Source organism: Coenobita brevimanus, chromosome 30, assembly GCF_032717465.1.
Source record: "Coenobita brevimanus isolate Jiangsu-jjx chromosome 30, ASM3271746v2, whole genome shotgun sequence".
Classification (NCBI taxonomy): Eukaryota; Metazoa; Arthropoda; class Malacostraca; order Decapoda; family Coenobitidae; genus Coenobita; species Coenobita brevimanus.
The window spans coordinates 7436497-7580675 of record NC_136983.1 but is presented as its reverse complement, the minus strand read 5'-3'; positions in this window follow the sequence as shown (position 1 = coordinate 7580675).

The following is a 144179-nucleotide window of genomic DNA, read 5'->3' as shown; positions in this document are numbered from 1 at the left end:
GACTGCAGGAAAGGAAACACATTATTAATTGAGGGACCGAAATATCAAACATGTTCATGCTCATGGCTGACCCTACAGTCACTGAGTGTGCAAATAAAAAAGAACATTAGCTGCATTCAAGAAATAACTAGATTACACACACACACACACAATATATATATATATATATATATATATATATATATATATATATATATATATATATATATATATATATATATATATATATATGAAATTTGAGGTATTCAATCGTTCACATACTGCAGTCACAAGAATCACTTGAAATATTTTAAGAGTAAATGCTCTGTCATGGTACCAACATTTTTTTTTTTTTTTTAATTTCTTAAAATGATATGGATGCTATATGCTACCATCTATTTTTGCGGAAAAAAAAATAATTTGATGCTCCACATTAGCATCATTTTCTGTGGACATTTCTTTAAATTATTTGAATGTTACATGGTAACACCATTTTTTACTGGATATTCTAACATTGTCAAATTGTTACTTGCTACCGTCATTTTTATGTGTGTGGAAATTTTTAAAATTGACTACTTCATTACTATCGACCATCATCATCTTCAATTCTGTCATGTGAAGACGTCCAGGGGGTGGAACGTTGAATCATGCCTGAAGGCCAAAAAGAAATCTCTGTTATATGATTAAAGATTTTCAGTTTTCCCCTTGCTTTCTGACACGATTCATCGTTCCACCCCGTGGATGCCTTCACTTGATCAATGTTAAAAAATTCAATAAATATTAACTGCAGCAAGCAGCATCTTGATCAATATTAGATTTAGCAAAATATTATGGTTCAAATTTACAATGTTGTCAATAACAAAAATTTCCACAAAAACTGATAGCAACGAGTAAGATTTTAAGAGTAATGGAAACGTTACATAAAATTATGTAGCCTCACTCGCTGCCATCATTTTTTGTGGAAGTTTTAAAATGATTTGTTTGACTGTTATTTGTTGCCATAATTTTTTGTGGAAGTTTCTAGTACTGCCAAATTCTTACTACCTACCTTCACTTTTAATGGAAATGTTTACTACTGACCAAATTGTGGCTTCATACCATCGATTTTTAAAATTCTAACTGGACTTGACACATCTGTGGTCTTTGGACACGGATCCTCGTCCAACCTGAAAGTTTCCAACCAGCTATTTAGAGGTGGATCTGCATCCAAACAAAGAAATATTCACCATAAATCAGAAATTGCATCTAACATCCTGAAATTTGGTCTGATATTAGCCTGACTGAATTTCCAGTTCGAGGATGATATTTTCATTCACGGAATATTTTGAAAATGTGACCAAAAACAGTTTTTAAAAAGTGGTATAAACATTCTTATGCACTCCTTCAAATTATACTCGTCATAAGTGTTTTAGCTCTTGCGATATCACTTTATTTTTCCTTTCATCTTATTCTACAAAGTCTCAGCCTTCTAATGTTGCAAAAACAAATCCTCTATTCCAATTATTTGGGGATGAAATAAATTTATCGGAGAAGAAAAATCGAGCACGCTGCAGTGCAGCAGGGAGGGAGAGTGGGATGGGGGCCAAGAGGGAGGGTTCTGCTGGCTGCAGGGGGGTTGGACTAGGAAAGTGTTAAAGGACGCCTTTGGCGGCCTCCACAAGGTGTCGAGTCAATTCCTATTTTCAGTTGAAAGGTAACAGAAATTTGAATTACTCATGCTGTGAGCAATACAGAGTGAAGAATTTTTCCTTATTTTCATCATGCTGGGACACCTGTTCAGAGAGAGAGAGAGAGAGAGAGAGAGAGAGAGAGAGAGATGCAGGATAGTAGTGTTTGCTAATATGCTAAATTAAACTATAGCATTTTAGAATACAATTTTAGGAGTACAAGGAGGGAAGAAGGTGAGGCAAGAGAGTGATAATACAACAAATACTTCACTCCTCTCTCTTCTCTCACGCTGGTAATATCAGTTCCGGACCAAAGACGAATCCATCCCCTTCCAATAAAAGCAAATACTAAATCTGAAGCAAAAAGCAAAAACGATTCATCACTCGGGAACCGATGGCCCGATTGGATTGGAAATTGTTTTATTCTTCAAGTTGGAGAAGTTTAACGGTACCTTGCTCTAACCAAATTGCACTACGTTGCACCGTTTTTGCTGTGTTACGGTAACAAACAAACATATAGAAATCGGATGACTGTAATTCAGATACTGACCAAATAATGCTTGCTGGTAATAATATTCTTTCCTTGGTACTATCATTTTCTTTTTTTTTTAAATTTCTGATATTGTCATATTGTTACTGGCTGACCAAACTGTTACTTTTAATTTGCCACATCACACGGTGGTCGAAACACAAACTCTTACGAGTGTAAGAGGTCACTTTAATACATGAAAACAAGGAAAACCGTAAGGCTATAAATCAAGAGAAAACGTCCACGGGGTGGAACGCTGAGTTGCGCCCGAAGGCAAAGCAAAAACTGTAAATCTGTAATTATCTTATAGTTCTTTCTCTTTGGCCTTCTGGCCCGATTCAGCATTCCATCCCATGGACGCATTCACTTGATAAATCTACGTGCACAATCTTCCTACAGTATTTCTCTTCACCATGCCTGACTCTTTTCATCTCAGTCAGATACACACATTTACAGTATAATAAATCCTTTAATTAAACGGAGCCATGTTTGACTGTCAGCTGCCACGGAACTCATTATCTCCTGCAACATCTAAGGCTTTAATTTTTCTGTGGCTGATTAGGAGGATATTGTTGCTTGTCTGCCCGGACATGAGATGCTGCCAGGACCATTTGTTGCTGCATCTGCGTCTGTGAGTAAATGTCAGCTGAAGCCCCTCTGATGAATACTTGAAAGAGATACGGAGCCAATTTACATTCAGTGATTCGTAACAAAGAGAAATATGGTGAACATAATCCACTCTTATAGTAAGAAAATTTATATAGGAAACAGTTACGGTGGACACTGCCACCATCTTCAGTGGTCAAGACAGATTACCAACAGGCATGTATGTATATCGTATATCTTGACCACTGAAGATGGTAGTAGTGTCCACCGAAACTGGTATATATTATATTCTACGCCTACAAGTGTGGGTTTTATTCACCGTATTTGATTATCACACCAGGGTGATTCAGCCAGTCAAAAGGAAATATTCTGATGATCCCTTCACTATGATGCGCCTTTTTTCAGCAGAATATAATCATTTTGTGGAACAAGACAAAATCAGGGGAAAACAGTTTGTCTTACTAGAGATATATTGGAGAGTAAGAGTGTTATGAGAGACCGATGTTTCCCCTCCACGAAGATACTGTTACAGATCATTATAGGCTATTGAGTGAAGAATTGGGTAATGACAGTGATGAATGATAATGTAAGAATTATGACGATGACTACGCCAATAACATTGATGATTATTGCAATGACGAATATAACACAGACAGAGAATCTAAAGTTGATGACGATGACGATGGTCATGTTCACAATTCGGCTAACGGCAACAAGGACGATGACTACGACAGTGTGTGCACCATGAGAGATACACACCACCTATCAAAAGGGCACACACACACACACACACACACACACACACACACACACACACACACACACACAGCACGATCCATGAACCAAGGCAGAGCAAAGGTAACCTGAGCCGCGTGCCAACTTTCCGTGTGTCTTTTGTTGCCGTTTCCCCTGCCATTCCCTTTCACTTAGTTGTATTGTTCTCATGATCACCCTTTTGGTACTCTAGCATATTTTCACTCCATTTTTACCTTTCCCTTACCCATCGATATACTCTTTATATACTGCAGTATTTCATTCTATATCTGCGTAGTATCCGTGTTCTAATCCCCTATGTAACGCATGGATTCATCACTCATCTACAAATCGACTGTCCAGTCCAGTATGTATTAATCGCTGCACCATCCACGCACTACATCACTCCACTATGTAACCCTCTTAATCCACAATTCCAATGTACATATGTCGCTATCCATACACCGTTCTGTTAAGCACACGCTAACATGTATCATCGTTCATATCCCATTCGACTAAGCACACACCTACCTACAAAAAGTTTCATTAACTAATTTGTCAGAGGTTTCACAAGGAGTTCGGTTGTTTTTGGTTTTATTATTTATATCAATATTAAATACGTGAGGCATGTTTAATAATATGTTCAGCTTATTTCTAATGCTATTATGTTCTGTCTCCATGTTGCAATAGAAACAGTAAACATACACCACTATCCACTTTATACATATACAGCTCCCCTATCCATATACTAAGCCACTTTGTATGTAGGCTGGCGTTAGCTGACCCAAAAAATCTCGATCAGTCTCTTGGGTGAGTCGAAATGTTTCACATAAGGCAAGACCGTCGCTGTGACTGGTGCCTTCTACCACTAAGCCACTGGGCGACTTCAACAAATTCATCCATCGTGCAGTCCGTTATAGCCCCATGAGGAACAGAGGGGTCGCGGCGAGTGTCACCATTTGTTCGATATTCAGTTACAGAAATGTTTCCTGCATTAGCTAGGACTGAACCACGCCCATGCACAGTAGTCCCAGGCACCTCACAAAATAACCGTTAGTGAAGAGGGGGCAGAGTCGTTACAGTAAAAGTCAGTTGAAGTATTAGGCGAACTGAGCTCTCTTGGCCATTACAAAGATTTTCCTCCCTACTGGCGTTTGTTGCTATGAAGTTTTTAGCATTGTAAACCTTCAGTGCACGAAGTTATGCCGAAGTTCATTTAATTAAGATGCAACGTTTCTTACTTTGTAACTGCTGTCTACAGGTAGAGCAGATGTAATTTTTGCAGATGAAGAGATTTCGAGATGCAGGGATTTGGAATCGACTTCACTAACGCCTTCACTACTGCAGTGTTCTCCTAATCCTCCCCAAATCGTCTGACATAAGAAAATATAATGAACGTTTCGGGTTGAAGGGGCTAAATAAAACAGTCTGGCAATACATAGGTAGAATGTGTGTGTGTGTGTGTGTGTGTGTGTGTGTGTGTGTGTGTGAATGTGCCACATTCTGAAACATGTGTCATTTTTGAAAAAGAATATAGACATACCATTTTATGTTAAAAAGAAAATGTTTGAAGCAGCCTTAATGCCAACCAGCTTATATAGCTGTGAGTCCTGGTTCAATGGGAACTTGAGGCCAATGGAAAAATTGTGTAACTGGGGTATTAAACAGCTGCTGGGAGCTCGTATGACGGCGTGCACGGAAGTTTGTTACGTGGAACTCGGGTGCCCGCCACTGAAATCTTTAGTAATAGCAAGGCAGAGGAAGCTTTTCCAGCGACTGTGGGGGGAGGGGAGCGGTGTGCCCGATGACCCGTGGGTGCACGCCGTCAGGCTGACCATGGCGGTTAACACATCAACAAGTAAACACATTAAGAGTTTAATTAATAATTCTATTGATGATGTTAAAGTCTACATTGAATCTTTAAAGCAATCAATTTCTAACTCTACATCTTTTAGAAGGCTAATTTATAATGTGTTGAACCCTACCTTAACAGTTCACGAGATCAATAAATGTCGTGGTAAAAATAGTGAGGTACACAGAATGGCATTTAGTCGGCTCCAGGTAATCAGTCACAATCTGGAATCGGCGTGGACGGGGACGTCTCCCGGTAGCAGAGCGGCTCTGTCCATGTGGTGCTGTGCAAACAGAGTTGCATGTACTGGAGGTGTGTCCACTGACTCAGCACATACGTACAAGATACAACTTTACTTCCTGGAGTCAAATCATTGGTGACGATGCTCAGTTTCCTATTGAGGAGATAATGTATAAGGTCCTTTCCTGTTTTGGCTAGTGTGTACTATAATGTTTATCATAATCTGTGTTATTTAAAGTGTAATTCATTTTGTATGCTCTTATTCTAATCATGATATATCATTGGGATTTTTTTTTTTTTTTTTGTCCGTAAAAAAGGTGATTGGTCAAACTGTAGTTAAGTTACTAATCAGAAGTGTAATGATTTCCATCTTTCATTAAGGCTATATAGATGCATTGATCAACCCTTTAATACTTCGCTTGTTTTGTGGACCATAACTGTTTGCTAATATCTGATGTACTGTTTATCATGCTAAGGTTTATTGTTGCTTGAAATCCTGGATGTGTAACTGGATATTGTGGTCAATAAATACTTACTTACTTAATTACTTACTTATTTACTTACTCTGTGTGTGTGTGTGTGTGTGTGTGTGTGTGTGTGTGTGTGTGTGTGTGTGTGTGTGTGTGTGTGTGTGAGAGAGAGAGAGAGAGAGAGAGAGAGGAGGGGATGAAAAGCGGGAGGAATGAAATAGCGGAATATTTTGCCACAAGAACATTACCGAAAAGATGGAGAGAAAGAAAGAAGAAGGTAAAAATTACTCTAAAAACTATGAAGGGAGCTATACGGAACGGGAAAGAAAGAAAAGACAGGCAAGGTCTATCACTATTCATAAGAAGTAGAGAATGGAAGGGAGAAGGCCTTTTCATTTACAGTACATGCGAATTAAACCTCTCGTTACGATTACGCATTGTGTATTTTTTCCCTGTCGGCAGCCGATATTATTTGTTTAAGAATATACTTCCGAAATGGAGAGGTTACATAAAGGCTTCAATATCTTCCGTCCCATTTAAAGGGTTCTCCTAACAACAGTAATCTGGTACAAAAAAAAGCTAGAGTACCCAAAGATGTTATGTTACTGAAGGGGTTAATGATAAGGTATAAATTCAGTGCCTGTTGATTTACTCTCATGTATATATATTCTGTCTTCCCTGCAATGAGCCTGTTGCAAATCCGTAAGTTTAAATGAGGAAATAAAAAACCTTGCCTCCCATCCAGTCTGCTGCATGTCCTAGAATATGACGGGTGATCGGCAACGAACAAAAACCCGATCTCAGAACATTGTCTCACACAGTGAAGGAAAGCTCACTCTCTCTCTCTCTCTCTCTCTCTCTCTCTCTCTCTCTCTCTCTCTCTCACACACACACACACACACACACACACACACACACACACACATATCCCATCAGCCTCACAGCTGGTACCAAGCCATCTGGCCACCTGCTCAAGTTCCATTACCAGATGATGAACTGTGCAGTATATGACACTGACACCTGCTGCTGAGTAGACCTACATTACCTCTCAAACCCTGGAATACTGGATGTCCAGCATGGAAAAGGAAACATGAACAGTACCTAGCTTGCTGTACAAGTATTTTATTACGTCTAGCTATATATGTATGTATGTATGAATGTTTACGTTGATATGTAATGCCAGTGATGTAGTTAAAAATCTGGTACGAATCGATCATAAACAAAGGAAATAAATTAATAAAAGATTAAATAATACTAATATTAATAATAGTAATTAATGAAATAATAATAATAATTACTATCTATCCATTGCCAGACGCCTTAATCCCGCAAGGGGTGGCCACAAACAAATCACCTCCATGTCGCCCTCTCCCCCGTCAGTTCACTGCCCTGCTTCCAGCTCACACACCTCTCTCTCATATACCTCTCCACTCTATCCCTCCAACTCATCCATGGCTTCCTTCTCCCTCTCCCCCCCTCCACCTCACTCACATACACTCTCCTCGTCAGTCTGTCGCTCTCCATCCTCTCCACATGGCCAAACCACCTCGTTGTGTTTCTCCAAACGCTTCCTATTACATCCATATCCAAACCACAATGCTCCTTCACGTCCTCATTTGTCAGTCTGTCCCTCCATGTGACTCCACGTGCTCCTCTCAAATAACTCATTGCCACTGCTCTCACTCCTGACTTGTGTCCATCCAACATCGTCAAAGATTCACTTCCATACGTTAGAGTTGGTGTCACAATACTGTCATGCAGTAACTTTTTCACTTCCATGCTCACTTCCGTGTTTCTTATCACTGCTTTCAAGGAGCCAGCGACCTTCTTCCTTGTTGTACCCTTTCAAGCACTTTACCCTCTAAACTTCCATTCTTACTCAACACACTACCCAAGTACTTCATTTCCTCCTCATCCAACCTCACCGAACATTCAGTGACTAATTCTCTCGAAGACCAAAACTTTACTCTTCCCTACATTCACCTTTAATTCCGTTTGTTACACACTCTCCCAAACTCATTCACCAAGCATTGCAGCTCCCCATCGTCTCCATTTAACAACACAGTATCATATCCAAACAACAGTAAAGGAGGTTTCCACACACTCCTCTCTCCAACATCAACTGCCCTTCCTTGTATCTTTTTTATAATTCCATCCATATGTAGATTGAACAACCATGGAGACATGACACTTCCCTGTTTCAATCCAACCTTCTAACAGAAAAATTCACTCAGTTCACTGTCCACACACACTGCACCCTCATGCATACTATTCACGGCATTAAACAACTTCCCATTTACTCCATGTATTCTTAATACTTTCCAGAATCCTCGTCTACCCACCCTATCACATGCTTTTTCCAAACCCATGAAGGCCGCATACAAATTCCTTCCCTTCTCTAGAAACTTTCCCACTAAAAACATAAGAATAAATATCTGATCTTCACAACCTAAAACCTCCCTGTTCTTCTCCAACTAATTCCTCTGTTATTTCCCTAACTCTGTCAGTAGGTATCCTGCCATACACTTTTCATATTACACTATAAAGACAAATGCCCCTAAGATTACCACACACTTCTTTTTCCCGTTTTCCTTTGTTCAAGGGAATAATTATACCTGACTTCCAATCCTCCAGGATTTTACCTTCCTCCCAGGGCAATCTGCACATCTTCTACATCCATTCTAGTACTGTCTCTCCCCCATGAATCAGCATTTCACCACACACTCCATCAATTTCTGGGGCTTTCCCTATTTTGACATCCTTCATCGCTTCCACAACTTCCATCTTACTGATTTCTTCCTCTCTTCTCATATCCCACCTTCTCCCAGCCATTTCCCAGGCACTACTTGCATTACTTTCATTCTCTATATTCAACAATTTCTTCCATCTGCTCACTTTTTCTCCCTTCTCCACTAGTAATCTACCATTTTTAGCTTTTATTCCCTGACTAACTACTTTAACACTCTGTCTAACTTTCTTTATCTCTTTCCAGATCATTCCCTTACATTCCCCCCACTTTACACTCAAATTCCTTCGAAATTCCTTATCCACTCTGTTCTTACTCTCTCTTACTAATCTTTTCACCTCTGTCTTCCTATCTATATATAACTCTCTCTTCCGTCTCTCATCTTCCTCCACACCCCTGTTTCTCATACACTCACTCTGCGTTCTTCTTTTGTGCCACAGCCTGTCTCATCGCTTCATTCTGCCATGCTGTTCCTTGCACCCTCTTTCGTTTTCTCCTCATCCCACACACCACCTCACATGCTGCACAGGTTTCTTTTGTGAATGTCTTGCACACACCTTTCACATCCTCCATCTGCTCGAAATGAAATATACCCAATCACTCTTCCACTTCCCTTTTATATTCTGTCCTTTTTCCTTCCTTTTGTAACCTTTCCGCCCTCCTTGTATGAACTATTTCCTTCTGTCCTTCCCTTCTTCTATTCCTCAATTTCATTTGAACCTTGATTTTCAATTCCACTAAGTGGTGGTCAGAAAGTCCACTCCCCCAACCTCTATATCCTCTTGCTTCCATTACACACCATCTCATTCTATCATCCACACACATAATCAGTCAATGCCTTCCTTTCATTCAGTTTGCAACCCACCCTTCTGATCACTCGCTACATACAGTATACCTGTGATCATTTTGTGTCTAATGAGTGTACTGGCTATCACCAACCCCCTCCTGGCACAAATATCCACTAGAGCACTGGCATTCTCATCCACTGCAGCAGGCACTCCCCACTCACCAACAACTTCATCCACTTTCACATTCCCTACTTTTCCATGCATATCTCCAGTCAAAAACATTCATTCCTTTTAAACTTCTCCATGGACACTTCCACATTTGTCCAGAACTTTTCTTTCTTCTTGCACTATCTTGCAGTGGCACATACTCACACACTATCGCCCACATGCGTATTAAAACTTTCCATCTTTCCTACACAATCCTTGAGCCAACTGATCCATACTCTCTTATATTCTCCTTCGATCTCTTGCACACAACAATACGCACTCCTTTTGCCCTCTCATTCTCACCCACCCCCGTGCATATACCACATCCATACTCCCATTCTCTCACACTCTCACCACTTCATTTAGTTTCAGTTACTCTACATACATCCACTTTTGCACCCTCAAGCACCTGGACAATCTGTCTTTCACTTCGTCATTTGGACCCCTTACATTCCATGTCACAATCCATACCATGTCCTTTATTCGGTCCTTAGTCGTCACCCGTTGATCAGTCCTGGTCCACTGCTTCTTGTTCATATTTTTAGATAGTTGTTTTCCAGGGGGGAGGGGGGCACTAACCCTCCGCCAACGCACTTGGTGTCACATAGGGAACACGTGTTGGTTGCTTATAAGGTTACCACCCAGCGTTGTCAATGATTTCTTGGATCACAGGAAATCCATTGGCTTGCCACTCAGTGTCGAGCCACCCTAAAAACAGAGTACCGCTACACTAAGTAGGTGGATGATGGGCGCCACCACCTACCACTAAGTAATAATAACTAACAAAATTAATAATGATGATAAAAATTAAATAATAATAATTATAATTGTAATTTATAATAATAATAATAATAATAATTACTAAGACCCAATAAAATTGTTAAAAATCAATTTTCATAATGAAAACCTTCCACAGCCTTTTGCCCATGTTACCTTAGGTCATCACAGTCTATAAGTCCACCAAGTTTGGTAACTGTAGCTTTAATTCTTTATAAAAAGAAATTAAGTGACATCCTGAATATGTGGAATAGTTCAAAATTTTTAGCAAAGGCGATTTCAGAGAATAATCATCCGATTGGAACCATACTGTACTCCCTGCCATCCTCTGTCCGCCTCAGGGCTAGTTTGTAATTAAATGTCAGCTTCCTGCAGTAGCTCGAACAATTCTTGAGATAACGTGGTTGACTCACTTTCCTGTATTCCTGATAAAATCCCGAGATCGGGCTGACAGACTGCCACCATATTTGGCCAAAAGAAGCCAACAGTTGTCCAAATAAGTGGACCACGTTTGAAGGCTCTAGGTCAAACATCCTTTGAAATACCACAATTTTTAAATAAGAAATAATAATAATAAGAAGAAAATATATATAAATAAATAAATAAATAATATTAATAATGATAATAATGATAATAATAATAATAATAATAATAATAAATTTAATAATAATAACTATAATAATCAGATTGTTTCAGCTATCTATCTACCTATCTATCTATAGCTCAACGCCCTAATCCGGCAAAGGGTGGCTGCAGACAAAAAGCAGACAAATTTGTTTCATACCATTCATAAAGGCTGAAACATGCTTTTATGCGTTGGCCTTTGTCACTTAATGGCGCTCTCCACACTGCTCGATCTCTGGCAGCCTCCGTATTCGGTCCCTTATTCCAGGGGTCACACCCTATGACCCTGTCCCAGGTCTTTTTCAGTCTGCCTCCCACAACCCTACCCCAGACGTTCACACTTCTCACTTTCTGCACCCAATTGTCATCCTCCATCCTCATCACATGCCCAAACCATCTCAGTTTACCCATCCTTATCAGAACACCATTTCACATCCCAGCCTTCTTCTTAACTCTTCAGTTGTAAACGTAGTCCCTCAGGCCTCGCATTCAAGGACGCACTACACAGCCATGCAATTATTGCAATTTCTGTATGCTTGAGCATACAAATTTTCTCTTCTTCATTATCTTGGTCTAACTAACATACAGCATTACACTCCTAACACATGCTGCACACAAAAATCTCTTAGCACGGAGAGAGAGCCCTTTCAGTATCAGGAGAAGCAACGGCTTCTTGAACTTCTTCCAGTCACCCCTTGCCCTAGTCATAAAGCTAGCTCCAGCACGACCTCAAGCACATAACATGTCCCCCAAATAGCAAAAGTTCCACACACTCAAGAGACTCAGCAGCAAGATCAGTCATTTCACACTTGATGTCTACTTGCTCTCTCCGATACAAGACACACAAGAAATTAGCATTATCTTGCATTCTACCTGTAATACCACTCCATATCTTATGCACCTACTTATCATAAGTATAAATAAATGCTTTACTTGCATTTACTCTCAAACCCCTCTGTCCCATTCCATCTCTCCACTTCATAAATATTGCCACCGCCTCCCTGTTGTTTACACCACCAAGTCATCAGCATACAACATCTCCCACGGGAGGCCATTTCTGAAGTCCGTGAGAAATCCAAGCGTCATAACGAACAATATGAGGGCTCAAACTGACCCCTGATGCAAACCAACATTCACAGAAATCTCATCACTCAAATCTCCATTCACTATCACCTGGGTGCGAGCACCCACATATATAGCCAAAACCACTCTAATTAGCTACTCATCTATCCTACCTTTGTCATTGCTCAGTTCACCACCTCCCTAGGGGCTCTGTCAAAGGACTCCAGATCAACAAAAAAGCACAACTCCCTTTTTATTTTTCCTATATATTTTTCTTAAGACACCAGACAGTGAATATGGCGTTAGTGGTCCCTTTGCCTGGTGTGAATCCAATCTGCATCTCATCAATACTTACTCTTTCCCTAATCATACCTTATACGACTCTGAATTAACTTCATTAACTGATCCGAAAACGTTATACCTCTAATTTCCTCTTTCCATGGCATCGCCCTCCCTCTTGTTCACATTTACAATCATATAACAGTAATAATAACAACAGTAACAGAAGTAGCAACAGAAACAGCAACTGCAGCAACGAAAACTCATTGTTATCATCATCATCATCATCATCTTTACTCTCTTCCCTTACTCATTCGGTAGCAGAGATCCAAGAAAAATACGAAATGATGAAAACTGTCATCAACGTGGCCAGCAAAAATGGGCCACACTTCCTTTTCCTTATTATTCAATACTTCAAAATTCTTGGCTCCAGTTCACAGATCAAATTATCCACACAAAAATTTCACTTAATAATATGACAGAACCAGTCCGTTTGCGTGAAGCAGTTAAAAACAACTGGAATTGGATATAATAAACTTTTAATCAATAAGCAGAGTGAAAATTTATGGACGCTATTGTTTTTCGGTACAAAAACGAATTCTATACTGATGATAATAATGATGCTGATGCTGATGATGATGATGACTGCCATCATGGCGAGAATGGTGGCGACGGAAATTACGAGGACGAGAAGGACGTCGACGATGATGATGGTGATTATGCATATAGCCTACCAGATGTTCGCACAGAACAAGGAAGTGTCAACATAAAGAAGGTATGAAAGCATATGTCGGTAGAGGGCAAGGTTTTATTCAGTTCAATAAAATATGTCAGGATGAAAACATTTCAAAAGGCTGATGTTGGTAATGGAATACAGTCGGGAACAAAGGTTCTTGTATTTTACGTCTATTACTTCCTATTTGTCACTGTTGGTTAGCATTCCTAAGCTGATAGACGTTAGCTATAGTTCTCTATGCAAAGGTAATTCTTTTTTATGTTATGTCTCAGGGAGGAGAGTGACAGACATGAACTAAGTGTGAAGTAGAGGCAGTGGAAGAGCAAATGAAAATCTGAGCTTGACTGTACACACCTGTAACCCTGTGACTGTTCGTACAGTTGCGTACTTTATTCAGTCAGTCACCGAATCATTTTGTTCATATGAGGTGAATCCTAGCCAACCCTAATGATCAAACCTAATGTAACCTAACAAGCTAACCTATTACGACTTTGTTCAGCAGAGATAAATCCTAATTATAAACTAATGAAATCTAACCTAACTTAAAATAACTTAAACGAAATTCTATTTTGTGCACCAGAAATCAATAATTTCTTACTTTCATCTAACATAAACTAACCTAACCTATAATTTCCAGGGTAAAAGGAATTCATTTGAGGGACATTGACGGAACGTGCATGGAGTAATTGGCTCCCCTAAGTTAATCCAGATAATTATTCTGTGTGGTAATGTTATACCAATGAACTGTGTATAATCATACCTGCATAAATAAAGTGGGAGGGTTGACGAGCGCAGCCATGTGTTCCGGACCCCGATTCTCTTATGACTGAGGCCAGGTACGACACACACACACCCCTCAGGTTGATACAGTCAGGGGGAAAAAAATCGCCCTACATTCACATGTATAGTGGAAAGGGCAATTTTGAAAGTTTTAAATATAAGTGAATGGACGTGTGGGTCATTTCACTGGGGACTGTGTTGATAGTTCTACTTTGCACCTTCTCTCTCGTTTTACTAGATCTCCGTCCCATTTACGACTGGGAAATGATGTTAGGAGGAGACATGGTTAATGCATTCAGTCCAAGTATGTTAATTACACGCACCCCCACCCCCACCCACCCACCCACCCACACACATACACACACACACACATACAGCATATATATATATATATATATATATATATATATATATATATATATATATACAGTATATATATATATATATATATATATATATATATATATATATATATATATATATATATATATATATATATATATATATATATATATATATATATATATATATATATATATATATATATATATATATATATCCATCCATTATCCAATCTTACATTGCCCCATGAGGAGCTCAGGTGCCCGGGGCTAGGCAGTTCGTCTCGACATTTAAGATGAGAGTGACCAGCCTCACTCATCCCTGAGTGGCACTACCTGAGCAATCAACCCCAACAACCCCTTGGATAAAAACCTTCACCGGCTCAATCCGAATGGAGCGCAGTTATTACCCACTAAACCACTAGGCGCCAAAATTTGGTTATATGGTTACCACCCAGCGTAGTAAATGGTTTCCTGGTGTACAGGAAACCATTTGGCATGTCACTCAGTGTAGAGTCACCCACAGACAGAAGGAAGAAGGAAAAAATGAAGGAAAGAAAGACAGAGGAGGGAGTGTAAAGTTACCCGTAGGCAGAAGGACAAGGAAAGAATGAAGGAAAGAAAGACAGAAGAGGATGGAAGGAAAGAAGGATGGAGGAGAGGAAAGGGCAGACACCCGACAGCAGCACTACATCGAGTGAGTGAATGTTGAGCGCCCCACCTACCACATATCTATATCTATATATATATATATATATATATATATATATATATATATATATATATATATATATATATATGTATATATATATGGAGCCTCTGTGGTACAGAGGTAAATATATATATATATATATATATATATATATATGGAGCCTCTGTGGTACAGAGGTAAAGTGTGATTTTTCGTACACTGAAGAACGAGGGTTCGCTCCCCGCCAGGGTAATAAACTTTGGGAGCGTTTTTCTGGCCAAGTACTGCTTGGCGGACTTCAGGGGTGCTGTGGTTGAACCAGTGTCGCATACTACAAAGTATGCTTGTACCCAGTTGGCTTGCACGGGCCGATTACACTTGGTTCACAGACTACACACATATCCAAAGCCACTACAACACTACGGTTACACTTACAAGCTCTTCTTACTCTACAATACATTCAATCTCTACCAGACAGCCTAAGCCACTTGGTAGAGATACATTGGCTGTATCGTCCCCACTTCGGTAGGGATAGGCCGATCCTGCAGCGGACACTCGAACGGCTGATGGGATAAGATTTATATATATATATATATATATATATATATATATATATACCGTATCTCTCAACATTTCTCAGCTGAGGAGAGATTTCTTGTACTGAAACGGTAATTAAGTTTTTCTCACCATTCTAGCTCGGATAGTTTCAAGCGGGCAAGATTCGCCTGAAGGTATCATGAAAAAATTAAAAAGGCACAGTAATCACGGAGTAAAGATAAACTAAAATTATGATGGAACAAAGTTTGGATGTACGAAGTCTAGGCTGGAATAAGGTGAAGGAGAAAAGAAAAATGTTTTGATTATTCGTAACACAGAAATTGTTAGGAAGAAAGAAGGTTAGCAAATCAGATTAGAATGGTAAATGTATAATATGCAATAAGATGATGATGATGATGATGATGATAGCAACAACAATACACTATATCACATCAGCATACCTAATGCTTTCTACCTAAAGACTGAAGAAAAAAACCGTCGACGATATTTTTCTGAAACAAATAAATTCACTTGTGTCCTTGAACGGTCCGGATATTGTAAAACTGGAAGAGCTGACAGAGTGTGAGTGAAAGCCGTCAGCTTTTGGAGCGGGGATCGATGGCCTTCTAAATTAAATTCAGTTCAGTTACTGGTTGCTGTGATGACTTTGTACAGCCAACTGCTGTGTCCGTTCTCCTCTCCTGTCTCTTCCCCACGGCTGGACTTATAGACTCTTTAATATGTGTCTTTGAACTGAGGTGCATAGTATCACCGATCTGTGGGTGATAAGTATCATTGTCCACTACATCTCATTTAAGCATGTCTGACTCCAGTGATGACAGTGGCAGAAGTAAATTGCGTATTGTAATTGACTATACACAGCTGTGCGGTTTTATAGTACGATTATTTCCGAACCTTTCTTCTTGTTCTCGTGTTCATGGATACGCCTTACTAACTGAATTTTAACAAACGTATTTACACCCGTTTGTACTATAATCTAATTATATGCAAAATACCTTTTGCTAAAGCTGTGAAAGTGTTTTCTGGAATCTGCTTTTCATCGCTTGTATCTGTTCAACATTCTCAAGCGCGAGTGACTCAAGCTCATCTTATTAAAACCCTATGATGTTACTGGAAAACCCGGATGATAGGTAGGTGGCAGCAAGAGGAAGAAATATAAATGTCAGGATTAATGCACAAAAAAGAGCAACAATAGCAGACAGCTGTATGGAAGTTATAATATGAATTAACAATAGCAGACAGTTGTATGGAAGTTATATTATGAATTATTTGTAGTGTCATGGGCAAAGGTTCACAAAACTTCCCCTGCTAGCGTTGTTTCCTGCCTCCCACATTTCTCAATCATTCCTAAACGTCCGAGTGCTCCTTTCTTTCCCATACACTCTTCTGTGAGCTTCGTATTGCTATGGGAACAAAATCCACATGGCACCTCCCATCACCACAACAGGCAGAGAATGTCGGCGAAATCCTTATATTATCGTACGTAAGTAGGTTATTTTAATGAAGATCATAGGCAAACATCAAATAGAATGGAATATAGCCTTATTTAAAACATGTAAAAATGAAAGCCGCAGATAATGAAAACGTTTCGCATAAATTCCGTAAGTCCGGAATTGCCCCACTCCGCCAATACATCAATCGTGACAGGCTGTCATTTATGGCGTCCTGGATATCTCGTGAGAATGTAAAATCCGTCTGATGTTAACGGACACAAAATTTACAGATGGTAGAGGAATAACTTTGAGCCACTTAACACAATTGCAGCGTTGGTAAGCGTGGTGGGGTTACCAAGATCTAAGCAGCTTGTTGTGCGGCTCACTAAGCTCCTTGATATGGTGTGGACACTCCTGCCAGACGATGATGCGGGCAGGCAAAGTGAGACATGTGTGAGACATGCAGAGAGAAGTGAGGAGGATGCGAGCTAGGAAGAATGTGAGGCACGGAAAGTGTGAGCCAGGGAGGGTGTAAGAGAGGGAAAAGTGTGCGGTACGGGGGGTGTAAAGGAAGGAAAAGTGTGAGGCAAGGAAAGTTTGATAGGAAAGAAAACAGTGAAGGTATGCAGCAGAGAGGGAGGAAGGCAAGATAATAAATCATCGCGTAAAATTCTCACCTAAAGAATAATCTTTATTGCTTTGTGATGCACCCTCCCGAGTTAGTCATCGTCCACAGTAAGGTTCAGGGACCAGTGCTGCGCACAGCACTCGGCATGTAAAACTCAGAGATAAAGTTTGGAGATTTATGATCAAATTTCCTAAGACATAAGCCATCCAATCTGTTTTCCTTTATGCTGGCTGCAGTGCACTGTTTTGAGTTTTGTGGTTGTTCTAATAATTTTTCATAGATACTTCTCATCCCTTTCTGTCAGCGAGGTATTGAACATGCGGTATTCGTATTTAATGTTTTCTTCGCCAAAGTTCATTGCTTTACATTCACCTACATCCAGTTTCATCTGCAATTTCTCACCCCAATGTATGAACTTCTCAAGGTTGTTTATTATACATTCACATTCTGCTTTTGTAATTACTCTTCCTCCAAACCTCAATCTTCGAGTCATATCCAAATTTCGCTACCTTAGAAACTACTCAGTTTACAAGACCGCTAAGTTAAATAATGAAAAGAACTGGTCTTAGAACTGACCCTTGAGGAGCTCCGCTTGTTAATTGTAGCCAATCTGATGCCTCACTAAAGGTGCTTGCGATTCATTAACCAACCACTAATCAATGAATTTAATGTTAGAGAGGCCGTGCGAGTTTAGTTTCCAAGTAGTCGTAGATGGGGGACCTATTTAATGCTTTTTGGAATTTTAGGTAGATGACATTCTATGGCTACGCCGTTGCAACCCTCCATCTTACGAAGCACATGCCCCTCACCTCCCTGCACATCTAGCCAAGCGCATAACACCCCCCGCCTCTGTACGCAATGACATTAGATCTTAAAAAGATGACAGAAAATCATCATCATCATCATCATCATCATCATCATCATCATCATCACCAACTCAACTGCCACCACCACCATTATCTTCATCATCATTATCAACATCCAATAAACCATCGTCACTACCATCATCACCATTGTATCATCATCATCATCTATTCTGCCACCACCACCATCATCATCATCATCTCGACTACCACCACCATCCATCATCATCTCAGCGAACACTACTTCTACCATCATCATCATCAACATCATCAACTATCACCACCACTATCATCTTCATCATCATCAACTATCACAACCACTATCATCATCATCATCATCATTTACCACCATCATCATCATTACCACCATCGACAACAACAACACTACCATCATCCTCATAATCACTATCGTATCATCTCAATTACTATCATCATCATCATCATCATTATCATTTACCACCATCATTATCATTACCAACATCAATAACAACAACACTACCATCATCATCATAACCACTGTTATATCAACTCAACTACTATCATCATCATCATCATCATCATCACCACCACCACCATCATCATCGTTGCAACTCTCCATCTGACCAAGTACATACCCCCAACTTCCCTTCACATCTGACCAAGAGCAGAAAGCCCCCCCCCCCAGTACAACAGAGACATTAAAACTTAATAATTTCAGTAATTTATCCATGGTAAACATAACCAGATTTTTTCAGATTCTTAGTGCTGGGCACATTAAAATATCTGAAAATTTTATTTTTACTTTTGAATTATTAAAAAAAAAAAAAAATAAAGACACAACATTCCTCCAATCAAAAGGCACTAGCTCACTATAAGTTGCATAAGTATGTGAAAATTTCATGACTTTACTTAATATTTTCTGATTTTTGCTCAGGAAAGGAAATACCTACGTCTTTTTACTTTTTCATTATTTCCAAGAAAACTACTAAAGACACAGCGTTCTATGTATCAAAAGGCACCGGTTCACCATAAGACACATAACTACGCCCAATTTCATGGCTTTATAGTTAATACTTTCTGAGATTTGCTCCGGAAGGCCACAACTCTACGGACGAACACCAGTGATAAGATTACCTCCTCTGACTTTGTCAGGTGGAAGGTAAAAATTAATTCAAGTAGATTTGCAAGACATGTCCTACCATAGTGACGCCCGTGCTTACCATCAACTATAATGTTATGCTTGTTGAAGAATAAAGTAATTTTATCCACACTTTTTTTTTTATCTAGTAATGACCTCTAGGCTATTTTTTTTTTTTTTAAGGTAGATGATACATTTGCAAGCTTCCACTGATTAGGTACTATACAATCATTTTTCTTTTTTTTATGTTTCCGACTTTGGGCAAAGACTTCAGGCTCTATCCCCAGGGCTTATCCTCCAGGCCTAGTAGCCTAGTCCTCCTACCTCTCCACATGTCACCACTTCAGCACTAACACCCACCATCCACACTGAATACATGCTAGGGCTTTCTTATACAGGACTGGTGTACTTGAATTAGTGGGAGTATTTTTATGACATGTTGGTGGCTCTTCTGGTATATCAGTAGTCTACTTTTTATGAAATTCAAATCCATAAACTGTTCCCTGCCCCAGCGGGGATTTGAACTGGGGTCCGTTAGGACTGCAGGCCACCTCTCTACCTTTTGTGCCACGGCTCAAACTTGCAGAATGTCATGAGATATGTAATCTGGCTAGATGGTTTATTTGGACTGATTTTCTGAAAGTAGTTTAAAATCATACCCTGTAACTTCAATGATTAATAACACTATTTTATAAATTTAAACTTTTTATCTAGTTCAGGAACAAGAATGGGTGATTCGGGATAAACTGACAATGCTGATTACATTTATGTTTTTGCTTTTACACTGTCATGCACAGATTTTCTGAAACTGAGCCTTGAAAAATATCTTTCACTCGTCAAGGATCAATATTCTCCTATTGCCTTGTTATACAGCAAATACTTTTTTTTAAATAGAGAAATTTTAATTGGGATGCAAAAGTAATATGCAGAAACAAATCAAATGCATTGTTCCACCGCTGTATAGTTTTGCTGTGAATACAGGTACTCATAGTCTGTTTTTTCATTATTACTTTTGCACTTTATATCAGTTTCCCGATTCAGCGTCCAACAATAGTCCACCATCACACTAGAGCCAATTCTACCTTCATTTCTTTGTTCCATTACCGCAAATATCCTGGTGAAAACGTTCACCCTGTTCATCACTAACATCATCCAAGCTTGTTGGAAAAAAAAAAATGTAAGAAGAAAATGGATTTTAAGGGACATGGGCATCCAAGTTCATGGTACGCTACCAGGAGCTCTTCAACTATTGCCAAGTAATCTTCACTGTGATGGCTCCACAGAAAACCAACACAAATTTTCTTAACCATAGAATGCAAACATCAGTTCTGAAACATTACAGCAAACCATGGGAGAATTTTACCCAATCTTAGGAAATTAATAAAAAATACACTCAACCTCTTTTGAATCCGAAAACACATTATGAAAACACAATCCAAACATTTTTTTTACATGCAAAAAAACCACACAGTATCAAAAAATAAAGTGACATGCAATTAAAAAAAAAAGTACAAAAAAGGACCATCACTTTACTTTCAAACCTATAACAGTAAATATTGCCTCAAAGGACATTAGTTTTGGTCAAGATTATCATTGGTCCCTGGAGATTCAAGCTGGGTGTGTCACTTCTCTTACAAATCACCCTTGCTTGAAAATATCATGGAAAAAAAAATATATATTGCCTGCATTGCTAATGCTGGGTAAATTCCCTTCAATCCCCCAAAACGAGGGGAAATATGAGAGAGAGAAAAAGTGCACTACCTATCATTGCAAGAGACTAGGATGACCTGAGAACTTGTGGAAGGACAGCTGCGTACCCTTCCTTATCATGCGGTAAACATGGAAAAGATAAGATGCTGGGGGAAATTTACCCGACGTTAGCATCTTAGGGTTAGGAGACCTTCAAGTCCTAAGTTCGTTTGCCTCGAGGGTTGCATCAAACTGTCTTTCATCAGGCTACGAATTTGTGGGGCAGTGAAAATGCCTTCCTTCAACTTGGCATTTGCTAATCTTAGGGAAGACTTCCTTCAGGTGTGAAAAACCTGCACCTGTCTTCTCCAAGGTTTTGATGAAGATTTTCATCAGGCCTAACTTTATGTGTGGAGGCAGAAGTATGATATTTTCCGCTTGGAAGAGTGGTTCGGTCTATACATTGTATACGCCAGCTTCATAGGAACTTCAGAGAGGCCAATCATGCTGGATGTAGTGCTACTGTTTATGACCCATAAACACAGGAAACAAAAGTATTTCGTGAAACCTCGTAGTCCAAGCAGTAAGGCTGCTCCTTTCAAATTGCTGCAGATTTTCCACTGGAATTTGTCATGCTAAGTAAAAATGAGGAGTTTTGGCCTCATTTTGTTTGTTTCCTTCATTTCAGGAGCTAAAATGAGTGGTATACTGGATAAAATGTTCCGATTGTGGAGGAGAACAGCCTTCAGACCTAATTTCCTGGAGTCAATAAAAAGGCGCCATTCGTCAGGACCATGAATCCTTCCCAAGGCTTCGAACAGACCTGCCACAGTAGCATACTCCATCTGACTTGAAAAAACATTGCAAATTTGGGGGGTGCTTCCTGAAACTCATCACCTTTGTGTCTGAATGGAACAACTTCCATTCTTGCAGTCTCGAAGAGAGTAGTTCTAACCATTGTGTCGATAAATTTAGGTCACATACAAGATCATTAAGGTCGCCTTGTGTGACTAGACAGAGTATATACTTTGCCAGACGGCTGATATTCAAAGTCAGAATCAGGGGTAGCTGCTTCAGATGCTTCCCCATGTTCATTCTTATCTGATGTATGGAATGCACATTTATTGGTTGGTGGTCATGGAATGGAAAGGTCCTCAGTGTGATTGACTGATCTTAATGCAGATAGTAAATTAGTTTTTTTTTTTTTTCTTTTTAAATAGAAAATTCCGCAACTTTTGTCATGAAAAAGTAGCAATGTGTTGTGCAATCAGTAGGTTCTGTGCACACCATGAGAACTGCAAAAGGTATCCTTGTTTTCCTTCCTGCTAGCCATTCGTAGACAGAGTTGGAACAAGTCACGCAGCAGATTTGGGGTGCCCTTTTTTGTCTTGGTCACCAGTCTTAACGCCAAAATAATGTACATAAACTGTATTTACAAAGGACGTGATCTTCCATATTTGCTCCTTTTGAGTGAAACTTCCACATGTATAACAGAAAGCTTTAGGATCATTCACACATCCGCAAGGCATTGTTAACCCATACATCAGAAATAAGAGTTTTATTAGAGGTTCCCCCACACACCAGCCATGAGCCGATACATATCTAGCACAGCTCGGATTATACCCTTGACCTTGACTTACTCTCACTAATTTCGAACTCGTTCGAAATTTACATCCCTACTACAAACCTGTAAAATTTTGTGATGATATCTGGAGCGGTTGTAAAGTTATTGTGGTAACAGACACGCAGACCTTGACCTACTTTCACCATTTTCGAACTCGTAGGAGACTTTCAACCCTACTACACACCTGTAAAATTTTGTGACGACATCTCGAGCAGTTGTGAAGTTGTCGTCCTAACAGACACACAGACACAGACAGACAGACAAACTGAAAATAATACTTGTAGAAGATTTTCATCCCTATTACACACCTGTAAAATTTTGTGATGATATCTTGAGCAGTTGCATAGTTTTCATGGTAACAGGCAGACAGACCTTGACCTACTTTCACGAATTTCGAACTTTTTATCGCTTTTTTTCCCAACTACACAACTGTAAACCTTTTTGGTGATATCTTCAGTGGTTGCGAAGCTATCACACACAGACATACACACACACACACACACACACACACACACACACACACACACACACGGAAAGCAATACCAGCTCTGCTCTCGCGGCTGGAAACTAGTGGCCCCCCCATGAAAAGAATCACACCAGCCGCGAGCCGATACATATCTGGTGCGGCTCGTAACAAGGGTGTCCACAGGATTTTTTGTAAACGGGGGCAAAATAAAAGAAATTATACATATATGTGCGGCTATAATATATCAAAATACATACACTCCAGATAGGAATAGGCATATACTTACATGCGTTATATGCTTTGCACCAAATGCAGAAAGTGACAGAATGCTTGAATCGATTCAAATCACTCAACCATCCTTGAACAAGAGCTGAAACACACTTTGGAATTCCAAGGGGGGAGACAACTGCCCCACCTTGCCCCCCCCTCCGGACGTCCATGGCTCCGAATATGACCTTGACCTTGCTCTACTTTCACCAATTTGGAACTCTTTATCAGATTTTCATCAGTACTACAAACCTGTAAAATTTTATGGTATCTAGAACGGTTGTGAAGTTATCGTAGTATCAGACACACAGACCATAACCTACTTTCACCAATTTCGAACTTATAGGAGATACTCATCCCTACTACACACCTGTAAAATTTTGTGATGATATCTTGAGTAGTTGCGAAGTTATCGTGCTAACAGCAACACAGCCAGACAGGACAGACAGAATAAATGAAACCAATACCAGCTTTACTATCGCGGCTGGTTATTAAGCATAATGAATTTACATAGACATGGATTAGACAGTGTATGTAGACAGCAGGCAATGTATATGTTAGATATTAGACGCTATTATATACTGTATATATATAAATACATATATATATAAATACATATATATATATATATATATATATATATATATATATATATATATATATATATATATATATATATATATATATAATGCCAAGGTAATAATGTTGATAAATGGATGTTTCCTATTGGCATTATATATATATATATATATATATAGATAGATAGATAGATAGATAGATAGATATATAGATAGATAGATAGATAGATAGATAGATAGATTTATATATATATAATGCCAATAGCAAACATCCATTTATCAACATTACTACCTTAGTTGTATCCATTATCAGACAAGTATCCACAAAGTTCAACCCCTTATAACCTCGTATATTGGTGTGACCAGTGGTTCCTTTACACGTCCTCCAAACTGACATACTGTTAATCTAACATACAGTAGCGAAGCGGGCTGGAAGGGACGAATTTAGTGTTCTGTTCCAGCTTATGCCATCATGATATCATTCAGCTATTTTAAGAAACTATAAATGCTAAAAGCAGTAACAATCGGACCATATCAAGGAACGTAAGAGAAACAAGAGAAAACAAATTAATTTTAAGGCTAGGAGAAGGCCATCTAAACAAAAAGAAACGTGGGTAGGGGTAAACGAAGAAATAGAGTCGCCTGCAGGCAGCTAGAATACTCTGGGTAAATCGGTCACCTCTAAAAACGAACACAAATGAAAAGCTATCGACTAGAATGCAGAACACGATAAAAGTATGTAGAGAAAATGGCAGGTAACAACAACGAGGATAAAAGAGGAAGTACATTAATCTGTAAGTTGCAAGAATGATGAGAGCAAAGGAATAACAGGCTATTCAAAACACACACACACACACACACACACACACACACACACACACACACACACACACACACACACACACACACACACAAATGAGAAGCTACATACCAGGTTATAGAGCGGAAGAAAAACATGTAAATAAAAGGGGTGTTGCAGCTCATGATTCATTCTGCCACACAGGACATTTATCAAACACTCTTTCTTAGGGTCGAGCTTGTGTATTAGTTACAAGGGCATCTTGTGAGTGAGAGGATCACCACGTCGTGTGACATAGTGACAGAGTATAGTGAGATGAATGTGTGTGCGAGTTCGTGCCTTTATTATATAAGGGTATTCTCTTCTGGGTGTCAACAATCACTTAACAGCCAGTGGTGGGCGAAACCTGCTAATCACTTACGAGAGACAGCAGTCACTTGACTGCCGGTGGTGAACTTAACTACCGGAGGAAGTTTTAACCCACTTGTCAACCGGTTTGCCAAAGTTAATCCGGGTTTGGGGGGATTGTTCGCTCGAGCAACTGTCACGGGGGGAGGGGGATATAGTATAAATTGTCGCCAGTTGTCACGGTCGGAAAAGGAATACAGCATTTTGAATGTCTCCACTACTTATGGGAGAAATAGGAAAGTCGCCTCTGACACGAGGTCTGTCGACTTCTGCAGTTAAAGCAGTAAGTTTTACTTTATTCTGGCTTATGGAGCCAGTTCTCCAAGGACGAGAAATTTATAGTTACTTTATAAACTTTCTCTTCAACAGTACACAGCAAGAATAATCACTCACGAATGCTGAATCATTAATACTGCTGGCCTCTCCGAGAAAGAATGACCCTTGTCCTCTGACAATTAGTAACTATTATTACCATTGACCTTAGCAATAGCGAACAGATTCTTGTTGATCCTAACTACTTGCTGGCACAGCGGATTTATGAATTAATATGAAGGAACTGGCTGAACCAGTCGTGATTAATATAAGAAAAGTTTGTGCAAACTGTGAGCAAACAAATTAAAGTAAGCACAATACAGAGAAATGAAACACAATCTATCTATCTATATACCTAGGCTGCTCAGATGGAAAGAACTGTAAATTATTAATTACAAAGAAAATGAATTCTTACGTTACAAGATAACTTAAACACGTAATCACTCACTCACGCAACTATGCTAGCAAATACTCTTGAATTAGAAACCAGATAAAGAGTACTATTAACTGGAGATGTGGAGTCACGGGGCTGCAAACTGGAGTCGCCTCTAGCACACCAGACAAAGGGCTCGAAGAACCTACTGTCTGCTCCTCCGTCGCTACGTCCACCTCCCTGGGCTGCTGACGGAGAGGTGGGCGATCTCCGGGAATCACAGGACAGTTACACTTAGCATATCACATAGGGCCGGGGCTGCCGGGGCCCGGACTGCTTGGGCTAGGTCTTCTGGGGCCGGGGCTATTGGGGTACAGGCTGCTGGCTGTCCGGGAGGCTGGCGTCTGGGCTGCTGGGGCCGGGGATGTTAGGGCCGGGGATACTAGGTCCCGGGGATGGTAAGTCAAAGTTGAAGGAATCCGGCCGTGAAGTACAGTAGGATGGCAGAGCAAGTAATCATTAGCCAAGTGTACTCTCTCTCTCTCTCTCTCTCTCTCTCTCTCTCCAAGAAGATTCAGATATTTTGAGCACATTCATTATTCGGCAGCACCAATAAAACATAGAGGATGTCGTTGCCGAAATGTAGTTAACCCCATCATTATTATGATGTATTTCCAATATTTTTACCATGTGTCTCCGAATGATTTTCTTTAGCTCAGAAGAAACTTGCAGGGCTAAAGGGGCCAGATAATCACTTCCTTTCTCAACTAATTTACCACTAATCGTCTGGTGGTAGCAGGAATATAATGTAAATCAGACACCACTACCCTGCTGGCGTTAAGCTGGTTTCTTAGTGTTAATGAACTGAAACACATCGCAAACTTCACCACGTTCATATTAATTTCATAACACAGACAGATACCTTCTGTGTTGTTACTTATGTTCCATGTTCCTGTATGATTTTAATGAGGTAGCTGTCCATATGAGATTCATAAAAGGACCAGACCTTCTCTTGAGAGGGAGAGTAATTACTGAAATTAACTTTTCTCCATACTGGCAAAGTATGGATTAGGGAGTGTGAAAAGTGAGGGTGATGCATGTGAAACTACGAGAGTTGTAATAGTCATGTGCATTTGAAACTACAGGAGTTGTGAAAGCAATGTTTGTGTGTGTTAGTGCCTGTATGTAAATCATCGGAATGAAGCAAAAGGAAAGGACATACAACAGCACCACGACGCACACTGTACTCAGCTACTTATTACCCCCAGCCTCTCTATAACCACCGAACTTCGTAATGTTTTTGTCTGCGTGTACTGTTCGTACAGATATTCCGTTCATTACACTGCCTCCTCTAGCTCCCTCATGGCAGGGTTATCTCACCATGGAAAAATTCACAAACCAGCCAGTTTTATACTTGATCAGTCTCCCGCACAAGCTAAACTTTATACTGATTTTCATCCGTAGGCATTAAGCGTTCAGCCAATGGACGTTAATTTAGTTTTATTCCTGCTGTCAGAAAACAATTTTATATCTCCTAGCAATCCCAAGACAATTATAATATAGTCATCTCATAGCAGTTTTATGTATTCTACCTACCCTAAGGAAATAACATTCCTCCCAAGGGAATTTTATATAATCTAGTAACCCCAAGGCAACTCTGTTTATTCTAGTGAAACCAGTTTACTTTATCTAACACAAGGCAATTTTATCTCCGACAGCAAAAGTCGGCGGAGGTTATGAATTGCCCCAAGTCCGTTCGTTTGTTTGTTGCTATGACGATATCCCAAGAAGCTGTTAACGGAGTTCAGTGATTTTGGATGGACAGATGTGCAATGGGTCAAAGAGGAGTTGATAAAATCTTCAAGTGGATCCACATCGGGATACAGGAATATATATATATATATATATATATATATATATATATATATATATATATATATATATATATATATATATATATATATATATATATATATATATAGTGTAACAAACCAGACTAAGACCGTAAATTAATAAACTATGTGAGACTATAAAAGAATCTGCCTGGAAGGAAAAAGAATTCCAGCAATAATTCATACATTTTATTAGCGTTTGCGAAGGTATGCACTCGTTGAATGCTGTCTAGATTATTCCAGCTATCCTAATTCATTCTTGCTATTCCGAGGCTTTTTTTTTTTCTTTCTGACTGTCCCAAAGCAATTTTATAAGCTATTCCTGAGGCAATTCTTTTTTTTTTTCTTATTTTTATTAATGTCAAGAATTTTTTTCCCAAAATCTTGGGCACAGACATAATTATCATGGTTAGCACAGATGGAAGGCAGATTCTTCGGTTTTAATATTAGTTATTCATGCCAGATAAGTTATTTTATTTATACTGCTGCTGACTCCTGAAAAAGATTATTTAGCTTAAGAGAGCTGTCCGGTCGTTTTATCCTCATTTTAATTTCTAGATGGAAAACAAATTCTGAGGCTTTAACATTATCCATTCAGGCCATAAACGAGTTTTGCATTTTGTTCTTCCCATACTACTCGATTTCATTCTAAGGAAAGCCCCTTAGTAGATATGAATCGAATAACATTATTCTTGGTATCGTCAGAAGACTTTATTCACGCAGGTTTCAGCAAGCGTTATGAGGCGTGGTGGTGGAAGGATGGAGATAACAAGCAACTGAGAGAATCTACCTTATGAACTCAACAACAATACAGAATATGTTTGCCATTTTATTAGGGATACTACAGGGATTCCAATAATTCTGAATCTGTGTACTGTAGTTGGAAAATGCAAACCGTTATATACTGTACAATAGAAAGCACTCAGAGAGGCCGTACCTCCGCCAATGCCACTGCCATTAAAAAGGATCCGGATCCGAGGAAATATTTTGTGGAGCACATAGGATCCGGATCCACCCCAAAATGTAATGAATTGTTCCTTGAACCATGGTCCACACTTCCAACATTTTTTTTTTTTATACATTGAAAATTTTTGGAGATTTGTACGGGATACATAGGATCCGGATCCGGATCCGCCCCCAAATTTAATCAGTTCTTTCTTGGCCTATAGCCCACACTTCCACAAAATTTCATTGAAATTTACTGAGAACTTTTGCAAGCAGGATACACAGACTCCGGATCCGGATGCGGATCCGCCCCAAAATTTAACCAATTCTTTCTTGGCCCATGACCCATATTTCCACAAAACTTAATTGAAATTCACTGAGAACTTTTGGAGATGTTGTGTGGACAAACTAACAAACATAGGTCAATATATAACCTCCTCCAACTTCGTTGGTGCACTCTATGAGAATGAGGAATGTATATGACAATGTAGGAAAATAATAATATATGTCGTGTGGACAAACTAACAAACAAACATAGGTGAATATAAAACCTCCTCCAACTTCGTTGGTGCACTCTGTGAGAGTGAGGAATGTATATGACAACGTAGGATTATAAATAATAATATAGATACTAAGAACTCGTTTACGATGGCAGGACAAATATCGGCATAGCGAGGTTTCTTTATATAACTGTCACCCATTCCTTTTTTGTCCCATCGTGAGCACTGGGGTCCGGCGGTGGGTTTTTCAGTTCGGACATGTAAGGCGAGTGTGACTAACCTCGCACACCACTGAGTGGCATCGTGTGAGCAATAACCACTCAAATATAATCCCTGACAAGTCCCATCCGATTTTAGGGCTGTAGCCCATCAGATCACCAGGCATTACTTAGTTATAATACCCACTGCAATAAAGGATTTCCTGGGTTACAGATACTCATACGGCTTGTCACACAGTGCAGAATCAAATGAAGACAGTCGCAAAGCGAACTATTAACCGAAACATTATTATGGGAGAATGCCCATATCATTGTACAATAGCGGGTTCAACTTTCTAAGACCTTAACTGAATAAAATAGACTGGGTTTAGGTAAAACAGTATATTAATGTTACTCCAACATAAGTTTTAATGATGACATTATTAAACTGTCAGACTTTTGTCGCATTCTCTCAACTAATAAAATTGTCTCGCATTTAGTAGAAGAGAAAACTAGGGTTGTTCCGATCATGAGAAGTACTAGACTTGTCCTGATCCTGCGAATGCTTAATCAAAACTATATTTAACTGTTCCATTTTTAAAAAGACTAAATAATACATGGAATCGTATGTTGTGTCAAACATAAAACTGCCACCCGCTTTACTAAAGAGGTTAGCGCTGCCAGGTTTGTAAAACTCCCAGCTAAAAACCTTTCGGAAGTAAAAAGGATAAAATGGAAGAGAAAACGTTTCCAAGAAAAGATTACTACCCTGAGGCTCTCATGACTCACTCAACTGAACAGAATCTTTTGGCATCAACTAGAAAGAAATGCAAGACTAGACGCGACCATTAGGGGCTAAATGTCTCATGTTTTCCTCCTTTACAGACTTCATCTCTGTTGACATTTACTTCTGTCCTGCTTCGCCCAATCTATGGATTCAAACCCTGCATCCAATTCTCTGCAACTGAGGCACTGTTTCAAGTATATATTTTGATGCATAGCTAGCTGTATGATGATATATGTGTTTAGATGTATAGCTACTGTATGATACAGTTGCAAGAATGCACAGTGTAGCTGCTAAGAGCCCGTTGTGACCAGGTCAGAGTATTTGCAAGCTCAACTAAACGTAATGATCGCATGAACATTTTTGCCTCCTCTCCCTGTGAGAGCAACATAGGGACAGGCAGAAAGCATAAGACGCGCAGGCACTGGGACGTATTCAGTTGTGGAGTACCAACAGTCTCCAATAAATTGTGAAGGCATTGTGAAGCAGTGTATCAACTTGCGTTCCTGTGTTTGTCTGCTGTCACTGAACGCCTCCATACTTTTTTTTTTTTTTTTTTTTTAATGCGGGGAAGAAGGAACCAAAGGCCATGAGCCCGCAGTAACAGTTCCCTCCAAGAGAAAAACAAAATACAATATAGAGCCAAATTCAAGATCCGATCATTTTGAGATGCCTGGACACACTGCGTTTGAAAGACTGGAGATCATAGGCAGCAGGAAATACAGATAGAGGGAGACAGTTCCAGAGCTGACCTGATGCATAAATGAAAGACTGGGAGTAACGGTTAACTCTTGCATTAGAGAGTTGGACAGAAAAAGGATGAGAGTTTGCTGCCAGACGGGTGCTACGCGCCCGTCTTAGAGGTGGAGGAATGCAAGCAGACAGTTCAGAGGAGCAGTGACCATTAAAGTAGCGATAGAAAAGAGATAAAGATGCAACAGTGCGGCGAAGAGACAGAGGTTGAAGGGAGTCAGTAAGAGGAGGAGAGTTAATGAGACGAAAAGCCTTTGACTCCACCCTATTGAGAAGAGCTGTATGTGGGGAGCCTCCCCACACATGAGAGTTGTACTCCACACAGGGGCGGATAAAACCCCTGTATAGAGTCAACAATTGCGCAGGGGTAAAGAAAGAGCGGAGTCGGCTTAGCACACCCAATCTCTTGGAAACAGATTTTACAAGAGATGTAATATGATCTTTCCATGATAAGTCCCGAGTAAATGAAACCCCAAGCATGTTCAAGGATGATGCAGGATTAAGCTGAATATTATTAAACATTAGTGGGTATACCTGTGGAAGATTTTGTCGGGTTGATAGGTGTAAGAACTGAGTCTTAGATGCATTAAAGACAACCATATTATTTTTAGCCCAGTCAGAGATACGAGCCAAGTCAGACATTAGGTGTGCCATAGCCTCATCCCTTGTTTGTTGAAGTAACTGTTGAGATGGGCGTTGCGGGAACCGAATGGAAAGGTGAAGGGTGGAGTCATCAGCGTATGAGTGGATAGGGTTAGATGTACAGCTTAGAAGATCATTGATGAATAAAAGGAAGAGAGTTGGTGATAGGACAGAGCCCTGAGGAACACCACTGTTGATAGATCTAGGAGAAGAACGATGGCCGTCTACAACAGCGGCTATAGAACGACCAGAAAGGAAGCTAGCGATGAAGGCACAGATAGAAGGATAGAAACCGTAGGAGGGCAGTTTGGAAATTAAAGATTTATGCCAGACTCGATTGAAAGCCTTTGAGATGTCAAGTGCAATGGCAAAGCTTTCGCCAAAGTCCCGAAAGGTGGATGACCAGGAGTCTGAAAGGTAGGTGAGAAGATCGCCAGTGGAGCGTCCCTGACGGAACCCATACTGACGATCGGAAAGAAGGTTGTGATAGGAAAGATGCCTTAAAATTTTTCTATTAAGAATTGACTCGAAAACTTTTGAAATACAGGACGTTAAAGCAATTGGACGATAGTTGGAGGGTTGGGAGTGGTCACCCTTCTTTGGGACTGGCTGAATGAGAGCAAACTTCCAGCAAGAAGGAAAGGTACAAGTTGACAGACAAAGACGAAAGAGTTTGCCTAGGCAGGGTGTAAGCACAGAAGCACAGTTCTTGAGAACAACAGGAGGGACCCCATCAGGCCCATATGCCTTGTTAGTACTGAGGCCAGTGATGGCAGAAAATACATCAACTGAAGAAATTTTAATGTCAGCCATGAGGAAGTCAGAGGGGGGAAGTGATGGAGGAACAGCACCGGAATCGTCTAAGGTAGAGTTGGAGGAGAAAGTCTGTGCGAAGAGATCTGCTTTATCAGTAGAAGAAATAGCTACAGAACCATCAGAGTAGAAAAGAGGAGGGAAGGATGATGAGGTAAAGTTGTTAGAAAGATTTTTGGCAAGATGCCAGAAGAAGCGGGAAGAATTCGAGTTGGAGAGTTGAGAGCATTTAGTATGGATGAAATTATTTTTAGTAGAGCGAAGAACAGACTTAGCACGATTCCGGGCAGAAACGTAAAGATGATGTGATTCAGGGGTGGGTTGGCTCCGGTACCTTTTGTAGGCCCTCACCTTGTTGCGGACAGCATTAGAACAAGCGTGATTAAACCAAGGCTTTCTTGCGTTAGTCAAAGGATATGAGAAAGGAATGTATGCTTCCATGCCCGAGAGAATAACCTCCGTAATGCACAAGGCGCACTCAGATGGCTCACGGCCATGGAAGCAAAAATCATTCCAGGGAAAATCAAAGAAGTACTGCCTGAGGGCCTCCCAGTCTGCGGCTCCAAAATGCCACAGACGACGTTTCCCTGGAGGGTTCACAGGCCGTACCGGATTGATAGGACAGGTTAAGGTAATAAGGTTGTGATCGGAGGAGCCCAACGGAGAGAAAAGATTAACAGAGTAAGCAGAAGGATTAGTTGTGAGGAAGAGGTCAAGTATGTTGGAGCTCTCTCCAAGGCGGTCAGGGATACGGGTAGGGTGCTGTACAAGCTGCTCTAGGTCATTAAGGATAGAAAAGATGTAGGCTTGTTCACCAGGTGGATCCGTGAAAGGAGAGGAGAGCCAAAGGTGGTGGTGAACATTGAAATCTCCAAGAATGGAGATTTCAGAGAAAGGAGAAATGGATAGAATGTGTTCCATCGTAGAAGTAAGATAGTCGAAGAATTTTTGATAGTAGAATTAGGGGATAAGTAAACAGCACAGATATATTTAGTCAGAGAATGACAGGAAAGCCGAAGCCAGAGTGTGGAGAATTCAGAAGAATCAAGTTCAGGAACACAAGAGCAAGATAAGTCGTTGCGTATATATACACAACAGCCACCTTTGGCTTTGAAATGAGGATAGAGAAAGTAGGAGGATACGGAAAAGGGTTTGCTGTCAGTTGCCTCAGACAGCTGAGTCTCCGTTAGAAAAAGAAGGTGAGGTTTAGAGGAGGAGAGCTGGTGCTCAACAGAGCGAAAGTTAGAGGAAAGGCCGCGAATGTTGCAGAAATGAAGAACAAGAGAGTCAGACAGTGGTTCCAGGCACCTTGAGTCGTCACCGGGAGAGGGGCAGATGGTGCGGGCATTTATGGTCACCCCCCCTGGGGACTCCGAGGCTTGATAAAACGACGCCATTTTTGGTAAATTTTGAATAGGAAGTGTAGTGTGTACTGTGCATGTAGTTTGGTGAAGATAGTTAGAGAAATTTGTACTGGAGAGCATGCTGGCCTACTCTCTGTGTAACTGAGACACTGAAAAACTTGCCTCAGAGTTGTCATAATACTGATGACAGTTAACAAGAATCTGAAGATTGACAGTTTTTTTATTTCTGCTACTCCACCACAATTATCACCTGCAGTCTGTTTTTGTCCTCTGGGGCTCTCTTCTTACGTCCTCCATCACAGCCTAGTGCATGTACCAGTTTTATCACAGTTACCCTGCCAGACAAACTTATCCAGAGTGGCTGTTACGTATGATGTGCGAAGTGACGAAGCAGTGACATCGACCCTGCCTGCCACACGAATCTGCTTCAGCAACCCTGCCTGCCACATCATCCTGTCTGCCGGTTTGCCAGTGCCTTGCCTCACCCCTATTCATTGTGATGTGCTGCAGTCTTTTTACCCCGAGGAGAGGTAGTGATTCATGCCCAGGTGCATGTTAGTGAGACAGTACGTGAGTTTGTTACCAGCCCAGCGCATCTTCACCCCTAGGATGCCTATGAGACAGCCAGCCATTGTGTCGTCTGTGTCTGTGTCACTTCTCCCGCGTGATAAGCGTGTGGACATATCTGCCCAACAACTTGTCCCTTTATTCCCTGCCCTACAATTACAATCATAATGGAATATTACTTCTGCTGTAGAATTAGGTAACGAGTGAGAACTATTCAGTGCAAAAGTTTCTGGTATTCACCATCAGAGTATTTTATCTCCACACTAATACTTCTAATGGATTCATTTTAGAGACGTGGTAACACAGTTTAGTATATCGTCGTACTTAAAACAAGTTCCCAAGACAATTTTTCACGTTCGCATTTTTTTTTCTTACTTGCCATCCATATGATCTCCCTAATTGTAAATTTTCCGTATATGAATATCCACTTTGTGACATTTTATTTTGAGTAAATTATAGTTTATGTTTGGTAAGGTTTTTTCCGTTCGTTTGTACTTACTTGCCTTGATATTTTCGTTGTGCCTATGTTTCCCAACTTTTTTATTCATGATATTTCGTAACTTTAATAAGTTCGCCCTACCTGAGGATGATACAGCTTCGTCCAGTGATGAAATAGAATCACGTTCAACAAAGTTGAACACTAACAAGACAGTCTTACTCGTTTGAGAAGTGGTATGGTTTATACCAAACCAGAAACTGTTCCATCAGCTGAGTCACGTGCCGTCGCTTCAGATAATATTGCTGTCTCAGTTGCTTCAACTAAGTCTTTCAGTGTAGATATTTCATTTCCTACAACAACAACACACATTTCCCTTTTAACTTTTGAAAAAGATGCTCTTTCACAATCCTGTTCTACTACTAAATAGATAAACGGAAGTAAAAACAACGTTACTCTCGTCTAGTGTTTCTGGTAAATCTTTCAAGACAAGCAATGACAATCAATCAGGTATACTAACAGGATTTTACTTTAAGGTAAGCAATTACGTGTCTAAACTCACTTCCTTTCTTTGCGTCAAGAAAAAACAGACTATTCCACGGACTGTCAGTGCTCAATGACGTTATGTTCAAGCATTTTGCGAACACTGTTGTCGGCCACCAAACGATGGCTATGTGGTAGTATATATGCTGGCTGAGGACCGGGAACCATTTCAGAGTTATATTGTACAAGACTCGTCTTTCCCATAGGTTCATCAGGTAGGGCCGCATCATCTATATAGGTCTGCAAAAGATCAAATAATTGTGATTTATAATCTGCAGTCTGTCACGTAATCGTGATACAGATTCAGGGAAATAATCAGCATCTACGTGAACGGCAATGTCCGCTGAACTAGTAGTGGTAGAATCTATACAGTTTCCAATGGCATATTCACCACATAAATCATCATCATCCTTTACAGTTACGCAGAATGGTATATCCTGGCACACCTTACGGGTAATGGGTACACCAGGTAATCGTCAATCCTCGTATCACTTTTAAGCTTTAATGGAGAATTGGTGACATTATCTAGGTAAACATAACACATATCATCCTGTAACACCGAGCACAAAGCTGACAAGTTAAATCATTCACACAATATGTCTCAGGTAAGGTTAAGGCATCCACTCCATTCACATCTGCTACATGAACACAGACTTTCACTGATTCGAGCGGCAACAAAGCCATGCACTGCTCTGTAACCGCTCTTTTCAGATCCACTTGTTGCAAATTTTATCCAGAGTTTTTGCAGTAGTTAAGTGAGATGTGGATGACTCAACCACTGTGTCACTACAAAAGGAGGTCTAATTCTCTTCGTTATTCTCTACTGGTGGCTGTGGAGAAGGAGTTACTGTAGACTGAGTCACCGAACAGGATGTGGGTAATCCATGACTGATCCTCATACATACAACCCATTTACATTAATACTACCACAAGCAGGCATCTGTTCAGTGGAATGTTGAGGCTTGGTTTCAGTACCAACCAAACATCTGCAGGATACTGAAGTTTGTTTTTGAAATACTGTAGAACTCAGCTGTGAGGGGATTTATTAATTCATCAAGTTGTATTTCAAAAGTCATCTTGCCTTTCAAATAAAATTCTGAGCCGTCGACACCACAAAGCCGAATGTCAGGCAGCTCAAGAATCCAGCACGTTTGATTTTAGTACTATCTAGGGAAGATTCAGATACAAATTTCATAATAGACAAAGAACCCTTAACCCCTTAACCGCGGGGCGTCACTTTCGTGACGCTTGGGAGCAAGGGATCATACCGCGGGGCGTCGCTTTTATGATTCTGTGTTATTTTGAATTCACCCGGGCTTCCAAGTGGGGGCTTGTATCATCTATCAGTACCGGTACTGCCAGTGTCCAACACTAGTCAGCACTCCTAATCTCATCTGTACTCCCATCCATTGTTGACAATTTAGCCATTTCTCCCTGTTCTTGACTCCCCTCCCAACCCCCCCACCATTACCCTATCCTCTCGCCTGCCCGGCCATGCTACGCTAAGTAAATCTTCCCTGGAATTTTTCACTGATTTCATCCATTGAAATAAGCCCTATGTCGTATTCTTATACCAAATAATATATACAAGAAAGAAATAAGGTAAGTGAGAGTGCCATACACCTGGAATTGGCTAATTATCACCTGACAACACCTCACGTGCACTCGTTCGCTAATTTTCGCTGTTTTTTTCCCCTTGAAATATGCCGTATAATCTATTTTCGTAATAAATATACATGTAAGGAGGGAAGGGAGAAGCCTAAGTGATATTTACATTCACCTGGAACTACCTAATTTATAATGTATTGTCTACATTTCCTGCCAATCATATCAGTGCTACACAAAGCTGTTTCAAGATTTAACATTGGTAGCTCTGATTATATATCTCCTAAGTAGGCCTCTAATCTATTTTCGTAATAAATATACATGTAAGGAGGGAAGGGAGAAGCCTAAGTGATATTTACATTCACCTGGAACTACCAAATTTATAATGTATTGTCTAGATTTCCTGCCAATCATATCAGTGCTAGACTTAGCTGTTTCAAGAACCAATATTGGTAACTCTGAATAACCCCTAAACAGGCCTCCAGGCTGGCCCTGCGTTATCAGTTTACTCTCATCTTCCGAAGTGAGGGGACGTATGTTTCTTCTTGCTGGCTTCAAGGCCTTTTTTCACCCCCATGCAAATGGCTCTGTGACCTTTACCCCCTACTAAACCTCGTGTGGAAAGAGGTAAAGGGCTGACAATTGATAAAAGAGTGACTACGATCTTTCTATTGAGTAAAACAGTGCAAGTGGAATTGTAAATAATGTGTAAATAATGTGTAAACAGCAAGTGAAAGTAATGAATGTAAATATACGTGAACAATGGAAAATAGTTTTATAAGTTATTTCAAGTGACAGTGCACAACACAGTGTAAATAAAATAGAAATGTAAATAACGTAAATAAAATAGAGAACGTAAATAGAAATGTAAATGAGTAGTATTATAAGAATACGAGTATATACCCTAGGAGTAATGAAAGTGAAAGTTTCACTCTAGCATGTCTGAATGCTATGAGTTATGAGAGTGAAGATGAAAGTGACATTCACTCTCAATGCCAGTATACAGGACGAGAAAGTGAATGCTACGTATTTTACTGAAAGAAATTGAATCCCTACAGTGACAATAAACTAATACTACTGAAGGAAACTTATGGATAAAGACTGTAGATATATATAAGTATTATATAGTAATAGAAATATAAAGTGTGAGGGGTTTTATGAATAATAAATGACAGAGTAACAAAAGCGAACTAGTGCCAGTGCGACGATCAGACGCGCTCGTAATTTCCATTGCTTTCACAGTGTTTTTTTTTTTTAGTATGGATCCCAAACTACTTGAAAATTGTAGAATAGTGTTTATAGTGTTTGTATCTGGCTGTGGTAATCATATTACGGGTTGTCGGGAAGTGTAAAGTGGAGACTTCGTTACCCTACTTCAGAGGTCTCCACAAGTCCTACGGTAACCGACGAAGGCTCAACAATCATTCCAGGAGAAAGCTGAAGGTATGTGCCATAAGCATATGTAATTTTATTATTCTAGGACTAATAACTGATTTTTGGCAAATATTTTTTGAGAGTCTGTCGGAGCCCAAATAACCCCGCGGCACACGCAAGTCATTGGTAAACAAGCCCACGGTGTAGGGGTTAAAAATTATGAAAGAGCTCCTTCACAATTACCTAAGACAGCTGCACCTAAGTGTGACAGAGGACCAACCTTCCTTTGATTTCCTCATATCTCAGTGACATGAAAATAAGAGTAAAAGTAGATGATGTACATTCCAATTTCCACTGAATTAACACCGGCGTGCCACTGGGATCTATTCTGGCTCCAACCCTGTTCCTGGTTCATATTAATGATCTCTTATCTGTCACCCACAATCCCATCCACTCATATGCAGATGACTCAACACTACATAATTCATTCGCACACAGACACCCATTAACAAAGTCTAATATCTCTACCTCTCAACTCAGTACAGCCATCTTAAAAAAAAAAAAATATGGGTGCTTAGTATTTAATGCTGTAATGTAGGATTCTGTTGCTTCTGGCATGGGGCTTCACCCTACCATTTTTTTGGCAACGGCACGGCACTCGCTGGTAGAATGATGACGACAACTTTGTAGTGGGTGCAGTACGTGCTACAGCATGGTTGTGAGAGTAAGATGCTGTTGTGCGGACCTTCGGGTGATTGAGGTTATCTACTATGACGTCTGTGTCCTTGTTCATTTTCAAATTTCCTATAACAGTCTGCAGCTCGATGACCTTATTGCAAACAATGGCAACAAACTGTTGTAGTCCTAGTTTTAGATTTGGCACGAAAATGAGAGAATCTATCTTGTGGAGCAAGTCTTGCACACGACTTGGATTGTGAATGTGGTGTTGTGTGAATGTCTTGTTTGCTGGGCAGAAGTGAAATGCATCTTTGACCTTGATACTGATACACAGGCGCGGGAGTAGTATCTGGATGAGTTACCAACTTTGCCTTCTATCTGTCTAGATATTATGGCTAAGTCATCACCAGAAGAAAACTGAATCTCTTTTGCAGTGGCCAATTCTTCCTTGCTAGGAGGATTTAGAAAGGTTAAATAGCTGAATAAGTTTGCTACTTTGTCTCAAGATAGACTGGTTTTACCCCTAGCTTCAGCTTCCACCCACTGACCATTTTGCATTACTTCATTAAGCTCAGTATCTGTGGCAGCGGTCACAGCTTTTGCTTAAAGTAGTGTAATATGCTTGGGATTATTCTGACGCATAGTTCGCAGTAGTCTGTAGATGTTCATCAGACAACCGGCTATAATGCGGGTGCAAAAGAACAAATAAATTTGGCACAGTATTCATCAAATTTAGTAAACTTATCCAAAAATTTCGAGCTTCCGAGACATTCTATTCTTGAATAACCCTTATCTGTTCTGCCTCTGAAGTATGCAAGCTTTGCACCGTCTGTTGTAAGCCTTTTGTTAGTAATTTCAGACTGAATATCACTAATGAAATCATAAACGCAATTAGCAGGATCGATTCCCATGCATTTTAGGCCTCATGCATATTCTATGGTGATGTTCTGAGGGATAGGATCATTACCAGGCTGAGTTGCCAAGGTGACAGAAGTAAACTTAGAAAGGGTGTTAAGAACAGTAATTCCTGGAACAACTGCAACACAAGTACTGGGAGTGGTAGGAAAGGATGGTGAAAGTGAATCTCTATCAAAGGATAAATGAAAAATGTGTGAAGTATTGGGGGCAGGAAATGAAGAATCTATTGTACACTTGAAAAATTAATTGAAGCAACAGAAACAGCTATTTGATCTGAAACAAAAGTGTGCTTACATTTCATAATAAGCTGGAAAAGAGTCATTGCATTTTGAACATTCTGTGTTCTTTATTCTTTAGTTATCTGAAAATCTTACTTCTTCATTAAGACATTGAAAATCCTGCATGTTCAGTTGTTCTATTAACATAGTTTAATTATTTATCACTATAAAGCATCAGTATTTTACTCAATCATACAGCCATCTCATGATGAATCATGTGATTTACCAAGCTTAGTTGTCACCCAGTTCATTGTCATTTACCCTTTGTCCATCATAATAATATTAACTGATCTAATTACCATCCTCTTTCTGTGTGCACACTAATTACGTTCTTTCATTTCTTCATATTTGATTCTATGTTGTCTCCTCGCATAATTTCATTGATCTATCATTTGCTTTATATCAGATTCTCTTTGTTAACCAATATTCGCTTATAATTAGTATTGTGGCCATTAACAACGCATACTGTTACTGTATATCATTTTACCCATAAAAATTATCAATATCATGCTAGTATCTTACTTTCAGTACTCTCTACTTCTATCACATGTCAGGCGATGTTTTGTCTACCTGTGGTACAATAGTTATACATATATCTTTTATTATATTAGTCTGTTGTATGACATATCTATGTAGATGTATTGCTGTTGTATAACAAGAATGCACAGCACAACGGCTGAGAGTCTGCTGTGGCCAGATCAGTGATCATGTGAAAACCCTGCTGCCTCCTCTCCCTCTGAGGGCGGCTCGAGTGACAAGCTGAAGGCGAGAAGAGGCGTAGGGAGTGAGATTCATACAGCTGTGGTGTACCTACAATCTCACTGAATTGTGAGGGCATCATGGAGTAGTTTCTCAACTTGAGTTTCTGTGTTCGTCTGCTGTCACTCAACTTTTGTTACACACCCATATCTGTCCTTAACTCGCCATATTAAAGCTGCTTTAATAATGGTTCACAGTACGATGAAAGAAGTAAAGTTGGCGGGAGATGGACAGTATCTCATTAAACTTAAAAATTATGTTTAGTAGTAATCTCAAGTTTAATACTTCTTACCACTTTTTGTTACCTAAACATGGAGTGAGGTAGGATTATAATTTTTTTCATGGACTTACCATACAGCTTTATTCATCTTAGGTCTGATGTTTTGTCATGAGGTGGAGGGGTTAAAATGTTGCTTTATTAACTTCCTCGCTACTGCAGCACTCCCATAAGATGAAAAAAATCGTGTGGTAGCCACCTTCCCCCCCCCCCTCCAAATCTCGGGAAAGCAGCAGCAACAGCAACAGCAGTAGTAAGAGTAATGTAGATAGTCATCCAGGTTAACTGTAGGAGTTGAGTGATGACAAACATAGGAACCTGGCTTTCAAAATTCCTCCAGCAACGTTGATGATTTATTTATGGTAGGTGCAGTAAGTGCTACTCCCTTGGTGTCTAGTTTGGTTCTGACTGTTACGAAGTAGCTGGGAGAGAACCAAGGGGTGATGACATGCAGCATGTGAGCGGCACATTATGATGGGCTTGCAAATACTCTGACCCGTTATCAACTGGAACTCTCTCAGCAACTACGCAGTCCATTCTTGCAACTGTATTAAACAACAAGTATACATCTAGGCATATACATCATATACAAATTAAAGTCTTACACTTTAACACGTAACAGTTCTCCCCTGGGTAGACTAGATGTCTCAGGATATATTTAATTAAAACAGAGATTATTACAATTAAAATATTATAAATATATATTGATAACATAAGTGAATAATAAGAATATGGTGTAAAAATAAGTTCATAAATCCAAAAAGAACCTTAAGAATAGGAAACTGGAATGTTCGAACTCTCAATCAGGCTGGTAAAATGGAAGAACTTATTTCAATGTTCAAGGACTACAAGATGGATATTTGTGCTCTTACAGAAATGAGGTTGCTTGGAGTTGATAAAATGAATTTGGAAGATGGTATTACTATGTTGGTTTCTGGTAGGAGTGATGGAAATCATTACCAAGGAGTAGGCTTACTGCTGAGTAGAGATGCTTGCAAGGCACTATGTGAGTTTGAACCAATTAATGAGCGCTTGCTTTATGCTCGCTTAAAATCTGACCATGGTAATATCAGTATGGTTGTAGGGTACGCTCCGACAAATGAGGCTGCTGATGAAATGAAGGATGACTTTTATGAGAAGCTGCAGGATGTAGTGAATAGAGTGGCAAGACATGATGTGTTAGTTTGCATTGGTGATTTTAATGCGATTGTTGGCAGTAGTAGGGATGGCTTTGAAGATTGTATGGGTAAGGAGGGTGTTGGTATAAGAAACGAAAATGGGGTGCGATTTGCAAGCTTTTGTTTGGCAAATGACCTTATAATTGGTGGAACTATCTTTGAGCATAGAAAAATACATAAGACTACTTGGATTTCACCATGTGGTAAATATTGTAACCAGATTGACCACATTGCAATTAGCAGAAGGCATAGGAGTTATTTGCAAGATGTTTGCGTAAGGAGGGGGGCAGATATAGGTAGTGATCATCAACTTGTTGTGTCAAAGATTAAAATAAAACTTAAGAGAAACGTTAATGGTAATTGTACAGGAGGTAATAATTATGATTTTGATGAGCTGAGAAGTGATGAGAGCACGAGGGAAAAGTTTCGGTGCGAATGTAGAAACAAGTTTCTAGTCCTGCAGACTTTGATGGAATTTGAAGACAATGATATTAATCAAATGTGGAGAGAGGTAAAAGAGGTTTTGCATGAGAGTGCTAAGGTTACTATTAAGAAAAAGGGAAAAGCAAGAAGGAAAAAGTGGATGTCAGATGAAACATGGAATGTAATTCAGAAAAGGAAAGAGACTAAGTTAAGAAGTGAAGAACAACATGTTGATGGCCAGGTACTTGAAGTACTTAGAGCAAAGTATTGGAGTTTACATTCTGAAGTAAAAAGACTCGTTAGACGTGATAAGAGGAGACTATATGATGAAAAGGCGACAGAGACAGAAATTAAATTAAGAAAAATGACGGTCAGAGCACAAGAGCAGCGTATCAGGCCATGAAGGAGTTAACTGGGACTGAAAAGAGAAGGAAGGATATACCTGTACGAGATAGAAATGGTAATTTGATGACTAAAGATTTGGATATAAAAGGAAGATGGAAAGAGCACTTTGAATCTGTTCTAAATAGACCAATCCCAGCTGAAGAGGACATTTTGCCTGCAGAGAGAGACTTGCAGATAGAAACAGGGGATATAACTTTGGAAGAGGTAGCAAATTCTATACAGGAGTTAAAGAATTTTAAGGCTCCAGGTGAGGATGGAATATTCCCTGAAATACTTAAGATGGAAAATGACGAGTTGATGAATGCACTTTTGAAACTTTTTAATGTGGCTTGGGATAATGGTGGAATTCCAGAAGAGTGGAAAAATGGAGTGATTATAAAAATACCAAAAAAGAGAGATTTAAGTGTGTGTGGCAATTGGAGGGGATAACTTTGACACCTGTAGTTGCAAAAGTCTTTTCCAAAATCTTGTTGAACAGAATAGACCCAGTAATTAATAAAATTTTAAGAGAAGAACAAGCGGGATTTAGAAAGGGTCGAGGTTGTAATGATCAGATTTTTATTGTAAGGCATCTAATGCAACAAGCTAATGAGATGAAAATGCCACTTAACATGTGTTTTGTGGATTTTGAAAAGGCGTTTGATAATGTTTCACGTGGAGCTATGTTGAAAATTATGAGATTCTATGGTATACCAGAAAAGTTTGTAAATATTATTAGAAGCCTGCATCAAGGTACTTTTTGTAAGGTAATGGTGGGTGGTTCTTTGAGTGATCCATTTCAAGTTAGGTCAGGAGTGATTCAAGGAGGAGTTCTTTCGCCATTGTTGTTTGTTTTGGTTATGGATTATGTTATGAAAAAGGTTGTAAGGAGAACAGGTGCAGGAATTAACTGGAAAGAAAATAAGAAGCTGATGGATTTGGACTATGCTGATGATATTGTACTGATTTGCGGAAGTATTTACGAGATGCAGAGGGTGCTCGATTGTCTGGTGGAGGAAGGAGAAAAAGTGGGATTGGTAATAAATTGTGGAAAGACTGAAATTATTAATATGAACGTGGAGAACCAAATCGATTGTGTAATTGGGAATAATGTGGTGAAGAATGTAGAAAACTTTAAATATCTGGGAACGATTGTATCATCTAATGGATCATTAACAATGAAATTAAGAAGAGAATTAGACAGGCTTGGCGAGCTGTTGGAATGTTGAAATCTGTTTGGAATAATAATATGCTTTCGGTACATACTAAAGTGAAAATTTACAAGTCCATGGTTAGACCCATTTTAATTTACGGGCATGAGTCATGGTACAGTACAATTGCAACAGATCAGAAAGTATTAGGATTTGAGAATAAAATACTGAGAAGGATTCTTGGGGTAAAGTGGCAAGACAGAGTTACAAATGAAAGAGTAAGGGATATTACGAGAGTGGAACCAGTTAAAGAATATGTGAGACTGTCTCGCTGGAAGTGGCTGGGGCACATATACAGAAAAGAAGGTTGTTTAATACAGGATGTGCCAGAGTGGATTGCTAGAGGAAGAAGAGGTAGAGGTAGGCCGAGGGAAACCTGGTTGAGGACAATGAAAAAACAAGCAGGAGAGGAGTGTTGGTGGGACCTGAAGGAGATGGCAAGAGACAAATATTGGTGGAGAGAGTTCATTGAGACCCTATGCATCCCGTGGGGTGCCACAGGAAATGATTGATTGATTGATTGATGAGAATACGAAGAGTTAGTGATAGGTATACTAATAGTAAGAGTATACTAGTGAGTAAGGGGGATATCAAAGCTAAATTGGAGAAGCCCACATGGAATTCACTAGCAAAGAATAAAAACAGTGTAATAAATATGCACACAGAAAGAGAATGGTACATAGATCAGTTAAAAAGTAGTGGGCTGAGTAAATAATTATGACTTGGGTGACAACAAAGATTAGAGAATATGCGAAGATGACAAGATTTTCTTTTAATGCCCAGAAAAATGAACTAAAGGCCAGGAGCCCGCAACGATGTTCCCTCCAAGGAAAAGCAAAAACAAGGTAACAGAGAGCCAAATTCAAGATTTGTTCATTTCAAGATACCTGGTCACACTCTGGAGGTCATAGGCAGTAGGAAATACAAACAGGAAGACAGCTCCAGAGTTGAACTGTTGCATACATGAAGGACTGGGAGTAATGTTTAATGCTGGCATTAGAGAGTGGGATGGAAAAGGGATGAGAGTTTTTTGCTAGACAGTTGCTATGCTCCAACCATAGTGTAGGGGAGATGCAAGCAGACAGTTCAAAGAAGCAACGACCATCGAAGTGGAGATAGAAAAGAGTATACAGATGCAATAGTGCAACAGAGACATATAGATGGAAGGAAGCCAGTAAAAGGGGGTGAGTTAATGAGATGAATAGCCTTTGACTCCAAGTTGTTGTGAAGAGCTGTATGTGGGGAGCCTCCCCACACAAGAGAGTTGTATTCTACACAGGCGAATAAAACTCGTGTGCAAAGTCAATGACTGTGAAGGGCAAAAGATGACATGGAGTTGGCTTGGCACACATAATCTCTTGGAAGCAGATTCTACAAGAGAGGTAATATGACCTTTCCAATATAAGTCCTGAGAGTATGAAACCCAAAGGTTGTTGAAAGATAATGCAGGAGTGAGGTGGATATTCTTAAAAATTAGAGGATACTACTGAGGAATATTTTAATGATCGAAATGAGTTTTTGATGCATGAAAAACAGCAAGCTTTCTTTTATCCCATTCAGAGATGAGCCAAGTCAGATATTAGATATGCCATAGCTTTATTCCTTATATGATGAAGTAATTGCAGAGATGGATGCTGCAAGAATAGAATGAAAACGTGATGGGTGGAGTCTTCAGCGTATGAGTGGATAGGGTTCAATGTACAGATTAGAAGGTCGTTGATGAACAGAAGGAAGTTACTTACAGAACAGAGCACTGAGGAACACCACCATTAACCCGTCACGTCCTGAGCTATTTCGCACCTCCGACACCCCCCAATCCCGAGCTATTTTGGATTTTTTTTTTTTTTTTTGGCTAAAACCTCCGCTTTTGGTGAGAAACATTGAAAATTCATAGAGAAATCGCTCACTGAGGGCTGGCTCCAAAGAAAACGAGTTCTGTGGGAGGATAACTATTCCACACCACTCATAAACGGTATTTATTTATTTATTTGGTACGAATTTATATGTAGTACGAGAGTATATTGGTTTTCAAACAGTAGTATAGGCATTATAAGCATTGTTTCACTCACTGACTCATCAACATACCTGACCTTTTTTGACGACATTATGTGATCATCATTTCTGACTGTTTCTTCCTCTAATGCTATGTAAACTTTGTCCTCCACATTGTCATCGATTGGGGAATCACTCTGGCCCTGAATGTCTTTATTGGCGAGGTCACTGGTAACAGGTGAATTGCCGAGACAATGGCGTGCGGGGTGGGGGAGGTTATGCGGTGTAAGGCATTGTCCCTGCCTGGCATCTTGCAGAGGAATAGAGGAAGGTGTCCCGTGTATACATATGAAAAATCATGCACGAAAATTGAAAATTGTGCAAATTATGAACCTTGCAATTGCGCAATGTACCTGTACGTCGACGGGACTAACTGTGACAAAAGGTTGCGACGTACCCATATGTCAAAGGGATGTCTCGGGTTAATTGCTCTAGAAGAAATTTGCTGGTCGTTTACGACAGCAGCTATAAAATGGCCAGAAAGAAACCTAGAGATAAAGGAACAAATAAAAGGATAGAAACCACAAAAGGAGACTTTGGAAATTAAAGATCTATGCAAGGCTCAATTGAAGGCCTGAGATGTCAAGTGAAATGGCAAAGCTTTTGTCAAAGTTCCGAAAGGAGGATGGCCAGAAGCCTGAAAGGAAGGTGGCAAAGTCGCTAGTGGAACGTCCCTAGTGGAACCCATACTGGTGATCGGAAAGAATATTCTGATAGGAAAAGTGCCTGAAAATTTTTTTGTTAAGAACAGATTTTAAAAACTTTAGAAATATAGAAATATGTTGCTCTGGATGGAAGAATAGATGCAGAAGTGAAGTTTAGAATAAATGAAGAAGGAAAGGTGCTGGGAGGAATGAAAAAAGTGTTTAGATGTCGTTCGCTTAGAATGGATGTAAGGAGAAGGCTGTATGAGGATGTTGTGGTACCGACTGCGTTATATGGGGCTGAAACATGGAATATGGGTGCAGCAGAGAGGAAAAGTTTGAATGTAATGGAGATCAGGTGTCTGAGGAGTATGTGTGGAGTGACGCGTATGGATTGAGTGTGAAATGATGAAGTGCGAAGGAGAACTGGAGTTGTTTGGGAGATGGCTGGTAGAGTTGAGCAGAGGGTGTTGCGATGGTTTGGGCATATGGAGAGAATGGATAATGAGCAATTGGTGAAAAAGATAACTAGATCTGATGTGAGAGGTGTAAGGCTGAGAGGAAGACCACGAATAGGATGGATGGACAGTGTGAAGAGAGCACTGGATGCGAGGGATGTCTGTTCAGCAAGGAAGAGTGGCTGTGTATGACAGAAATAAATGAAGAGAAATTGTGAATGAATAAGTGATGACGCAGCCCTGAGGGGATATTCTCCCGCATTTGGTCTGATCAACTAGTCAGGTCAGGTGCGGGTAAGGGGATGGGTCTGTTATGATGTGGCAGGGGTAAACCAGCGATGCTGTCGGGCCCTGCTGCAGATGTCACTGATTGCATTGCGCAGTTGACCCTTGTGCGGTGTGGTGCAGTGAGGATCTGTCCGTTCTCCTCTTTGGGGCTAAGATGCGAATGAATGTGTTTGAATGGATGAGTAAATGGGGAGTGTGTCGTCCTGTCTTGGCTACCTCCCTTTCCTTGGGAGAAGCAGCCTAGGTATATAGATAGATAGAAATATAGGACATTAACCTGCCGTGTTCCAGTAACATTTGGGTACGTTGCAACGTTTTGTCATGCTCAGTCCTCACAACATACCCATACGTTTTGCAATTGTGAAGTCCATCATTTGCACATTTTTCAAAATTCGCACATGATTTTTGGTACCTATATGCGGGACACCGTCCTCTACCTGCCAAGTGACCCTCCCCCCGCACCCCATTGTCTTGGCAACTCACCTGTAAGGAGTGACCTGGCCAGTAGACATACATCGCTCCACAGCACAAAATTCAAGGTGAGAGTGATTCCCCAATTCATGATGATGTAGAAGAGAAAGGTTATGTTGTGCCAGAGGAAGAAACGAGCAGAAGTGATGAGGTGGTAATGTCGCCATGGAAGGTGCAGTATGTTGATATGTTCAGTGAGTGAAACAACACTTATATCACCTACAATATTGTGTGAAAACCAAAATATTCTTGTACTACATATAAATTCGTACCAAAAGAACGAATATCTATCTATTCTGAATGGTTTCCAATAGATACTGCTACCATAGAAAACGCGACACCCACAGCACGGCTCCAGAGAACACGGTACCATGTGTTTAAAAGGTCACCTGTACAACCCATTTCTAAGCTTAGGTGAGCACTTTTTCTATGATTAGCCATTGTTTCTCACAAAAAGCGGAGGTTTGAGCCCCCCCTAAAAAAAAATCCATAATCGGTCAGGATTGGAGAGGGGGTCATTGGTGAAAAATCAGTAGGAATGTGGCGGGTTTAAAGCAACTGGCCAATCATTAGAGGTCAGGGAATAGACACCGTTCTTTGGGACAGGCTAGATTAGAGCAAACCTCCAGCAACAATGAAAGGCACAAGTTGGCAGATAGTTAAGCAAAGAGGCACAGTTCTTAAGGACAACAGGAAGAACCTCATCAGGCCAATATGCTTTGTTAATACTAAGGCCAGTAAGGGCAGAAAGTATGTCATTTGAGGAAATTTTAAGGTCAGTCATGAGGAAATAGGTGGGAGGAGGTGATGGAAGAACAGCACCGGAATTATCATAGGTGGAACTGGAGGAGAAAGTTGTGGCAAAACATTGTGCTTTTTCACTAGGGAAAAAAAATTCAGCTACAAATCCATCAAACTGGAAAAGTGGAAGGAGGGATTATGAAGTAAAGTTGTTAGAGAGGTTTTTGGCATTGTACCAGAAGGGGTGGGAAGAAACTGAGTCGATAAGTTCAGAACATAGTGTCCAAATGAAATTATATTTTGCAGAGAGATGAACAAACGTTGCATGGTTCTGAGCACATGCATAAATGAGATGAGATTGAGGGATGGGCTGTTACTGGTACATTTTGTAGGCCTTCTCCTTGTTGTGGACAGCATTCAAACAAGCGTGATTAAATCAAGTTTTGTTTGCATTAGTCACAGGAGAGGAGAAAGGAATGCATGCTTCCATGCCCGAAAGAGTAACCTCTGTAATACACAAGGCACACTCGGATGGTTCCCACTTATGGAAGCTGTAATCATCATGGAGAAAATCAAAGAAGTACTCTCCCAGTCAGCAACTCCAAAGTGCCACAGCCGTTGCAACTTGGGATGGTGCACAGGCCTTACTGTAGCGATAGGAGAGGTCAAGGCGATAAGGCTGTGATTGGAGTAGTCCAACAGATAGAAAAGATTAACAGTGTAAGCAGAAGAATTAGCTGTAAGAAAGTGGTCAAGTATATTGTAGCTCTTTCCAGTACAGTCAGGGATACAGTTAGGATGCTGTACAAGCTGCTTTGGGTCATTAAGGACAAAAACGATGTGGACTGGATCAGTGAAAGAAGAGGTGAGCCAAAGGTGCTAGAGAACACTGAAATCACATACAATGGACATTTCAGAGAACAGAGAAATTAGTAGGATGTGTTCCATTTAAGAAGAAAGAAATTTTCATTGTTAGTAGAACTGGGGGATAGGTATACATAAAAGATATATTAGATCAGGGAATGATAGGATAGCCAAAGCCAGAGAGTAGAGATTTCAGATGATTCAAATCAGGAACACCAGAGCAAGATACGTTGTTGCGTACATATACACAATAACAACCTTCGGCTTTGAAATGAGTATAGAGAACGTTGGAGGTTACTGAGAAGGGTTTGCTCTCAGTCGCGTCAGACAGCTGAGTCTCAGGAAGGAAGAGAAGGTGAGGTTTAGTTAAAGGGAGGTGATCTTCAGCAGACAGCAAATTATAGAAAATTGCACGAATTTTCCAGAAATGAACAAGGAGTGGGTCATACAGTGGCTACATGCTTCTCGTTTGGCTGTCACTGGGAGAGGGGTGGGGGTGGGGGCATAAGAGCCCCCACCCCCACCCCCGGAGGACTCCGAGGCTGGGTGCAGAGATGCCACATTTATTGGCTTTGGAACAGGAAGTGTGTTGTGTAATGTGCATGTAGTTAGGTGTCAATAAAGGAAGATGTATAGGAGAGTATGCTGATGTACTCTCTGTGTTACCGAAACCCTGAAAAAGATCAACAATATATGTTCATTAGCTAATTCCGAGAGCTGATGAAACGGGAGCCCCAGCACTCCCTGTCACCAGCGTTCCGTCTACCTTTGAAGTACTGCCCTGTTCGACTGGTGCTACAGTCTTGTTTTGTGTATTGATGCTGCGAGTGATTATGTGAAACACGTGTTATTCAGGCGATTATATTTTGTGAAAAGAAACAGGATATATCAGCGAAACGAAGGTGAAAGCAAAACGATAAAATATGTTTGTGGATGAAGCAGTAAGACAGTCTATGGTAAGTGGAAGTCTATGAGCGGAAGAAGGTTTTGTTATAAAGATGAGAGAGTAGTTGTGGAACTGTATGAGTGGCGAGAGGTAAATGCAAGGTTAATGGCCCACATAGAGCTTCGGGGGTTCGTGGCTACTTCCACTGGCACTTTTATCCTCAGCAATCTATTCTCGAATTTTTAATCATATTCCTGCTACTATCAGAGGACTGTACTCAACAGCAATAAAGTGTGATTATCGAAGTCTGTATCGAATCTCTCCCGTCTGATATGTCCCTCCTAAGCAGAATGAAACTATTCTGACGTACCAGGAATAAATGCAAATATGCGTCATTCTAGTGTTGCGATAAACTGGGAGATATCGCACTCTTTGGCACCAGTGAGTTGTCAAGAAATGAAGTGTTTAGGTATTTTGTGATACACGTAACAGCAGACGGACTTCAGGAGCTGAATTAAGACACAGGATAGGGAAAGGGGTAAAAGTACTAGAGACACTGAAAACTGTGTGGAAGGCAAAATCAGTGTTTGTTCAGGCCATAACAGATATGAATCATAAAGGCATTGTGGTGCCTGCAGTGCTGTGGAGATGCGAGGCATGTGTTCTGCATTCAGGAGACAAGAGAAGATGGAAATGTTTGAAGTGAAGTGTCTAAGGTCTGTGTTAGTGAGTTTGACTAAGTGAGAAATGACACTAGGAAAGAGGTGTGAAAACATGTATAATTATATGAAAAGGACTGGCCAGGGTTTTAGAGTAGTACGATCGTATGAGAAGAATAAACAATTAATACTGATACAGATAACAGACAAGAAGTGCAGGGACTGAAAGGTAGGAGGAGGGCTAGGAGAAAATGCAGTGTGAAAAGTATTTCATATAATGAAATTTTTATTTATCTGGGAGGATGAGAAGCATACATGAAATTGCTGATGTGGGACGAATCTGTCAGTGGTATATTAGACATGTGAAGCAACTGGAGTAGACCTCATATCACCGGGTTCTGGTTGTAGATGTTTAAAAATTGCTTTGGTGTAAACAATTACAGGCAAAAGCTGAGAGACTGAATGTGAGCAATGGAGGTAATTTTCCTCCGTTTTCTTGTATTATTCAGCTAAGGTGTGTAACGATGCGAACATATATATAAATGCAGAGAGAGAAGAACACATCTCGGTAACTGGTATCCCCTGCCTGTCTTTCCACTGTCTGTATTTTAAAGTCACTTTAATGCAGAGTGTCCAAGCATCTCGAAATGAACTAATTTTGAATTTGACTTTCCTGTTCCATTTTACTATGGAATAAAAAGCTTTGGATACACAAAGCTTTGGGCTCTTTCTTTACGAAAGAAAAAGGTCGTGATTGCCAAGGTGTATTATATTCATGAAATCGTGCTGCGATACGCTTGACCCTCACTGAGGCGTCCTTGAGGGGTGTTGCGTTTCAGAGGGTCCAGCACGCCGACCATTCTCGCCTAAGTCTCGTTTGAAAGTGGCTCATTACCCAAGGAGGGTGATAGGCCCGTATGGCGACTCACCCGTGAGGGATACCTTGGTCGGCGGAAAGGCCTTTTCTGTAGAGTCAGGTTGCTTGAAACTGCAGCCTAAAGCAGGCGGTAAACTCCATCTGTTATTTTTAAAACATTCTTCTAGTAATGGTGGATCTGTGCCTGTGTACAGTATACAGATAGCTCTAAATCCACCTATGGTGTTGGTTTAGGAGTGGTATTTCTAGCCATTGAGGTAGTCTTCCTTTGGCTGCCTCGGTTTTTACTGCAGAGTTATCAGCTATCGTTTTAGCCCTGAAGTTGGTGTTTGTTCACCAGGGCAATTATTTTACTATTTTTAGTGACTCTCAAGGGGCGCTTTTGGCCCTGACTTTTAAATCTTCCCATCCTATAGTTTTAGCTATTTTGGAATGGCTGTTCCTCATTCATCGTCGGGGGAAGAGAGTGGATTTCTGCTATGTTCCAGCACATGTTGGTATCATAGGTAATGAAAGGGTAGATGCACTAGCTAAGGCTGCGGCTTTGCGACTTGTACGTGCTCCTTGTCCTCTACCTGCTACTGATTTACGCGCTTCACTATTGTCTGCTCTTCATGCTTGTTTGCAGTTGCGGTGGGATAGCATTCCTGTCAGCAATCTAAAGGGAGTCACCGAGTTTGTCTCTAAGAGAGTTTGTTTTACAGTGCCTCGTAAGTTAGAAACTGTTCTGGCTCGTCTTCACATTGGACATACCAGGCTCACACATGAGTTCCTCATGTGTGGAGGCGTGCAGCCATTCTGTGATGACTGTTTGGTTCCCCTTACTGTCAGGTATTTGCTGGTTGAGTGTCCCAGTTTGGACAACTTACGTCGGAGGCTGCTATTGAGGCACCGAGGGGAGGGTGGTGTTTACTGTCTCTCTTCGATGCTTGGGGGAGAGCCTGGTACCCCTGGGGATGATGTGTTTTTATTTCCGAAGGAGCCTGGCCTCCTTCACCTTTTATGATTACAGTATTTTTAATTTGATGTCTAGTTTTTAATATGGAATTTTGCTTTTTAATGTTTTTATGTTTCTACTGCTTATATTTTTGCTTTTACGGCACCATACGACCTTGTTGTTGCGGTGCCGTGCGTTCTATCAGTCAATCAATTAATCAATTCTTTCGACGGCTCAGATCCACTGGCAGCTTTGGAAGCTTTTTTTGCAGATGAGCATGGGGTAATTTACTTTTTTCAATCCCTTTTTGTGTGTGCTTCATCCCCACTCCATTATTTCAGGTCCATGATAGAATTAGTTATCACCTGAATCAGGATAAAAATAGAACAGAAGTAAAATGTAACGATTAATGTGAGTATGAAGGGAAAAAGAAAACTGTCTTTTGAAGGATACAGTACCAGTGAGCCATCCTGTTTCGCCCTTGCTTCTTTGTTTCGGGGTTTCATGGATATTGACAGTGCGACTTGAACTAGGTCGAGAAAGGGTGTAGAAATGTAGTCTGGGGAGGGGGGGAATGAGAAGAAGAGAAAATAGAGCAAAGTGATGGAGAATAGAAAAACAAGACATAAGAGCAATTCAAGTCTTTCCACGCATTACTTCAGTGCCCCTAGGGAAATTAGTTTTAATGAAGTTGATAAAGACAATAAAAATAGAAATAAGAATTCAAACTTCAGAGGATGAGGAGAGAAAGAAAGTACGAAGTGGAAGGACACAATGGCGTTCTTTTGAACAATCCTTACTCCAATAATCTTGGCCTTCACAAAATTATCTAGTGGTAGAAATGAACTAGGTGATACGTGGGGGCACCCATCATCCACCCACTTAGTGTAGTGGTACCTTGTTTTTAGGGTAGCTCTACATCGAGTGGCAAGCCAAATGATTTCCTGTAAACCAGAAAATCATTTACAGCGCTGCGTGGTAACATTATAACCAACCGACAAGTGTTCCTTACGTGACAGCAAGTAGGTTGGCGGAGGGTTAGTGTCTCTCCCTGGAAAACAACTAACTAAAAATAGGAACAAGAAGCCTCGGACCAGGACTGACCAAAAGATGGCGACTAAGGACCGTACAAAGGACGTAATACGGATGGCGACCTGGAATATAAGGGGTGCAAATGATGAGATGAAAGAGAGAGAGATTGTCCAAGTGCTTGAGGGTGCGAAAGTGGATGTACTGTATGTGGATTAACTGAAACTAAATGGAGAGGGGAGAGAGTGTGACAATGGGAGTATGGATGGGTTATATGTGCAGAAGTATGTGAGAATGAGAGTGCAAAAGAAGGACTGTGTATTGTTGTGAGTAACAAATGGAAGGAGAATATAAGAGGGTATGAATCAGTTGGTTCAAGGATTGCACGGGTAAGACTGAAAGTCGGACTACAAATGTGGGTGATTGTGTGCGTGTATGCGCCAACGCAAGATCGTGCAATCACGGTGAGGGAAGAGTTCTGGACAAATGTGGAAGTGTGTATGGAAAAGTTTGAAAGGAATGAAAGAGTGTTTTTTATTGGTGATATGAACGGTGAGGGAAGAGTTCTGGACAAATGTGGAGGTGTGTATGGAAAAGTTTGAAAGGAATGAAAGAGTGTTTTTTATTGGTGATATGAACGGTAAAGTAGGGAATGTGAAGGTGGATGGAGTAGTTGGTGAGTGGGGTGTGCCTGTTTAGATACTGTAGATGAGAATGGCAGTGCTATAGTGGACATTTGTGCTGGGAAGGGGTTGGTGATAGCCAATACCCTCTTCAGGCACAGAATGATACACAGGTATGCATGGCGAGTGATGAGAAGGGTGGATGATGAAATGAATGAACCGAAGGCAATGATTGATTAGGTGTGTGTGGATGAAAGGATGTGTAGACATGTATTGGATGCAAGAGCATATAGAGGTTTGGGGAGTGGACTTTCTGACCACCACTTGGTGGTAGTCAAAATAAGGTCCAAGTAAAATGGAGAAATAGAGAAGAGAAGGACGGGAGGAAGGAGTAGATGTAAGGGGAGTGGAAAGATTACAAGAGGATGGGAAAAAGGCAGAATATAAGAGAGAAATGGAGGAACGATTAGGTAAATATGAATTAGAGCAGATGGGGGACATGGAAAGTGTGTGCAAGTTTTCACAGAGGAAATATGTGCAGCATGTGAGGTGGTGTGTGGAGTGAAGAGACGATGTAAGGGGGTGCAAGGAACAGCATGGTGGAATGAAGAGGTGAGACAGGCTGTGGCACAAAAGAAGAAACTTTTAATGAATGGATGAGAAATAGGGGCATGGAAGAAGCTGAGAGGCGGAAGAGAGAGTTATATGTAGAAAGGAAGAGACAGGTGAAAAAATTAGTAAGAGAGAGTAAGAAGAGAATGGATGAGGAATTTGGAAGGAATTTGAGTGTCAAGTGGAGGGAATGTAAGAAAATATGCTGGAAAGAGGTAAAGAGAGTCAGACAGGGTGGCAATGAAGTTAGTAGGGGAGTGAAAGATAAAAATGGTAGATTACTTGTTGAGAAGGGAGAAAAAGTGAGCAGATGGAGAGAACACTTTAATGAATTGTTGAACATAGAGAATGAAGGCAATGCGAGTATAAGTGGCTGGGAAATGGCTGGGAGAAGGAGGGAGGTGAGAAGACAGGAAGAAATCAGTAAGATGGAAGTTGTGGAAGCACTGAAGAAAGTCAAAATGGGGAAAGCCCCAAGAATTGATGGAGTGTGTGGTGAAATGCTGAAGCATGGGGGAGAGATAGTAGTACAATGGATGTGGAAGATGTGCAGATTGGCCTGGGAGGAAGGTAAATTCCCGGATGATTGGAAGTCAGTATAATTATTCCCTTGTACAAAGGGAAAGGGGAAAAAGAAGTGTGTAGTAATCATAGGGACATTTGTCTTCTTAGTGTAATGGGAAAAGTATACGGTAGGATACTTACTGACAGTTATGGAAATAACTGAGGAATTAGTTGGAGAAGAACAGGGAGGCTTTAGGAAGGGAAGAAGTTGTGTAGATCAGATAGTCATTCTTAGATCTTTAGTGGAAAAGTTTCTAGAGAAGGGAAAGAAGTTGTATGTGGCCTTCATGGATGTGAAGAAAGCATATGACAGGGTGGATAGACAAAGATTGTGGAAAGTATTAAGAATATATGGAGTAGATGGGAAGTTGCTGAATGCTGTGAAGGGTATGTTTGAGGGTGCTAAGGCTGCAGTGCGTGTGGTTATTGAACTGAGTGAGTTTTTTTATTTGAAGGTTGGGTTGAAACAGGGATGTGTCATGTCTCCATGGTTGTTCAAGCTGTATATGGATGGGGTTATAAAAGAGATATAAGGTAGGGCAGTAGATGTTAGAGTGGCCCTAATGAGAGAGGGCAGTGTTATGAAACTCTCTGTACTGTTGTTTGCAGATGATGATGTGTTGTTAAGTGAAGACGAAGGGGAGCTGCAAGGCTTGGTGGATGAGTTTAGGAGAGTGTGTAAGAAACGGAATTTTAATATGAATGTAGGGAAGAGTGGTCTTTGAGAGAGGTGAAGTCATTGAATGTACAGTGAGGGTGGATGATGGGGAAATGGAAAATGTGAGTACGTTTAAGTACTTGGGTAGTGTGATGAGTAAGGATGGAAGTTTGGAGGGTGAATTGCTTGAAAGAGTACAACAAGGAAGAAAGGTTGCTGGTTCCTTGAAGGCAGTGATAAGAAACAGGGAAGTGAGCATGGAAGTGAAAAACTTATTACATGACAATATTGTGATACCAACTTTGACGTATGGAAGTGAAGCTTGGACGTTGTTGGGGGGACACAAGTCAAGAGTGAGAGCAATGGAACTGAGTTATTAGAGAGGAGCCTGTGGAGTCACATGGAGAGACAGACTGACATATGAGGAAGTGAAGGAGCGTTGTGGTGTGGATGTGGATGTGATAGGAAGCTTTAGGAGAAACACACTGAGGTGGTTTGGCCTTGTAGAGAGGATGGAGAGTGAGAGACTGATGAGGAGAGTGTATGCGACTGAGGTGGACGGGAAGAGAGGGAAGGGAATGCCAAGGATGATATGGAGGGATGGAGTGGAGAGGTATATGAGAGGGGTGTGAATTGGGAGCAGGGCAGTGAAATGGAGGGGGACAGGGTGCCATGGAGGCGACTTGTTTGTGGTCACCCCTTATAAGGGATTAAGGAGTCTGGCAATAGATAGATAGACAGAAATAAACTTAAGAATCCGATATTCTCAAAGTGAAGGAGAACCTGAAGAGAAAAATAAGGGCCTTGTGTCTGAGCCTTCATGGAGATTACACATTTTATGGGTATAATCATTCCAGACGGTTTTATTCAGTTTATCGGAAAGTTTTCTATCACGCGTGATGAGATACAATCTTTATTTTCTTTCCAGCAGAGACATCTTTCGCACTCTGAATAATACTGTACTGTTTGGAAATACCAAACATGACACATAAAAAAGACAACAACGAATATTATTGGCATATTCTAGTTAATCTAAACGATCGTATTCGCAACATGGAAGACTTTTCAAACTAGAGAAGTTGACTTTTATAATACCGAACTCCAGTGCTGAAGTCGAACAAAATAATAAATCGTACAGAGACATCAAGACTGAATATTTCCACAGGATGAAGGGGATAATCCAGTCTTCAGGAATGACAGACACAGATTTATATGTGCTGATAGCAGATACGTGGTTGAATAGACTCTGACAGATCTGCACAGACAAGTAAAAAGATCTATACATAGACTGATAAACACATACATAGATATATACATACTGTCATACACATGCGCAGATAGAGAGTTAAACAGATACAGAAAACATCATACCTACAGACAGGTAAATACACACTCAGCCTTTTCAGTCAGAATATATCTCTATCTATCTATCTATTGCCAGACGCCTCAATCCCGTTTGGGGTGGCCACAAACAAATCGCCTCCAAGTCGCCCTGTCCCCCGCCATTTCACTGCCCTGCTCCCAACTCACACACCCCTCTCTCATATACCTCTCCACCCCATCCCTCCATCTCATCCTCGGCCTCCCCCTCCCTCTTCCCCCCTCCACCTCACTCACATACACTCTCTTCGTCAGTCTTTCACCCTCCATCCTCTCCACATGGCCAAACCACCTCAGTGTATTCCTCATAACGCTTCCTATCACATCCACATCCACACCACAACGCTCCTTTATATCCTCATTCGTCAGCCTGTCTCTCCACGTGACTCCACAGGCTCCTCTTAAATAACTCATTTCCACTGCCCTCACTCTTGACTTGTGTCCTTCCAACAATGTCCAAGCTTCACTTCCGTACGTTAGAGTTGGTATCACAATACTGTCATGTAGTAACTTTTTCACTTCCATGCTCACTTCCCTGTTTCTTATCACTGCTTTCAAGGAACCAGCAACCTTTCTTCCCTGCTATACCCTTTCAAGCACTTCACCCTCCAAACCTCCATCTTTACTCATCACACTACCCAAATACTTAAACGTACTCACATTTTCCAATTCCTCACCATCCAACCTCGCTGTACATTCACTAACTTCGCCTCTCTCAAAGACCATCACTTTACTCTTCCCTACATTCACCTTTAGGTTCCGTTTCTTACACACTCTCTCAAACTCATCCACCAAGCCTTGCAGCTCCCCTTCGTCTTCACTCAACAACACAGTATCATCTGCAAACAACAGTACAGGGAGTTTCCAAACACTATCCTCTCTCACCAGGGCCACTCCAACATCCACTACCCTACCTTGTACCTCTTTTATTACCCCATCCATGTACAGATTGAACAACCATGGAGACATGACACATCCCTGTTTCAAACAAACTTTTAAAGGGAAAAATTCACTTAGTTCACCATCCACACGCACTGCAGCCTTCGCACCATCGTACATACTCCTCACAGCATTCAACAACTTCCCATCTACTCCATATATTCTTAACACTTTCCACAATCCTTGTCTATCCACCCTGTCATATGCTTTCTCCAAATCCATGAAAGCCGCATACAACTTCTTTCCCTTCTCTAGAAACTTTTCCACTAAAGATCTAAGAATGAATATCTGATCTACACAACCTCTTCCCTTCCTAAAGCCTCCCTGTTCTTCTCCAACTAATGTATATATATATATATATATATATATATACATGTATATACATATTATACGAAGAAGACAAATGCCCCTATGATTACCACACACTTCTTTTTCCCCTTTTCCTTTGTACAAGGGAATAATTATACCTGACTTCCAATCCTCCGGGACTCTACCTTCCTCCCAGGCCAATCTGCACATCTTCCACATCCATTCTACTACCATCTCTCCCCCATGCTTCAGCATTTCACCACACACTCCATCAATTCCTGGGGCTTTCCCCGATTTAACTTTCTTCATTCCTTCCACAACTTCTATCCTACTGATATATAATCGGACGATTTTTATTCAGCTCTGTAGGTACTTCTTGCAGTGATGGGGCTAGTGAAGGGAGTACTCTGTATCTCTTCCCTCCAGTTTGAGAAGTTTCTCTCGAAGTAAATAGAATATTGACTGATGCAAACACGAATATGAAATAGGATAAACTTTCGCTCTCAACGTGAACCGGTTACAAAAACAAGTAAATGCATTAACGTATTGCACGGGTACACAGACTGACAGATCTGACTTTATCAGAAGCTACGTTAAAATAATTTTGGTGCGATAAATAGAAACACTTAGTCTAAGAGATAAAAAGATTCTGATGAACAATCAGTTTAAGGAGAAGGGCACATTTATCGGCAGATATATACAAATAAAAGAAAGATGTAGATAAAGCCTAAGACTTTGAAATAACGACAGACATAACTGGACAGACAAATCTATACAGATTTTTTTTTTTTTTTCAAGACAGAAGGAACCAAGGCTCAAGAGCCAGCAAGACTATTCCCTCCAAGAAAAAATAAAAACAAGATAACAGAACGCCAAATTCACGATCCGTTCATTTCGAGATGCCTGGACACACTGCGTCTGAAAGGCTGGAGATCATAGGCAGTAGGAAATACAGACAGAGGGAGACAGATCCAGAGGTAACCTGTTCCATTCATGAGGGACTGAGAACAATGGTTAACTTTTGCATTAGAGAGCTAGACAGAAAATGGATGAGAGTTTGTTGCAAGACGGGTGCTGTGGACCCGCAGTAGTTGTGGCAGGATGCAAGCAGAGAGTTCAGAGAAGCAATGACCAGTAAAGTAGCAAGAGAAAAGGTATGAAGATGCAAAAGTGCAGTGAAGAGACAAAGGTTGAAGGGATCCAATTGGAGGAGAGTTAATGAGACAAAAATTCTTTGACTCCACCATGTTGACAAGACCTGTATGCGGGGAGCCTCCCCCACGCATGAGAATTGTACTCTAAACAGGGGCGAATAAACCCCGTGAATAAACACAACACCTGTGCAAGGGTAATAAAGGCACGGAGTCGGCTTAGTACACCTAATATCGTGGAGGCAGATTTTATGAGAGAGGTAATATGATATTTCTAAGATCAATCCCGAGAGAATGAAACCCCAAATATGTTTAAAAATAATAAAGGATTGAGTTGGTTATTGCTAAAATTAGAGGATAGTCGTGCAGAAGATTTTGTTGATTTGAAAGATGTAAGAACTAAGTATTTGATTAATTAAAAACAACAAAATTACTTTTACCCCAGTCAGAGATATGAGCAAAGTCAGATACTCGGTGTGCCATAGCCTCATCTCTTGTTTGATGAAGTAACTGCTGAGATGGACGCTGCAGGAAGCAAATGGAAAGGAGAAGGTTGGAGTCATCAATGTATGAGTGGACAGGATTAGATGTACAGCTTAGGTCATTGATGGATAGAAGTAAGAGAGCTGGCGATAGAACAAAGCCCTGAGGAACACCACTAGTCATAGCTCTAGGAGAAGAATGGTGGCCGTCTACAACAGCTGTGATAAAACGACCAGAAAGGAAGCTAGAGATGAAATCACAGATAGAAGGATAGAAACCATAAGATTGCAATTTGGAAATTAATGAATTATGTCAGACTCGATCGATAGCCTTTGAGATATCATGTGCATTGGCAAAGCTTTAGGTGAAATTCCAGAAAGGATGATCAGGAGTATGAAAGGTAGATGGGATGATAGCCAATGGAACGTCCCTGACGGAACCCAGTCTGACGATCTGAAAGAAGATTTTGATATGAAAGATGCTTTAAATATTTTTGGTTAAGAAGAGATTTAAAACCTTTTGGAATACAGGATATTAGAGCAATTGGGTGATAGATAGAGGGCTGTGAATGGTTACGCTTCTTTGGGACACGCATAATGAGTGCAAACATTCAGCGAGAAGAAAAGGTAGCCTACAAGTTGACAGGCAAAGGGGAAAGAGTTTACCTAGGCAGGGTGTAAGCATAGAAGCACAATTCTTGATGACAACAGGAGGGACACCATCAGACTCATATGCATTGTTAGTGTTGAGATCAGTGATGGAAGAAAATACATCAGTTTAAGACATTTTAATGTCGGCCATGAGGAAGTCAGAGGGTGGAAATGATGGAGAAACAGCACCAGGATCATCTAAGGTGGAAGTGGTGGAGAAAGTTTGAGTAACGAGTTTTGCTTCATTAGAAGAAAAAATTGCTACAGAACCATCAGAGTGGAAAAGAGGACGAAAGGATGATGAAGTACAGTTGTTAGAAAGGTTTTTAGCAAGGTGCCAGAAGAGGCGGAACAATTTGAGTTGGAGTGTTCAGAGCATTTAGTACGGATGAAACTATTTTTAGCAGAGCAAAGAACAGACCTAGCACGATCAGGGAGGAGACATGAAACAGATAAGATTCAGGGGTGGGTTGCCTCCGGTACCTTTCGTAGCCCTTCTCCTTGTTGTGGAGAGCATTCCAACATGGGTGAATAAACCATGGTTTTTTTGCATTAGCCACAGGATATGAGAAAGGAATGTATGCTTCCATGGCAGAGAGAATCACCTTCATAATGTTCAAGACACCCTCAAATGGCTTTCGGCCTTGGAAGCAATAGTCACTCCAGGGAAAATCAAAGAAGTACTGCCTGAGAGCCTCTCATCAGCAGCTTGAAAGTGCCGCAACCACTGCTTCTTGGGAGGGTCTACTGGCATTACTGGAGTGATGGGGCAAGTTAAGGTGATAATGTTGTGATTGGAGGAGCCCAATGGAGAGAAACAGTTAACAATGTAAACAGAAAGATTAGATGTAAGGAAGAGGTTGAGTATAACGGAACTCTCTCCAAGGCAGTCAGGGATACGGGTAGGGTGCATTACAAGCAACTCTAGATTAGTAATGATAGAAAAGATGTAGGCTTGTTCACCAGGTGAATCAGTGAGAGGAGAGAAGAGCTAAAAGATTTTGGTGAACGTTGAAATCGCCTAATATGGAGAGCTAAGAGAAAGGAGTAAGATAGTCGAAGAATTATTCATAGTCAGTAGAATTGGGGGATAAGTAAACAGCACAGATATATTTAATCAGAGAATGACAGGATTGCCAAAGGCAGAGAGTAAGAGACTTCTGAAGATTTAAGTTCAAGAACACAAGAGCAAGATATGTTGTTGTGTACATATACACAACAGCCACCTTTGGCTTTGAAATGAATATAGATAAAAGATGAGGATACCGAGAATGGTTTGCCATCAGTAGCCTCAGACAGCTGAGTCTCAGTGAGGAAGAGAAGGTAAGATAAAGAAGAGGAGAGGTGTTGCTCAACAGAGAGAAAGCATGAGGAAAGGCCGCTAATGTTGCAGAAATGAAGAAGTGAATCAGACAGTGGTTCCAGGCGTCTCATCACCGGGAGAGGAGTGGATGGTGGGGGTTTTGAAGCCCCCCCCCCCGGAGACTTCAAGGCTTGGTGAATGGACGTCTTTTTTGTTTAATTATGAATAGGAAGTGCAGTGTGCAATGTGCATTTAGTTTGGTGCTGACACTTAGAGGAGCTTGTAATGGGATGCATGCAGGCCTACTCTCTGTGTTACTGAAACAGTGAAAAAGTTCAATAAAGGGGGATGGTCAGGAACTAGTCACGAGGACTGGTGAAACGGGAGCTCCAGGTCTCCATGTCATCAGCTTTCCATCCACCTTGGGAATATTCCATCGCTCGACTGGTGCCACAGTCTACTCCCTACAGCAGTTTGGACTGATAGACACACGTTGGAGACATATGCACACCGATTTGGGCAGATAAACAAGTAGATATACGCCTGTATCATTGTTGCGTCCCTTCACTCGTGGCAGGAGGGGGGTAGATACATAGACAGATGGCTAGCTAGAGTATTAGATATTTGGAAAGATATAATTTAGATAAACAGAAATGCATTTTTTTTTTTTGTGTGTGTGTGTAGAACTCTGAAAGGACTGTATGTTTAACGGTCCGTTCCTAAAGGCCTAAGAGTCCTACGTACTATACTACACATCTCCACATGTCACCAATTACGCGCTAATGACCACCATCCATACTGACTACACGCTAGATGCCACGTACACAACTGGTGAATTGGTGTTAGCGTGGGTGTTTTGACATGTTGATGGTACTTATATGTGGACTAGTAAGTCTGTTTTAAAGAAATTCAAATATTTAAACTGTTCCACATCCAAACAACGATGGATGGGGTGATTGAATTATTTATTTTGTTAGATATGTAAATGTGTGTGTGTGTGTGTGTGTGTGTGTGTGTGTGTGTGTACTCGACAGATATACAGATGGCTATAGATATTGATAATGACAGATACATAGGCAGATAAACAGACAGATAGATACACTGCCTGAGATAGAAGTAAATACAGGTACAGATTTACCTTAGGATAAAGATATATAGACAATGACAGATAAGGAAAAAAGCAGAGCAAGATAATCAGTGGGATAATTAAATAAATAAATCCCCCCTGTGGTAGTTGAGTAAAATGCCTTAGGTGTGGAAAGTCCGAAAAACAAGAAAAAAAAAAAATAGAACTTAACACATCCTAGACCAAAAATTACAGTCCAATTTTAATTGGAAACAGTTTTGAGAGACATGTAAGTTAAATACATAAAAACCAAATTTAATCACACCAAACGTTCACAAGAAAGATTTCAGTGTATTTGTTCTTTCTCTATTAGGCTCGGAATTTTTACATCATATAAATTGCACATATGCGATGAGATATTTTTCAAAAGTCGATTGATTAAGCACCACCAGACACTTAAGGCTCATGGTTGCAGTGGCAATGCATCAAAATTAATCGATAATTAGCGTGCAGGACATAAACTGAGAGTCCTAATAAATGGATAAGAATCAGACTGGAAGGATGTTATGAATGGTGTTCTGAAAAGTTCTAATGTCTCCTTTGTTTCTGATGTGGATTAATGTACATGAAGGCTTGCTTCATATAATATCCAAATTTGATGACACAAGAACTGTTAACAGACAGGAAAGACCTAGCAATGGCAGGTGTCTCCAAAAGATATTGATGTACTGTTTATCTGGTTCCAAAATGGGAAGATTTTAATTGGTATTGTATACACAAAAAGCAAAATATTATCACAAAAAGAAAAACGCTAAGAATACCGAAACCCTAAGTATATCCAATTCAATAAAGTAGACCACAAAGAAGATACGGTAATTACAAATATAAAACGAATGGCAAGCAGCCCAGTGGTAGACAACGATCTATAAGGAAGAAAAAAAAATCAGCCGAATTAATAGGTAGATCATTCGAAGAATATCATATCGTTAGTCACCTATTTTTCGTCTTTATGCCTATAGTTGTTGTGGTCACCTATGATCACTTTATTGGAAAAATGAAAAAAAGGAGAACTTTGCTAATGCAAACCAAAGCGTCAATAACAGTATCATGACTGAGATTCAACCATACGAAGAATATCTTGAGGAACAGGATCTGTTGACTTTAACTCTTCAACTTTGGGTATGTTTTGAGTGCTTGCTCTCACAGACGAGTGAAATTCCCAAAATCGCATGTTTTCAAAGGTCTCATAATCTCAGCCAATATTAGACCTACAACGTTCAACAGAAAAATAAAAGACTCATCAATCCTTCGTCTTTCCACTGCAAATAACCCCTGAAGGCCAGGCCAGGTGCTGGTATTGAACGGGGGTAACTTTTGGTGGCGCGCACTGCCCATGTCCTGAGGCATGCTTGTGTCCTTGGCTCTGGTGCGCTTGCTAGTCAATCGTCCCCCCCCCCCCTTTCACTTACCCAGGCACACTGTGCACAGTGGCATGTGAGGGATAGGTAAAAAGGGAAATAACTTCACTGTAGCTGCACACACAACATAAAACACTTAAACTAAATACATATCATTACTTCACTTACAACTAATTTTCTTTGAAATAGTTTTACTTATCATACAGCTTAATCTCTAATGTCATACTCTAATACAAATATCCAAATCACTTCCTTACATTTCCATTTTCTTGGCTATACTTATAAATACTCTTATTTCTAATTTTTTAACATTTAGTTTCCGTAAGTTTAGTGAGGCTCTTTTTTTTCTATTCACACACACTACTTACATACACTATATACACACACTATATACATACACTATCATATTGCTATGCTGGTGGGATTAGGTTAGTGGATTGTTTCTATAGGTGCGAGGAATATTCGCAGGGAATCTTTGAACGAAAGAACGATGGAGATTTTGGCATGTCTGTTTGATTTTCGTTCTATCTAACGTTCGTGAGAGTATGTACGCACCGTACCACCACCGAGTCAGTTAGTTCTGTTTAAGCAGCAGGACAATGTCAAAAGTGCTCCAGAATGAGTGTACCAGACAGTTGAGTTTGTTAGTTAGCCACGACTGACAGAGTTGTGTTTTTCGCCAATGAACAATCAGTGAATTAGTGACAGAGTTTGTGAGTCAAATAGTTTGAGTAATCAGTGAAGGACTGAGTTGTTAAGCATAGTTAGTGTTAGTAGTGAGTGAAGGACAGAGATAACGTGGGAGAGAAAAGTCAGCGTTTTCCAAGTGTACCTTAGCTGAACCTAGAAGGAATAAAAGCCATAAGAGTTCATCTGCTTTTGATTAACCGCCTGACCAGTCAACATGTCATTCTCAAGGTATCAGCGATTGCTAAGGTGTAACAACTGGTGTTAGGAGTGGAACAAATTCTGCGGTTGTAACAGTTGTTGTCAGGAGTGGGATGAATTTTACAATTGTAACAATTGATGTCAGGTGTAAGGATACAGTATGAAAGATGGAGACGCATGGACAGGCTGCCAAAATGGTGGATGTACTGTACCTGTGGCGGATATAATCGCAATGTTCGAAGCACAGCAAGAAGAATTAAAGAAGGATATACTCAGTGTTTAAAGCACAACAAGAAGAAAAAAGAAAGAAAGATATACTCACTGTGTTAAGAGCACAGGAAGAATAAGAAGAAACCCAAGCACAACACTACACAAGACTAGTTGAACAGCTAAGTGGATGCAAACAAGAGCTTTACCAGTTACGAGAGGAGTTGAAGGAAGGGATCAGGAAACTGAACCAACAAGAAGTGGCAGAGAGCTAGGTAGGGAGAACCAGTGACCAGGTAAGAAAAATGAGAGAATAGGATGCACTTATAGTAGAGTATTAAGTTAGAACTGAAAAGCAGGAAGAAAAGTATGGGTTAAAAGTACTTGAAGAGCTTTTGGATGAGAGTCAGCACCTAACACATCCCACAGGTGCCAATGACAGGTGCACGGAGGGGGATGGTGAGGCTGAAGGAGTAGGGTGCCCAATGGTCAGTGACACGGGATCAGAGAGGAAGCTGGAAGTAATGGGTCACAGGCAGCTTCCAGAGACTGAAAAGGCTGCGGGGAGTTACAGGGTGCAGCACTGGGTTTGGGGTACCAGTGGGTGTCGGGATGCGGCAGGGAGGAAAGGAAGTGAATGTGGTCGTGTGTGACCGACACTGGGGACCCTTTCATGTTTGGTTTGGACTGCCTGGCGTCCCACTGCATCCTGCTTCAGTTTCTCCCTATGCAAATGTGGCTTGAAGGAAGGAGTGTTCTGCTGAGGGCCACGGAGCATGCAAGTTTACTAGAGATGAACAGACTGGCTACAGTTATTCCCCCTGAGTCAGAGTTACTACTACAGTGTAAAATCTACCACATGTCCCACGCTTCCCTGGGACTGGTGGAGCACAGGAGCCATGGCATGATAGACGAGGGAATGATGGTGGGCAGGACCTTAGTTGACCCAAAGGCAGAAGTATCTGTTGTCATAGCCAGTTTTTCACTTTGTCCTAAGAAGATACACAAGGGAACAGTTGTGGGATTGTGCCAAGAAGTCGATCAGGAACCACGAAACAATGTATGCAAGAGGATTATTGTTGAGCTCAAGGAAGAACTACTTGACCACTTGTGAGATATGTTTGCCTGGGGTGCCCAGAGTCTGGAGAAGCTTCAGAGGTAGTGGCTAAGGGGGCATTTGGTAAGATATGGTGATGTATGTTCCCCAGATGATATCATGGACCTGGGAAGTGCTCTTGGATTGAAGCCAAGGACCTACTGGGCACCATAGATGAATGGAAGCCCCAAGATAATTACAGAGTTGGCAGCACTGGAGATCCAGTTCCTTGTGCCATGGGACCTAGATGGCAGAGGTGACGGACACAGCCCACTAGTCTTGAAGCCTATGCTATAAATACTTTTATATACGTAGGATTAGGTGGTTGTCTTGTGGACGACACAGTTTTGTGGGAGGGACAGTGTTATGCCCATAGGATTAGGTTAGTGGTTTGTTTCTGGAGATGAGGAACATTTTGAAGATTTCAGCATATCTGTTTTAGTTTCATTCCATCTTTACCTAGGAATTAGTTCTTGTCCTTATCTTTATTTTATATTTTTCGTTTATGTGTATTATTGTGAGAAAAAGTGAGTTTTTTACTAAAATATTCTGGACTGCACTAGGAGGGGGAGCTGAGGGTAAATGAGAGTAAACAAAGACTGTTTTGCTTCTGGGTCAGTTAGTTCAGTTTGGGCTCTGGGGGGCAGTAAACCAAGAGTGTGCCAGATAGAGTGTACCAGGGAGTTGAGTTTTTGTCAGTAAGCCACGACTAACAGACGGAGTGAGTTGTTTTTTTTTGCCAGTGAACAATCAGCGAATCAGCAAAAGAGTGAGTCAAACTGTGAGAGTAATCGGTGAGGGTCGGAGTAGTTAAGAAAAGAGTCAGTGAGAATTAGCCAGTGAATAAGTTGTACTGAGTGAAGGACAGAGATGACTTGGGTGAGAAGAGTCAGTGTTTTGCAAGTGTACCTTAGCTGTACCTAGAAGGAATAAAATACATAAATGTTCATCTGCCTTTGATTAACCGTCTAGCCTGTTGATGTGTAATTCTTGACGTACCAACGAATGCTAAGTTTGTAGCAACTGGTGTCAGGAGTGGAATGAATATAGGTTAATAGACGTTAATAATCGAATCTAACACTTGTAATATCACTTATAACTAATTTCCTTTGGAGTAGTTTCACTTATAATGAAGAGTACTTCTCTGATTTTATGTGCTAATACAAATATTCAGGTCACTTCCTAACATATCTGTTTTCCTGGTTATACTTTTCAATAGCCTTATTTCTATTTCACTTATAATTAGTTCACTTAGTTTTTCTGAGGCTGTTTTTTCTATTTAAACATTATTTAGGCACACTATATACATCCACTATTATAGACAGTGTTTACTAAGCCTTACACATCTGTGATTAATAGGTTATGAGCCGATGATAATCAAACCTAAAACACTTAACAATCATAACTTCACTTACAACTAATATTTTTTGGAGTAATTTCACTGACCTTACAGCTTACTTCTCAAATTTTAAATGCTAATGCAAATACTGTATGCAAATCATTTCCTTGCATTTCTATTATTCTGGCTATACTTTTCAATAGCCCTGTTTCTATTTCGCATATCATTAGTTCACTTAATTTTACAGATGCATTTTTTCTACTAACACACACTATTTACACACACACTATACACACACTATTATATACACTATTCACACACAGTATATGCACACACCAGTATACATACTATTTTCACACACTCTTTACACAACACTACAAACACACACTATTACATACACTATATACAAAGTCCCACACACCTTTGCATGGTAGGTTACAAGCTGATGATAAAAGAAAAAGCACACCTGGCAGGGGCAATGCAGCGTGGAGCAATGTAGGGTGGGCTCCATGTGACTAGTGCGGAAAATATTTTCCTCTTGACTTTCTCCCTTGCCAATTTCTTCCTCACCCTTATACTCATCAGATGACTCCCCTCTCTCATCGGAAGGGTAGGGAGATGCAGGGTAGTCTGCTGGATCATCGGAGTCACTATCCAGGAGAGGCATGAGGCATAAGCGAGATACGGGAAAGAAATCAGACAAGATGGAGTTACAGCTCATCATTCACACGCTAGCACTGCATTCGAATTACTGAACTTGGCAACTCACATCTACCCCAACGCCTGGGAGAGCGTGACGATGTGAAAAAAAATAAATAATTAAATAAATAAAAAGTGGGCGCTTCAAACTATGGCGGGAAAGTGTTGTCGGATCGGTCCAACACCTGGGGTTCTCCTGTGACCGGGGCAAATGATGGACTGATCAGACACCCAAGGCGGATGGCTTAAGGGCAAAGTAAGAAGGAATTTAACTGAAGAACAAAAAAATCAGAGGCACGAAGCAAAATATTTATCATTCAGTATTGCCGTAAACACATGGAGCAAATATTCTTGTAATCCTGTGGTGCATCGCTAACATATTATAAAATTGATTTGATAAGTATTGGACTCAAAATCCGAACTAAGCATGTTCAATGTTCACTTTTCAATAATATAATCAAAACGTATTTCTTTTCTATAGAGCAAAGCATGCAGGATGCAGCCAAAACACAACCTTGCTATATGAGTATATCAAATGTTAGTCTGAAGAAGGTTAGAATACTGAAGAATATGTTTTCCAATTTTCTTTCCCCATGAAAACCCCATGACAGTTTTCTGGGCTGTATGACAGTCCCTTTCACTTTCACCTGGCAGCTATAGCTGGAGGGATTGGTGGATGAGGGGAGCCTTCATGCTTCACTGTCTGTGCTGGACTCAGTACTGATACCTGAGTCAAAACAAGCCCTAATACAACCGGCCTCAAAAGGATCAGCAAAACTGTATTTGTTTGTTCTCCTTTGTACCATGCACAGTTCTCTTCCGTCATTCGAGCCGCAATGGAAGGAAGGACAGACAAACGGATATGCTGCAGATATATACATATAAGCAGTAGAACTGCGGTGAATAATATCACCTCACATTAATCACATTTCAAAACACGTACACACCCTTCTGAAAATTTCTTTTGGATACAAAACACCACACCACTGTGTTCTGAAATTCATTGCTCTATGATCCTTCATTTTTCGTTATGAAGTGTACCAGCACTTATGCCCACAATACCCGTGATACATGAACATCCGGACTCCTGGGTCTGATGGGTTTCCATGATTACTAATACTGAATACATGTTTATTTGATATGGTCCGCGTTTCTGATCCATGTTTCATATTTCATCACATCACAATGCTTTCTGTACGTGTGTGTGTGTGTGTGTGTGTGTGTGTGTGTGTGTGTGTGTGTGTGTGTGTGTGTGTGTGTGTGTGTGTGTGTGTGTGTGTGTGTGTGCGTGTGTGTGTGTGTGTAGTGGGAGGGATGGCTGAAAGAATATAAATACATACATATTTACATACATACATACTGTACATACATACATACTTTCATACAAATATGGACAGATGGTACGTGAGGCAATATATCCCGGAACCGTCCATTCATTCACGGCACAGGAGAGGGAAGGGCAGACTAGATAGACAGACAGAAATAGATAGATAGCTGCACAGAATTGAATCTATAGATAGGCGTATATAGATCAGCAGGTAGGTAGACAGATAGATAGATAGAGAACAATTTTGCGATAAGTAAAAGAGGTACAACCCACGCTAATTCATGTGCTGTCCCTACATTCGTGGCATGAGAGAGGCAAGGAGAGACATACAGAGATATCAGATATAAAAAGTAGATAGATTTTTAGATAGACAGATATACTGATATTAAGGTATATAGATAGATAGATAGAAATATAGATAGATTTATGGTCAATCATGCATACAGATACATCTCGTGGTAATATATCCTGTCACCGTCTCTTCACTTCGCTGTTGGAAAGAGGGGCGCCAGTGACCATCAGCAGTGGCGTGCGGGGATAAGCAGCTTAGCAGAGGCAGGACGCAGAAGAGCCGTGTGAAAGGACACACTGGAAAAGAAAGGCAACGTGGATGCTGGACGGAATGAGAGGATTTGAGAGTAGGAAAATTACTGGAGAGAGAGAGAGAGAGAGAGAGGAAAATGGGAGAGGAGAAAAATAGGAGAGAGTGAAAATGTCTACATACGAATCACCAGTGCCTCTTCTCACTCAAGAAAAGGGCACTGGCTGAAAGATTAATCAGAGAGTGTGTCCGGAGGGAAAGAGTGAATGAGAGACTAAAGAAAGAGGAATGGAAGCGACTAAACAGGAGGAAGGTATATGATGGGGTAAGAGGAAGCAGTGAGACTTAAGAAAGGGAAAGCTGTGTACGTGGATGCCGGAAACTCATGAACTGGAAACCAAAGAAAAACGGGCAGAAATATAAACAATACGAAGAATATGGGATGAAGGAGACAAAGAATGTTCTGGCAGACACGAGAACCGTGGCGCCGATGAGAAAGAGCAGAGTTGGATGGAAAGGGAACGCAGAAGTTGAGAAAATAATAGGAAAAGGTTTACTACAAAGGAACAAAATAATTCCTAAGAGAGAAGGAAGTAAGGGCGCTGGAAAGAAACAGTGGGCAGGAGAATTAGGGAAACGTAAGAGTATGACGAACAATGAATAAATGGGACAAGAAAAACCCGCTAATAACATGAATAGGCTCGCCGGTGAGTGAAAGACTGTAACAAAGGAAAGGAGATATTGACTAAGAGAGGACCCAGATAGAACTTTCTGAAAGTAAGAGTGGACATAAAATAAAGCAAAAATTAAAAAAGAAAGACGACAATGAACGACTAGAAAAACAGGGATAAACATGAACATACTGTCTTAGCAATGAAGAATGGGCTTTAGGAAATGTGGATGTTCTGAAAGAAAGAGAGGATACGAGAGTAAGGGAAGGAAAATTATTAGGTAAGAGCGGACTGGATAGCGAAAAAAATATATAGGATTGCGAAAAAACTAGACAAAAACGCTAAAACGATGGACAAAGATACAAGAGAGGCAAATAAGAAGCAGAGTAATCAAAACACCGACATAGAAAGGAGGCACTGCCTGAGGAAGGAACCAGAGAGAATGTCTTGAGAAGAGGGAGTGGAAGGGTAATGAACTGAAAGCAGTGACAGAGGAGGAACACGAAAAACAAAAACAAGCAGAAACTTTAAATGTCCTGCGCATAATGCGTTACCAGAGAGAGAAAGGAGACACTAGTTGACAGGATTCATGGATATTCTCAGAGTAAAGGCTAGGGGGGATAGTAATTATTAGGCTGAGAAATCTGGAAAGCAAGGAAAACAATGTAAGTATATGAAAAGACGGGGGGAGGACAGAGGCATTGACGTCGAGCTCAGAGACTTAGGAGAGGAGATTAAACTGTGCAGGATAGGGGAAAGTGAAAATTTCAGGGAAGATTGTGAAAATTCCTACACATTAAGGAAATACTGCCGGAGAGACGAATATGGTACAGTGAGGAGGAAAATTATTGCTCAAAAGGGAACTAGGAAGCAATGAGAAATTCATTATTGAAGACATATTTGAATGATGTGTTAGAAGAGAGAAATAGAAAAAAAAAAAGAGTTGCCGACATTGCAAGCAACAGTATGTGGCTGGAGAGAGGGAATATCAGGAACAGGGAGGAGAAAAATAGCAAAGTAGAAAAGTTATGAGATGGAAATATGTCAAATAAGAAAATCGTGTGGAAAAAAGAATGCTTGACAAAAACTAGGGGGAGCCATTGGATGCTGGAGGAAGGGAAAAAATGGCTGAATATGAAAGCAGGAGAGGTATGACAAGACTAACCGGTACGCAGAATGACAGTTAAGGGGGATGTTCAGGGAGAAAAACGGGAAGTTAGAGTAAGTAAAAGGAAATAAGTACGTAAGATGGTGGAAGGAAAACAAATAAAAAATAAAACTAGGCGGAGAGCAAAAAAAAGAAGAGAGAGAGAGAGAGAGAGAGAGAAGGCGGGGGGGTATCAACAGAGCACTGGTGTGGAAAGGAAACGTAGGTGTGTAAAGGGAAACTTTAGATTAGAGGCAAAGGAACGGATATAAGGGGCATAAATAATAGCGTGTGAAGGTTCTGAAGAGAATGTGACATCAAGTACAGAGTCGAGTTATTGTCAGAGGAATCACGAATGTCCCAGAGATCAAGGATTAAGAATACAGGTATAGTTAGTAAATGAAAACAGTGAGTGAGAGAGAGAGAGAGAGAGAGAGAGAGAGAGAGAGAGAGAGAGAGAGAGAGAGAGAGAGTGGAGTCACTGAGAAGAAAGGAATTCAGATTAACAGGTACTGTACCTTCTTTGAAATCCTTTGTGTAGTGAGACCCCCCCCCCACGCTCACACACACACAAACAAGTACATACAGAAACACACAAAAGTTACACACAAGGCCGAGATGGGCCACTGTACAGAGTCAACTATTGGGTACATTTACTGAAACCAAGGAGTCCTGTCAGAGCACCTAACCATTGTGAAGGCGTTTTCGCGAGTTTAGAAATACGGTAGCGGTTTTCCAAGACTGATCATGGGACAAAAAAGAAAAAAAAAATCAGGTATCATAAAGATCTGAGTTTTCACAGGAGACAAACGAAATAATGTTAAACACAGTGATAATGAACATTCATCCCCAAATATTTTCTGCAACAACAGGGATCCAGCCAGTGATCCACAACACATACCTTCATGTTCTCTCTCTTTTCCCTTCTCACTTCTTGTCATTCCTTTCTCAGATTTTCTTCCTGGTAGCCAGACAATGTATTGTTTTCTTCCTCCGGCATCCTTCCCTCTGTGTACTTTTCGTAGAACACATTCTCAGCTTCACCTTGCATCAATATCTTTTTAACCTCTTCGCTACAGTGGCACTTTTTCTGTGCTTTATGGTACCACGAAACGTCTTATTGCGATTTAAAATCATGTGACTTAGCAAGAATAAATAAAAACGAAGAATAAGTATGTACTAGTTTATTGGTTCAAACTTCCTTTCTGTACTATACTTCTCCCTGCATAAAAGAGGAGTGAAGCAAGATTTTTTTTTCCTTGATGTGTTGGCTCAGACAAACGAAGGAATAAAGAAGGGTGAACAGTGTCATTTTACAGAAGTGAAGTTTAAAGCAAAGAGGTTAAGATGAGGGGAAAGGGAGAAAGAGGGGGACGGGAGGTAGGGAGGATAGGAGTAGTAGACTGTAGCACCAGTCGAGCAGGGCAGTACTCCCAAGGTGGATGGAAAGCTGATGACAGGGAGAGCTGGAGCTCCCGTTTCATCAGCCCTCGGGACTAGGTCCCGACCATCCCCCTTTGCTGAACTTTTTCAGTGTCTCAGTAACACAGAGAGTAGAACAGCATGTTCTCCAATACAAGTTTCTCCAACTATCAACACCAAACTACATGCACAGTACACACCACACTTTCTTTTCAAAATTTTCAAAAAAATGGCGTCAAATAACATAGCCTCGGAGTCCCCGGGGGGGGGGGGAACATAAATGCCCCCACATTCAGCCCCTCTCCCGGTGACGACTCAAGGTGCCTGGAACCACTGTCTGACTCTCTTCTTCTTCATTTCTGCAACATTCGTGGCCTCTCCTCTAACTTTCTCTCTGTTGAGCACCACCTCTCCTCTAAACCTCACCTTTTCCTAACTGAAACTCAGCTGTCTGAGGCAACTGACAGCAAACCCTTTTCTGTATCCTCCTACTTTCTCTATACTCATTTCAAAGCCAAAGGTGGCTGTTTTGTATATATACGCAACAACTTATCTTGCTCTCGTGTTCCTGAACTCGATTCTTCTGAATTCTCTACACTCTGGCTTCGGTTTCCTGTCATTCTCTGACTAAATATATCTGTGCTGTTTACAGTACGTATCTCCTAATTCTACTGACTATCAAAAATTCTTTGACTATCTTACTTCTACGATGGAACACATTCTATCCATTTCTCCTTTCTCTGAAATCTCCATTCGAGGAGATTTCAATGTTCACCACCACCTGTGGCTCTCCTCTCCTTTCACTGATCCACCTGGTGAACAAGCCTACACCTTTTCTATCCTTAATGACCTAGAGCAGCTTGTACAGCACCCTACCCGTATCCCTGATCGCCTTGTAGAGAGCTCCAACATCCTTGATCTCTTCCTTACAACTAATCCTTCTGCTTACACTGTTAATCTTTTCTCTACGTTGGGCTCCTCCGATCACAACCTTATCACCTTAACCTGTCCTATCACTCCGGTACGGCCTGCGGACCCACCAAAAAAACGTCGTCTCTGGCACTTTGGAGCTGCAGACTGGGAGGCCCTCAGGCAGTACTTCTTTGATTTTCCCTGGAATGATTATTGCTTCCATGGCCGGGAGCCATCTGCGTGTGCCTTGCGCATTACGGAGGTTATTCTCTCGGGCATGGAAGCATACATTCCTTTCTCATATCCTTTGACTAATGCACGAAAGCCTTGGTTTAATCACGCTTGTTCTAATGCTGTCCTCAACAAGGAGAGGGCCTATAAAAGGTACCGGAGCCAACCCACCCCTGAATCACATCTTTTATACATTTCTGCCCAGAATCGTGCTAAGTCTGTTCTTCGCTCTGCCAAAAATAATTTCATCCGTACAAAATGCTCTCAACTCTCTAAATCGAACTCTTCCCGCTCCTTCTGGCACCTTGCCAAAAACTTTTCTAACAACTTTGCCTCATCATCCTTCCCTCCTCTTTTCTACGCTGATGGCTCTGTAGCTATTTCTTCTTCTGATAAAGCAGATCTCTTTGCTCAGACTTTCTCCTCCAATTCCACTTTAGACGATTCCGGTGCTGTTCCTCCGTCACTTCCCCCCTCTGACTTCCTCATGGCTAACATTAAAATTTCTTCACCTGATATATTTTATGCCATTGCTGGCCTTAGTACTAATAAGGCATATGGGCCTGATGGAGTCCCTCCTGTTGTTCTCAAGAACTGTGCTTCTGTGCTTACACCCTGCCTTGGCAAACTCTTTCGCCTTTGTCTGTCAACTTGTACCTTTCCTTCTTGCTGGAAGTTTGCTCTCATTCAGCCGGTCCCAAAGAAGGGTGACCATTCCCAACCCTCTAACTATCGTCCAATTGCTTTAACATCCTGTATTTCAAAAGTTTTTGAGTCTATTCTTAATAGCAAAATTTTAAAACATCTTTCCTATCACAACCTTCTTTCTGATCGTCAGTATGGGTTCCGTCAGGGACGCTCCACAGGCGATCTTCTCACCTACCTTTCAGACTCCTGGTCATCCTCCTTTCGAGACTTTGGCGAAAGCTTTGCCATTGCACTTGACATCTCAAAGGCTTTCGATCGAGTCTGGCATAAATCTTTAATTTCCAAACTGCCCTCTTACGGTTTCTATCCTTCTATCTGTGCCTTCATCTCTAGCTTCCTTTCTGGTTGTTCTATAGCAGCTGTTGTAGACGGCTATCGTTCTTCTCCTAGATCTATTAACAGTGGTGTTCCTCAGGGCTCTGTCCTATCACCAACTCTCTTCAGTTATTCATCAATGACCTTCTAAGCTGTACATCTAACCCTATCCACTCATACGCTGATGACTCCACCCTTCACCTTTCCATTCGATTCTCACAACGTCCATCTCAGCAGTTACTTCAACAGGCAAGGGATGAGACTATGGCACACCTAATGTCTGACTTGGCTCGTATCTCTGACTGGGGTAAAATTAATCTGGTTGTTTTTAATGCATCAAAGACTCAGTTTTTGCTCCTATCAACCCGACAAAATCTTCCGCAGGTATACCCACTTATGTTTAATAATCTATCTATCTATCTATTGCCAGACGCCTCAATCCCGTTTGAGGTGACCACAAACAAATCGCCTCCAAGTCGCCCTGTCCCCCGCCATTTCACTGCCCTGCTCCCAACTCACACCCCCCTCTCTCATATATCTCTCCACCCCATCCCTCCATCTCATCCTCGGCCTCCCCCTCCCTCTTCCCCCCTCCACCTCACTCACATACACTCTCTTCGTCAGTCTTTCACCCTCCATCCCCTCCACATGGCCAAACCACCTCAGTGTGTTCCTCATAACGCTTCCTATCACATCCACATCCACACCACAACGCTCCTTTATATCCTCATTCGTCAGCCTGTCTCTCCATGTGACTCCACAAGCTCCTCTTAAATAACTCATTTCATGTTTAATAATACTCAACTTAATCCTGCATCGTCGTTGAACATGTTTGGGGTTTCATTTGCTCGGGACTTGTCTTGGAAAGATCATATTACATCTCTTGTAAAATCTGCTTCCAAGCGATTGGGTGTACTAAGCCGACTCCGTTCTTTCTTTGCCCCTGCACAATTGTTGACTCTATACCGGGGTTTTATCCGCCCCTGTGTGGAGTACATCTCTCATGTTGGGGAGAATAAAAATAAGGGAGATGGTGGGAGGGAGGTAGGAAGGATGAGAAGGGGAAAGTGGGAGTGGTGAAAGCAGGGTGGTATTGGTGTGGAAAGGGAAGGTTAAACATGTAGAGGAATAGAGGGAATGAAGAAGAAAGAGGGGGAGGGGTGGAGTAGCAGAGCTAACCGCTTTAGGACTAAAACGGCATGTTTAGTTAATGAACGCTACCTCCAAACAGTTTTATTTAAAAGGGTGAAATACCCTAGCAGTGAATGGGTTTTTAAACCACTCAGTTCCAGAGTCTCTCCAAAAATATATAAAATAGTCTGAAGCTGACGGGAATTAAGCAAAAAGTACGTTATTGTAGAGAACTGTGTCTTGTGCTAGAAAAAGGATTGTGAATGAAGATACAGGAAGACAGAGTAGGTGATGTGGAAGTGACATACCAGGCAGACTTCTGTTCCACTTCATTAACTTTGTTTCCCATAAGAATTGAGTTTTCTTATTACATTCCACTCGGCTCCTGCTGTTCTCACCTTTTGATTTACTTTCCCACTTGCTTTTCTAGGTGCCGGAAGCATCAATGACATTTCAAAGTAAGCAGTGCGGCACAATTGAGACTACTATGTCAGAGTTTTGTGATTGTCCGACTAAGAAGTGGAGCGGTATTATTGTACTAAATTACACTGTGCTGTAATATAGTTTCATCTTTCAGTTAAACAAGTACAACATTCCTTCATAAATTCTGAAAAGCTTCTTCTGTAGCAAGAATCCTATCATAGATTCCTATATGTTTGCTCATTATATTGCTATATTCAGATGAGGGATAATCTCTAGGAACGTCCCCTACCCCCCCCTCATTCTCTCTCTCTCTCTCTCTCTCTCTCTCTTTCGCTCTCTCGTACAGTTTAGCTACATTAACAACAATATAAATGATTTACTTACCGGAACTGTACACCCGTCCAAAAAAAGTATCGTTAGGCATGGGGGCGATAGATCATAGGCTTTATGGGCATTGTTCTAAATGAGCGAGTGCAGCGAGCGAAGCGACCAAACGTAGCTAAGTGATGTTTACGATCAGCTGAGAAATGAGCGGCCCGACAGGACCCAACCCGACCGCGATGGATTTCAGAGGCTGATAACTTTTCTTCTATGTGCGATAGAGAAGAGAATCTTTTAGCAGGTAGTAGATTGATATATTTAATTTTTAGCTATACATTTACTCATGAGACCAAAGAAACCTCTTGGAATCCCAGCTTTCCCAGGGAATGTGTTGAGGGCTTCAAATGACCTGCAACACAGTGAAATCAATTTTAAACAAAATTTCCTGCTGTAACATTATGTTTTCTTCCATGAATTCTGACAATTAAATATGGAATATTACGCTCATAATTTTGCATGAACACTTTTTCCATGCTGTGCGGCTCCAGACCCACCGCCAACTTGGTGCGTGCTAGAAGGAGACGGTTGTTGTCTCTTGTGTGTACGTGTGTGTGTGTGACAGAAAACTGTGAGAAAGTAAATAATTATTCTTTTGTTATTGTTCAACTCCCTCACCAGAAATGTTGAAAGTTTACACCAAGATGAAATTACGATGATAGACGTATGTACAAACGCTCGCTCGCTCGTCACGCGCCCACAAAGCGCACTTATTACTTGTCCTGACTTTGTACGGTTGGTATCCCTGCATTCTGGGACTGTAGTCATGAATGAGTTTATCCGTTCTTGAAGAATGTGAATCCAACGAGGCTTCATTTAATACAGTATATTCGGCGGTTTGTAGGTGATGTAACTGTAAAGGGACGGGTTGCATCCATACCACGAACGATTGAATGGTGTCATTCGGGCAGGAGGAGCTTACAGTAAGTATTAGACAGACAGGGTTAGAAATATCATGCACAGGTGAGTATCTCTCTTAAATTTTATATATATATATATATTTTTTTTTTACCAAAAACGTTACGTTCTGAACTTTTGTCTGGTGGAATGAGTTATCTAGTGTTTTTATATATTTACTCATTTAATTGTGGTGATGATGATGATGATGATGAGTAGTAGTAGTAGTAGTAATAGTACTGGTGGTGCTGGTGGTGGTAGTAGTAGTAGTAGTCATAGTGGTAGTAGTAACAATAGTAATATTATGGATGTTGTTGCGAAGGGTATACAGTATGTAAAATTATTTATTTCTAGCAATTTTATTATAGTCTATATCCTGCTTGGAGTGTGTGCTGACATGTCTCATTTGTGATGTTTCGAAACAGTTCTATTATATATCTAACTATCTATCTATCTATCTATCTATCTATCTATATATATATATATATATATATATATATATATATATATATATATATATATATATATATATATATATATATAAACAGAGTACAAAATTGTAGTATTCATTTGCCCGTGGCATTCATGCAGTCCATATTTCTAAACATCTCTTAACAACAGACACCTAGAGCTTGAAGTGATTCTTGCAAAGCTGAGACACATCTAATATTCCTAACACTCCCACTCGTCCCCAGCTGCTACCGATATGGAACACAGGCGTACCAACTGTTACCGAGGCTCTGGGATTCATATCAGTCACTTCCTCTTGTGTTTCACAACAGAACGTCCGAAAAAGTAACTATACTTTTTGATGTGTGTATTCGGTCAGATGATGCACATTTCGCGCGAAGCCAACTAACACCACAGACGATGAATGTTTTCAAATGCTTGGTATTTCAATATCTCTGATCTAATGCTGATGCGTAATGTCACCAGCTAATATCATTTTCTATCATGTCTATGATTAGTAATATTGTTTCTACACGCACATGATAATAGATTTCTCTTCCACACCTACTGAGAATTGATATCATTATATAGTATCAATGAATACATACAGTGTGATACTTTTGTGAACGTCCATGCAGTGGACGATGAAGTATACTTACCTGAATGATCGGTCGTCACGAAATGAGAACAGTTCTGCTTGTAAAGTGCCGTAAGGCAAATATTCTAAAACGTGAAGAGTAATGCATATGGTAAATAAACCTCTGTCCTTTATGCATCATTACTGGGAATAGCAGGCATACAAATTAAAACGATATTAGTGACGTATATCAGAATTTCGTCTTCCATTTCAATATTTCGTATACTAAAACCGTACAAACGGAATAAGAAGGATATGTTTTGGGGCTACTATTTTTTGGTGGGTTATCAACCATTGGGGCTAAGGTTCTGGTCATTAAGCTAATATATATATATATATATATATATATATATATATATATATATATATATATATATATATATATATATATACTGTATATATATATAATGTATATAGACGCTCCTGACCCGAATCGAACCGGAGACTTCTAGATAAAAATCATGCACTGATACCACTACATCACGGCGTGATAAAAGATGAGCTACCTGATTTTTTACGAACCAGGTAAATCCATTATGGAAGGATATATTTCAGTCACAACACATTAGGACTATTGTTCAGCCCCACGCAACTCGACAAGTGACAGAGCAGTTTTAATCTATCCCAGCCACAACACGAGCGTCTTTATATTACAGTGAAGATACATACATATTTTTACCAGCGCTGTTTGATAAGTTTTCTGTAACTACAGTAACGAAATCAAAAATATTAATTTATAGAGATAGTTGGTACAATCAGGAACAAAAGTTGACTACCGTAAGTATTCCACTGCGTCAAGGCTACATCACACAGGCATGTCCACCGCTTTCCTTCCTGACACATCATCTTAAAAAGAATACTCACTGGGAAGAGTAACATAGCATGCCTCTCTCAACCAAGGAATAGTAGCCATCACAGAAAAGTGGGAGGTAGAAGTGAATTTTTTCTGACTGTGCACAATTCACGGATTTTCAGAATAACTGCAAATAAATGAGTCAACATGAAGAGTTAGAACATTTTCCCATCTTTAACAATGGTATTACCACCTCAGGCTACTACAGCCCTATTGTAGCTAAACAAAATCATTTAGCACTAGCTACGACAGAATAATAGAGGTCTCCCAACCAGAAGAGTGTAAATGATACCAGTATTAACATCGAAACTCATGATTCACTCTCAGCTGAATATATTCGTATGACAATAGCTTGAATTAAATATCAGTGTTGTTCCGACCACTGGGAAAATTTGATTTTGACTATATAATCAAAAGAAAGGGGAGGAACGAAACCGAGGAGATATAGGGATGATGTGGAGCGGTATATGGGGGCAGGGAATATAAGCTAAAGAGAATGAAGCCTAATGCTGGAAGACAGACTGACATGGCGACTATATGCTTGTGGCCTCCCTTTCCAGGATGAAGGCGTCTGGCTATTGATTGACATAAAGCTAACACGATGTTCAAAAGTACATGGTGCATGACTGAAGGAATTCCAGAAACCCGAAAACCAACTTTTATACGTCAACTCTGAAATCACCAAAACCTGCACAGTCCTGGCATAAACTGGCTGCAGAGAACACTGTATACCACAACACGTTTTATACATTCCACCATACCAATACTATTTCATTTTATTTATATGGATACAGTATTTTCATATCAGCACACTGACTGCGGCGGGGTAATTTAGCTGAACTCTGTCATTCGCTGGACCAGACTGACAGGCAGTGCATTTTGAGTATTGACTCGTCATGTGAGTTCTGCCCATTGTTCGCCAAAAATTGCGAGGGGTTGTGTGGGGAGAGAGAGAGAGAGAGAGAGACAGAGACAGAGACAGAGACAGACAGACAGACAGACAGACAGACAGACAGACAGAGGAATAAGAAGGAAATGTTTATGACAGAAAAAAGGGAAACCCCGGAGGGGAGAGCGAAATATTATGAAAGGGAAGTGGTTAAATTATATGGACCTACAATAAAGAACTGGCCAGTAAGGAGGGAGTTATACAGAACTTAGGAGTAGTCATTGTGCTATACAACACAATACCACACCTCAGATTCAGACACAGTTCACACTTCCATTCTTCATACTACCATACCACACTGCCACGCGTATAGTGCCACGACACTGCCACACTACGCTGCCTAACGCACTGCCATGGCATATTGCAACGTTTCACACAGGCGCATCTCAAACTACCATGCATCACATTACCAAGCTCCACACTGCCACAGTTCCCACTGTCACACTTTACACTTTTATATAGCACACTGCCAGACTTCGCACTACTACACCGCACTACCATGTTTCACACTGCAAAACTTCGCTCTAACAGGCTTTATCCAGCCACACTTTACATTGTCTCATTTCCCTGCAGTATTTTACAGTGCCACACTCTGACTTCTGACTTGCTTAGGTAACACCGTGCTAAGAGTCCTGCACACAGTGATTTAATAATATCTCAACTTGCAAATTAAATTGATGTTAGTGTATATTTGTGTATATCTAATAATAATATAAGTGTAACATGTATAAGTTGTAAGAGTAGCCATATGTAATTATACTGGTGTACGAGACACAAATTTCTTACTCATGTCGCGACACTAGGGCCTACCTCTGGAAATGATAAGTTTGCGTCTAAGTAGCTTTGGCTCACACGAGCAGCCTGGGGTTGGGGTTGTTCAAGTCAGGGCATATAGCGCTCAACACCTGTACAGTCTATCGCTTTATAAAGTCGAGAAAGCCCTATGGAGTTTATGCACACACCTCTGCACTAACTTCAAATATCCAGATACAGCCGTCCTCAGCTCGTGAAAAAATGGCGCCTGCCCAGCGATTCGCCTGCTTTGTGTACCAGGAGTTTATAAGGGACTTCGTGATGGAAGAGGAATGTGAGTACACGTGTTGACGTATTTGTGAATTAGCAAGTAGGCTTAGTTTAGAAATATGGAAAATTAGTGAGGCAATTGACGCATTAAAATGACAGGCTGGAAGGTTGTGAGAATTAGGATACAATGGTGAGCACTAAGGCAGTGCGTGTAGAGGAAGTGAAAGGAGAAATGTTAGTGAAGGTAAATAACTTAATAATTAGACCAGTAAAGGTTGAGACCAGTCAAGAGAAGTGACCCCTTCCAGCAATTGAAGGGCGGGTGCAAGTCTAATGTAAGCAGCAGTGATAGGACTGGCTATTAGGAATAGGTTTCAGGCACTAGAGGATGAAGTGCAGGATGAGTCTACCCTCATATTTGTCAGGGATTCGTTGACTGGATATCAGGAGATTTTTGCCTGGGGTTCTAGGAGGAATTGCTTATATTTTCCTGGGTGCAGGATACAGGACGTGACTGAGACTTAATGACTTAGCAACACCCCAGAGGACTCGATCTTTGTTAATGTAGTAGGAACCAATAATGTAGCTTCAGGCAGGTCAGAGGCGATTTTTAGAAAGAACAGGGACCTTATTAGGAAGCTCAAGGAACGTAGTAGGACGTTAGTTATCTGTGGTTTGTTACCAAGATTTGACGATGGTCCTGTGATCCTGAGTAGAATGATAGGAGTCAATAGTAAGCTAGAAGGTCTGCATAGCAATGATGGTGTGGTGTTTGCTGATGTTTGGGACAATTTTAGTCTTGATAGGAGTTTGTGTGGTAGAGGCGGCCTTCAACTTAACTGAGCAGGAAAGGCTACGTTAGGTAGGGTGCTAAGTGATAGTATTAGGCATGCTTTAGGTAGTAAAACAGAAGCAGAAGTAGGGAAGGTTAATCCGTAGCTGTTATAATAATCCAATCCTTGAGACCACTATGGATAAAGTATGTGAAGTGAGATCAGCTAACCAAGATTAATGGGTGCACTTGACCTCACTTCGGGTGCAGGTAGAAAATCACGAGATTAATGGCAAGGGAAGGACTGCCAGGCCATCCGGGGCTTATAGGAGCAATGGAATTTCGAGAAAGGATTTAAACGATTAAACAGGGCAAATTGTAGTGTGTCTTACAGCTTAACTAGATCCAGCCGTACTATGAACAATATGCATAAAAACATCTAAAGTACTATTTTAAAGCGAGACGAATTGATTAGTTATGCACATCCCGACATAATTATGATTAGAAAATATTTGTTTAACTCTCGTGACAAGCACCTTATTGGAGAAAAATCCTTACAGAACTATAAAACATTTGAAAACCGAGATTGCACAAAATCGGTGGGGGAGTTATAATATACAGTATATTAAGAACTACATAAATACAGTACAGATCAATAAATTGGAAGTTGAAACATACGATTTTTGTATACCGAAATATTTCCAGAGAGTAATAAACCCATTCTTTTCGGTATAATTACAGAACGCTCAAGTTAGATGAGGAACATGATATAATTCTGTACGGCGAACTAAAATCAGTAATAATAAACAAAGACTGTGTTGGGGGGGGGGGAGGAATTTAATAATCCAAATATTGATTTTAAAAATTTATGCAGAGATAAAGAAAGGAACAGGCTGCTAGAACTGATAAGCGACGCATTTTAAAGTCAGGCAGTGTAGAGTATACACCAACGAAAGATAATATTCTTGTCCTTTGTCTAGCAACAGACAGTGATATAATATTATGTGATGTTCGTGCAAATTTTAGGAGCAGGGATCATAATATAATTAGTCTTAAAGTTAACATCAACTGTAAAATAATTATAATACGAGCTTTTTAGTTCCTAATTTAACCCGAGACGTCCCATCAACGTATGGATACGTTGCAACATTTTGCATTTGCCAGTCCCTTCGACGTACTGGTACGTTTTGCAATTGCAGGATGCATAATTTCCACAATTTTCAAAATTCGCGCGAGATTTTTGGTACGTAGCATCGCACAACCTTCCCCTACCTGCCACCAGGCGGGGACACTCGGCGACCCCGCGTGACCCGCACTCACCTGCGGCTCGGTCACTCACCTGTTAGCAACGGTCCCGCTCAGACATGGCGCATAGAGGTCTCTCGGAGGAGGAAATTCAATCCGCCCTGGATGCCTTTACTGGTGATAGTGATTCATCACTTAGTGACAAGGAGATGGACAAAGACTATGTCCAACCAGAGGATGTGGAAAGCAGCAGCAGTGATGAGGAAGTCCCGTCCCCCACGAAGCGGCGCTACGTGACTTATCGTGCTGCAGGAGAGGGTCAGGCTGCACAAAAACAACATGCAAGATCCTCTAGCCAGCCCCTACGTGACGTGGAGCCCGATTTCAAGGACAAGGACATAGCCGTGGGACGTGCTGCCATGTGGTATGGCCGTGAGGTTATTACTCATCGTGGCCCAGAGCGCATTCCACATCGTTCTAACAGGTATGGGCCTAGTGTTTTGTTTGGGGATGGCGGAAGTGGCGTTGAGGGAGTGGGGAGTGAAAGGGAAAGTGTTGGGAGGAGTGTGGAAAGTGAGAGTGGCGGAAGTGAGTCACGTGGTGGCGTGAGGCTGCGGGGCTTATCACTTGGGGCAGTGAGGGTGGGTGGTGAGTCACGTGGTGTGGTGATGGAGCAGGGAGGTGAGGAGGAGCCACTCCCTAGCATGTCTTATGCTCCCCAATATTCCTGGGATTCCTCCCCACAGCCCCCTGATGTTCCCCAAGGCCGTAAGGGTAAGGGAAAGGGGAAGGGTAAAGGAAGAGGGAAGAGGAGTGCGAGTCGGGAAGCCCTTTGCACTCCTCCTCCCCAACCTCCTCCACCATCATCTCCTCCCCACCCTGATGAAGGCGAGGATGGGGACGATCAGGACGAGGATTTTGTGTCTTGGAATTGGGAGGATGGGAATGATTTTACTCCCCTCATTCACCCATTCACTGAGCAGGGGCGTGCTGGATGCATTGCTCCCGGTATTCACCCTAATTCAACCAGGCCGGATTTTTTTCCACGTTTTCTTCAGTGAGGCTTTTGTGGAGGAAATAGTGGATCAAACAAACCGGTTCGCTAACAGCCAGCGGCGTGAGAGTGAAAGACAGGGCACAAGGAGCAGGCATTCTATCCTCTATGATTACCCAGTCTCCCTTGCAGAAATGTTTTTGTTTTTGGCCTTGGAACTTTTGATGGGTATTGTACGAAAGAACCGAATTCCTGCATACTGGACAAAGGACCCTATTATGCTTGCACCAACATTTGGCCGAGTAATGAGCCGTAATCGGTTTCAGGAAATTCTAAGCCGCCTCCATTTCTATGATGCTGATGATCCTGCAAATGCTAATGACACATAAGATGAGGCGAATTAGATTGGTTTTTGATCACCTAAGGCAGACATTCCGTTCCTCATTTTATCCCTATAGAGTCCTCGTCATAGACGAGAGTCTCGTGTTGTGGAGAGGCAATATTTCATTTCGGCAGTACATACCCAGCAAAAGGCACCGTTTTGGGTTCAAGATCTTTGTTATGTGTGACTGCAGGACTGGGTATGTGCGAGACATAGTCTTGTACACCGGTGCACAGACAGACATAATAGAAGATCGGAGTATTGGTCTGTCGGGAGCAGTGGTAAAGACAATGATAGAACACTATCTTCATCGTCGTCACGTCCTTTACCTTGACAATTGGTACACTAGCCCTCTTCTTGCTCAATATCTACACAGGCATGACACGGGGATATGTGGGACCGTCAAGGTGAACCGGCGTCACATGGTCAAGGTGGGGCAGAAACTTGACAGGAATGAGGTTGTCTTCTTCCAGGCAAACAGTATCCTTGCAACTCTGTGGAACCACAATAGAGAAGTCCGCCTCTTGTCCACAGTTCACCGCCCCTTGATGCACCGTACAGAGTTGGTTGATTATCGGAGCGAGAACAGGCGTCATGTATGGAAACCTGAGTGTGTGCTTCATTATAATATCAACATGCGCCTGGTGGACCAGTCAGACTCCACGATATCCACTGTCGAGTGTGCCAGGACCACGATGAAGTGGTACAAAAAACTATTCTTTCACCTGCTTGACATTACTGCCCTGAATTGCCACCACCTTCACGCCATGACAACAGAAGTTCAGGAAACCTTTGAAGGGTTTGTGAGGGAGCTCACATGAGAGATTGTTGCAAGATATGCGGTTGAAAGGCCCCAACACCGCACCCGCACAGCCCCAGGTGCCCACCCTCCCCTGAGATTATCCGCGCGCCATTTCCCCACTCCCATACCTCCCCAAGCAAACAGACCTAGGCCCCAGTGCAGGTGTCACGTGTGTAGCAATTCCCGCGTGAGTCCCACCACTCAGAGAAAGAACACCTGCTATGAGTGCGTTCAGTGTGACATGGGTCTGTGTATTCACCCATGTTTCAGTGAGTTTCACATGCTCCTGCACTTCTGATAAGGTGTGAATGTGATAGGATGCTGATACTCTGAAATAAATGCGACAAACAGACGCTCAGTGTAATTATAAGGCCGTAGATCTGTAAATAGTAGTATGGAAGTGAAAACGGGTGTAATATTATGGAAGTGAAAACGGGTGGAAAATTATTATGTAAGTGTATGAATATTATCTAAGTGGAAACATACCTTGCGAGGGTATTTTGATGCAATATTCAGACGTTCAGTGGAATAAATAAGCCCCGTAAATATGTAAATAGGAGTCTATAAGTGAACACGGGTGTAATATAAGTGGAATATTAGTATGTAAGTGTATGAGTAATTTCTAAGTGGAAACATACCTTGCGAGGGTTTTTTGATGCGATATTCAGACGCTCAGTGGAATAAATAAGGCCCGTAAATATGTAAATAGGAGTCTACAAGTGAACACGGGTGTAATATAAGTGGAATATTAGTATGTAAGTGTATGAGTATTATGTTGGTCGAAACATTCATTGTACCCCCCCCCTACAATATGTCTACCCCCGATGTAAATATGCCCCCCCCCAATGCATACATGCCCCCACTAAACTTGCTGACCTAGCACGCTTTCCCAGAGCCAAGCCTGGGAAGACGGCACTACTGCGTCAGTTGAGAGCAGACACTCAAGAAGGGTAGACTATTTTGTTGTGAGCTCGTAATAAACTCCTTAACTAGCTGTTTGTACACGGAGTTTCTATCACCAAAGTATTGCAAGTTACACATTGCGAGGGTATTTTCATGCGATATTCTGACGCTCACTAGAATAAATAATGTCAGTAAATATGTATAGTGCAGAATAGGGTGTAAATGGGTGTAATGTAAGTGGTAAAGTATATTGTGATCGAAGAAATAAAGTAAAAGTGGAAACACGAGTGTTAGTGTGCTTCCTACGAGATTATGCGCTTGCATTTCGCTAAATGCCCTCGTAATGAATATAAATAATTGAAAACGTTTATAGTGGCGGAGGAAAGACTCAATGTAAAGAAGAAAATATTATGAAAGTGATAAAACAATGTTGTATGTTGAAATACGAGTCATAGCGAGTGCGCTGAGTATGCATATGTGTGCTATACTTATGCTACATGTCATTGTAATGAATGAAAACATCTGAAAACATTTACATACAGTACAAAATGGTAAAATGGCATTGAAACAGTAGTATACAAGTAGAAAAAATGATATGTTGACTAAAACAAGAAACTTAGCACATAGCGTTTTACCGATCGGACCAAACTCGTTATGCTCGCGCGAAGGTACAATGCTTATTTTTCATATGTCATTGAAATTCATAATATTGTTATTCTTATTGTTTATTAGTTCAAATTCAATAAATGTAGAGGTGTTGTTTGTTGTTTCTCCCAAAATTACCTACCATAGAAAACGTGAGCACCTCACACCTCTATGATAGAATATGATACCTGGCGCGGGGGACCTCACCTGTTCTGACCGGTTGCAGACTACGGTAAGCACTTTCTTTGTGATTTTCCTTTGTTTCTCAACATAAGCGAAAGTTTTAGCCAAAAAATTTTTTTTCCAAAAGTGGTCAGGACTGGGGGGTGTCAGAGGTGCGAAAGTGGTCGGGACGTGACGGGTTAAAAAGAAGCTAACTTTCGTGTAAGAAAGAAACTCATTAACACCAGTTGGATTTAGTTACTGCAGGTGGATAATGTCGAATAAATGTGGGATCTAGAAAGCACTCAGAGAGCGCATACATCAGCCAATGCCATTGCCATTAAAAGGGATCCGGATCCGGATCTGTGGATATAGGATCCGGATCCGGATCACCCCCCCAAAATAAAATAATAATTTCTTTCTTGGTCCATGGCCCACCCTTCCACAAAATTTCATCAAAATCCGTTCATAACAATTTGAGTAATCATGCTAACAGATCCGTGGATACAGGATCCGGAACCGGATGCGGATCCATCCCAAAACTTAATCAATTCTTTCTTGGTCCATGGCCCACCTTTCCACATAATTTCATTGAAATTCATTGAGAACTTTTGAGATATTCTGCGGGTTACTCAGGATACGGAACCGGATCCAACCCCAAATTTGATCATTTCTTCCTTGACCCTTCGTCCACCGTTCTACAAAATGTCATCAAAATCCATTAACAACTTTTTGAGTAATCCTGCTAACAAGTCCGTGGATATAGGATCCGGATCCAGATCCGCCCCACAATTCAATCAATTCTTTTTTGGTCCATTGCCTGCTGTCCACAAAATTTAACCGAAATTCATTGAGAACTTTTGGAAATATTGTGCGGGAGATTCCGGATCAGGATCCGAATCCACCCCGAAATTTAATAATTTCTTACTTGGCCCATGGCCCACCCTTCCACAAAATTTCATCAAAATCCGTTCATATCTTTTTGAATAATCCTGCTAACAGGCAAGCAAGCAAATAAAAGCCGGAAAAACATGACCTCCTTGGCGGAGGTAAATGTTAACTAATCGATTGAAACCAGTCTAACATAAAATTATAATGGGAATTGCCTGAAGAAATAATCTCATTAATAAACCACCTTGGATGTCGAATAGGATGGCCCTTATTTTGACATTTTAGAAAGTTTTACGTCTGACCCTCCCAAGTGCTTCATTCCAGAAAAAGAATAAAACGATCTGAGTGAAATTTAATGCAAATCTAATGATATTTAGAGGTGGCTCAAGACCTTCTAACTGTAGTGGACTCGACAAGTCACACCATTAGTGTGGTGTATAGGTATCGACCATTACCAAAAACATCATGGGTCAAAACTAATAATCTAGGTATTTACTGATGCGTGGGATCTCGCAAGTAGGCAGCTGTGTGGAATGTATGTGACAGTCTGGTCTTCACAGTCTGGTCTTCGGTGTGTCGCGTGACAGGTCTGTGTGTGTGTGTGTGTGTGTGTGTGTGTGTGTGTGTGTGTGTGTGTGTGTGTGTGTGTGATATCACGTGATTGTGTGTGTGTGTGTGATATCACGTGATTGTGTGTGTGTGTGTGATACTGTGTTTAATATTTTCTCTCTGTGAATTTACAGCTACGTATTGCATGATGTGATATTTTGCCTCTCTCCCTTCGCTTGTTTGCAGATTGTGTCTATAATGAATACACGGTCCCAGGAGTTTCTGGTCAGCTCCAATTAAGGTATTGAAGGAAGCAAATTCCCTTCACAGAAGAAAGTCCTTGCCACTTTTTGTATCCTCATCATATTCTTAGAGAGGAGATCCGAACAGCAGAAACTGAGACCATTCAGCGAGTTGTAGTGTTTGGTCTAAGGCCAGGATCCCAACCAAGCATCAACAGGACTCGATCAAGGACTCGATCCATTCTTTGAATGGTAAGGACTGAAGAAAAACAAGAAACAAGAATCGACGGACTAGCATCCAAAGAGCCAAAGAAGCCACGTTCTCAGCCAAGGTCGAGGAACTTTTTGACACTGCACACGCAGAACCTTATCGATAATAAAGAGGATAAATCCTTCCTCGAATCTCAGCGAAAGAAGGGAAAGCCTGCCTCTGTGGGAGAAGTTGACAAGTTGTTGCTTCAACAAGAGCAGAAAAAGGATGAAAAGCAAGAATTGCAGATGTGAAGGAAAAATCGATCACAATTTTACATGGAAGCCATGTTGAAGAGAGCAACACTGGGGAGCATCAGTGATTCTGAAGAAAGTGCATTTGAAGAAACAGGTAATGAAGAAAAGATAATGATGGTAGTGACGATGAAGGTAGGATAGTTACAGTGATAATAATCATCTTGGGTTTGATGATGGTGATGATAATTGTGCTGGAATGACAGCATTAATAATAAAAAAGCCGACAGGTCATTAATGGAAGAACAACATGAAATTACAAATAGGGACTGCTGACAACGACAACGGCGATGAGGATTATATGAATGTGTCCACGAGGGTAGAAAGAAAAGAAATGGCAATAGAAATAAAGAAGGTGTCATTTTAGCTGAAACATTAATAACAGGGTTCAGCCAATCAGTACGTTAAGGTACTAAATGTTAAAACAGAGAACCTTTCAATAAAGGCAATAGGAAAATAATAAAATAATACAGTACATTAATGAAAAGAAAGCTTGACCTTCTTCCGGCGGCAGAGACAGGACCCAGGATTTAGTCAATGTTTTGCCTGTGACAGCTTCCTCAGAATAACCTGGGGAAGCCGTCACATGCGAAACGTTGAATAAATCTAGATCCTGTCTCTGTCTATGGTCTTCTTCCTTCTGACTATTACAGCCAATAATGTATCTTCTACGATTAACCTCCATCAATTCAGCAGAGCCTTAATATTTTATTCAAGCTAACCTCAAATGATCTATTTAAACTGAGTCAAATGAACCAGAGAGTGTTAATACCAGTACCATTAACAATCTCATGGTCAGGACAACTCTAGTATTTTAGTACAGCTAACGGCGAACGAAGCCTTCAGTTGCAAGTGATTCGTTAGCCTTTGATAGTGTTAATAATGATATCATTTATGCCGGAAAATTTACCCGCTATAAGTAATAATAATGATGACTTTGACAGTGTTTACAACGGCACCATTAATACTGTGCCATTAATCCTCCCTTGGGCGGGAAAAGTGTAGCATTTTAGATTTGTTAACGACAAGTGATTTGCTGCAGCTGAGGGTAAGTAAAGGATTTCCAGGGTGCTGATACTGGTATCATTAACAATGAAACCATCAACACACTCTCAGTGTCGGGACGACTCTGGTATTTTATACCAGCTAATGCCAAAAGATTTAATTCAGCTTCATGTGAGTTACACCAGCTGGACAGTATTAGTCCAGTGAGACAGGCTTACCATTCATTACCTCCCTCATTCAAGCCTTTCAAATTCACGACTCCTTTCTGCTGATTGTTCCATTCACAAGTCCTTTTGTTACACATTCAACCATTGGAGACTTTGTTCATTATTTTCATACTTTCACATGACTTAATTCGTCTATGGAATCCTCTGTTATATTGAGAATGAAGAAATTCACCATATTATTAGATGACATTATTTCTACTTTATTTTTGTTTTCATGCAGATGATTTCTTTAGCATAGGAGAGATGTCGTAGTGTATAGGTTACATGTAGCCTTCACTGTACTCCTGTACTAGGGTGCTCTGCTAAGCTGAATACAATTGTCTGCCATCAACAGGAATAAAGTATGAATGACGTCCTCGAACAGAAGGGGTGAACTTAGTCAGTGCGATGGGGTCACATATTAAATTCTTGCCACCGTCAGAGGATCAAAGCACCTTACAAATCTGTTCAGCAGCGTGACATTTTTTCTTGTTAAATTCTTTCCACCACCAGACAATTTTACTTACCAAGGGAGTGACTTTCAAATGGGTGACGTCAAAGTTTTCAGCAAATTAACAAAAAGAAGCTTGTCACAGGGTGAGCAAAATAGTTTGTTGGTAATACGCGTGGTAGAATTCGTTTAGATGGGTAATCAGAAATGCATTTCAGTGTCATCTAAGCTGCATTACAATTAACTATCCATTTGCTTTGCATTTCTGCACAGGGTTCTGATGTGTGTGTGTGTGTGTGTGTGTGTGTGTGTGTGTGTGTGTGTGTGTGTGTGTGTGTGTGTGTGTGTGTGTGTGTGTGTGTGTGTGTGTGTGTGTGTGTGAACAAAATAACTCAAACAGTTTTGATCCAGTTTAAACCTAACTTCGTGGAAGTGTTGAGGATAAGGCAAGTATGAAGTGGTTCGCCTGAAAACATCCACTTATAATTCAAGGTCACAGGACAAGGTTAAAGGTTCAACCATATAACTCAAAACAGTTTATTTTCGATTGGAATCATACTTGGAAAAGTTCAACATCAGTGAAGGATGAAGATAACCGACTCTGAGAACATCAGGTTAAATTTCAAAGACATAGGGCAAGATCAACTCAGGTAATTACCTCCGCCAAGGAGGTTATGTTTTTCCGGCGTTTGTTTGTTTCTTGATTTGTCTGTTTCTTTCTTTGTTTTTCTGTTAGCAGGATTTCTGAAAAAGCTATGAACGGATTTTGACGAAATTCTGTGGAAAGGTGGGAAATGGACCAAGAAAGAAATTATTAAAGTTGGGGGTCGATCCAGATTCGGAGTGTCCCACGCAATATCTCCAAAAGTTCTCAATGAATTTCAATGAAAATTCTGTGAAAAGGTGGGCCATGGACTAAGAAAGAGTTGATTAAATCTGGGGGAGGGAGGGATCCGAATCCTATATCTACTCGTCTGTTAGCAGGATTACTCAAAAAGTTATGGAAGAATGTAGATGAAATTTTGTGGAAAGGTGGGTCACAGGCGAAGGAAGATTTTATAAAATATGGGGACGGTTCCGGATCCGAAGTATCCCGAACAATATCTCCAAAAGTTCTCAATGAATTTCAATGAAATTTTGTGGAGTGATGGACCATGGATCAAAAAGAATTTATTAATTTGGGGGGTGGATCAGGATCCCATATCCATGGATCTGTTAGCTGGATTACTGAAAATGTGACGAACGGATGTTGATGAAATTCTGTGGCAGGGTAGGCCATGGGTCAAAGAAGAAATTTTTAAATTTTGGAGCGGATTCGGATCCGGATCCGGGGTATCCCGAACAATATCTCCTAAAGTTCTCAATGAAATTCAATGAAATTTTGTGCAAATATGTGCCATGGACAAAGAAAGAATTGATACAATTTTGGGCCTTATACGGATTCTGTATCCACAGATCCGGATCCGGATCCTTTTTAATGGCATTGGCATTGGCGGTGGTATGGGCTCTCTGTTTTTTTTATTTTTATTATTATTATTATTTGAACCCAGTTTGGTAGAAGGTTGAGTGTCAGACAACAAAGAAATAATTCGATTTTGAAAGTACTTGGTGCAACACCAATGTCACAGGGCAAAGCTAAGCACTGGGTCCTTAGACCACCTGTAAGGCAAGAGTGTTGTGTGCTCTGAATACTATTCGTTCCGTCTGGAGAGCAAGAGCTCAAATTCAAAGCCACAAGACAAAGAAAATGGTTTGATCCTATGACTGGGTTTGGGTCAAACTTGGTGGAGATTTGATGGGCAGGCAGACTTTTTTTTTTTTTTTTTTTTTTTTTAACAGCCACTCAAAATTCAAGGTCATAATGCAAGGTCAAAATTCGGTCCTCAGATTGATTGCGGGGCTCGGGTGCTGCACTCTCTCTGCTTCATTTTTTGCTTACATCCTGCCATCAGTGGATGATGTAACTGACATCCCTTCAAAATATGAATCTTCTATACTTAAATATATTCTAGATGAAAAGCTAGAAAAATATCACTGAGCCGTCCATAGAGAGGAAATAACGTTCCAAATCCTCCCTCACCACACATCACTACACATCATCCTTTTCCCTCTCTCCCCCGCCACTCACTCTCTAAACCCCAAGATTTTTGTATACCGTCCCTCCTTCTCCATTACCAGCCCAGTCCACTGGGTATTCGATTCCCACACGTGTCCACCCCTTTTGTAACAGAGTTTCTTTGCTTGTTTGCTTCCTTGTATGCAAGCAAGGCAGAATGCTGTTTTATTCTACCACGTAGTTATAGGGGAAATAAGATGGAAAAGGATGAAAATCTCCGCCAGGTTAAACCAAATGCACTGTAATTCAACTCAGCACATTACCTAAAGCAGCACTGGCCACGTCAACTTCAGGAGATTGTAATGTGGACAATGAAACCTGGTTCAGTTATCATGAGAGTGCCCGAGTCACCAAGAGACTCACTGTTGAGCTGAATTCGTACCTAATTATATGATGTTTTTCATATTGTATTATTATTTCCACCAAATGATTTTTATTTCAGACCTGGTCAGAATTTTTCGCAGGCTTTAATAGGTATTGCCTGCAGTATCCCCTTCACTGCTAAAGGTCTGTTGTACGTTGAATAAAATTGATAGTTTTAGTAAAAAAAAAAAAAAAAAAAAGAAAATTCAAAGAGTTAACCTCTTTGACGGACTCGTACAGTGAGTTCTCTCAAACCTGATGAACATTCCTAACCCTTTCCAGTTCAGGTGATGGCCAAGCGTTGTCAGATTAGACGACTGATTTGACAAATGACCAAGGAGACATATTCGTATCTAATAATTAACAGTTATTGAATTCAGTCCAACCATGACTTAGTATGGAACTTGTGGGTGTGGCACACTTCCCTCAACTGGAAACAGATCGACTGTACTATATTCTTACTATCCCCAAAAGATTTCACTTACCTTAGGGAGAGACCTTTTCTAGTGAGGAATTAGTGAGCTATATCGAACACCCAAACTACGTGTACTGTAGGTAAACTCAGGGCCGGATCCAGCACTTAAGAATGGGTGGAGGGGTGATTCCCAGCAGAGGTATTGCTTAATTCATTTATACTCTAAAAATCAAACAGAGTATTATTTAAACATTATTAATCATAAATATTCTAAACAAATGCAAGTGCAGTAAGATATATATTCTATGTATATGGGTAAATTATCATTGTTCATTTATCATAAGTAATCACTGGTCTGCCAGCATTAAGGGGCGTACACCCCACCCCCAAAATACATGCCTTAATCTCTCATACACTGGAAAAAAAATCTTCTGGAGATGGCAAACAGGAAATGACCAACACGTCATCGAACTGAGAAGATGGAAAGTTAGCTTCATGCCAAAAACCGCTGGATTCATATTAGAACCTCATTATATCTTTTTTTTTTTTTTTTAAATCCATTTTGCAGCTTATTTTCCTTAGTTCAAGGACAGAACTTAGGCATTACCCAGATTCTCCATCCTTTGCATTGCATTTCTTCGTGCTTTATACATATATATATATATATATATATATATATATATATATATATATATATATATATATATATATACACACACACACAAACAAACAAACACAACTCCTGCTTGCCCCACCGTTGTCCAAACTACCAGTCAGGCGACCATTGTTATAATAGCTCTTTGAGAGAGGTCAGCCAGGGTGGAGAGGACTTAGAGCACTTGACGGTAATCAGGAGGTGGGATGCAAACAGTTGTAATGACGATGTTGTATCCTTTGTAGTTTTAGGAGAGAGAGAGAGAGAGAGAGAGAGAGAGAGAGAGAGAGAGAGAGAGAGAGAGAGAGAGAGAGAGAGAGATTTCGTTCTTGCTATTAACAGATAATTATATTCTTCATCGAGAATATAATAGAAATGGTGTGATTAGATATAGCTTTTTACTAAACCCAGCAGTACAAGAAGCCTTTCCACAGTAGCTTAAAAGGTCTAAAAGTAGATAAGAAAAAAAAAGTGGAGGGGCGATTATCACTTTCGATATTCAGGGAAACAGGACGGAGAATAATATGCAATATTTTTCCACTTTTTAGTTTCATGCAAAGAAGAAGGAACCAATGGGCAGAAACCCACAAGATTGTTCTTTCCTTCCATCCATCCATCATTCAATCCTATGTTGCCCCATGAGAAGCGTAGGAACCCGGGGCTTGGCAAGTTGGTCCTGACATTTAAGATGAGAGTGAGCAGCCTCACTTATCGCTGCGTGGCTTTTCGTGAGCAATAAACCCCAACCAGCCCTTGGATATAAACCTACACAGACTCAATCCTACTGGAGAGCCTTAATTACCCACTAAACCATCAGGCGCCATAATTTGGTTATATGGTTACCACTCAGCGTAGTAAATGGTTTCCTGGTGTACAGGAAACCATTTGGCATTGGCTTATCACTTAGTGTAGAGTCACCCATAGACAGAAGGAAGAGGAAAGAATGAAGGAAAGAATGACAGATGAGGAAGGAAGAAAAAGAGGAAAAGGCATACTCCCAAAGCAACACTACATCAAGTGAGTGGATGGTGAGTGTCCCCATCTACAACGTTTTTACCAAAAGAAAAAGAAAAACAAACTAACAGAGAGCCAAATTCAAGATCTATTCCTTTCAAGATGCCTGGACACACTGTGTCTGAATGACTGGAGATCATAGGCAGTAGGAAATACAAACAGAGGAACATAATTCCAGAGTTGGCATGTTGCATACATGAAGGACTGGGAGTAAAGATTAACTCTTGAACCAGAGAGCTGGACAGAAGAGGGAAGATTTACATGAGGCGTTTTTATACGTGGCGTCTACCGTCAGGGAAACGCAGCGGTAGACGCGGCGTTTCCCTGGCAGAAATACAGTCAGCCATATTAAAACCTTGAACTGCTAAACAAACGTGCGGTAAGAATGGAAATATCGAATCACGTGTTTGAACCAGCGGTTGAGAAAAAAATGTGTACATTCCAATACACTACCAGTGGCGTACCTGAGGGGGGGACATGGGGGCTGTTTGAAACTGCCTCCCGGGCCCTCAATTGAGGGGGGCCCCCAAAAGTCTTAAAAATTTATAAGCTTTTTTATTAATATTTAAAAATATATATATTTATCATCCCGACAATCCTGGCTGAGATATTAGATAAGTTTTGAGAATGAGGGGGTGTAGGCCCCACAAAGAACCCAGCCCCCCGGGCCCCCAGATCTCTAGGTAAACCCCTGTATGCTACCTTTGTCTTAGGTAACGCGCTTTAGGAAATGCGCATCTGAACAAGCCTCGTGTAAACAGGGCCTACCATTGCCTTTGCTAACGCGCATTAGGAAACGTGCATTTGAAAACACATCGTGTGAACAGGGCTTAAGTTCAGAGGAGTAGTGAAAATTAAAGCAGCACTAGAAAAGAGATAAAGATGCAACAGTGCATCAAATTGTCAGATGTTGAAGGGAGCCAGTAAGAGAAGGATAGTTAAGGAGATGAAAAGCTGAGAGATGCCCCTCTCCCAGTAAGGTAAGGAGGTACTTCTACCTGTATCGAGTATGTTAAACCTCAGGTGAGCGATTTCTCTATGAATTTTCGATGTTTCTCACCAAAAGCGGAGGTTTGAGCCCCCCCCAAAAAAAAATCCAAAAATGGTCGGGATTGGGGGGAGTCAGTGGTGGAAAAGTGGTCGGGAGGGGCGGGTTAAGGTACCGATATGGCCCTAAGGGTTAAAACTGACACCACGATGGGGATGGAAATGACCTAGTATTTTCCTGTCATTTGTCACTGGATTTCATTAGCTTATATCCCACATTACAGAGTGAAGTCAGTATTGATGTAGAGGCCAAATATTTTTTGTGTTCATTGCGCAGCTGAGTAATTATCGTCATACTGTATATATGGGCGTTTACTTTCCCTTTGCAATTTTAATTGACTGTCCACAAAGTGGCAGAAACATTGCGTGCTGCCTCTCTCTTAGTGATATTTATAGTATATTAAACCCCGTATCGTTCTCATGTGTTGTTTATATCCCGTAAATATCAACACACTGCATCAATAATATACAGGAGAATAATGAGATGTACTGATGTTTCTTGTACAGAATAAACAGCTAAGGAAGGGTTGTTACGAACCTCCAAATCCACATAAAATATAATCGCAGGTTTAGGCATACCGCCATTTGTGTTTGAACAAAATGAGTAGCACTGGGATGTTGGCAGTGGAGTTGGGTAAATGACGTACCTGTGAGAGAGAGAGAGAGAGAGAGAGAGAGGTGTTTGGTAGACCATATCAGGTGGCGTGAATGGTTCTTTGTGACGACCACACAGGAGGGGAGTCGTGCATGGCAAGCCCTTGCCTTCAAATGAGAGCATAATAGTTATTTGGCCTACATGATAAGTAGCTTTTCAAATTATTAATACTGTTATATGACGATTTAATAATGACTGACCAGATACACTAGGCATCCTTTTAATCATTTGACCATTGTCGTACTTTCTGTTTTCTTGTTCTTTTATTTCTGGAGCCTAATTAATATTAAATAGGAATAAAGGGCCAAAAAGCTACATCTGATGATGATCATGATGATGATGATGGTAAACTCTGAATCATGTATGCATAAAAAAAAAAAAAAAAAAATGTTACATTTCAATCTTTCTGCCACTGCACGTATGAATCATATTATTGGATTTCATTCTTGGTGAAGGGGTTAAATTACAGTTTTCATTAGCCTTTTACTGGGCTGACATCATTTCCATTATATTCCTCGTCATGCCGGTATGATCTATGAAAATTTTCTGTAAAAAAAAGACAGAACCGATGCTACGAAATTTTTATAAGTCAGCTGGTGTCACGGCTGTATTAGTGTATTTTGCTTTGGCACACAATAAAATCTGTTTAGATGAAAATAATCAACATTATATTCTGTTTAACGATGATGCACAATAACTCATGGACTGCGACTTACCTCATATGGGGGTGTCTCGGAAACCTGCAACATATCTCTTATTAGTGAGATTTTCGACAACGCACTGCAAAGGTTCTAGAAAGATTAGTGGGACATAAAATTTATGGGGTATTGGGTAACTGGTAGCTCTCATTCCCATCCTTTATCTTGAGCCCAGTTGCTATGCTGCACAGGCAACAATGACCTAGAAGTACGCACTTTGTAACGCATTTCCCACAATATTATCATCCCAGGAAAGCCAGTTCTTGGGTCAGAATTTTTTACAATAACATGAAATCTAATGTAAGGTCAATTGGAGGTACGTAATGGAACAGAAGTAGGGTGGCAAATAACTGGTGTATAAGAAGCGCCCCAAGCTCATATTGCAACATGCAGAGTGAACAGGAAACCTGGCGGCAGCCTGTCTCTCCTGCCCCAATATGCATTACTCTCTCTCTCTCTCTCTCTCTCAGGATAGTTTTCATGTTCCTGCCAGAAATGCATTTTTTGACACTTATTTCTCCAAAACTACGTCGATAAAAAAAAAAAAAAAAAAGTGGGGAGCTGCACGACGCAGTTTCCTAGCCACTGATATACATGTCACGGAAATCTGTAGCAGTGACCAAAATTGCCATTTTGCCTCACCATGGGGGATGTTTGCACTACCACTAGCCGCAGCTCACGTGTTCAACACACACACACACACACACACACACACATATTACAAATATACTGTAGATATATCTGAACATGAGTTCCAGGAAGAGCAAATGCTCCTGATGAGATTTCAGGTTGGGTATTACCTGAATGTGCATAGAGTTAAGCAGACCAATATATTTATTATTCAAGGAATCCTTAAGTCAAGGTAAACTATCTGATATTTGGAAGAAAGCAAGTGTTGTTCCCCGCTTCAAGAAAGGAATAGACAAAATCCAATCAACTACCAACCACTATCACTGACCAGCGATGTAAGTAAGACGTTAGAAAAGCTGATAAGGAAAATTTGGGAACATCACCTGGAAAACACAATATGGTAATAGAAAGACAGTTCGGTTTTAGAGAGGGAAAATCATGTGCTACTCATCTATTCAGCTACTACGATAGAGTTGCAGAAACACTACAGAAAAGAGAAGGATGGGTACACAATATCTATTTTGAATTTCAAGAAGACATTGAGAGAGAACCACATCAAAGACTTATGGAACTTGTACCATCAAGGAAGAATCCAAGGCAATCTTTACTTTTCGATGCAAGAGTTTCTTAGAAAAAGGGAAATGAGAACAGTACTAAAGGGAAATTACTCATCATGGAGAGAAGTGACTAGTGGAGTCCCACAGAGCTCAGTGCTGCCGCCAATTATGTTTTTAGTGTATATAATTGATATTACAGGAACATTGGAAATGGATGCAGTCTAAATATGTTTGCTGATGATGAAAAAATACGAAGGAGAATTTCAAACTCACTCTTGGAGCGAGCAACAAGAAAAAAATAATAAGCTTCATGAATGGATCCCTAGATGGCAAATGGAATTCAGTGTGGAGAAATGCCATGTAATCAGGTTTGGTAAAAAAAAAAAAAAAAAAAAAAAAAAAAAACAGACTTGAATTACATGCTAGGAAGTTCAACCCTGCATATATCAGAAAAGGAGAAGGTCCCAGGAGTGATTATCAGTAACACACTACCTCAGGCAGACCACATCAATGAGAAAGTATGGAACATTACACAGTGCTTGCTGATACGAGAGTAACATTCACATACTGTATATAAATTAAGACATACTGAAAAAGATAATCACTTCATTCATAGGACCAACCCTGGAGTATGCATCTGTAGTCAGGAATCCTCCTTCCAAAAAACACATAATTACGATTGAAATGGTAAAAAGGGCCGCTACAGGAATGACACCAAGCTTAAGGGACCTAAGCCATGGAGAAAGACTATAAAAGTTAAACCTACCCACAGTACATGAGAAAGGGAAAAGAAGAAACATGATTATGTTACAAAAATGCATCACACGAAAAGATAGACATAAATGAGTATATAAAACAAAAGGGAAGCGAAGGCAACTGTATAAAAAGAGAAGTGATAAAGATGTATGGAAGCTCAGCTTCCAAAATAGAGCGATTATTCAGTGGAATAGAGTACCCAGTGAAATAGTGTGTGCCAAAACTATTAATAAATTTTTGGATATGTATGAAAAAAATGGTTAAAAATAAGGGAAAGTACAAGCTTGGTTCATTCGTGTAAAGATACAATTAGATAAGAACACACACACACACACACACACACACACACACACACACACATATATATATATATATATATATATATATATATATATATATATACCATCAACTATTGCAAGGTTACTGCTGAACAAAGGTCTCCCCAACCTTCTCCACGAATTCCGTGACCAACCCAATCTTTGCTACGTTTTCCCTGCAAATTTCTCTATCTCATCTCTCCCCCTCTTGTCTTGCCTTTTTTCTGCTACGCTTGCAATCTCTTGAAGACCAGTCAGTTAGCCTTTTGCTCCATCGTTTATCCTTTATTCTTGCTATATGGCCATCCCATCTCCATTTCTGTTCTTTTATAACTTCTATAATCTCTTTGACTTTAGTCTGCTTTCTCACCCAAGTTGATCATTTCCTGTTTCTTAAAGATATTCTCAACACTGACCTTTCCATTGCTCTATGAGAACGGATAAGTTCATTTTCCATCGATTTGGTCAGTTTCCAGGTCTAATAACTGTACGTCATTGCTGTGATTATACATTCGTTATATGTTTTTCACTTCATACATATTGGCAAGCAACTTTTCATGATGTCCCATTCTTTACCGAAAGCTTTCCATCCTACTGTAATGTGTCGTTTTATTTCCTTATCATGGTGTTTTGTTAGTTTTAGTGTTTGTTCCAAGTAATTGTACTCAGTGACTTCTTCAAGAATTTCTTGGTTTATTCCCATGACGCTCTTTGGTGTATTTGGATTAAACATTAGTTTTACACCAGTTCGACTTTAGCCCTACTTTCAGACGTTCTCTGTTAAGGCCATTTAACATTTCTTGCAATGTCTCTGTTGTTTCTGAGATTACGACAATGTCTTCTGCAAATCTTAAATTGTTTAGGTTCTCTCCATCTATGTTTACTCTCCTGTTCTCCCAGTCTACCTTACTGAAAATATTTTTTAGGCATGCTGTAAATATCTTTTTTGAAATTGTATCTTCCTGATTCAGGCCCTTAACATTCTTTATTTTTTCGGGTCTTTGTGAAATTTAACTGTGGCAGTTCCCAGTTTTTATAATGATATGTTTTCATGCCGTTTCTCATTTACCCTATATTCCTGCAGTGAATAAATAATTGTTATGTGCTCCACTGAGTTGAAGGTTTTTTCTTAATCAACAAAGCCTAAGCTCAGTGGTTTATTCTCTTCTGTAGTATTCTCAATAAGTTGATTCACTGTGTGTAGATAATCAGTAGTCGAAAACCCACTTTGGAATCCTGGCTGATCACAAGGTTGATTTTCTTCAAAATCTGTTAATCTGTTCCTAAGGGCTTTAGTGAAGAGTTTATAAAAAACTGGCAATAAGCCAGTGGGTCGATAGTTACCAATATCTTTTGAGTCGTCTTCTTTGTAAAGCTAAATAACTAGTAGTAGTAGTAGTAGTAGTAGGTGGGGCGTTGCCTTTGTATTGGTGCCGCGCCCTTACCCTTTTCAGTCTTTTTTGTTGTGTCGTGCGCCAATCACTTATTTTATTTTCTCTTAGTATCCTCAGATCATGTATTGTCTTTCTGTTTTCCTTTACTTGTTTTTCTTTATTTTCTCCAAACAGAAGTAGGGTTTTAAATATACCATTTCTATTCTCTGGAAAATGCTGTTGCAGTAGGTTGTTCTTGATTCTCACTTCACTTAACCCTTCACAATCTAGTAGAAAGTGTTCTAATGTTTCATTTTCAAATCAGCATATCGGACACACTGTTTCTTCATTACTGCATTTTTTTTTTCTCCAGTTTAAGTTTTTGCATTACACCATGTTCGGGGAATTTTCTCCTTCGTCTTCATGCACTAGGTAAATAAATGGGTAAGCCTGTTTTGTACTTCTCCTCTTGCATACGACGGCAAAGCTGCTACTATTCCATCTTGTCCTCGGGCCTTTCCTCTTTTCATACTTTTAAGAGAAATGTTTACTTCATCTGGTGTAACCACAGATATTTCACTTGTGTCAACTGAAAAGTTAGCTATTAGTACTATTGTCTCTGATGCATACAGTTCTTTGTAAAAGTCTTCAATGCTGTTCACCATCCTGTCTCTGCATTTAATGAATTCACTGTTTTTGTCTTTCAGTTATATAATTTGCTGCTTTTCTAGTGCCATTTTACTTCGGATCTCTTTCAGGTTTTTTCCTTATTTGATGGTTTCTTGGAACTGATCCATGTTTCTCATGCTTTTTTCCTTCTTTCTCCTTGTTGATAAGCTTATTTAAGTCCACTCTTTCTATTTCACCTTTCTTTGTTTTTACTTTCATCTTCAATCCCTTCATGTGCTCGAGGGTCATTTTTTAATACTTGTTGGCTTTAGTTGTATTAGCTTTCCCTACCACTTCGCTGATTCTCTTAACACTTTTGTTATTCTATCATTCATCTCATTAATGTTACACTCAACATAACCGAGAGCCTGAATTATGTTCTATATTTATGTCTGAAAGACTTTGTTTTCAGTTACCTTTATTGAACATATCTTTTAATTTTTAATCAGCTTTCTTTCACTTCTGAAACTGAACCTGGCTATGCAACCCACCTTCCTCTGGTCACTTCCTATATTTACTTTGTTGATAATTGTGACAATTATGACAGTGTTATTTTGATCTGCTATAATGAAGTCGATTTCATGTCTTGTTTCTGCATGTAGACATATCCAAGTCCATTTTCTCCTTGCTCTTTTGTGTATGAATGTGATCATTATTCTCATGTTATACCTTTGAGCAAAATATAACAGGATTTAACCACTGCTGTTTCTTGCTACCACTCCGAATTTTCCCATACAATTTTCTCCAATTTTCGGGTTGCCAGTTTTTGCATTGAAGTCTCCCTTGAGTAGAGTATATGTGGTGTTTTCCTCTTCCATAATCATGGAGATGTCGTCACAGAACTTTCCCAGTGACCTGACTCTCCTTAAAACGAGTCTTCCCAAGTAATTCGATTATGAAATAAGCTCTTAATCCATCAAACCCCTCTAGACGAAAATTAGGGACACATGTTCGATTACTATCGGTATCACAGTTATTCCAATTAAATCTGAACTTAATTTCTTCTTGGTCACTTTTCCCAGGTCGTCCCCCAACTACTGTATCACTAATGAAGTTTCCTCTACTGTTTAAAAGCAAATTTATTGTATTATTACCTCTTGTGGGCTACCTGAAATACTGATAAAGGAAATTATCCTACACTATTTCTAGAAATTCTTCTGACTTTGCACCCCCGGTCAGATTCTATTAATCTATATTGGGCGTATTATAATCTCCTACGAAAATAACTGAGCTGGAGTGAGTTGCTTTCTTAATCTTCTCCCAGAGGTATTTGCTATATTCTCTGCTTAATACTGGAGGTCAGTATATAGTTCCAAAAACTAATTTCTCCTTGTTATTATTGATTTCAAACCAAACACTGTCATTATCTGGACTGACTTTAATATTTGTTTTACTGTGACAGTTTAAAAATCTTTTATGCAAATGGCTTCCCCGACCCCTTTTCTTCCCAGGCAGTCAGACTGAAGAATATTATACTTTTGGATCTGACAATCTGCCAAAAAATCGGCAGCCTCTGTATTCATCCATGATTCACTAATTACGGCAATATCTGTTTTCTCCATACTAATTATATATAGTCTTCAGTTCGTCCGTTTTGCTACGGAAGCTTCTACTGCTGATATAATATACTGATAAATTATTCTTAGCCCTTATTTTCATTGGGAAGTACTTCTTTCGTCTGGTTGTATTTGACGTGCTCGAGTGGATGCATCTACACTAGTGGCTGTATTTTCATTCTTTTTTTTTTCAAATTTCGTTCCATCTTGCTGTGTATCTAACACTTAACTCCGAAAAAACTCCCCCAACTCCCTATCTACAGACCAAGCTAATGTAGAAACCCCTTGCCATCCCTTCGAAACTTAGAACTGCGTCCGCAGAACCATTCCCAATTGTCAATGAATGGTATTGCATGGTCCTTCCAACACGCGTCCAGGCAATAGTTATATCCTACTGCTCTGGAGATCCACTCCCTACCAACTCCCCATCTCCAAAGACAAGAGGGCTTCCACCTTTCCTCCTAACTTTGTGGCATTTCTCTGTACTGCTGCCACAGTATTACAGTTGTACACCTAACAACATAGTTCCGCCAACACTTATACAGACAATGGGCTTATCTCTACTGTTTTCATGATGTTGTCCATCTTATCCAATACATTTCCTACCTTGACCCTGGGAAGACACATGGTTATAACGAATATTACGGGGTTCTGTGTCAAAATACCTTACCTAGGAGTCTCCAACTAGAACAACTTTTTTTCGAACCTATTACTTTAGCCCTGATGGCCGGTCTAGGTATTCCAGCACCAGCCGGATTACTGGTAGATCCTTCATACTCCAAATCACTGACGTTCTGCCCCTCGCACTGGTCACGCAAGACATTGATTTTTTTTTTTTTTTTTTTTTTTTTTATGTGTCCGACTCTGGGCATAGGCTTCACAGCCTGTTTTCAAGGTCCAGTAGTCATCCTACATACCATACACCTCTACATGTTACCACTTTGGCGCTAACACCCACTGTCCATACTGAATACATGTTAGGGTTGTCTCATACAGGACTGGTGTATTGGAATTAGCAGGGGTATTTTTACGACATGTCGGCGGGTCTTCTGGTAGATCAGTAATGTCTGCTTTTAACGAAATTCAAATCCTTAAACTGTTCCCTGCCCCAGCGGGGATTTGAACCTGGGTCCGGTAGGACTGCAGGCCACCTCTCTACCGATTAAGCCACCGCCTCCCCCGAATGCGTTCTTACACCTGACACTTGCTTGCTTTTTAATGAGAGAACTTAGTTGCATCCTCATTCACAAGCTTCCATTCTTCAACCTTCCTCTCATCCTTCGCCTGAAGCAACACTTCTACCAACTCTCTCAGTTCAGCCTTCTCCTGCCTGAGAGTTTGTATTTCCTGCTTCAGATTAGTAAATTCTTACTTTAAATCAAGGTAGCTTTTCTCAAAACTAGCACTAGAAACATTAATTTCAGATGCAGAAACCATCTTTCTCACTGGTTCACATACAAGGTAAATTTTACGCACTTGATCTCAACACAATTAATAATCTCACCAACACTAGCTTTTGGCACTCCAAAGCACTTCACCACCATACTGTAACCCTAGAAAACACTATTTAACACATTACAGTAGTTGAACACACTGGCACAACACTTTATCACAGGTCACTAGACTCACTGGGAATTCTCTCAAGAGACTGGTACAGCTAGGTTATGGAGCCCCACGAGTCACGTCTGTAAAGACTGAATAGGAATAAAATCGTCTGTTATTAGTTATAATACAATACGAAAAAATTATGCGTGTGTGAGAGGATCAGTTGTGACAGACTTCCGCTATTGGTACCGGTATTAATAACCAGGCTCCTGTGACTTACTCTGAACTGAATATAAGCGTAAGGAGTTATCAGGAATACAACAAATCACCAGTCGATAGGTAATTATGTCAGTATTTTTAGTGCAGTTGCCAACAAGAATATCGTTACACAGTATTCAGAAAAGTTTTAATGGGATCCGAAGATCATATTACTGGATTTCGAAGGTCATTGTTCACTCTCTGTACTATGTTCACTTTAACTAGGCATAAAATTGTCACCTCACCATATTAAATGACGAAATATAACAAATAATATGAACTGGAATGGTCTGCCAGTCAGGGAGAAGTGCTATGAAAACGATGTAGATCTACAGCATTGTCGTTTTGTAACACTGATCAACATAAAAAAAAAAAGTATCATCATCATCATCATCATCATCATCATTTGGACCCCCTTTCCCACCTTAGGGCAGGGAAAATCCCTGCTTAGTTAAAATGGATGAATTGAGGTTATATATCATAAAAGTACTTCAATATTTGTCTCAAACTCTACCAGTATCGGCAATCATGCTCCTAGGACTCGTTCCCAACTGAATTAAATTCCTTGGCGTTAGCTGGAATCGAGTACTAGGGATGTCTCTACCATTAAAGGGGCAAACTTACCCTCTAATTAATAGCTGTAGTTTCCACCAGACCATTTGTAATTAAGTAGAATAATAATTCAAGGTTCAACTTCGTGGGTAAAAATTATAGTTGGAGAATCATGTTGAAGTTGCAGCTACAGTTGGAAACGGAAACTATAAACTCTTGACACCTCGCGGGGCTGTATTCTTGTCGACTTAACTGGCTATATTGCACATCTTCCTTAAAGATATTTTATCCTTGCTACACTTCACTGTTCTTTTGTATGTTATTATGTCTCTAAAATCCTCACATACGTTCTGTATACATATATAATAACAACTGACCATGCGCAAACATTAGTTGGTGAGGAAGAGGAAAAGGAAACCTCCTTACCTGACGAGAATACCCGCTGAAATGCTCATGGGTCGTTCAACTGATCCTTAAATGAGTTTTTCTTTCTTCTCTCCGTTACATCCTGTTATATCTGTCTATTTGCCTTTTTCTCTGACTACCTTCATCTCACTCCCACTCTGCAATTGCTCTATTTGTCTATTTATCTGTCTGCCTGTTTCTCTACTCCTCCCTCGCACACCATCTATGGATTACTTATATTTCTTTTTTTCTACATATCTACAGTCTTCACTTCATCTCAGGGTTGCCACTGTTCTGTCTGTCTTTCTCTCTGTCTCGTATTCAACCTCCCTGAAAGTATCACGTGTCTAAAGGAGTAAGACATAAACAAGGGATTTACCAATAATTTACGAGTATTTGCACTGTATGTATTCATGGCTGTGTCAAAAGACGGGAAAATTTCCAGTTATATAAATACACTCCTTAAGAAACAGCAGAGCACACTTTTCATGAAACAGTCTGCCATAACAGACGATGAATACAGTAAAATGGTCGGTGTTCCCATCCCAGTTTTAATGATGTTGTCAGCATCGCCTGGATGTGGCATTTCTGTCTTATTTATAGAAAGCTAAGTTTTTATTATCTGCATGTGCATATGGAAATACGGTAACCTTTTTCTTTTTAATCTAAGCAGTCCACCAACAGATAATTTAATCGGAAAAAAAAAAATCTTTTAGTGAATGGGATAACAATGGCTACATTTATACAATCCAGTTTAAAATTCTTCCCTAGAGTGACTAAAGCTGTCGAAAGATAGCAAAAGTACAATATGAAATACGTAGTCGGATGGAGTGGGTTCATCTTCGTTGGTCAGCACGAGTTTTATGGATCATTTAGGATATCATCGAACCTCTCTTGCCAGATATTGTTTTGATCCTGTACACCATCCATCTCCCCCCCCCAAAAAAAAAAAAAAAAAAAAAACTATCCTCATCCAGGTGATCCATGGTTTTAGAGCGAGTACGTTTGAGATAAACTCTGGAATTAAGCATCAGGCATAGATACATTGGAAACATGAGAATATGTTTGGGTGTAGGAGGAGAAGGAGAAGACGGTGGTGAGGGTGAGACGGATTTAGTGGGGAAGCGCCATTAGTCCATGTGCGCACCCTGACAGCTCAGTATCCTCGCTACCTCCAAGAAGCTCATTGAATGTCGTCGGAGATTTCAGCTAAGTTTCCCCAGAAAACGAGTGGAATGAAAGGAATTGGCAAAAGGGTGCTGACTCTCTAAGCCTCCCTAACGGAGTTGTTATTGTGGAGAGAAGGTGAAAGAAGGTCGGGAGGGAAAGAGAAAGGGAGGAACGGAGGGAGAGATGAGAAAGAAGTGGGAGGGGGAGAGAAATTTTCTTTGAAAAGAGAAGGACGAAAGCAGCTGGGGGAAGATGGTAGGGGGAGGGAGGGAGGAGGAGGAGGAAGAAGGTGAAGGGAGTGAGGAAAAAGGAGGAAGGAGAAGGTATAAAGGTAGAAGGGAGAGGGGAGAGTGGAAAGAGAATATTATATTGGGGTGGTGAGGGTGAGAGTGAGAAAAGTGGAAATGGTACTAGGGTAATGGAGTGAGGAAAGTGAAGCTGGTGTTAATGATGTATACTTAGGTGAAAGAAATGGAAGTATATTATATAGCTAACAGTGGAAGGCTGCTCAAGCATTAACTCAGGATACCTTTATCTACTATCGCCACCACAAATAACCCATCTTGTTTTACAATAACAGAACAGAGTAAAGAAAAACAAAGGAAGGAAAAAATAATTCACACACCAGATTGCAGGTGTCCTCCATTAAAAAATCTGTAACAGTTGGACTTGAACAGCCGCGGGTTTAAGTATGGCGAGAAACCTCTCTGGCGAAGCGAGTTCCAATGAGATGAAGCTAGGGAAATAAAAAGAATTTTGATAGGCAGAAGTTTTGCAATATGGCACTGTGACAGACCATTCATGAGTGCTACCAGATGCCCGTGTGGCACGGGGAAAAGCGAAGAGAGGTGGCACAATGGATGCAAATTCATCTGGGCATTTGCCATAAAAGTATCTGTAAAACAATGCAAGGGAGGCAACATTCCTCAATGCTTGTAGGGGAGGTAGTTCAGTTGTAATAGTAGGGTCATTAATAATTTCAACAGCTTTGTTCTGAATTTTGTCCAGTTATTTTAGTGCAGCCTCTCCACATCCATTGCACAAGGGTGAGAATATTCCATATGAAAGCACATATGACACTTGTATATTATAGCTAACTGCTCGTCAATGAAGAAGTTATGGACTCTATACAATAATCTAAGTTTCCTTGAAGCCGTCTTGGCAGGTGGTCTAAGATGAGGGGTCCAGCTGAGGGCAGTGTTAAGTGAAATACCAAGAAATTCAATACTTTTAGAGATAGGAATATTAGCAGCATTGAAGATAATATAGGAATCAGACAATCTGTCTATTGATGAATTGTACAAATTTGGCTTTCCTAGCATTAAATGAGACAATGTTATTTTGTTCACGTTCAGTGATCTTAGATAAGTCTTGATTTATGGCGACAGCTGAACTGAATTGTGAGTTACACATATCAAGTTTTGTGAATGGGTATTTAAGTGTGAATGAACTGTGAAGTGTTGAGTCATCTGCATATGAATGAAAGGGATTACTGGTGACAGATAAGAGATCATTAATATGACTTAGGAATAGTGTTGGAGCCAGAACTGATCCTTGTGGCATGCCGGCATTAAATTAGTGGAAATTGGAATATACATCATCTATTTTTACTCTTTTGTTTCTGTCGTTAAGATATGAGAAAATTAGAGGAACAAAAGATGATAGGCCATACGAAAGGAGTTTCGATAGCAAGGAATGGTGCTGCACTGCATGAGTTTCTCCCTGTTGGTCAGTTGCCTGATGGATGACATCAGTCAAGAGACTCAGTACATCAACAGCAGATCTTTCGTGGCTTAAACCATGCTGTGTGTCACTAATTTAGTTGTTGGACTCAAGATGTTTAATAAGGTGCTTATTAATTACATTCTCAAATACTTAACGAAGAGAAGATGTGATAACTGTTAGTCTGTAACCAGAAGGGTCAAAGGAACTTCCTTTCTTCGGATTTAGGTGGATATTGGCTTCTTTCCAAGAATTAGAGAATGAAAAAGTATGTATGCATAGTCTAAATAATTTAGCTGGAACAGGAGCAAGTTCCTGGAACATTTTTACAAACAAAGGGAGGAATTCTATCTGGACCTGGTGCTTTGTTGGCTGGTAAATTATCTTGGGTGGATTATGTGTATCTACAGTAGTCTGTATCTTAAGTGGAGCAATTTCAGAAGCGTCAGGGTCTAGCACAGGGACGTTCTGGCTGACTTCTAAAGTAGAATTTCTGGCAAATGAACTGGAAAGGATGTTCGCATTACCATGTGGGTAAAATATGGAGTTACCATCTGAAGATTTTAGTGGGGAAATAAGTGATGATTTATTAAAGTTAATGTTGAAAGAACTGAGAGGTGACTAGAATACTCTACTGTCATTAGGATTGTTTAATAGTCTGAATGCTTAGTTGTGAAGAAAGTTTCAATTATCGTGATTTATTCCTGCTTCTGCATGGTTTCTAGCAATTTTAAAATGACTGTTTCAGATATTATATGTTTTAGGCAAAAGTTTTATGATAAGGATTTTTATTTCGTTCGTCTAGCTCTAGCACAATTGCTATCAAACCATTTTGGTGAGTCTGATCATATAATGAACTATTGACTTGGTATGAACTAGTCCACACCATCTTGTATTAAGTCATTAATGTGGGACTGGGTAGAAATGATGTCACTGAAAAAAAAGACTGCCTTGGAATATCAGCAAGATAGTTTCTAAATCCGTCACAGTCTGCCCTGTGAAGGTGCCATGTGGTCACCCTGACAGGTTCAAAAGAGGGAGGTTTGAGGCAACTTACTAATGAGGCTTTGATGAGATTGTGGTCGGAGGATCCAAGTGGTGACAGTACCTCTGTCTTGTACTGATCTGGATAAATCGTCAGGAATAGGTCCAAGAGGTAGGCGTTATGATGAAGGTTATCTGGTATTCTGGTTGGTTATTTTACCATTTGCATGGAATTAAACGATTCTGCAAACAGCACTCATTCTAGGCCAGTATCGTCAGTCCCGGCAGAATGCAATAACCATTCTACATTATGGATGTTAAAATCACCAAAGATGGTAATTTCAGTGGTTAGGGAGAGGTTAAGGTAGGTCAGCTGTGTTGATAAGGTCTCAAATACTCTGGGTTCTGAAGAAGCACCGGAAGAGAGATAAAGTATACAGATATATTTGATAATATTTTTAGAATTTAGTTTATATAATGAATAATCAAAGTTAGCTGAAGTGAATTTAAAATAGTGTCAAATGCAAGCTCAGATTTTATAAAAGAACCTGTGCCACCCTTGTTACGGAAATTTGCGAGGAGCTAGTAACTAGGAAAACAATACTGGGATACGTCAGTAGAGGGGGAGTTTAGGGTTTCTGTGAGGAATGGGGCTAGAGGGGATGTAAATTGGAGGAAAAAGCGAACGGAATTCAGACTGACACTAAGTCAACGGATATTAGTGAAATAAAAGGCACAACCTGCGCTTCTCCACTGACGAGCATGAACAATGTTCACAACAACCGCTGTCGGCACAATCACTTGATTGGACCAGGAGGACCATCCTGAACTTTTGTTATGTCATAATATGACAAGAGAACAGCAATTCAAATTTACCAGCACTGCCAAAGGAGCATGGGTTCACCGTTTAAAAGTCAGTTTGAAGTTCAAGAATGAGTGTGGATTTTTTCCTGATCGTACCTTTATTGATATTCATTTCATTGCGAACTTATATTTATGATAAAGATTTTTCCGATATTGCCCTCTAAATGTTTGTTCATAAGGATCCTCTACTTTGATCCTTTTTTTTTTTTTTTTTTAAGTTTGCTACTATAATAATTTGTGGCCTTTACCCAATTCTGTTACTCCCTCACCTGCTCCTCTCACCCAATTTACACCTGTCAGTTTCTCAGGAAAAACAGCCGAGTTAACTTAACAAGCAAAAACCTGGAAGTTGTGCATCGCAAAACTTAGTCTCCAAAGGCGGACAGATTGTGAAACCCAGAGATTCTTAGCACTCCTTATACTTCGTCTTCTACCATTACGGGTCAGACTTCAAAAGCACTACTTAATATTTTGTACTACACCTACACGGCAAAATAAATTCACTCTAAAAGTCAGAATGAAAATGATCTGCAAAGTCAGGAGAAGGATAGTGGTTCAGGGGAGGATCCAGAGTGTAAAAGTAGAGCTGGACAAAGCAAGGGATAATGGACAAGCCTCACGCAAGGGACCGTCTTAGGGGGATTCAGGAGAAGGGAGAACAGAAGACAACGATAATCATATGCACCAAAATAAACGCGAATGAGGAGAGTAATTGAAGGGGAGAGCGGGTAGGAACTGTTTGTGTGGGTTGGGGATTACTCTCCTGTGTGTGTGTGTGTGAGAGAGAGAGAGAGAGAGAGAGAGAGAGTGGATTGGGAAGGAAGGAGACAGACAAAGAGGGCAACAGAAGGATATAGCAATAACATCAGTGCTGAAAAAACTACACAAATGAAGACAGAACTATATGAAGGAAAGGAGTAGCCTCCACATGGAGGTATTTGGAAAGAGTTTAGTGACGTCCTAGAGGAAGGGAAGAAAAGGAAGGGAAAACGATTGTAGAATGAAGCACAAAGAATATATATATATATATATATATATATATATATATATATATATATATATATATATATATATATATATATATATATATAAAGAAAGTTTGTTAATCTGCCTGTCTGTCTGGCTCTCTGTCTCTGTCTGTCTGTCTGTCTGTCTATTTCTCTCTCTCTCTCTCTCTCTCTACTGCAGATGATAAAGTGGCAACCATGATTTCCAAGAATAAAACTAATTAGAAAAAAATCAGGGCAGCATGATGGAAACACAATATCCAATAGGAGCGTTTGCGCGAAGAGGAAAATCTGCCAGACACCACCAGAAACCATGTCTGTTTTTTTTTTTTTTTTTTTTTTTTCAGCGGGCTAAGGGGGTCTTAGTGAAATTTCAGTGTTATTTTTCTGATCGATAATTACGATATTGGTTAAGCAAAACAGCTTTAAAAAATGTAAATAACTCTTACTTCTGCTATTTGACCCAAAATAATGCCGATAAAATAATATATTTGTATATTCTTCCCTAAGAAGATTAATACAATATTTGCCAAAAAGACGGTTTTTGGACTGTAAGAAGTAAAAAAGGCGTATGAATATTGACATTTGTAAATAATCTTTCTTGTACAAAAAATGACACATAGGGTCTATCTATAGTTTAATATTTATTAGACCCAAAAATTTCAGTGCGTACCTAAGCTTAGCACTGCCAGACGTACGAAGTAGGCACAGGTAATGAGCAGATCAGCCAGTGAAGACAGACGGCTGTTTCGGTTTCCTTGGAAAACTTGTTTTACCGGAGGCAGCATATAAATATCGACTTTTTTTTTATTTTTTATGAACTGAGTTTTATTCTTACTCATAAGGAGTTTAAATTGTTAGTATAAATTATAATTAATTTCTGTTATTGGATAAAGATATACATATATATTTCTATGCATGCATAAACCGGGCTGGAACCGCTGTGGAATATTTTTTTATAATTACTTTTGTTCACGCTACGTTGACACAATACTTTGTAAAAAAGAAGAAATAGAATACTTATGTATTTCTACAACAAGTAAGATGCATGAAAAAGGACATTCGATTATTGCCCGAAATGTGATTTTTTTTTCCACCTGAAAAATTTAAATATTGGTGACATCTGGCATTTCTCCAGGCGCACGAACGCTCCTATTACTTTAGTGTTTTTTTACTTCCACAACCATGTCATTATTGGCTAACAACGGCTGGGACAGGTGGACGGATTGGTGAGGTGGGTGCGTGTGTAGCGGGAAAGAAGGTATTTGGTAGAGGTCCATGAGGAATATATCCTAGGGGAATTAGGCTCAAGGGGAACATAGGTTTAGTAGGTAGACTGAGACCCTGGGAGCCTTTTCCCACAGGGGAAGTGTCCATCCAGGGTTTCAGACAATGCCGGTATATTCGCTGGGTACCTGTCTAGTAATGCATAATTCAGTGGTTCACAATCAGAGAGGAACGCCCTCCTGGGGAAGTTAGTATTATCCATTTTAAGTGAAAGAACTCACAGGAAATTTAAAAGCTGACCAGAACAAGCGAGTGTACAGTATAAGATGGCAACCCTTCGACTGATATATATTCATTGTTTACATTTTGTCTCCATTCCAACCTTTGGGTCAAGTATTCCCTTGTACTTATGTACTGTGTATGTGTCTGTCTCTTTGTCTGTCGCCTGGTCTCTTCTCTGATTTATCTTCTTGCCATGAGCGTCTCAAGAGAAAGAAAAGATCCCCAAAATTCTGGTGCCGAATGGTGAAAAGTACCCTAGAAATTCAAAGGAAGATCATTATAAGTTGTGCTATAGTCAGACTTGGTTTCCATTTCTCTGGGTCAAAGATTGAAACACAGCTTTTCTGTGTTCAAAAATTTCCTCATTGTAATGCCTTAAGTATCAGTGCTTACATCTGAACGTATACACTTTTTATTTCTCACCCTCGTTCTTCTGCTGATGTTTTTTAGGTATATAAATCTACATTATAATGATCTGATTTCCTTGTTTTTGTTTGTTACTATAACACAGCAAAAATGACGCAGTGTAGCACAATATTTGTTAGAGCAAGGTACCGTTGTAATGTTCTAACTTGAAAAATGAGACAAGTTCCAGTCCAATCGGGACACCGGTTTCCGAGTTATGGCTCATTTCTAGCCTTTTGATTTAAATTTAGTATTTGCTTTTGGCGAAGGGAATGGATTTGTCCTTGGACCGGCATTGAAACTTGAAATAACCAGAGTGACAAAAGAGAGAAGAGTGACGTGTTTGTTGTACTGTTACTCTCTCGCCTTTCCTTCCTCCCTGCCCATACTCCTAAAATTTTATACTATAATGCTATAGTATAATTTAGTATAATAACAAACACTACAATCCTCTCTCTCTCTCTCTCTCTCTCTACTCAACGGGTCTCCCAGCTGCATTAAAATAAGGGAAAATTCCTCGATGCTTCTCGCTCACGGCATGAGTAATTCAAATGTCTGTTACCTTTCGACCGAAAGTAGGAACTGATTTGATATCGAGCGGAGGCCCCAGAAGACGGCCTTTAAGCGATTCGAAGTTAAATATTATTGATTCTGTCCACTGAAAAGTAGAGGTTTGTCTTCATAATGAGATGGAATTTTGGGAAATCATTTGAGAATTATGAACATGCATGAGTCTTTTTGGGGTGATATAACAACTGAATAAAATATGCTGTATGGAAATTTGGCGGTGCTCATGTCTGTGTTGTGAGAGTTATGGTTCTACTATAATGTTCATGGCTATGTGGTGGTATTTATGGGCATTCGGTGATGTATATGGTCATCTGGTGATGTGTATGGGCATGGGGTGATGCGCAGGGGCATATGGTAATGTTTATAGCCATGTTATAGACGTTATGACAAAGTGGTATTGTTCATTACCTTTGGGCCTATTTATGGTATTTTGGTTTTTATGGCCCCGAGGTGGTGGTTATGGTGGTTTTGATGGTGCCTGTAGCGATGTGAAGATGTGTATGATAATGTTTTGCATGTAAAATTTGAAGGCATTAATAACCATACTATGAAAGACTCTAAAATATCATATTGGTATATGTTGTGAGTGAGGGATACTCATTTTCTTTTATTTTGTTCATATAGCCTACTCATAGAATAAGTAAATGACTATATGATACTGAATATGTACTCATGGGATCTAATTAAGAAAGGACCGGGCGGGGGCAATGGGAGGGTGGAGGCGTGAGAATCAAGACCAACTGTCAAAGGGAGTCGCAACCCTAAAAAAAAAAAAGGTTAAGAACAGCTGCTTTTATTACCGGAGAGAGAGAGAGAGAGAGAGAGAGAGAGAGAGAGAGAGAGAGAGAGAGAGAGAGTGGGGGGGCGGGACGACGGGAAAGAGGCTGGAAGGAGTGGAACATAAAGTGACCCAGTGACCATCACGTTGCCTTTGCCCACATGGACACCCTCTCCTCACACACCTTTTACCAGCGTAAACTGCTCAGAAATGGGAAGATAAATTATTATCACTCTGCTGCTCAATTCTCTATACTTCCTCACCGCCCAGGATGGACCTCCAAAAGAAATAATTTTATCCCCATCGTCTGGGGTATGACTAAAGACAGACTGGTTGTGTTGAATCCACGTCATTGCATTACAGTTAACGCCTTCCCAATTCCTTATAAAAAAAATAAAATAAAAACATGGCACCTTGACTTTTGCAGCTTTCTCCACACAGGAGGCTAAATATATCAAAGCAAAATCTAATTTATTTCAAAGGTCCCTTCCCCCCCACGCGTCACAGTTTGTGAACACTGCATCCTAACAGATTAGCTTGATTTGTATGATTTTACGGACAAACAGACAAACATCCACACACACACACATACACACACCAAATCAACAAACAAACAAACAAACTCACACATACTCACAAACAAACACATAATCATGACAACAATAAATTATATCGATTTTCTAGGTTCTAGATTTGGTCGCCAATCTCTTGTACCATTACTACTGATGCCTAAAATTTTATGAATAGGCTACTGCAACTCGGCAACCAAGCCACGCTGATTGCTTCAAGCAGATGACATTTCTGTGGCAAAAATCTTTCCCAGTCATTCACAGAGTTATTGGTCCTTTCTCACATTAAGTCCTTCCTCATCCACTGTCCTGCCCCTCATTACACCTGCAAATCTTATTTTTTTGTCGACTATATCTCAGTATGCCTGCAGAGTCGCTTATGGATTTCCTTATGCAGCTTTACACACTCAGGTGGCGTAGGGTAAGGGCTAATTATAATGGATCACCGTTGGGCTAATTTTAATGGCTCACCGTTTCCCCATCCCAAGAGACAGTGCATCACACCTTATAGATATCATGTATCAGTAACGGTGATAGCCTACATTATTTTGGTTTTGTTACTACTCATACAACTACACAATAGTCAGACTTGTTGATATTGAAAGTTCTAAGGTCCTGATGCCACTGCACTCTCTGCCCCCAAATAACAAGATTTGCTGGCGCTCTTTGGTGTCGCAGTTTTCAGCAAACACAGTTTATAGATCCCTTCCTCCCGCCAGTACGATCCATCCATCATGCATCATGGCTTGTGGAAGAAAAAAGTTATCTTGTTCTTCAGGATACCTTTGGTCATAAAACAACTAACATCAGAATATGCTATGGGCCCAGTCTTTTAACTCTCATGCTTCAGTGTGATAAGCTCTTCAGCAACATGGTCACGGAAGCATATGCACTTGCCTTAGAGAGTAGGTGAGCGGATTAAATTTAGTTCTATGCATGGTCTGGTTGTCATGAATTGGAACTGTCTGAAATGCCTGTCTGTCGTATATAGTGCAGTACACTAAATACACCTTTTATGATTTTCGTTGCACACTAGAAAATTGTATCCTAGTTGTACTGGAAGAGCCCAAACATATCTGTCATACTTGTCATACATGGCTTTTATATTCTTCACATGAATATGGAAGCCAACTTTTGAATTCTTCATTCAACTGAAATATTTCTTGCAGCCTTTCTTCTTCCAGAACTTACACAAAAAATTAGTTAAGGAACCTTATCAGAAAATCGAAAAATGTTCAGTTGCTTACTGGGCATGCACACTTCTTTTGTCACTGCATATAATTATTACGGTAAGTTAAGATCACTCCAGTTGATGACTGAGTATCTGAACATCACGGAAGGCTTCCTAGCACTTCCTTTTTTTCTTACTGTTTTCTAATTCAAGCCAATATTCACTTCTTTGGTATCTATATCCCTTTATTATGGAAATAGTTTGCATCTGCAACATATACAGTAGATGGTGGTGAGGTGCAATGCACGGAAGAAGACATTTAAGAACAGGTGTTTTGAAATCTCCAATATCACATAGATTGCACTCCATGGCCTGGGAAAATTTCTGAGAGCTTTCCATTTCAACTATGCACCCAAATACACCTGTCCCCCACTATTCGATAGGGATGCATTCCATAAAAAGTAGTTGAATAACGAACTGCTCGAGTAACAAACAGATTTTTCCCATAATATTGTTAAGAAATTGGGGAATTAGGTTCCTAACTACCTTAGCCATTCAAAAAATATTCAATAAAGATGGAAAAAATAACTTAATATGAGCGAAAGTGACACAGGGACTGCAGCTGTTTTCTTATAGTCCTACTGTAATACCAAATAAAATTTGGCCACCACCAATGTAATGCTGAGAATTAGTCACCAATGTAATGCTCAGTAATTTAGACACCACCACCGCTAATGCCGCCAGTGTAATGCTGAGAATTTCTTAGAGATTATGGAAAATGGGGTAGCGTGAACTTATTTGTGAATTTTAGAGATTAGGAGAATTAGGGTAGCGACATCATATTTGAAAATTTATGGGAAATGAGGTGGCACGATCTTTTGGTGAGTGTGTGAGCCGATAGATATTAGTACCCCTTGCGGGCCACTCAATCTCGTTTATACTACTCCTTAGAGGATAGCAAATTTTAAAACTCGAAATGACAACCTAAGATTTACTAAGCATTAAGAACTGCAACAGATTACTCTTCAAACCGTGAATGAACCCAAACGAAACATAATGAAGACCTACATCACTAGAAATATGAATCTTTACAGACAAAATTATTATTGAAAGAATATTGATACACATGGATATATTAATCCCGTGGTCACACTTGGACTCTTCGGGAAGAATGAAAGATTACCACCAAGATATTTTCTTAAGATTAAACTCGTATAACTCAAGAATCATATATAGACCAGATACAGTAATTACATGAACAGTAATCAAATGGACCATAACCAAGATGGACCAGCTGATAGATTTTTGATTAAGTTACATGAATTAAGAAAAAAGAGGCTGGGGGTGATTTAGTGTGAGACGTTGGGCAGTGGTTTGATCGGACGATCTCTGTGATTGATGAAGAGGAGCGATGATCTCATTATTCGGTACAAGAGGGATCAGAGGAAATATCACTAATTTAACTCACGAACGTATATGATAGCTTACGTTACACAAGAGAGAAAAGGGGGGGGAAGAGTTCGGGCATTAACCTGTGAATGATGAAGAGAAGCGACGATCTGAATATTCGGCGCAGCTCCTTGCCTTTTATACTCATCAAGACAGTATTCGGGAATCGGGTAAAACTTTAATTGATTACTTTGTAATATTTTTTTTCTACTAGATCTCCAAGAAATACGAGATATACGTTTGCACTTGACATACTTAGAAAAATGACTTACATTGTTTAAAATTTTTGTAACAAGCGTACATGAACTATAATCATAACAAAGCCAGATCAATTAGGAATTCTAAGTTTTAATACCCTTGTCGGTTTATATGCCTATGTGACTGATGACACGACGCAATAACATGAATTTCGTGCTCCACAAATGACTATTTTCAACAGTCTTCATATATTCTCAGTTCACCACTGCATACTGTAGTTCAAAAGGGCAATAGGCCTACTATTAACTTCGGCAGGTATATCTCTAGATCAGAATATAAAGGAAGACATTCGCGATTTTTAATCTCTACTGAACTTCCGCGGTTATACGTCATTTTTGGAAAACGGCTCGTTCATTATGTATAAACATTGATCATAATATCCACACCAAAACTCGACTTAGCACTATCAATAGCAGAATCATGCTCACATTATGAATATTATCTAAGACTAAACGTAACTATAAGGCTTAATGGCTAAATGAACTGTACAGTTTATAATTATAATATTACCTAAGCTGATGATTTCACTTACAATACTAGCTTATACTAACTTATGCTAATACTTAAAATTATGGCACTACACTACGTTCTCAATGAAAGTTTAGTACTACATACATCTCAGATGATTGATATTTGATTTTCGATAAAAAAAAAAAAGTACTGGACAACAAACAAAATATATCTACTTAGCGATGTTAAAGAAAGCCGCCTGAACACCTTCGATAGCATGTTTACTGCCTATCCTGCCGACTGGACATTACGTCACCATACCAAACAAACTCAAATGTATCCAATTTAAAACCATAAATAGCAGTGGAAGCCTAATTGGAAACACTGAAACCTTACTGGAGGTTCGCCCCCAGGACCCCCCAATGATTATAACCTACCTAACTTAGTGTATACCAAGATGTGCATTACGTTAAACTGGCGCCAAAACAGTATCATGCATTAAGAGCATTCGTTGATCATTGGCACAATCGTCACCCGACCACGCAATGGTGAAACACTCACTCAGGTTGGTGAGCACATGAATGTGCTTGACAGGAATAATATCAGGGGTCTTGGGGTGGTGCTTAGTATTCCATGAGGCCAAATAGAAATGCAGATGGATGAAGAGGCAACCGACCAGCAGGGCAGTCCGCAGGAGTCTGAAGCAGCTCAGCAGCTCTGTCTGGCGGCACGTGGTTTGAATTGTCGCAATGGCGGGCATAACCATGTGAAACAACGAAAAAGGGTATACATTTATAAATATCGATACAATGAATTGTCGAAAAATGATCAGTCGAAAAACGAGGGCTAGGTATACAAAATTTTGAATATAATTTTATGGTTTGCAGTGAATAATTTGGATGACTGTCTTTCCCACACTACCACATCTCTGTATTAATATTATCTGGTATTCTTATGTAGCTGTGTGTTAGCACCGTCATCTTTGATTAATATTGCTATTGACTGTACTAAAGTTTCATCTACACCTTCCTCTCAAATTGCTCTCTTTACTTGTTGTCTCAGCTCACTTATACTTGAAAACAGCTAACACTCAGGTTCCAGTGGCTATTCCTGCACTATCTTTAACCCGCTGCATGCCAGTGCCTTTTTAAAACAGTCTGACATAATTCTGTGGCCAGTGCCAGTGCCGTTTTAAAATGGTTTAAAATAAAAAACTTCATTGTGACTGCATTTTTCAAGATTCGCTGGTAAAAATTGGTAGGCATGTAAGGTAACTGTTCCTCTACCATACCCCAGGCTGTCAAGGCCTCACGCTTGCTCTGCCTCACTCTGCCTGTGTGCCTCACCCAGTGCTGTACATAGTGAAGGCATTTTGTAAATATTTTCATGTAAGTGTAAGTTGTAAATATTTTCTTGTAAGTGTAAGGACTATATAGTGAAGTCAAGTTGTAAATACCTTCTTGTAAGTGCCAGGACTGTACATAATGAAGTGAGGTTGCACCTATCTTCAAGTAAGTGTAAGATAATGCATTCACAATGAGAAAGACACGCAAATTGTGATAGATGCTGAAGTAATAAGTAATCAGAAAAGTGTATTGAACATTGCTATACCTTCCCAGCATAAATATCTGAGTATACTTTACATAGAAAATGGCAGACTCTCACGTACATGGTGAGCGTGAGAGAGCGGCTATACCTGTACATGAGTATGCAGGACTCAATAAAATTGTCTTCCGAGCCTCGGTGAGCATTTTAATGGTGAAATTCGTTGTTTCCACATCAAAATCTATCATTTTAGCCAAAAAAAAAAAAAAGGTCAAAAATGGCTGGCACTGGGGTGACCCATATGGCTAAAAATAGCCGGCATGCAGCGGGTTAATACATCAGTAGAGTTATCTCTACCATGAAAGAGATTTGGTGACAGTTTAAAACAGGCTCCTATGACTCACTCAGCTATATAATGTTGTTTGGCAATATCTGGAGTAAAATATTAGCGTTAACTAGACCATAGGAGGGTTAAGTGGCATTCCCAAAGGCCTCATGCATCGAGATGTTATTTATAGAGGACTAATTTCAGATAATATAAAGCTGGCCTGTTTTTTCAGAGTACCTTAACTCGTACGGAAAATGACATTTGTCGGTTAGTTTATAAAATAGTTTAAGGCTATATCGCTGTGTTAGGATATTGAAGAACGTTCAGAGATAAAAACAGCAATAAAGTATCTTGCTATGACAGTGCCACGACCTGACGAAATGTAAAATTATATCCACATTTTGAAAAGTAGTTTTCGGTGGGGAGTATTTCCGGCAAGACTAGGATTTGAAGAGGTCAACGTAGGGCCGAACCAGTTATATCCTTCCAGTATCACAAAATCGTCATATGTGATTATACTTCTTCGGACAGAAATTATAAAAGTTTTCTGGTATTAAAAAGACATGTGTTGTCACCTCGTGATAAGAACAGTACAGTAAATGGATTTCTTTTTTCAATAGTATAACTCTCTGCTGACATTTCGTAAATAGGCATCTTAGTCTGTCTAGTTAAATGTTATTTGCATCCATAACCTCTTCAGTAGTCTCCTGTATTCCTTATCTAATTCATGCGATCTCTAAATGATTATACTTAGTTTAGGAGAGACTTTACGAACGAGAAGCTGGGGTGTGTGTGTGGGGAGGAGGGGGTAAAATAGCTCCCACTGACTCCTTCAGCACATAGGGTTTTCTCTGCGATAAATATAATCGTTTGAGGTATTCAGAACAAAGCAGAAAGTAGTTCTGTGTCACTTGATTCAGGAGGTAATGTGGAGGCTCTCAAACTTTGTTCCTATCAAGTACCCCATGAGTTACCGGACAATCGACACATGCCACGATTACTGAGTCACTGAATATTGGCTAGAATTCTATTAACACTAATCCATTACCGAATGGTAAGACACAAGTTGTTCCAGATTTCTGATTTGGTAATTACTTTGTCAAGCGATTAAATATTAACACATTGTCGCAACACTGTGTCAGTGTTAACAGTATGTAAATGAAGAATATTAATATTGCATTTAAGTGTGACTGATGTGCAAATTCTACGGACATTACTGTCTGAAATTTGTCAACGGGCGTTTCGTGAATCATATTAGTAAATGTAGTATATTCTGTACTGATTTTCCACCAGCCCCCATAGAACGCCACTGGTAGCCTTACTACGCATCCCTAGAGGTTCGCAAACCTCAGACTGAGAATCCCTGGGTTAATGGGATCAATGGTGAACCTCTTCATTCCCTTCAGAACTAGTGCGAGCGCGTGAGTGAACAAAACACATTTAGTAGTGTTTGTTCCATTTGAGTCAAACTTTGTTTAAGGTTTGAGGGGTTAGCAATGGATGAAGCAATTCAATTTTGAGACGAAAAGGTCATCAAGGTCGTAGGGTATGGCTAACTCCGCCAGTTTTGATACTATAGGAACAAACCTAATGTAAAGGTTGGCAGTCAGAAAAGGATGAATCATTTCAAATTTGATTACAATTGTTAGAAGGTCAAGGTCACAAGGCAAGATCAGTTCGGCCCTTATTACGACTACTGGGGCGTGGATGTTACACTCTCTGAGTTTTCCTTTCTGTTTATAATATAACAGTGGGTCAGTTTCTATTGTGTTCCGTACTTCTTCAAGGAAACAAACAAATTCACCAGTGTACCGAAAATTAATGAGCTGAAAAATGTATTGGTAACTGAACAGTCGAAGGATGTGTCAGAAAAGGCACACATCAGACTTCAGTGATATGCTGTATGGACGACTATAAAGTATTTTATACCTGAACCGAAACACGACTGCGGTCATATATATATCGACCTAATTTATTACTCTTTCATTACCATGTTTTCTTGGTGTTGTTTATTCTTGCTGCTGCCTCTATCTGTCGATAGAAGGTCCTTCCCCTCGACTAGATACTGGTAGCCAGCATCAAATCTTCCCCATTCTGGCGAGGTACAAATGAGAAAGGGTGTCTGAAGAAAGTGATCCTTCAGAGTATCGTAGTGCTTTAATGGCTCAGAAGTTGTTTATGCCATTGGTAGAAGCAACATGCTGCAAACAAAAACGCGTGAATGGGAGGATATATTACCAGCAGATTGGATTTCACCCTTAAATTAGACACTAGCAGTACACATGTCTCGACACCAGTAAGCTACCATTCGTATGAAGGGTACAGATTTTATAAATACGGTATACGTTGCGTACGTTGCTATAGATTGTGTAGGATGTTGTGAATAACCCAAGTCTGTATGGTGGATCCATCAACCACAAGCAAGCAATCGTCCCTGCAGGGCCGTCCCGTGTAGTGAAATCATGTTCCCCTGTGGCATGGGGAACATAAATGAGGCGTGTTTGAGCTTCTCCACCCAGTTAGCAGGGGCACCAGAGGAGGCTCCACATTACCCCGTTTTTAGGTTTTTGTGATCACAACCGAACGATGCAACTGGTCTTCTAGGTTACAGGAAACTATTAAATTTGTATTTCAGTGTACAGCCACTTGAAGTGAAAAGAAGAGTAATAAGTAACGGAAGAGTAGGAAAGACAGGAAGGGAGGAGGGCAGATACAGGAAAAGGAAGACAAAGGTCAAGGGGAAAGTGGGCAGCACCCCATCAAGTGAGCGCGTGATGGTCGCCACCAACTGCCACCAGATTGTGTTGGTAGCGTACAGATCACGAAAGTAAATTAAACAGTGCGTAACCGGGAGATACTTGGGTATGTAGGGTACAAAATGCATAAGTAGGTTACAGGATTCATAACGATGCGGGTAAATGAAGGGACATTAATGGGGGTTGAGAAAAATGGGTATTGAAAGAAAAATATTTCAGCAAGAGCAAAATTAATAAATAAGAGACGTATAAAACAACGATGATAAAAAATTTTCTCATGTAGAAGACAACAGTGCAATAAGGAAAAACAAAAGATTCGGTAAGACGACAGTATTCTGGAGCGTCGATAAGCACTTTCTTTTTTTTTTTCCTTTTTTCCTTTGATAACCACTTATGAAAACCAGAGAGAGAGAGAGAGAGGTATTAAAAAGAGTGAAAGATAAGTGAGGGGGCGGGGAAGGAAATGGGGCGGAATGAAAGGGAATGAAAAGTAGAAAGAGGTAGGTAGGAAGTGAAGAAAATGGTGGGTCAGGTTAGGGAAAGTGGATTTAGAAAGAGAGGAGAAAGGGTAAGAGATGTGGCATGGAGGGAGAGGGATGTAAGTAGGAAGGGGGGATTGGATAGAGATGAAAAGGTGAGAAAATATAAGAAAGTGAAGGGCGTGAGGATATATGGATAAAGGAGAGTTTTAGACGGAGAGAGAGAAAGAGGATAAGTGAGGAGAGAGTATGAGTGAGAGTGATAGAGATAGGTTACTGACAGAGAATGTTTGTTGTTTGGCAGAGAGAGAGAGAGAGAGAGAGAGAGAGAGAGAGAGAGAGAGAGAGAGAGACAGACAGACAGACAGACAGACAGACAGAGACAGAGAGTTGCAAATTCACCACCACTCCTGCCCATGCAATTCACGTCTCGCCTTCTTGGGACCTCTTTTGCACTTAAAGTCCTTAGGAACAAAGTAAAAATCTCCTCTGTGTCCTCTTCTCTCCAGCGCCTCCACTCCCTGTTTATTTGGTGTTCAGCTACCATCCCTCGCCTCCTCTCCCCCGATCCTCCCACCCGCTGATACCTAACTTTTTTGTTGAACCTCAGTTGGGTTTTGGTGCCCGAGTTTCCTAACTGGAAAATTTTAAGCTCCTTCCGTCGCCTCCCACCTCACTTGATATCCTTTCCGTTTATCACCTATTCTCTCTCTCTCTCTCTCTCTCTCTCTCTCTCTCTCTCTCAGCTGTGCTTTGACCTTTCAGTTGTGCTTTGACTTCTAACTAATGCTTTGGCCTCTGTGTAGGCAACACCTCTCCCGGTTCTTAATCTGCTTCCACCCTTCCGCCTCAACCAAGGTCAAACCTCGTATTACAACCAACATCTAAAGGGAAATTCATGCTATTTGAAATATCAGTGGAAGTGTTAAGCGAACCCCCATATGTTTTTCTTTCACTTTAATTATTAACATAGTTTCTAGCGGCCCTTCCATAACTCATTAATTACTTTAACATGATCTCAAAATGAGTTCTCTGCCCCTTTTGTGGAAACAAGTTCGATAATGACTGGTTTCCAAAATTCGGAAGGCCAGATGCCAAGTGCTTTACGTGAATAAGAAATGAAAATATTAAGTAACTGGAAAGTGAAACTAAGAGCCATCAGTACGCCCAAGAGGACTTAAAACAGGAGAAAGCAGACCTTAAGGCTAAAATGAACATACTGAAGGAAAACCCACTTATGACTGCAGCAGACCAGGCATTATAGTTAGTTCAGATTAAACGTATATCTAAACAAACGACCATGGAAATGCCCGCTGTTCCTGTGTCAGGCAGGTTTTCCGTTTATGATGAAAAACTGGAAAAATGTACGGGAAGTCAGACTGTATATAAACGTGTTAAGGACAAACCTGGTAAATATGCCAACGATAAAGCAAAGACCCTTCACCATAATTCAAAATTCAATGCAAAGGAAAATAACACAGTGGTGGGGAGAGACTACGTTCTAAGGGGCCAAGGATCAGTCTTTACATTAAACAGTATTCGTAAGAAACGATCAGAGAAAAAAAAATGTGCCTGGCAGTAACATAGACAAGATCACAAACGACACAGAAAGTGCGTCAGTCATTTGAGATAAATGTTGTGAATGTAGATACAAATGATGCCAATGACGGCAGGAAAGTATCCACCTGAGATATCCTGGTGAAATATGTATCTCTCCTTTTGTAATTAAAACGATGACAAGTAAATGCATTGTAAAAGATACACTACCGAGATTACATTCAATCCTCTGCTTCGCAAATTATTCATATTCAAGTAAAATAGTCCACCTCTATGTCCATGTTCATGAGAGCCCTGAGGATTAGTGACCCAGAATTTCTGAATGAAGAAATTGAAAAATCTCTATTCTAGGATGGATGGAAGTCTACCATGAACATAAAATCCAGCAATGTTTATTCAAAGCAAGTATTAAAATTGGAAAAACGTTAGAGGAGAGATCAAATAATAGAAATACTCGTATTCAGTTAGAACAACACAAGAATCTAGTGGCATTTTGTTTTCAACATATAGAAAAATATAACCCGTAAGGTGCGCTTTGTGAGCGCGTAACGACAGAGTGAGAGTTTGTACATACAATTATGATCATAATTTCATCCTGGTGTTAACTTGCAACAATTCTGGTGAGGAAGTTGAACAATAACAACAATAACTGAACTGATATATTTACCTACCCACTCTCTCTCTCTCTCTCTCACACACACACACACACACACACACACACACACACACACACACACACACACACACACACACACACACATGCACGCACGCACGCACGCACGTGCAATCAACATATGAAAGTGAAAAACAACTCATATCCCGTATATATCACTATTATTGTACGGTACTTTAAATGAATTTCATAGCGGAGCGTGGAAATTGAAACCCTCAGTACATTCGCTTGGAAAGCTGGGATTCTAAGGGGTTTCCTTCGTCTCATGAGTAAATATATAGCTAAAAACAAAATTCATTGAATGTATCTGCTATCTGCTGAAACAATCTCTTCTCTATCTCACATAGTTGAAGTTATTAGCCTCAGAAAACCATTGCAGTCAGGCCATGTTGTGTTGGGCCGGGGCGGGTTGTGTCAGGCCGCTCATTTCTCAGCTGAACTCGGAGTAAACATCGCTTTGCTATGCTAGCTCACTTCGCTCACTCGGTCGTCGTTACACTATTAATTGGAACTGAACAAGAAGCATGTACAAATCTAGCTCTAGCATGCCGAAATATTACAGAATGTACCCTGATAAAGAAAATGTAGACTGTGAATATGAATTGAAAGTTTTCATAAAATAATTAACATATTACTCAAACTGACAGAGTAAAAAAAATAATAAGGGAGGCTACTGAATCATGTTAATACTGTCAGTAAACAGAGAGATTGTTTACCCTCAGTATCCATTTTTACCCTCCACCTGACAAAGTCAGAGGAGGGAGTTTTTATCACTGGAATCAGCAGGTGTCCATCCATAGAGTTGAGCGGCAGGGCAGCTGGCCAGGCATAGAGATTTTGTTTCCGGGACATATCAGAAAGTATTCACTGTAGAGTCATGAAATTTCACATAGTTATGTGTCTTATAGTGAACTGGTGCCTTTTGATAGGTAGGATGCTGTGTCATAAGTATTTTTTTTAATGAAAAAGTAAAAAATAAGTTTTGGAGCTAGGAATCAGAAACTAATACATATAAAGGCTTCAAACTCTCCAGGAAAATGTGTTAATATGCCTCCTGGTGCCTTTTGGTAGTTAGCCTGCCATGAGAGTATAATGTTATGAAACTGCAAAAGTAAATAAAACTGATAATTTAAATGCATTATTCTATTAAAACTTTGTGCCTAGGAGGCAGAAATTGTACATGGTAAATGACTGTATGAATATCTAATTATGTATGATTTTTCATGCGTAATAATAATAAATGGCTGCCTAAATGAAAATTGGACGAACCATAATTTCATCCAGAGCTGCTCATAACTTCTTTATTACCATGCATAAGCTACTGAAATTGTAAAGTTTTAATGTCTCTGTGTCATACAGGGATGGGTGCGGGGTGAAGGCCATTATGCATTTGGTTAAGTGTGCTGGGAGGTGGGGAGAGGGGTATGTGCTTGGTCAGATGGAGTGTTGCAGCAGCATAGCATTTCCTACGTTTTATTTACCCAGTACAGAGAGACTGTGGGTGGGTAAGCTGTGGAGAAATCAGCTGATGTCAGGTGAGGATTATGAGGCGAGGGGAGGTGAACGAAGGAACAAAAAGGTTTAAAGTGTGGTTTCCCCCTCAGACTGTGAGTATGTATTGCGTGTGTTGTTTATATCTTTATTATGAAGTTGTACATATGGATAATAATTATTTACTTTATCATTTTTTTTCAGGTTATGTGTAATATTAATGTATGTTACACTGTTATATGATTAATGGAAAAAGAAAAGGGAATAATTTATAACTTCTAACCTGGAGGTCAATCTCGGGTATGTAATGCCCTCTTCTCCCCAGATATCTCTGTACACCCTAAAAACGTCTTGAAATGTTGATGAACACTCGGCATTCCAGTTTTTCATCTCTTCAAGCGAGTATTATTGTTGATATCTATCTATCTGTCTGTCTATTAATCTATCTATCTATCTATATCTATCTATCTATCTATCTATCTATCTATCTATCTATATATATATATATATATATATATATATATATATATATATATATATATATATATATATATATATATTTCGGCATGTCTGATAGATTTACCTTCTATATACCCTACAAATTAGTTGTTATCATTGTTGCTATTGTGCATTATTAAATATAGCGCAATATTCCATCAGAAAATGTGAGCTCTCTCCTAGTCTCTAGAGTGTTCTGGGTTGCACTGATTCATGGAGCCGAGAAAATTCAGTTTTAGTCAGTAATGGACAGGAAGTGTGTGTCTTGACAGCGTGGCCGTGGGTACTTGTAGGGAGATAGGGAGGTCGACTGTAGATCGCTGAAGCACTGCCAGAATAAAGTGAGACGTACAGTAGAATGGCTCAAACTTGTTGCTGCTTAATAAATGGTTAGTCGTCGGCTAGAGTGAATAGGTAGGTCTCTCTCCCTCTTTCACCTTCCCCCTTTGTGTATCAGTGAGGTGAGTTAGAGCACTCTTGGGTTAAGGAGTTTATTGTGCAGTTATATCGAATAGTGATTTACAGCACAACGTACCATGACGGCAAAGCTTCCTCGCTGACCCTAGTCTTATGAGGCCTTCTCCTTAACCCCTTCTGAACTGAAAGGAATCTCTTCCATAATATATACAGTGTGGAGAGGATGTGTGTGTGTGTGTGTGTGTGTGTGTGTGTGTGTGTGTGTGTGTGTGTGTGTGTGTGTGTGTGTGTGTGTAATGTATGTGTCTGGTAGATTTCCATTCACATGGACTGACCAACTAGGGCTGGTTACTCCACGTGTTTGAATAACGTCATGAAATTCTTGGTCGTCTGGACTACAAAGAGATAGCTTGAGATACATCGTAGCATTCTTGATGGTCTGGAACAACAAGATTGTGGATATACATTATGTAGACTGACATTCCTAGTGAGACGGTGTGTTTTTCTCCAGCAGACACTACATCCTGAACATTGTGTTATGAGATATATACTAGTGCCTGTATAAACGGTAATGCCTACATGTGCGCAGCAGCTCAGCTGTTCAACAGTTAACAGTCAGTGGATCAGAGGTGTACAAATAGTGATAGTGAGAGTTTGTGACAGACTTAGTGAGTCAGACAGTGAGACTTAATTAGTGAATGATGGCATAGTCAGAGTCAGTAAGTAAGACTTAGCCAGCAAATGAGTAGTACTGAGTGAAGGACTACATAATCATGAGAGAGAAAAGTCAATGTTTTGTAAGTCTACCTCGGCTGTGCTTAGAAGGATTAAAACAGCAGTGTTCATCTGCGTGTCATTCCCGATGTACACTCGGAAACCATAATCTCTAGCCCACCCGGGTCGGGAGCGGAGAATAGGATCGGGTCCTTTATGGGCGGCGGCCCACTCAATCATGCGGCAATACACGAACGTACCCTATGTCACAAAAGCACTGGTGCACAGTGGGTCCGATGCCTACGGAAAACATTCGATCAACTGCTGATGCTTACCAACGTCTCATTGTGTATGAACAATGTCTGTTTATATAAACAATATTTGCTATATGTTTGCAAGAGGATATTGCTATTTGGCGATATGTGACACCTTTCAACATCAGGACTACCAACATGTGGTCGGTTGGAATCTTAATATTTCAGTGACCCAGTTCTGGGGTCTCATATGTTTCACGCAATTGTGCACTGGTACTTTTGTTACGCATAGTACACACAAATTATGAATCCTTCAAAGCTTTGCTATCTGTGTCATGTTCCACTCCTTTTGCTCTGTATCTTGGTAATACCAGGTATAAATATGGATACATAGGTAACAATATATATTAATGTAATACCCTTTTTTTACATACCTTTCAAACTATCGTCATCGTAACTGGACCTAGGGAAAACTCCCATCCACTGGGGTTACGAAATGAATAACCGAAGCAAAGCCATACAGGTGAGCTACCTGACGTCCTGGGTAGAAAGCCTGCCGTTTCAAGAGGATACGAGTGCTCAAAAGGGTAATTACCATCCTTCTTTCGTTGAAATAAAGATGAATCATAGGTGTGAGGGAAACAATGTACTCCCGGACGATGCTGACAATGACCAGTGGGTGATGTCTCCGACGGAATATGGTAGATTATTTTCATGAAGCAATTGCTAAGGAGGAAGAGCGATATTATAAAACACACACACACACACACACACACACACACACGCACACACACACACACACACACACACACACACACACACACACACACACACACACACACACACACACACACACACACACACACACACACACACACACACACACACACACACACACACATGCAAAAGCTGAAACCTTTGTGTGGATTCACTGGGTGGTGTGTATGTTTATCGTTTGATTCCTAATTTTTTAAAAGCTATGGGATTATTCCGTAGTGTCCATGTTTAATGAAGATATTGCAGAGAATAAATGCAATAAACTAGTACATAGTCATCTCTACAGCCATACTGTGATGATGTCGAGCAAGATAAAGTATACATGACAGACTGAAAGTCAAGCCTCGATTGGTTCATAATCTGTGTGTACATTCGTGTGTTGCTCCATGATAGAGTGGGCTACCAGCCCCAGAAAGGACCCGGTCTTAATCTCCGGCCCGGACCCGGGTGGACTAGAGACCGATTTCTGAGTCTACATCCACATTATCATTGCTACCACCACCCATCTGAGCCTCCCACTACCGTAACACACTAATGCACTGATAATTAAATACAAATCGTTGCTGAGCTGATCCACACAGATATAAAATCAGACACCACAAGCAGGCCTGTTCCTTTCCAGCTAACGCCAGGCGATTTTATTCAGCACAGAGGAAGTTAATGTTGCCCCAGAATGTTACTGCTTTTATCAGGAACTCCTTCATGATGGGAACAAATCTATTATTCAGTTTTTGTTAAAAGTACACAAAATATTTTAACTGGTAATGATCCTGAGAGTATTAATACTTTACTCATTAACCTTCCTTTTGTGGTTATACTCTTGTAATTTATTACAGGTAATGCTAGACGATTTTATTCAGATGACAGTGTGTCACAGGAGCCTGTACGGAAAGACACGACAGAAAACATGCGCCCGTGATGATCACTAAGAAGAACACGAAAAATACATGCAGTGGACCTACAGTAGCCAGGATGGATATTTTAATCAATCAGTCGGCTGTGAATGTCTGTGGCCAAACGCCTTAATCCGACAAGGAATTGCCAGAAACGGATTGCCTGCATATTATCCTCTCCTTTTCCATTTAGCTGCCCTTCCTCCAACTAGCACCCTGTCTCTCTTACATCTCTCTGCTCAATCTGTCCATCTCATCCTTGGTTCCTCTCATCTCTCTCTCCCCCCACCTCACTCACACGCACTTTTCTAGTCAGTCTCTCTTTCACAATCTCCTCCATATGGCCAAACCATATCAGAGTATTTCAATTACCTCTGTTAATCACACCCATAGTAAAATCATAACGCCTCTTTATCTCGTAATTTCTCTGTCTCTTTATGTAAATGTACATGCTCCTGTAAAATAACTCATTTCTGTTTTATTACTCCCAACAGGGTGCAAGCTTTGTTTCTCTACATTAAAATGGGGATCAAAGTTGTCATATATCGGCTTTTTTTACCTCCATGCGCAAATCATTATTCCTTATCAGTGCTTTCACTGAAACTGTCTACCATCGTCCCAGGTGTGCGCTTTCAAGCATTTTATCCAATGAACATCCATACGCACTCCTCAGTATACGTAAGTAATTCAGTGTACTCACATTCTCCATTAATTTTCTTCACCATCCAGTTCCTCTCAGTATACTGTTCTTTCAGCCTTCTCAAGGACAGAGTAATTCATAAATGCACATATGAGATGCACAAATATACTATGATACCGATATGACACGTAAATATATGAGTAAACAAGTACCGTAGTTAGACAGAAACCATCACAACCAACATAAGATGATAACTGGGACTGGTAAATGAGGCCCGGGATCGAACCATATCGAGCCACTGGTTTCTTGTTTATATTTGAAACAACTCATCCACTGGCCTTTTTTGTATTGTAGTGTTCTCTCTCTCTCTCTCTCTCTCTCTCTCTCTCTCTCTCTCTCTCTCTCTCTCTCTCTCTCTCTCTCTCTCTCTCTCTCTCTCTCTCTCTCGTGTATGTAACTGCACTGGCAATAAGTCGGGTTCCTTGCACGGAACTCATTTCCGCTCAAGCATCTGTTCATTAATTTCTCGATACGAGCACACATACACACAAAACATTCAATAATTTACACTCGGATTCTGTATATAAAACTCTCTCTGTATCCACTCAACTTGCAAGCAAACATACTGCTCACAAGCAACAATACTCGAAATGAAAAACGAACCAACAGACTTACTAAAGCAATAATAAAAACACTGAAAAATTAAACCATTTCTCTCTCTCCTTTTCTGTCTGTCTGTCTGTGTCTGTCTGTCTGTCTGTCTGTCTGTCTGTCTGTCTGTCTCTGTCTCTCTGTCTCTCTCTCTCTCTCTCTCTCTCTCTCTCTCTCTCTCTCTCTCACACACACACACACACACACACACACACAGCAGCAGCAATGCACTTCTTCCACACGCACCTTCACACACGCACTTTCAAAAACTCACTCTAATCCTACGCACACCCACGTATACTTACCAATAACACAGTTACCTCGTTCTCAGCCTTCCTGTCCTCCTCCTTCCACAGATGACCACCACAGCCACCCAGGAGCACAACCACACTTACATATCCTAACAACAAATAGAAAGCTGGCACAGATCTGAGTCATGCAGTGAAGTGATGCTGGATGATGATGATGCTTAACCCTCCCATCGTGGGGATGACTCTGGAATTTTAGTCCAAGTAATTTCAGTCTATGTTATTCAGGAATGAGTGCGTCATATTAGTCTTGGTGTGTTAATACTGTCATCGTAAAGCCCCTAATGACCGGAAAAGCTCTGGTAATTACTTGCAGCTAACGCCAGACGATTTTATTCAGTTGAGAATGAGCCACAGATGCCTGAGTGTTGAGGAGCTAAAATTGTTAGGAGATACGCAGCACAACTCGAGAGTTGGGTGTAAGAAGGGCACATCTACCGAGGTCACTTGAGGTGAGGAAGGCAATATAGAAATGATCATGGGAGAGAAGAAAGTACTCTGAAGAGACAGAGGCTTGTACCAGGGAGTTGTTGTACCAGAAGGGAAAAGGAATGATGTGAAAGAGATCGAGTATGATGGAAGAAGGAAGAGGAATATGAACAATTATATCTTTAGTAAGGAATGTGGCCTTTAGTATTGGGTAGTAGTGTTCTAAAGAGGAAAATGGAATCATAGGAGACAAGCCGAAGGTTGAGTGAGCCCATTCCAAAGTAGAACGAAGCTCAGAGAGAGATACTAAATCTAGGGTCACACGACTATCAACAGCATTGACTACAATCCGAATTAGGCCAGAAACTTGGGAGACAAGAGAGTCCAGAGAAACCTGCAAATTATCAACATGTAATTTAACATACATCAACTCTGAAATAATATTAGTCTTTGATACTTCACGCTTAACCCTTGTAAGGTAATCTTGATTTTGTTACTATATTAGGTAATGTGGGGTCTGACAGACCCCACGGAAAAAAAAAAAAAACTTCCGTTTGAGATATTTCAAAATGCTTCATTACACAAATAATTCAACCCCTTTTCTGTAAATAGGGCCAGAAAAAATAAAGTTTAATCGAGAAAATATATATTTTTCGAAAGTTTATACAAAAATGGTTAAATTTTAGGTATAAAAATTTTAAAATTAAATCTTGCAAAATTGAAAAATAATATCATGATTTCTTGGGTGGTCTGCAGTAGACCGATGTTGGGACCTTCTGTATACAAAAAGAGAAAGACAGCAAATTGAAATAAAAAAAAATCACATGAGGGCTCAACTGAGGTTACATTATAGGTAATCTGGGGTCTAACATACCCGAATGGCTCTATAGAGCAAAATCAGAGCCAGGTACAGCTATGACCCCATCATCCCCATGAAGCGCATCACTAGGCAGGAAGGTAATGAGACGGACAGATCTGTAGACCATATGCTCATAATTTTTAAAATTAAATTTCAGGGACTGGGGTCTCTGAGACCCCACATTACCTATCTACGGTTAAGAATAATCGTAAAATTATTTAAAGTACTAGGAACAACATGTAAATGGTGGCTCATCTGTTGCAGAATAAAATGTTGAACACATAACACTTTATCTTGTGACTCAAGGGGATTGGCTAATTGAAGTAAGTCCTTTTTGAAACCAGAAAGTTCACAGTTAGTCGCTGCACCAAATAATCCACTGAGGATTTCTCCTCCAAGGTCAAAAAGTCCACGTTTCACTCGTGAGCGACCCACAGGCGTTTGGTGAGGGAAGGAATCTTGAAGATGGGTGAACTGGTAACGAATATAATCTAATTTCCAGTAGATGGGTAGGTAGAGTAGGTACAAAAATGTGTCACTGGGATGTCGACTTTTAATATCTGACAAGAGTCCCTGCAGGTCGTTTAGCTGACGTGCAAGGTCAGGCAGGGCGATGGCCATGGCGACCAGCGGTTCTAGGTCGTAGCGCAATGAGACTACATCCTTAACCACCATTACCTTGCCTCCTGCGCCAACCAAGGCTCAGGGCCGTACGGGACCATCGTCCTCACCTGATCCAGACCCAACCAGAGTCAGCACTGTCAGCACGTAGACCCACAGCATCTTTCCTATAAAATGAGGTGATCTTAGAGGTGATGTTGATACCAATGGTTATGACAGTGTGAGATGATAATGTTATGCAAGAGACTTACTGGCAGAACGCAATTTGGCACGATAGTCATTAACAGTAGGGGAAAGCTGAATAGTAATGTCAGAAGGAAGGTTTAGAGAAGAGGCTGAGTAGGAGTTTGTTGTGGGGATGTGGTCTCTTTTAGTGGTTCCTCCAAGACTATGCATTTTGCTGCACGTTTGAGATGATCTGCATGCACCTATGTCGTCTCTGCCTTGTGCGGATCTCTTAATTCGAATTTATTACCTTTCCGAGATATGACACGGAAGGGACCCAAGAATTTGCTGTTTAATTTTGATTCTCTGTCATGATCTAGGGCAAAAACTAAGTCACCTACTTGGATGGCAACATCTGTGGCAGTGGCATGTTGGTTACGTACCATCTCCTCATTTGTAAGGGCCAGATTATCCTGAACATATTTATGAATTTTTTGGAATTTGGAGAGGTTTACTCGCACATAATTATCGTAGTCGTAGATCGGATCAGTTTTGGATTGCGACAGTGAATAAGGTAGTCTTTTGTCAAAGCCATATATGATGAAGAATTGTGTTTCTGCAATTGACTTATTGATGGATGAATTAATTGAAGCAGCTACCTGCGGAATCCGCTCATCCCATGTGGAAGTCTGATCTCCCACTATGTGATGCAGACTCTCCAATATCTTTCTATTCTGGTGCTCTACTAGGCCATTCAAGGCTGGATGATGGGCCACTATACTGTATTTCTTAATTCCGTATCAAAGACAAACTTCTTCCAGTACTGAATTATTGAACTCGGACCCGTTATCAGTTAAAATTACTTCTGGTGTTGTGAAAGGGCAAATTACTGAATTAATAAAGGCATGTGCTACTTCGTTAGCAGATTTTTCACGCAATGGAACTAAGATAACAAATCTAGAGAAATGATCGAGTACCACTAACAGATAAACGAAGCCAGATTCTGTATGAGGCAGCTTCAGAAGATCGAGAGAGGCAGTTTGCCAAGGTTTTGATGGTACTGGGTACTGCAATATAGGAGCAGGTTGACAGGTTGTCCCCTTGTGACGGGTACATGATAAACATGCTCGCAATGTGCTTCTATATCCTTTCGCATTGTGGGCCAATAATACGACAGACGCGCTTGCCATAAGCTTCTGTCTTCGCCAGGGTGTGATGCATGAGGGGTGTCGTGGATTAAATGGAGGGCAGCAGGAATTAAGTCTGTTGGAATGACTAGTTGCTTAACTTCGCGATGAGGTACATTGTTACCTTTCAGTACTGAGTCTTTTTAGAGTAATTCATTGTTGAGGAAGAAATCAGATACAGGGACTGGTAACTTTGGCAGAGAACAATCATTGCCTGACTCTAGGAAATATATGACCTGTGACCATACGGGGTCCTGGTGCTGGAACGTATGTAGTGTGTCATAATTGAACGCCAAGTTTACGTCGCAACCAGTTGAGACTGTGGCAACATGCCGCGAGAGGGCATCGGCTACGACATTGGATTTTCCAGGAACGTATTCAAATGTCGGATTATAGTCAGTCACAGTGACTGCCCAACGTGCAAGTCGACCGGTAAGGTTACGTCCCCGAAACAAGTCACATGAGGGAAGATGGTCTGCTTGGATGTGAACAGGATATCCGTAGATGATGTCGTGGAAATCTTTTAGGGACCAGACCACGGCAAAGGCTTCCCAGTGAGTTACACTGTAATTCTTTTCCGCGGAGTTTAGCACGTGGCTAGCATAGGCAATGACACATTTCTTTCCTTCAGAGTCATATTGCATGAGAACGGCACCTAGGCCTACTCCGGAAGCATCAGTACAGAGAAGAAATGGTTTAGAATAATCAGGGAATGCCAAAAGCGGTGATTGTGATAGAGCAGTTTTCAGTGTTGTGAATGCGGTTGCCTGTTCATCAGCCCACACAAAAGACACATCCTTCTTTAGCAGTTTTGTTAACAGCGCAGCTATCTGGGCGTACCCTTTAATAAATCGTCTGTCATACCCACTGAGACCGAGAAAACTCCGTACAGCGTCGATGTTGGTTGGAGTTGGGAAATTTGTCACGGCTCTAACCTTGTCATCTGATGTATGAATTCCGTGAGCATCAACAACATGTCCTAGGAATTGGAGTTTCTTACTTAAAAAGTCACACTTTGATAGTTTGATCTTAAGTCCAGCTTGTTTGAGTCTAGTGAACACTTCTGCTAACTTTTCTAAGTGTTCCTACTAGCGATTATGACATCATCTAGATAAGCAAAAACTGAGTGACCTATCATGCCGGCGAAAACTGTATGAATTAGTCGCATGAACGCTGATGGTGCATTTCTCAAACCGAATGGAAGTCTACAGAATTGGTGATGTCCGGATGGAGTACTGAAGGCGGTGATAGGGCGAGATGATTCTTCCATCTCGACTTGCCAATATCCACTTAAAAGATCTAGGGAGGAAAAAACACAATTGTTTTTGCCTAAGGATTCCAGCAAATTAGTGAGTACAGGAATTGGAAATCTGTCCGGGACAGTCAGTGCATTCACGCGTCTGTAATCTATGACTGGTCGTAACTCACCACCTTTCTTTGGAACCAGAAATAGTGGGCTGTTCCACGAGCTATCAGAGTGTTCAATGACCTCATTATCCAACATGTCCTGAATAAGACAATCGGCTTGTTGACGTTGGCTATGCGGTAAACGGTAGGCAGGTATATATATACTGGCTGAGCTCCAGGCTGTAATGTAATATTATACTTTACCAAATTTGTCTTGCCCATATTCTCACCAGGTAGGGCTACTACTTCGTGATAGTCTCACAAGAGATTAATTAATTGATGTCGGTGTTCCGGGAAATCACTTTGTTTTACATGAGATTCAAGATTAGATGGAATATTGGTGGACTGAGCAACTGAGCACACATCAGCAACAGGGTGTGGGAATTCCTGGCACACACGTACGGCCGCTGGGTATACCAAGAAATCGCCAATCTGTGTTTCCATTCATAAGGTGTATGCGGCGTTTGTTGTGCTGGCAATGTACAAGTAGCACAAACCATCCTCCAGCACCATACACAATGCCGACTCATAAGCTCAGCCATTCATACAACACGTCTCAGGTAAGGTTAGTAATCCACTCCTGCTTTCGCACCACCAACACGAACAGAGACTTTGGTAAACTTGTGCAGCAACAAAATTGTGCACTGATTTGTTACTGTCTCTGCGTTTTGTAAAACATCAATCACATTATCTGAGGTAGTTAAATGAGACGTGTCTGAGTCGGCGAGTGTGCTACTGTCAGAGGGGTTGATACAATCCACAGTTGAATTCTCAGAGGATGTTGTACTAGATGGTAGTGTACTTGGCTGTTCAAGTAACGGCATGTGTATCTGGTTACTCTTGACTACTGTTGGAATCATGTGAGACTTAATAACTGAGTCGGTTTGGGAAAGTACCGGACGTGGATATTCCATACTAGATATTGGGGAAACCATTGATATGTACACAATGAGAAGCAGGGAGGAGAGCAATGGCTTCTTGGGCCATTGTCGAAAAGCCAATGAAAGTGTCCGCTGGATACCTAAGATCATTAGTGACATGAAACACTACGTCAAAAGGTCTTAAGGCTTTATCTAGTTGTACTTCTAGTGTGATCTTTCCTTTGACCTGAAATTCTGAGCCATCCACACCACATAGGCGAATGTCAGGTGTTCGAGGAGCCCAACTCTTATAGTTATTTTCCTGATGTTGTTTAAAGAGGTATCTGAGATTAGATTTACCATAGATCCGCTGTCCATAAAGAACGAGTTTTGTACCCCTTTGCTCCATCCTAGAATGACTAACCCTGAAGATGTTATAGGTCCTACCTGACGAATGGGATGTTGCTTTTCTGTTACCTTATTTTCAGACACCGGTTGATCTTCTGCTGTTAGGTTACATTTCTCCAATCCGAGAGCTCGTCTTCCCCCGACTGACGGCTCTTTTAAGGTAACAACACTCGTCCGTGGAGCGAGTTGTGCTATTCTTATTGTATTTGCATGTTAGACATCGGGACCGCGAAGGTGCATGCAGGCGTTCCCATAAGCGAAAACGTCTTTCTTTGTGTGCACAGCTAGACTCTCGATGACCTACATTACCGCAGTGCCAGCACACAATTGAGGATTGTTTGCTTCGTCGCAGAGTTGAATTGTCACGACAGCTAGAAGGTGAGCGATAGTATGAGTGAGGCCGATTACTAGGTTTGGTTCTTGTAGTTGGTCGCAAACGAGAGGGATCAGTAATGCTGGTGTGTAGTACTCTCGCAGTACCACCTGCAGAGGGAGAGGGTGAACTGTAAGAATCGACCTGGCGAGTGAGGTCTGTTCCTGACCTTTCAACTATCGCCTTGCTAATATCCATGATTTTGTGTCCGGGGTTAAAGCCAATTTGTAGTGCTATTTGTTTTGGGGATTCCGAAAGCCAATTGAGAAATCTAAAGTAATCGAACAAGTTAGCAAAATTATTTAATGTAATCGTGATCTCCCCGTTGTGTTGTTACCCATTGAGTACCACGGAATAATTAGCGCAACTCTGAACTCGTCGCCCTCATAGTAGCGGCTGCCTCAATTACTTTTGCATGTTGGGGAGGTACCTTCATGTCCTGCATTTGCCTGAGGAGATTTGTTAACCCTATAAGGGATGCAGAATTGGAATGTTGGCAACAATATTGAATAAGCCGTTGGTGAAACGCGTCAAACGTTTGGCAATCTTTGAAGTGCCCCGCACGAATAGCGGCTCCTATTAATGATCTGCCATGATGGAGTCAACTGAGAAGATATGAAACTTTCAAGGGTTCAGTTACGATCTGGCGAGTATGAATGTCGTTTTCGACCTCTCCGAGGAAATCGTAAATCGAAACAGTACTATCCTCTCCTGTAAATTTAGGTCTATTCACATCATCCAAATATATGGATTGGGGAGGTGAAGGGATCTGAGTTGCCATCGTAGGAAGAGGGTGAGACCGCGAACGTGAGGAAGTAGGCACGGTAGTGAACTGAGACAGTGTGTGGGAAAGAAGTGACATGGCGGTAGTGGTGTGTGTATGTGTAGTAGTAGGGAGGGATAAAGACTGTGGAGAAGACTGAGTGGTTTCAGGAGAATCAGTTGGAGAAGATGATAGAGTATCTGGAGTTAATATATGTGGATTTAGGGTAGGAGTAACAGGAGTAGTAGAAACAGGTAGGGAACTTACGGTTGGTTTGGTATAAGATCTGCCACTACGAAGATTTACATTATCACTACATACAGCGTTATCTGTGTTACCGTCAGGTTCAATAGGTGAGAGATCTACCCTTTTAAGAAAGGACATTAACAGAGTAGGAAGTAAGCAAATGAAACTAAATGAATAAATGGATGAATAAATGAGAATAAATAAAGGAAATATTTGTAATCTGTGAAGAAATGATTCATATACAATGAATATGAGTGAAAATGAATGCGTTATTTACAGCTAAGTATGAGTATTATTAGGAAAAAAATGGGATGAAGTACGAGTGAGTGAACGAAAAATTCTGACTAAATGGAAAATGAACGACCAGAATGCAATGAATGGATAAAAGTAAATGGTGAAAATATCACAGTCTATAGAAACAGCTTGGCTTCTCTGTAGAAAGGGATTAATCAGTGTGATGGAATGAGGAATTGCATTAAAATGCAGGTAGGAAATACTTGTAGTAAGATGCGATCCGGGCCAAGGTTGGAGAAAAGGTGAGGCTCTCGTCTCCTCGTGATTGGGTGGAGGT